Here is a 119,419-nt window from a genome sequence, read left to right on the forward strand (position 1 = left end):
ACTCCTAAATAGAGGAACTAACCAGACAACGACAATATGTATAAGATATTTATAACTGAGGTTTTTTTATCCTTAAAGAAAAGAAGAACAAGTTGATTTAATTTGCCATTTTTAAGCTGGTAAAATTTAAGACATTAAAGCTGCTACAAAGACCTTTTTTTGTTTGTTCTGTCGCCCCCTGTGGCGAAAAGATGTAACCTTTGGTGCGCTCCAAATCGTATACTTTTTCTTTTTAGTTTCAGTGCGAGTTATAAATGTTTTCTGATGCCATCAAAGATTTGTTTACATCCAAGCAATATTGTAAATATGTCTGGCAACTTTTTTAGTTTATGCTCTAGTCTGTTGTTTCTGTGTCTGGTAAAGGCCTACAAAACTGAACACTTAAAAATAAAATGAAGGAATATAAAAAAAATATTTGTTTATATCAGTAGTTTTTAGAATAGAACAAAACAATTTCAGAACAATTGCAAACAATTGTCAGATATGCAACTATCAGACAATTATGGTTCTTACACGAAAAGTGAATTTAGCCAGTTTACAGTTCTTAAAAATACATCTACTCCTTCCAGAATCTTTGAACATGCAAATATACTTTTGCACAAAACATTTCTCTTGCTTCATTTACAAGTCCATTCTCAGTGTCTCAGTGCAGTGGAGGTTTGACGTTTTCACATCACACGTAAAGTTGCATCCTGGACATCTGAAGATGTAACAGCAATTTTATTGATATTGCACGTTTTATGACTTCACGTACAGTAAAGTCAATGTGCTTTTCACTGAAAGACAAAATTTAAAACACAAGCCTAAACATGAGAAAAAAGGTAACACAGGAAAGAAAATAGTATGAGTAGAATAAAGAACCAGCATCAGTGGCAGACAACATACAGGAAGTAAACTGACTATTTTGAGATGTTTTAGTGCTCAAGTTCACCACTGATTCATTTCTCACTCTGATTAAGTGACCCTGAAAGGAGAGTGACTACGTGACTCAAGAACAGCCTCACACAGTTGGCACATACTGTACACATTACCTATATGTGATGATTGTTACATAGAAATCTTAATTAATTCAGAAGCATATAACTAATTTAAATTTACCCTCCACTAAAAACTGTATTTAGCTGGTCGCTGATCCACTTTGAGATTGAAGACATTTTTCAGATTTTTTTCAGTGAGCGAGAAGATCTGGATGTCATTTTAAGAATTGATTTTAACAAAGGACATCGAACCAAAATCAGACACAGATTATTATTAAAAGCCAAATATTTTTTACATGCATCAATACCTGAAAGGGATCTTTAACTCTAAACAATAACATAAAATGTATGAGCTACTTGACACATGATCTGTTTTAAATAGAGCATACAATCCATCAGAACAAAGCAAAACAAAAAGCCTCTCTAATATTTGCACTTTACTCCTTCTTTTTTGACATAATATGATGAAAAATGAGTCAAATATTAGGTACAAAACACTCAAATCAAATTCAAACCCAGTTAACAGTGCTTTACAATAAAAACAGAACAAAATAAAACACAAAGCTTAAAACTAAAACAGATAAAGGGTTAGGGAGCATGTGCTCTCACTATATTTACATTCTACTACCGTTTCCTAAAACTATTCAGTCACAGAAACTGGTGGCAGCAGGTATGTTCTCTTAAAACACTCAAATCAGTCCTCCTCTGACTCAAAATGAGCCATTTGCAAAACGTGTGTGACAGTTTAGCGCAATTTTGTGACTTTCGCATGAAAATTACATCCAGTTCTTTGAAAGCAAGAGTTTACTGAAATCAGGGAACCAAAAGTCATTTGTCTGCATGCTTTGAGTCACAGTGAGCCCTGAGAGTTTGTTTTCAGTAAAGTGCCCAGAGAAAAAGAGAAATTCAAACATGCACAGTTGCTTCACAGTCATGTCTGGTTGGTTTGTGACGCACCTCCTACACATCGCAGTGTTTTTTTCTCATTTGATGTTGAGCAGATCTATTTGAGGAAAGAAGAAGTTACAAAGAAGGTGACAGTTTTTCTGCAAACTCCAGGGGACCTACAGTATATCATCACGTTACTGTCAGTCTATGAATCCTCTGAGCTGTGACACAAACATGTCCCCGCCCCTCCTCACTGAGCTATAACTCCCCAAAAATATTTCCTCCTCATCATTCAGTTCAAAGAGCTCTCAGTTGGCAGGCACCCGAGGTGAATGGCAGCAGAATGTGGGTGTGAGATCGCCTCAAACCCACTTAATCTCTTTTCTTGGTTTCAGTCTTTTCAGTCGACATGGTCGGCTGTGGATTTCCATTTGATTTCTCAGACTCAAAATGTTCCTCACATGTTTTCCTCCTTGGTAAGTGATCTTTGATATTTGCTTTTGTTGTCTTGTTTTTTTGTTACTGTTCAAGAATAATTTTGAGATATTTGGAGGAGAAAAGTGAATCATGGCCATGTTTTTTCTTCTTTGTAATGAACTAAATCCACTTAGAGGTTAGGGTTTGTATTGCTCTATTATAAATCAGTCAAACAACTTGTGTTTCATGGCTGATTTCAACCAAAGTTGCCTTCTGCTATTGTTCATATCGTAGGTCTGATCCTCGTTTACCACACCATGTTCTCCTCTCATGTCCGAGCATCTTCAGGTGGGCTGACTCTCACTTTTTGTCACAACACCTCATCATATTAATCATCATATTGCTGCTCACATATTAGTGATATCCACTGATGCGCTGTAAACACAATTACTCAAGTACTGTACTTACAGGAAAAGGTCAACCAAAAGTCATTATCTGAAACAGTCATTTTCTACACGACCAAACAGGGGTGAAGGCGGGTGAAGTTTTGTAGTTCGCAAAACATTTCTGGAGCTTTGGAGGGAATCGCGTTGCTGCATTCTCAGAAACAACAGATGGGGACTAACAAAGGAAAAAACAAAAAGAGAAAGTCACCCACTTCAGTCGTTCAGGAGAATGCCTCAACCCTGTTTTGCTGTGAAGCTCCAGAAATGTTTTGCATCAGCACGAGGGTGAGTGGATAATGACTGAATTTTCATTTTTGGGTGAGCTTTTCCTTTTAGTGCAGTTTTGAGGTACTTACACTACTTACAATATTTTCATTTTCTGCAACTACTGTACTTTGGTATCACTGTATAATAACCATCATTGATGAAAGGTTGATTTATAGTTAATTGAACTTTAGTTAATAGTTATTTTACTGACGTGAACTGTTGCAAAGCAATTATAAAGAGAGACATCAGTTGTAACTTTACCATAACAATTGCCTAATAAATGATTTATATAGCATTTCTTTGTTTGTTAACAATGAAATAACTATTAGTACCGAAAAGTTTATACTTGAGTAAAAGTAAACATATCGTGTTAAGATATTAGTGTGTGATATTAAACGTACTTATGTATCAAAATTAATTTTCTGGCAATAAATTTACCTAAGATTCAAAAGCACAAGTACAAATAAATAATACATATATTTACATGTATGTATTTATCCTATGGGTCAACATGTTATTGGATCCGATATTCAGCATTATTCTGATTATTAGAGGGTTTAGGGTTTGTTTTTAAAATCAGATTGTCATAAAATAAATTAATTTAAATTACATTTTAAATGTTCTACTTTGGCTCTGACACAGGAATGTAATCTGCAAATTAACAAGTAACTAAAGTTATCAAATATAGTAGAGTAAAAGTACAATATTTGCCTCCAAATCAGCCGACCCATAGTATTTTGTATATACATACATGTAAATATGAGTTTAACTAATTTACTTTTACTGTACTTTAGATGCTTAAATACATGTATTGCCAGAAAATTACTTATTAACATTTAAGTTAATTTAATATCAGATACTTTAAGACTTCTCTAAAGTAATGTTTTAACACAATATTTGTTAGTATGACTGTTGGGTACTTTTTTGCATTCTTGCTGATTTCTTTATATTGTGTCTAATAAATAGTTTTCCTCGATTAACAACATTTGAGATATTGCTCAATCAGTCACAAATATCATTAAAGTCATTTCCTTTCATAAGATAAAATTATAGTTGTGTTTTTCCACAAGATGATCGTAATCTAGTTTCACACCACTTATTCATATTTTTGTTCCAGTGAAATGCAATTCAACGAGCGTTTCACTCAAATATCAGCACTGTGGAGTTCAACCAGGTAATGAGAAAAGCATTTGAGTCATCTGAAGTGAATCATCAGCTGTAAAATCACTAAACAGACAAATGTATTTTTATTTTTCTCACTCAAAGTGTGACTCTGGACTGCCTCTGTTTCAGATGGAGTCCATGATTTAGATTGTTTTGGTAAATATAAAACACAAGGTGTGAAAACCTGTGAGTGGAAACCTGGAAACCGCGCAACACAAAAGTCATACACGCTCATCATTCAACAACCGTAAGTAGAACTGAGTTTTACATTCATACTGTACATGTTGTTTAAGGGTGAAAAGGGTAAATGTTATGACTGATATTAAGGCAATTATTTTTGTATTACAGGTGTTTAAATATGCAAATTAAGCATCACCTAGCTGTCTGAACGTTGGATAAAGCCAGGATCTAAACTCTTGTTTCATTTTGTTGATATATTACAGTCAAAGGTTTTCACAGAGGGAATTTTGGATATCTCTTTTAATCACTCCATAAATCAGAAAATCTGTCATAGAACAATTTCTGCCATGTTTTTAGGGATAAAAGAGCCTTTAAAGATGACATATTATGCTCATATTCAGGTTCATGATTTTATTTTGGGTCACTACTAGAATAGGTTTAATGCTTTAAAGCTCATAAAACACATCAGTTTTCACAAACTGTCCAGTACAGCAATCAGTCTGCTCTGATTGGTCAGCTCACACACGCCTGACCTAGCACCACTAACAACAACAGAGCAGCTGTGCTGGATCAATTCTTACATGCCAAACTAACTGCTAGGCATAAATTATGCAAATGTGTGACATGGTGACGTAGTGTGATGTCAAGAAGTCACGGAGATAAAGGCGGGGCTACTGACGAGGCGTTTCAGGAGCAGTGTTTTCTGTGGGAGAGCGGAGCTTCTGTTGGTGCAGACTTTCACCTTTTCAACATTCAAGATATTTAAAAGAAAATCTTTTCTAAAAAGAAAAAAAAATAATGAAATAGTATAAAAAACATTTTTGAACTTCTGTAGTCTCCCCTGAACATCCTAAAAAAAAGGACATTTGTAATGATTTCTTGATGATAAATGTGTAATTTTTAAAATCATTTCTCCTTCCAGTGGCAAAAAACTTTGCAAAGCTCACATCAACATCACCGACGTCTCGAAGGAGATCATCTTATTTGCAAGATACAACATGACTGCGGAGGTTTATGAAGGCAGCGAGTCAGCGAATTGCACAAAAGCAATTTTCCGAGGTTCACCAAAGATGTTGTGTAAGTCCACAAATATATATATATATATATATTTTATCAGCAAGTTTCTTCATTGATGAATCTCTGACAGATCTGAATAATTGCTGTTATATTTCAGGGCGATGTGGTCCTCCATACACTGTGTCCTTCAGCCGCCACTCTGGAAGACTAGCTGTGAATGTGAGCTGGCCAAAGGAGGACATGAAGTCCATTGACTATTACGATATTAGATATAAAGCACTGGACGGCCTACTGTGGAGCGAGGTCAGTATTAACTGATTTTAATATTACATGAGCATGATTACTGAAATTGAAGGCTTAAAAATTAGGGAATTTGGATCGATAGCAGTCTCCCTTTTCATTCACTTCATGGGAAATAATTTTAGTGATAGAAGAAATACTCACAGTAAAAGTCCTGATTTGGAAATTCTGCTCGAGTTAATGTACCCAAGTATTGCAGTAAAATGTACCTATATAATAATATAAAAACAGAGTTTACAAAGTGCTTTGACAAACAAGCAAAAGCAGGATGCTCAGGATGACAATATTTCAGACTAGAAAATGGAAAAACATGAAAAGTCAATGAGTCATGACAGATAAAAGGAATAAAAGAGATAAAACAAGCAAAAATGAAGGAAAAAAGCAATGCAAATAAAGAGATAAAAGAATAAAATCAAAAAAGGACGATAAGAAGTCAACATCATAAAAAAGGATAATAAATAGATCAAAAATAAACAAAGAGAAGTAATAAAGGATAGTAAGAAAAAGACATCACATGAGAGGAAAAAAAACAGATACATAGACTAAGAGCAGTAAAAGGAATAAAAATATATTTGAAAAGATAAGAAAGATAGAGATGGTGATAACTCTGGTTGTGCTTTATCGATTTTGACCATTTGTTTTTAAACTGTCTATTAGTCCAACAGTGTTACGGGAGTTTTCCAAAACCTGAAGCCTACATTACCCACAATGCAACTTAGCCACTGAGTGACATCACTGGAGGCAATTTATCAGATTACATGCAGCTTCCTCTGGAGCCACAAAAGGCTTCAAACTACTTTTTACACACATGCAGTAGCTCTCCCCGAGACCCGTAAACACACTTCAATGTGTAAAATTGGTGGAGTTGCCCTTTAATTATCTATCGCATGCAAAAGAAATATGAATGAATGTTTTAGATAACTCCTGAGATTGACTCACTTCTATGTTGTTCACAGTCACGATCCCAAAACAGAGAGAAATGTACAGTGGAGAGTCTGAACGCCTCGCTGGTCTACACTGTACAGATAAAGTGCGTCACTACGAGTAGATGCTCACAGTGTTTATGGAGTGACGCCTACACCGTCCCACCAGGTCAGCTTACTTTCCTCTCTTGTGGTTTAAAATAACTTCAGCGTTTATCTTCTATTCATTGTGTTGATTGTGATGAGATAAATAATCACAGTAGTTGTGTAATTAAAAACAAAGTGTTTTAAAGGTGGAGCTGAAATGCTGTTTCTTATTTCCCTATAAATAAATGTCTCCTTTCAGAACTGACGACGCAGCCTGTCGTTGTCAACCTTGAAGATACTGACGACGCAGGGAGAGAAGGCCGCCGGCAAATCACTTTAACCTGGAGGGTAAATGTTTAAAATGTACTTCCTCAAATATTATGTGTCGTATATCTTCCCTGACGTTGTTATGATGCTAAAATGTGTCTGTTTGTTAGTTTTCTACCAAAGAGCTGCATGATGGGTACTGCGTGACCGCTGGGAAAGCATCAGGAGAGGCCCTGCATGAGCGGATCAACACCACACAGCCTGAGATCAAACTGATTCTCTCCTATTCAGCTTATCATGTCAACATCAGCGCCTTCAACAACGCCAGCACCTCTCCAGGCGTGAACCACATCATACCACAGAGAGAAGATGAGCCCGGTGAGTTCTCACTAGAAAACTGCTCACGGGAGACAACACAGGGGAAAAATACTGTAGATCACCACCACCATGACTATCTACATTAAGACAATTATTTTTTGTATTACAAGTTTTCTGATATTTTGCTTTATGACTTTTATGTCTTTTATTTGTAATGACTCATACAGATTTTTTGTGTTTTTACATTTTCTGTTCCGCCTTCTTGTTTTAACTCACTTTCAACTCGGCTTGGCTCGACTGTTGATTGTTTGTTCCGTTATATAGTTTTCCTGAGTTTCCTGTTTTTGCTTGATTGTCAAAGTACTTGTTTGTGAAACTCTGTTTTTAAAGGTGCTATATAAACAAAGTTTATTATCATGATTTATAATACATATCTTCTAATTTGCACTTGATAAAGCTATAGGCTGAATCTATAGGTTCAAAAATCTTGAGTCAAAGGTTTTTACAGAGGGAATTTTGGATATTTCTTTTATATCACTTATATCATTGACAAAATGTCAACAGACATAAAACATTTATTAATAAAATCAATTTTCAGCATGTCTTTAGGAATAAAATACTCTATTAACCAGTCTATGAATTATATATGAACAAACCCGCTATGTAAAAACCTTCAGAATATAGAGTCTTTAAAGATATTTTTTGTAAAATTACATAGTTTTCTCATATTTTATGTTTAAATATACAAATGAGTAGTTATCTAACAAAATAACTAAAACAGTGTTAAACTAGATAAAGACCTGAACAGAAATCTAAAATAAAACCTAAATGTGTATTTTGGACATTTTCGTTCCACAAGTCTAAAATAAGCAATTTTATGAAAGACACATGAGCGCAAAATCAAAAAAATGACCAATGCCTGAAAAAACAATGTTTTCACCTGTTGTTTCCCCGTCAATGACATCAAACATCCCTTGTCATTTAACTTTTTTTTTGTTTTTAAAAACTGGCCACATTTGATTAGAAATGTGTCTATATGAAGGGTTTATTTGCAAAAACAGATATCTCCTATACAATCTCTCCTATTAATTACCTAGACTGTAGCAGGCCACCGAAGTCTAATTTGTGGGTTGTCATGTCATCGCTATTCATCTATAAAACAAATGTGTTTATGATTCAATTGTTCACTATAGCACAACGTTCTTTGTATCTACACCTTCTTGCTTTTGCTCCCAGAATCACTTTAAAAATGTTTTTTTTTTTTTTTAAATATTTCTGGGTGATTATGTCCCCGGATGCCCACAGCGGGTCTGAGGTCCACCCACCACAGTCTCACTAAACTAGGCAATATCAATCAATCTGGTGTTGTTTTATCTTTTTTTGGTGTTGAACTCTTTATATTGATCCCAGAGAATGACAAGATTAGATTTTCAAAACGTATTCTGAATTTGTCGTCACAGGTGTGAGAGCTGGGAAGCTGAACGTGACAGTCCACAGCAACACATCTTTTACAATCTACTGGGAAGACGATCTCATCAAAAAGTATGACTGCTACTCCGCAGAGTGGATGAAGATGGGACATAAAGCAGTGTCAATGTCCTTTTTTCAGAATGAAAAAAACTATAGGACCTTATCTCGTCTGCGAGGTGCGTAAATATTCACAAATGTTGGTTGTCCTCTAGAAATTCTGTTCACAGATTAGGCGTTACACGTTTTTTACGAAACATATTTTCTGACACAAATTAGCAGTATGTAAACATAATACGGGTTGATTTAGTGACGAATTACATTTAGTTTCCTGCTTCAATGATAATCCACTTGGTTATTTTTTTAAATACCCAGAGCCTCTGGAGCCTTATGCAAGATACAGCATCACTCTGCACACTAGACCAAACAAGGACACCTGCAACATGAAGCATATCAACAACAGCGAAAGCACCTATGGCAGCACACAGTTCTATTTCATTGAAGGATGTAAGTAACAGGCCTATAACCTTTCCTATAGGTCTTTGTTTAGCGGTATAATGCTATCTGTTACAATGCTAGCTGCTCTGGAAGGTGGCAATGCTCATTGTGAAGAAAACAGAAAGAAACTTTGACCTGCTAGTGTCTCAAATAAAGAAAAGTCAGGAGATCACCAAAGTAATTGGGGTTTATCCTCTTGGGACCATGAATGTCTGTACTAAAATATTGTGGTAATTGATCTTGTAGATTTTGAGATATTTCAGTGTGTAAATGATCATTTTGACCTGCTGGTGGTTCTAGAGGAAGTCAAGACTTCAACAAATTCATTAGGGTTTTCCTTCTGAGGACTATGAATGTCTGTACAAAATTTCATGGCAATTAATCTATAAGTTCTTCAGGAAAATATCTAAAGGATCAACATTGCTGGTTTCTTCTTATCATCTCCATAACAGAACAGTCTGACTTCATGATATTGTGTTTCCACAGCTCCTGTCAATGCCCCAAACATCAGCTACCACAATGTGACGCTGAACTCTGTGCTGCTGCAGTGGTCGTCCATCCCAGAGGAAGACATCCAAGGTTTTCTATTGGGATACATAATCTACTACACTGAGTTTCAAAATTGGGAAGCAAGAACAGAGAGAAGTAAGTACAAATAAATGAATACAAATAATTCATTATGCATATACAATACAATCATTTACAGTCAAAAGTTGTTGAGATATTTTAGTCTGGACCATCCGACTGGCCATAGTTGCCATCACTCGAGCCACGCTGCTGCCATGGTTAACAACTGTTTTGCCAAGTGTAAATGATCCTTTAGAAACCTGTCACTCTCTGATTGCAGATATTACAATGGATCCAGCGTTAAACAGCTACGAATTGTCGGATCTCAAAAGCGGCACAGCGTACGAAGTCCAGATAGCAGGCTTCACCCAGGCAGGAGCAGGAGTACGAAGCAAAGAAAGCCTCTTCAAAACAACCCCTCAAGGTTGAACCCAACAACTTTTTAACCATTAATCATTCAGAAAATTGAACTCCGATACTTATTTTTGAATTAATTCCGAAGAAACATCCATACTTTTTGTGTATTTTTCTTTTGATTGCAGATTCTCATCTCGGTTTCATCACAGTCTTTGCAGTCTTGGCCATTGTGCTGATATGCGGACCACCGATAATAAAAAGGTACAGCAGTGTCTTACATGTATGTTGAAAAAGCTGTCACTAATTTTATCATGGATGAATATCGATCTACTTTATGTGTACTCTACTCTATTGCACTACGCGATTTCACCGGACTTTCCATTGGTGAGAGGGTAGTAGATAATAAGTTGGATTTTAATTTTTGGGTAAACTTTCCTTTATCTACTCTACTTTATCCAGAGCAAAAGTCATTTTGTGGCCAAGCATACCCAACCCTGGAAACAGCAATGCAATGCAGAAAATAGAAGGAGCCTGTGAACTGGTGAGTGTCTGTTTTTACCTTCAAAAAACCCACCAGCATTAAACAAACAAAACCTCCAACACAATAGACTGCAAACTTTTACTGTCTTTACTTCTCAGGAACTACTAGAGTCCCTCAACACCCTGAAGGTGGAAGAATGGGATACAAACAGTCTTCAGATCGTTGAGAAAGAAGATGTTATCCCTGCTAGCACGTTAACATCAATACTACCGCTTCTCCATCCCTCAGAGGATGAGGAAGACTCTGAAGACATGACTTGTGAGTGGTTCCAAAGAGACAGCGAGGATCCGTCTGACGACATCCTCCCTGACGATGCTACAGAATCATTCGCAGACATCCAACGGACAAACCTCCAGACCTCAACTCAGGCCTTTCCAACGGGATACACAACGATGGAAATGTTTCAGCAGGGGGCGCCTCAGCCAGTGAGTACGCCAGATACTCAAGAAAGCAATCCAGAGGAGGCGGACTTGACTGCAGTGAAATCAAGTTTGGACTATGTGAGGCAATTTAGCACCAGTCCGATCTTGGACAGCGAGGAGATGTCCATGATTTTATGAAAACAGTTTGGAACAGGCCCGCAGAGCATGAAGAGCCAGGAACACGCTCATCAGAACAACTATCTTCCATGAATGTTTGACTCAAATACGTTCTCGATGGCAGTCCTCAGGGGCCAGAGGTTCAACAGCGTGTCTTAAATAATCAAGAGCATTACTAGCACAGTATTTAGCTCTATGTTTATGTCAGCTGCCAAAATTACCATTGCGTAAACAAGGTAAAAAATACAGTATATCTCTAAAGACAGAAGTCCAGTTCAACGGTGCAAAGTCAGAATTTAAACTGGAAAGCCCAGAAAGTTGGACGCACCTTGGACGTCTGAGGAACTTGCGTACGGTTTGTCTCTCTTCCTACCTCTCTACTCTATGTTTATGTCAGCTGCCAAAATTACCGTTGCGTAAACAAGGTAAAAAATACAGTATATCTCTAAAGACAGAAGTCCAGTTCAACAGTGCAAAGTCAGAATTTAAACTGGAAAGCCCAGAAAGTTGGACGCACCTTGGACCTTGGTTTGTCTCTCTTCCTACCTCTCTACTATACCTCTGTATATACGCACTACTTGAACAATCTCCCATCACCATGAACATCATCTCTGCTCACTTGATAGACAGTCCTGAACTCACAGTATTTAATTTCTACCTGTACATCTGAATACCTCATGGAAACACAACTGAAAGTGCCCTCATTTACAGATCACAACTGACCACTGGATCAACAGATCTCAGTCACTTTGTCTTATTGATCATACTCACAATTATTATTATATTAACAAGAGTCTACATTCATTCATTCATTCATGCTTGAGCACAGTAATGCTTTTGCTAGATGCTAACGCCAGCATGCTAACATGCTCGCAATAAAAATTAAAGCACAGCTGAGACATTTTACAGATATTCCTTTATAAACCAAAGTATATATTGACCTCAGGGTGGCGCTAGATGCAAACTCAGGGGATCATGAGGGACACGAATGTCTGTAGCATTGACTGTAGGAAATATGGATGCAGGTGCCTTCTTTCTAATGGCCAGCAGGGGGCAACTCCACTGGTTTCAAATAGAAACTTATGAGAAAATGTCCCTACTTCTCACCTGTTTTATTACCTCAGTAAACAGTTTCTTAACGTTTTTAAGGTCTCAATCACTAGTTTTAAGTTGTCTTCAACACAGTCCCAGTTCGGTAAAATAGACGATAATTGTGATTGCCGTGCAGCTACCACGACGTGTCCTCATGAAAAACTGAAAATAAAATCATAAAATGGCTTCATACAGGCCGTTCGGTGTAATCAAAGTCTCCAAATAACCCAAAAGACGTTATTTTCACCCACAACACGCATTCAAGCTCTTGCACCCACTTCAGACGTGGTTCGTGCTAATGCTTTTAGCTTAGCAGCTACAGTGAAGATTTTGGCTTTAGAAAAGAGTGTAAAAAACATCTTGTCAAATCAAATTTGGATATTAAACTGTATGGAGTCATTATTTTTTACTTTTTAAAACAGGTCCCTAGCTACTTTAGCTATTTAGTAGAGTAGATAATGACTGAATTGTCACGTTTTGGTGAACTTATCCTTTAACTCCCAAAGTAAGAAAACAGAGGCTGACTGACAATCACTAGTACTCATACTTGGTGGTATAACGAGGGCAATAAAACAAAAATACCTGAATGAAATGTCTCTTTATTGAGTGTTCCTGGCAATAGATCAGATGTATCGTTAGATTCAAACTGAGGACGTACACCCAAGCTCTTCAAAAACAGTGTCACCAAACCTTTACATCAAGTGCCCAATCCCCCCCGGATCAAACCGTGAATCTTTACTACAGTATATTCCAGACATAGTGGGTATAAAAAATAAAATTCTTCATACTGTCAGTTGTGTTGGAAATACTTTTTACTAAACTGTATCACAAGTCCACTTCATACTGAAGACTTGTGTATGTAAAAAAGCAGCAAAACAAAAAAAAACAAAAAAACAAAATACAATCAAATTAGGTTTGTTAAAGCCATTTCAGTGGAATTTGGCAAAGACAGTCATAAAGTCTCTTTTCGAAAGTAAACCTTTTGAAATGTTACAAGCTTTTTATAAAAACTCAACCTGGGGCCAGTTTGCACAAAAATGAACATACATTTTTGACACGATCACAATACTGCAAACTGCAACATCAAAAAAAGACAGGAAAACAAAATATTAAAAATAAACAAATCCACAGAAGTCCCATCAATGTTCATTCTACTCTGCTATTAATCACTAAAGACAACTGACAATACTTTAATATAATATCTCATTAGTTTAAGCTATTAAACATCATTAATTAACAATAAATTCAGGTTGCATCTGTCAATAAGTCTCCATATTTTATTAGAATATTCTGTACAATCTTAGTCTAGGCACTTTTTGACCCTTCTGTGCTTGCAAGCAGTTTGTTGACCTGTGAGCTGTGTTTGCTTCGCTTCTCTTGAGCAATATGAGCCGACAGACATTTTGCACACGACCGTCATTATGTTTTTTTTTTTCCTTTACAGTATAGGCCTGTATCGTATCTATAAAACGGTTTATAGTTTTATCTCACAGCATTACAACAATAACAGGAAAAGGAACGTGATCCTCTGAGATCTTGTTGCGACTAAGAAATATAAAAAGGAAAGTAAACTTACACCCATGAAACAAAAACAGGAAGTAAAAACAACATATTCATGTCGACCAAATGAGAAATGTATCTTTCTTTTTTACTGAAATATATTAGCAACAGGTTCACAGAAACAGTAGAACATGATTCTGCATTCTCGTAATTACAGCACAAGTCATAAAATCAACATTTTGCAGAACACTCTTGGAGAAATGGTGCAAATCAGGAAACAGAAAGGACACTTCACAGACCCGCTAGATCAAATTGTCCTTAAACACCACACACAAAAGGGCAAATGAGCATTTTAGCATCAGCAGAAAACCTGTTTTTTAATTGTTTTTCTTTCATTCATACAGTGAGAAGGGTCTTCTTATACCTCTTTGAGGAGTACGTTTTAAAACTGTAATGTACCAAACAGAATATGGGAAGTTGCTGCCACACCAAGGCCAGAGCAGCAGAATAAAAACAGTTACACCCCACAAGACCTCAGTCACAGAGGCCAGTTTATTTTTACCTCAAGACGTGTTGATATGTCCAACAAGAACATTTCAGCTGGCTAACAACAGCTGGTAGAAATCTTGTTTTGATGGATACTCCCTTAGTTTCTGTACGCCAAAAGCTTACATGATAACGCCCTCCCTGGATTATACTATAACTATAGTATTTGTGTATTGACGAAATGCAACTGATGAAAAATACAGTTTTAACCAGCACATTGTTCTAGAAACACAAGTGGCTCTGTGATAAATTAAAAGCCATAAGAGAAAAACTGAAGATTCAACTGGGGCCTCTCAGAAAAGTGTAATATTCAGAATGTAAAACATCCCTAAAAACAAACGGTCTCTTCAACAGTGTCGTTTGTAACTTCCTTTCATCAGACATTCTCAGTTATAAGTGGCTATATTAGCAAGAGTGGTGTCAATAAACACTGTTTATCATAACAGTTTGTGTTTCCGCAGTCCTTGAGTGTTCCAGTTTCCCTTTTTGAATGATGACTACAAACTACTGCCGCCTGGTGGTTTGGAGAGCGATTTCCTCTCACACAGGCGCAAAACATACAAGCTAGTCGGCTGATGGCTGATGGCTGTTGTATTTTGTCTTTGCGGAGTGCTCAAGCGCAGCATTTTGGCTCAGATACAGGCGACCTAACCTTCAACTGCACTAGTTCTTTGAGGTCGATTTGGTGTCCGGGCCTAAATCTCAGGAATACATCATGCATTTTTTTTTTTTTTACAGTTAATGCAGATTGTTTCTGCTCTCTCACTCTCTCACACTGTCTGCAATATTTAGACAAGGAAATGTCAGACATACTACAGAATGACATAAATAGTGGTAATCTTAGAGGCATAAAAGTTTTTTTTAGGCTTTTGAAGTGTTTGGTCAAGATGACACTGAAGGAATGGAGAAAAATATGTTTTTTCATCAATTAAAAACTCAAAAGCTATGCAGCTGCTTCAGGCCTGCACACTTTTCATAGTCTGCTAGGTAAGGTGACGACAGTTTGAGTATCTCTACGGAAAGAATAACAGGAACTGAGTTCTTAAAGCGTCACTGGAGGTGGACACAATATCACCTGTATAATATAATGAAAAAAATGTATGACTTGCAACAGTGTGTTTTGCAGCTTCTATTTTCCAGTTATTGTTGAACTTCTGACTCAATTGTGTACTAGTTTGTGAGCCTATAGTATTTAGTGTGGAACTGTTGTATCATGTGCACCCTCTGCAACAATTTTGTCGATAAACAAGTATTAGTTTCAGCAATTTTTTTAAGCAAAAATTTACATCATTTGCAGGTTCCAGCTTATAAAATGTCATGATTTTCTGCTTTTCTTTGCCATTTATGATAGTAAATGAAGAGTCTTTGGGTTTTGGAAATTGTGATGAGCATTTCTCACAATTTTTTGACATTTTTACAAGCAATTAATTGTGAAAATATCGGGCAGCGTAATCCATATTGAAAATAATTGTAAGTTACAGCCCTAACATGCAGCTTAACAGGAAAGGTTCTGCTGTAATGTAGTGCTCACTTGGCCTTTCGGTCGACTGTAACTGAATTACAGGATCCATGCATTTGCCAAGAATGTACAGTAAAATCAGATTGTACAACAGGAAACGATGATGGAGAAAAGACGCTGTTTTAAGTGGTTATCTGATGTTCGTGGATGTATACGCACACGATAGGCGTTGAGATCACTCAATGGAGCGAGATTAGTTTTTTCTGCAGTGTTGTCATAGTCACTTGGTGCCATCTGCACCCATAGATGTGTCCTCCTCGTTGTGAGTCTTGTAGCTGCCGTTGTGCTGGGCACAGGGTGATGACGTCATGTCGTCGCTGTGTGTGACCGAGTCTTCTCTGTCGCTTTCAAAGTCGTCCTTCTCCTCTCGGTCATAGTCCCTTTCCACCTGAAAATTCAAATGAGTAACAAGTCAGTTCAGCTGAAATAAAATATACACACACACACACACACACACACACACACACACACACACACACACACACACACACACACACACACACACACACACACACACACACACACACACACACACACACACACACACACACACACACACATCAGAGCTCAGGTACTGATGATGAGGTGGTAAACAAGTACTCAGGAATACGATAGATGGCGAGCAGATCTTTGCATTGACACAAGATATAACTGTCTAATATCTGTTGGACTAAAACATAAAAAATTGTCAAATTTAATACCAAATTCAAACACTTCTCAAGCACATCTAAATTGTTACTATAAATTAACTTTGGTTGTGTGTTTTTTCTCATTAAATAAACATTTTCCTAACTTTCAAGACTTTGTACGATCCCTGTACAGAGATGGATACTGAATCAGCCCTGAAGTCTGCAGGGAGTGTCTGCTTTGGTTGTAGTTTTGGGTGTTGAGTATCACTTCAGAGAGCTGTGAACTAAAGTACATGAGAAGATTGTGCAGTGCAGCACTTTGTAAGACTGCAGTGGTTTCTGAGAACATTCGTTCAGCTTCTGATGTAAAAACGTTGATTGTTATCGACAGCGTAGATGGAGTGCGATAAAATGTGTCACCTTTTATCTCTCGGCTATCGGCTTTGTGCGATCTTTGAAAAGTAGGTTATCACGTGATACGATACTCGAGTCGGAGGCTCGAGTCAAAACAAGTTCATCAAAGAAAAGAAGGTAACTGGGAGGGTTGTTTCGGGACCGCAAATCAGAGACTTGCATACAATTTAACCCCCTACACTTAAAACATATATTATAGATGGAACAGTGACAGATCTCCAAATGTTTTGTTTTTACAGGACCACATTGACAACAGCATAATCATTAATATGCATCATCATAAATAAATATCAGATTAAAATAACATCTGAGAGTTTGTTTAAAGTATGCTTAATGTTACATCTGCCACACTTGTTAATATCATTATTAATAATAATGATAATAATAATGTGAAAGAATAATTTGAAGCATTTTCATTTATATTCAAATTGAATTATTCCTTTGTTTATGTTTACATTTATTTTTAAAATAAAATCCTTTTCTTTAATCCTAGGTTTTCCTTTTTTTATTTCGCTTTCGGACAAAACAAATCAATAAACAAAAACAAAACAAAAAAAATAAAGAAAATAAAACTGTATATTTTATGATTTTTAAAGTGTAAAGTGTCTTTGAGCATCTGTACAAGCGCTTATAAATAAAATGTATTATTATTATTTTCCATCATTTCTTTGGGGGACTTGGAAAGCTTTGTTCAGTCACGACTCTGAATCTGAAAAGCACCACAGCATCAGACTATTGGCACTATGGGAAGTCCAGGTCCATGAAGGGATTGAGGAAGCGAGGGGTGAATTGTCGGAAAAAATGTAATACGGAAATGGCTTACAAAATGCCTCCCTGTAGGTTGGCAGGTGTTCATTGGGCACTTCTGCCAGCCATAAAGAGCTAAGGGGAAAACAAGGTCACTAATAATGTCTTCCTCCTATCAACGTGGGGAGGAAAAAACTGCTGGAGTGAGCTCCTTATACTCTTTTTCATCACTGACAGAAAACTCATTTCCCCCTCCGTCTGACGGGTCTTTTAGGGCGACAAAGCTCAGCTCATTAAATTATCAGCAGTGCGACAGCTTTATTTGCCTGCTCAACCAGGAGAAATTGATCAGCAGATTCTGGTACCGGCATGTATCTGCGCAGGGGAGCCTTATTTCAGTCAGGAATTGACGCTTTATTACCTTCATTGGCTTGGCCTTGCTCTTTATCCTGTCCTCGTCCTTGCGGCTCCTCTTTCTGGACGTGGAGCGGTCCCGTCTGTCCCTGCTGCGTTCCCTCTTCTTGTCTTTCTTACCTCTGACAGCAGAAGAAGCAGACAATCACAACCTTGCAGATTCAAAATAACCGATATAAAGTGTGCATAAATAATTAGAAAACCACCCAGAAAACATAAGAAAAGACATTGGAGACTCAGAAACACCTCTCTGGGAGGATGAGATGGGATGAATTTACCTTTTCGGTGAGGGTGATCTGGCTTTCCTCCGAGGGCTCCTGGACCGATCCTTGCTCCTCCTCTTGTGACCCCTGATTACAACACATTATCTGGATTAAGCATATTTTTAGAGACAACAAGAGCTAAAAAAAAAAAAGATGAATTAAAAGCAATTTAATTTAATTTCCCCCTGCGGTGCTAGATTAATGCAACAGGAGCCAAATTCGGGCAGCTCACAGACTCCTAAGTACCTGGTGAGCCCTCCTGGGACAGCAGGGTGGCACTACAGTAGATCAGATTGAGTTTTGATGATAAGAATGACAATGACATTTTATGGATTATTCCAAGTCTGTAATATCTTAAATGTGTTGTTTGTTCGCAACACACCTTGAACGGCTTCGACTGTGCCTTCTGTCTCTGGAGCGAGAGCGCCTCTTGTGGCCGCCTCGGGAACTGTGGGAGTCACCTCTCGGCCATAACCTCTGTGGCGGCCTGCTCCAATAAAAGGGGAAACAAATGTCACAGATTGGACATTTGATACGATCGCAGCATCAAGCAAGTGAAATGCAATAGCCATGTATATTAATTGGGCACCTGTGTTTCGAACGGGATCTTTTCCTGCGTGGCTTTGAGTGCGAGCGGGAGCGTGACCTCGAGCGAGACCGCCGTCCCCTTCTGGACCGACTGGAGGAACGCTTCTTTATGTCCGCTAGAGTTAAGAGAATCAGTCTCAGCATCAGAACACAGCGTCATTATTTCATGACTGAAACCTTGATGTATGCGTCAAATCAAAAATGTACCTGGCTCTATGGCAGCTGCAATGGTAGACTGGGCTTCCCTCACTCTCTTCATCACACTTTCTAGCTCCTTCGCAGCAGCCTGCGGTGTCAGCTCTGGAGGTTTTACAATGGCGTTGTTGGAATGATTAACCCTGAAAGACAATAAATAAAAAAGGTATTATGTGCTCAAAATGACAAGAATCATGAAAAGGAGCACGTTTAAGCCTAAATAAATTGTCGAATTAACAAAGAATACATACTTCAAGGGTCTGTCTCCGAACATGACTCCATTGAAGGTCAGTGCTCTGGCGACAGAATCCTGCTCGACAAACTCTACGAAGGCGAAACGCGTCGGCTGAGTCTCGTCTCCAGCCATTCGCACAAACTTCACATCTCCCACCTGCTTAAAGAACTCCAGCAGCTGCTCTGCGGTGGTGGTCTGAGGAAAGAAAGATAAAAAATAATTTAATTACAACACGTTTGCAGCTCTGATAGAGATTGGGACGGCTCCATCGGTTACGACTGGGTCCAGTTATAATTTCTATTTATTCTCTGGAGCTTGAATCAAACTGTGCCACTGTGTCTTGGCACTTGAAGGCTTCATTGATCTTTTCTAGTATACACAAAGAGCTTATGAATGAACAATTAGCTCTGAGCATTATTAGATGAGACTGTAATTTGTCCCCGTCTGTCACGAACAATGATAGGCGGAAATGAGGCATCGCACTGCAATATGAATGAGGGAACTGATAGCTGGCAAATAATGGAGATGTTTGTCACTTAAAGGATAAGTCTGGTTATATTTTATATTTGTCTTAACATCAACAAATCCAGTGACCAGACCCAAACTAACAATGGGTTGATCCTAATAACAAGCATTGTGTTTGTACCCACAGCCAGATGTAGCTTGTTCCTCTGTGCTATGGAGCTGCACTGAAGTTTGAAAACAATTAAAACGAGCCACACTGTTGCCCTGGTAACATGTACAGTGCTGAACATGGGAAGTGTTTATTTTAAGTCCCACATACACCACCCTGCTGCTGTGAAAAACAGGGATTGGAAATGGATGAGATTTTACTGATACCAATGCCATTACAGAGTCTGCTTTTTTATCGATTCTCTTATTGATTCCTGATCAATTTTCTGTGCGGGGAAAAAAAGCAGGCCACAGGTTTTCAGTGGTGACGCAGCTCGTTTAGTATCTCTAAGCCTCAACACAGTGTAGAGACGAGTAGGATAACAGCCATGGATGTGACACAGGTGTACAACAGCCCAACTGTTTCACTTAGGCGGCGTTAGATTAATCTGCATTCGGCCGACAGGTAAGATTCAGTGGTAGGTTTAAAGAGGATTAGATGACTTGAGTTTGAAAACATTTTTTTGCGATGCACAACTGTCAGAAAAACATGCCAGCAGTGATTCTTAGTGCTGTATCGTAGGCAACTGGATGCGTTTCAGTTTCATGAAGACATTTCACCTCTCATCCAAGAGGCTTCTGCAGTTGTAATCAAACTATTTGGAACCAGTTCTTGATTCCCAGCCCTATGTAAAAAACTCACAAGGTTAGGTGTGAACGCAGCTCTAAGAATGTATCTGCTACAGATTTAGGTGGAACATTGTGTGAGAGGATGCTGCATCAGAGCCAAAAGTAGTGCATTTTCAAATTAGTTTATTTTTTCGGCTATCTGACCGCAAAAATATATACAGATAATTGGATAATGCTGAATATCGGCCCTGATAATTGGCCAGGGACGATAACCGGCCTACCCTACCTGTGAGTTCAAGTTGCCAACATAGACGGTCCTCCTGATCTCATCGATCTTTGAGGGATCCACATTTCCCATGAGGGGGGGCTGGGAGAGAGCTGAAGCTGTGGGGTCCAGATTAGCTGACATCCGATTCACTACGGGGAGGTTCAGCTGCAGGAGCAAACAACACACACACACACACACACACACACACACACAGGTTTTACTTACATGACAGGCAAACAGACAAGATAATGAGTAGGCTACCAGATGCTGACTCACATTCTGAAGTGGGGCTGGAGTAGGAATAGGCAGCAGCCCCCCACCAGGAATCAGACTGGGTACTGGGGTGGTAGGTGCCAAAAGTGACAAAGCCTTGGCCTCCTCTGGGATTTTCCCTGCAGGACAGAAGCGGATATTAGTGAAGGCAATAGAGGGACTCGTCTCTCTGCCTCCTCTATGTCTGCACAATTAGCCCACTGTATTCTAGAAAGAAAGAGAGCATACACTTCCCCATACAGCCTACAAGTCTTCTACTGTCTACTCATGGTAAACTGGAGACCGAGCATCCTTACTTTGCTTTGATCAAATTATTCTTCTCAGTCAGTCTTATTTTCAGCATTATTTTCAATGGAAAAAAAATCTTAATTTTTTTTTCACAATCAAAAGATTTTGTCCTTGGTCTCTTTTCATAGATCAAAAAAAGAAAAAGAAAAACACAATGCAGTGAATGAGTCAACACTTTGATGCATGGGTCACCTGTACTGGAAACATATTGGTCATGAACCATACGATATCAAGCATGGGCGCTTTTCCGTGGGGGGGGGGGCGATCGTTTCGCAGTGTTGGAAAGGTGTGCAACACAAGACAACCCCAATGGCTGCATCACTAATAGCACACAGGACATCAGATACAGAAAAGAACAACAATTTTAAGAACTGTAGGAAATGTTAGCCAAGACTTAGCTATAAAAACAACCAATTAGGAATTTTTGCTCATTCCACTCTGGATTAAAATCTGCTGCTTCTAATGCTGGAGAAGAAGGCTACGGTAAGACTAGCAAGAGACAAAATAACTACAAATTCAGGTCATTGTAGCTGGGAGTGTGAACTGCTAGGAAATATATTTCAAAATAAACAACGACGCAAAGAATGAATGCATGTGTCACGAGTTGCCAAGTTAAAAAGAGAAAGTGACGTTGAATGCAAGGTATCTGTTAAATAAATGAAATAAATAAATTCTACACATCCATATCAGAGCTGCAATGCAGTAATGTGAGGGAAAACTCCTAAATGTTGCCTTTTACAACAGATTTCAGCACAGATGAAAAGCGCAAACAGAATTTAAAAGATGCTACGTTGACAATGAGATAAAGTTTTCATTACTGGGTCTCACTTTTACAATGTCTAGCCCCTAACTACGTCAACAGGCGTAGGTGACAAGAGAGTCAAGTGTTAGTGATCCTCCCCCATCATCCCATGTGTGACACACATCCCACCGGTATGCCGTAGCAACCTGGACAGAATTCAATCACACACAAGCTGCAGCTGTAGCAGAAAGAGAGAGGGGGGTGGGGGTTGGACAATAATCAAAACAACAAACCAAAATAACAAATATAAACACAACGCTAGAGATAAGCAATACTGTAGTTTCTAGATAGAGACAGTAGAAAGTGGACAACATGGGAAAGTATGAAAGGAAACAAACCAAAAAGAAAAGAAAAATAAATAAAAAGAGACAAGGTGTCCATCTTGGAAGGTTCAGCGGGCTATTCTCCTGGTCACATTCCCCCTTGAAGGCTGCGTTGGCCCGATCGGGGATAGTGGCTTGGAAAACAATGCCTGACTCAGGCTAGTGTAGTGTAACAGCTGGGCCAGGCTAGTCATCTGATATGCACACATAATCACACAGAAAAAACATACAAAACCAAATTAATAAACTCAGTAGCCATCCAGCACCAAGTCACGTGGACAAAAAGCATCAAGTTAGAGGTGACATTTTTTTTTTCTTTTGTTTTGACTGTACACAAAAGGGAACAACAGTGGCACCAAAGGGGAGGGAGACTTAAAGAAAGGGAGCACCAAAAATGAAAGAGAGAGAAAAGGGGATTAAGTTAGCTGTGATGCCATGGGCTTATTTTGTAATTTCCATGAAACAAGTAACATTAATGACAGTTTTGGTAATGGCATATCCAGAGAAAGTCACCTAAATAATGTCTTGCAGCTTCAAAAACATTCAGTGGGGTCTAATGATGATCTGTCAAAAACCACCATGTGACACCAAACAGAAACCTTGGCAAGGCATTACAGAAAAAAAATGGAAAATAAAATACAATAGTTAGCTGAGTGGGTTTTTTTTTTTTTAGTGAGGTGATACAACCAGTCACCTGTGTGGCAAAAGTGGCTCAAATCTGAACTAGCCAATGGCACAACATGCCAATTTTCCATGTGAATGAAAAAACCCAGTAATCAACCAAAACGACAAACGGTTGGATTCAAGGGGGGAAAGACGGCCATGAAGTCCACTGAGACAAGTCAGACATTTCATTGTGATTTCTTTAAACGAGGCAGGCTGCACTCACCTTCCGCACAGGGCACTACTATCAAAGCTCTGTCAACAAATACAGTATTGGTGAGATGTTGCGCCACACCAACACTGGAGGGGTCTCGGTACTTTATATAACACACTTTGGACGAGAAAGACAGAGGGGCATTGCTGCGAAAGGAACACAAACAGAGAAAAAGCGGGTTAGTTATTTAGCACACTTCTTCATTTTCACGTTTATGTGGACCGCAGACAAGGCCGCACATCCGCGGTGTTGCCTGGCTAGCCATGCCGGGGTAGGTCGCGCTTACTCGGGCGGGTAGAGCCGCAACTCCTCGATGTCTCCCAGGAAACCGAACAGAGTGCGCATCTGCTCGCTGCTCACGGCCGAGGACAGGTTGGTGACCTGGACGACAGCGGTCCCCGGGATCCCGCTCATTGTACGGACAGATGAATGCGCGTATAATCTTTAAAGTGTGGTATTTATACAGTATTTTTATTTTTCTGTTACCCCGCTCGGCGCAGTAGAGTAACGCGTTACATCCAGGCGGGCGGAGCGAGTCGTTACACCGACTTCCTCTTTTTTTTTTTTTAACATGGGTTTGACCATAAGCGTTGAGGCGCACTATCGCCCCCTACAGTGTAGGACGGTACATTACAACCCAGGGCCACAAGTCGAGAAATCTGGTCTACAAAAATAAGAGGGTTGTGTCTTCCCAACTGTAAACAACAAAGTTTGAATAAAAGATATTTTTGAAAAGTACTAGCAAAGATTGATATGTTAGACCACTCAATATTAACAAACCCAGTTTCCGGTCAGATGAAACATGCATGATTAACTTACTTCATATCTTAGCAATAATGATATCCACAAAATGACATGGCTTAAAAAGATTCCCCTCTTTTTATATTTGCAACGATGCAAAAATCACAAATTGGCTACAAGTATTAGATTATTTAGACATTTCATATTTACTGCAGTTGTTTAGCAGACCCCAAAAGTTTTTGTTGTTGTAATTCTTTGTTTATCTTTCCATTTCCATTACATGTTTTGTTGTACAATTTAATTTGCTATATTTTTCTATAATTATTTGTTTTTCTATACTGTGAAGTACTGCAGGTATTATAGCAAAAATATGCAACAATTTAGGAGATCTGAATGTACTTTATGTATAAAACCATATCTTACTTTACACATCAACATATATGTCGATTTTATAAAATCACAAGCATTGTATGGTGACTTATATACCATTTTAATATGCAAATATAACATATTTATTTTTAATTTAACATATGTATTCAATTCTGCCAGTTCTGCAGGTGATGAATGTGTCACATGTAGCTCGCCTGATGGCTCAATGGGACTAACAATCAATAACCAAAAATCCAGCCCAGTGGCAGACCGAAAAGCAAAGTGAAAGCGAGGTTTATAGAGCACCAGTCTATATGTGGATTCATGTTTTCTACAGCCATTAAACTGAGCAGTCAGTATCTGCTCTCATGTTCCCTCCCTTCTGTGAGGGAACATGAGCTGTGGGGGTTTGAGTCCTTTGTACGTACACTTTGTAATCAAATATGAAAAAATATAATTAAATAAATAAATAAATACATATGCAAATATCTGCTTGTTCAAAGTATTGAAGTGACTGGAGGAGTACCACTTACGGACAGTGAGGGCTAGGTGGCGCAATGACTCATGGGAGTGTAATGTCAGACACTCATGAGACTGTTATTGGTCAGAAATGTTTGGTTTTATTACTTTCTGTATGTTCTGAGTGTTGTGGTTGTGTCCTGTTATGTTCTCAGGATGTGTGTTAAATTAGCTTAAACACAAGTTTTACATTGTGCCACCATGGCCGAATATGGTACAGCGGATAATGACTTTCATCAAATGTTCAGATGGTAGACAGTGGAAGACAGAACATTGCCAGATATGTAAAGTCAGCACTCAGTTGTTTCAATTAATTATCTGTTAAAAGCAGAGTTGAGCTTGTTCTTGGAGAACATGCATTGTTCAGCCTTCCTACCTGGTGCTCACCACATTTTCCTGTCTAAAGACTAAAAACATGGAAAGAGGCTGGAGGTGATTGTTTTGATATGGGGGCTGTCATGACTGTGGCTCGTAATGTCAAAGACCAGGTATTCTTGAAACAACATGACATCTGACTATGTACAGCATCATCCTGAAGAGTTATTCCATGCAGCGTGGACTGGGTTGCTATTGTTTATTGGATGTGTGTGTGCAATATAGATCTTTACTCTGCCCTTTAAGTCATCAATAACATTTTATTTATATCACACCAAGTCATAGTTTTGAGTGAGTGAGTGAGTGAGTAGAATTAGCTAATTGGCAACCAAGGAGAATTGCAAGGTAAAGTATTATTTGGATGGAGTAAGTCTTTAAAATCATAAGTACTTGGAAGAAAGTAGTATTTGGGTGAAATCAACCTTCAAAACCAATAATAATGAGTCACAAAGTATTTGGGTGGAATCAAGCTTCAAAACAAAAAGTATTAAACTATGGTTGTGAAACTGCAGTCCAGAAAGTGCAGCCTCCTCGACTGCAGGAACGGAGTATTGGCAAGCCTGGACCAAAACACATTTTTAGTGATGATTAAAAAAAGAGTGATGGAAAGGAACAAAGTATATTTCCTCAAGTGAAGATGATTACATCCTCATCACACTCCAAAGATCCTGGAAGGGTGAAAAATGGATAAAAAACAACTGCTACACTGCTAACAACTAAAAAAAAGCAACATTTGGCCTAAGGGTGGCGCCAAAGTAGAGCTATACTCAAAAAAGGTGGATATAAATAAACATTTTAACAGACAGTAGCTGCTGTGGGAGAAAACACCATATTTCAGAAGAAATTAGAGGAAGGTTGTCTTAAGTATCGAGTGTGTAAAAGGCCTTCAGCAGTCAAACTGACAAAATACACACCAGGTTTAAGACACACACACTTCATGTGTAATCTCTTGTTCCAAAAACTTAAGGAGCTTAAACTTTAATTAATTCCACACAATAGCACACATGTAATCCTTCAAGTTCAATTACATGTTTACATACAGTACCATGATTTACCAGCGAGCAGGAATTAAAACTCATATGTTGTGACATTATTGTGGCTTTTCCTCATTTAATCACTGTGTACACGTCATACTGCAACAAAGTATGTGCTGCGTTATTCATTTACTGCGCTGGATGGATGAAATGAAGACCCCCAGAATCCATGTTAAAGAGCATTAGTTTTATTTTCCACAGGTTACTTCAGAAACAGGTAATTATGTACAAAAATCTGGAATGTTGGATAAATGCATATCAATCATCATCTCACTGTGGCTGTTTCCAGAGAAACCTTAGAAATACTAGCTATACATTAAAACGGGTGCCTCTGCATTGCAATTTATTGCTGGTTTTACAATCGCAAGTCACTAATGCCATATTAATTCTTTTTTCTCACTTGTTTTTAGAGTATTTACAATTTGATTAGTAATGTCTAAAAACCACAGAAGACTGCTAAATAAATAAGAACGATACGGGAGCGTAAGAAAACGGACCGACGTGGATGAAAAATGTGACGACATGTTTTATCTCCCAAGATTGTCTACAATGTCAGACTGTATGCTTTTGCCATGAATATAAAGTGACCAGTACCCCAGAAATGTTTCCCCCTACTCCTAAAAAGTCTACAGGAAATCACCAACAAAATTCATAAAATATAAACAATAATTCATCTGTGTAAAATACTATACGTTCTGTGAGAAATGTGGGAAATGCACATTAAACTGCCATTTGCCTGTGGATAAAACTTTAGATTGAGTTTAAAAATCAAGCGTACAGCTTCACTTAGAACAGCTAAAACAGTGTGACTATTATTATTATTATCATCATCGGGACAATTAATTGTTAATTACCACCACAGTGTTTTCATTTTGGTTCAACAGTGCCACAAGCACAAAATATGGGTCAAACATACAGGAAGAGTACAGCAGATGAACACAACCTACTGTAAACAAGTTGAGGGAACGCCATTTTATATATTGTACAAACAATTCAGTGGTCACAAATGTGCTATTAGAATTTAAATTTATGGAGTCGTTACCTAGTAAGTGAATTTCATCATTTCCACGTCTTCTGGAAACACGTCTCACTGAAGAGTTATTTACAAGTGAATGAATATTAACAGAGAGGAACATGAGGTGGATTTAAAAACATCTTTTCCTTCTGACAGTTCTTTTGACAAACATGAGGAATGTTTTGAGATGCAGCTTTGAGTGACTTGAACAGTGTGAGTTGATTATTTTGCACAGATGAACATCAGGTGTTATGGTAATCTAAGCAAACAGTAAAAAGCCTTGGGCAAAGTGACACAAACATTCACTTTTACACAATGCAGAGAAATCTTTTTTTTTTTTTCCTTAAGCACTACTGTATATATGTCCTGTGCTATTTCATTACAAAAAAGGTTCTTTTCACAATATAAAAAATCATGTAAAATCATCAGGGATTACTAAAAGGTTGTGTTTTTTTAAAAATGCTATCTGATGTTGTTTTTTCTGAATGAAAATAAAGGCTTTAAGTATTGCTTTCAAGCCATTATGCTGCAAATGTACTCAGAAGGTTGTGAATATGTGAATATTGCTTGGGCTCTGGGGTCAAAGGTCCTCCCCTATTCAAACAGTTCAAGGTCTATGGCACTTGACAACTTGCTTCTCCCAACTCGACTCTGTACAGCGAAGAAAACAAAAAGAAAACGGATGGAGAAACGGCTCCAAGGTGATGAGTAAAAGCATGATAAAACATCTGTATGGACACAACAAAAAGGCAAACTGTGGTCTTCTCCCATGTAAAAAAAAAAAATTTAACTGACAGATGTTGAAACCCCGACAATACAAACACACTCATGTCACCGCTGGCCACCTGAAAGATGAAGCCCTTAAAAAATAAAACATACAAATGAAATGTTGACATGTTCTTATTCAAATCTCTTTCTGAAGTTGTCTCCTGCGTTTGCCTTCTGTCCACAATTTCCAAACTTGCTTTGGTTAACTAGCATAACCGCCATATGTTTTGCTACTTAAAAATAATAGTTTGACATTTTGGGAAATAGGCATATTGGAAAACATCGATAGCTACCGCTCTCATAACTGTCTTATAGACCTGGGTACCATGGCGCAGCTCAGCCTTGCTTCCAGTTTTGCCCAGCGGCCACTCACGGTATTAGCAGCCAAAAATTCGCACCATTATAAAAGAGACATCTGTGAAACTGTTCACATGACGCCTCCAACTGCAAACAAGGTCAATTATGACCCGATAATGAATTTGTAGATCCATGGAGGTTTTATATTTGTAAGTAAACTCTACTGTGCATGTTCCGTGGGCAGCACAACCAGGAAGTAAACCCTGGAAGCTGGAGTGCACCAGACGAACAATTCTCATTAGACTGCGATCAAAATCTGCCTTTCAGCACCTCAAATTTTACAAAACATGTTACATCTCGGTTTTTTTTAGTTAGGAACAAAAAGTGATTTTTAAAACCATGACTCACCTAACTGCCTCTGATTAACTTACCCTCATATCAGCTCATATGTGAACTTTAGTGGTGCTGGTGACAGAGCCACGCTAGCAGTTTCCCTCTGTTACCACTCTACATACTAGCTTAAGCTAATGCATGTTTCCCAAAATGTCAAACTTTTGCCTTGGACAAAAAAAACGTCTGACTAGCTAAACAGATTTAAGGCTGAACAAACACATACTACACCTCCCCTCTCCCATTTCCCCAATATTTCAGTTTCCTTTCCATTTCCCAGTCTCTTTAAATGATCACATGCAGACTGCATTTCTTCATCTCAGAAGCTGTGATTCATTTATATTGCGATGGATGCTTCCCACATAGCTCAGGTAGTAGTGGTCTGGAGAGGTGATATGCTGAGCAGTTGCTGTGAGGAGATATGCTGGAGGAAGTGAGGACAGAATCATGTCTGTACGCTGGAGGGTGTTCACAGGTTCAATGGAAGTAGGGGTGGATGATGTCCTCCTCTATCAACTCTTGGATTTTGCAAGAAGAGAAACAACAACAAAAAAAATCTCTCTGCGAAAAACAAAATCAAACACCTCCTTGATCTACATTCGTCTCCACATGAAAAGCACATAACATTGTCCTCCATTAAGATCACACTGCAGACCAGAAAATGGTTTCAACATCTTAAATTTAAAAAGAAAAAGGCAAACTGGATGACAGAAGAGAGGGAGCCCGGCCCCCCGAGTGGTCAATTCATGCCAATCCGCAGAAATAAAACCTAATGTATGATAAAGGATTTATGAGATTTGGACTAAAAAAAGAAAAAGATGATCTGTACAGAGACCACAGTAATTATTTGCTTCAGAGCAGGTCGTATCTTCAGCTTCTTTTGTATAAAAATATATATACCACAGTGATGGCCTTTTGAGGACTCGTACTTGCAGAGGTTTCGCCGCCGTCTCACTTCGATCCACTACATTCAGTGGTTTCCCCCGTTTAGTCAAGGCTATGAAGATCTCTACTATAAATAGTCCCAACAGGTATCAACAGATCAGTCTCCTCTGTGTATAAAAATATGAGAGTCAACATAAATTTCTCTGTCCGTCTCTCTTCTCGTGTCCTCCACGTTAGAGGTCAGTTGAGTCTATGCTTGTACGTCTCTTATGATCATCATATCCACAGTGTTTGGAAATGTCTTCAGGAGGGACACTGCATTCCCATGATCGATATTCACAAAGCTGTATCCATTCGCCTGCAAGAAAAGACAGATATTTTTTTTGTCATCAATGAGAAAAATCCCAATAAGCCTTCAATGGATTGATAAGGGGTGTGTGATATTTTGAACAAACAGATTACCTGGATAATTTTATCTCCAGGCTGAAGAACCTTGGACGCTGGCCCCTCCGGTTGAACCCTTGTCACAAATATACCCTAAAAGTTAAACGGAGAATATTGGAATCTGTACAATCTAGATTAAAAATAAACTGTAATGACTGATAAATGATTGAAACTGTGGCATCACTGTGTGTTGTCAACACATTTTCTATCACATGTAACCTAATGACAACATCACAAGCATACAACATAGTGACACAAAAAACAGAAGCCTTTGCTTCCCACTGCAAAAAGAATGAACGCTCTAGCTATTATGGTTTTCATTTTACATCAGTTTAAATAAGACTGTTAACAGCGGTCCATTTTCCTATGGTTAAAATCTGTACTAAATGTTCTCCTAAATGTATGTACAACACAATTCAGGAAAGACGATTCAATTTCTGTGAAAATACAAATACTAATGGAAGAAAAGGGTATCGTTTTAGTATGGTACTATTAATAAAAATATTAATTTACATTGTCATCTGGACGAAAGGGATTTCCTCGGCCTCCCACTCCTCCTGATATACTGAAACCCAGCTCTGGATTCTTCTCCACTTTCACACGGATCTGAAACACACCCACACACTTTCATTAGCCATTTATGCACAGTCATTCACTGTTAATTACACAATTATCCCGCATCTGTCTTGAAACCACAGCAGGAGTTTATTTTTTTAACTGGCTTACGAGCTACATTCAGTCACACAAATGACTAACGTTCTAGTGAATGAACAAGAAAATCATATTCAGCAGTTCAACCTTTTAGGAAATATGCTTATACTCCAAGAGTAAGATGAGAAGATTGATACCATTTTTCAATTTCTGTCTTTTAAATATGAGGTCTTTTTTACGTTTTTTTAATCTGTTCAAAAGCCTAAATGACAGGATATGGTTTTAAAGGATCAGAGGAAATTATATCATATATCAAAATACAAAAGAGAAATCAGAGCCAGCTGTAAATTACCAAAGGGGTTGCTGAAAAGCCAGTTCACACGGACATTAACCGGCCAGTCATCTCAGGAGCTGAGCCGCTAGCTACTGAGATGACTGGCTGGTTTCACCCAGCCGGTAGTTCCTGATATCTCCAGAAAGTCTGCGCCTGTGAATAACTACTCCAAGTGCCTTTAATTACCCCCCGGGGACAAATGAAGTATTTTGTATTGAACTGAATTAAGTAATCTCCTAAAATATCCACAATAGAAAAGGAGCGGAGTATAAAACACTTTCGGTGTTTCAACTGTGCTCAAGTAGCTTTAAATTTTGCACTGAACCTGTAGTTGACTTATTGTGGACACAGCCCATGCACAAACGAGAACATATAATAAATACCTTGTTGCTTGGCCACGCAACCAGCTATGACTCTGAGAAGAAAACTGCATCTTGTTGTTGAGGTTTTTTCACTCATTTCCACTCTACATAGCTGCATATTTCATGGACAGATATGAGAGAGTACCAATCTTCTCATCAAACTCTCAGCAAGAAGGTAAATAAGCATTTTTCCCCAAAATGTAAGACTATTCTTTTAATCAAACTTAAGCTCAGACAACAAAGAATATCATCAAAAATCTAGCCAATTTCTTAACACATTCTGTTCTTCTTAAATTAATTTCACACAAACACCATCCTTCACCTCCTGCTGCAGTGCGTCTTGTGGGATACGTTGGGGCCCCGGCTGCTGATGAGAGACTTTGAGCATCAGGTAATCAATGAGCTGCTCTCTGGAGGGGTGGCGGGCCATCGGCGCCTGGCTCATCTGAGGACGACTAGAGGGGCCCATCTGACCGTTCATCAAAGGCACCTAGGAAACAAAAACACACAGTGATGAACAGAAGGGACGTTATGTTGCTGTTGTGGACTCTGGTATTGTATCATATATAGATAATAGCCTCTTCAAAGCTCTGTATGGACTGAACTTACTTTTCTGTGGGGGTCCAAGGTGTAGCTTTGCTGCCCTTGAGGACTAAACACATCATCCTGAAAGGAAGAAAGAGATGATTGTTAACACCAAACCTCACTCCACTGAAATTACAACAAAAGATGATGGGTAAGACGCCCAGTTAGACACTGACATGAACATTTTTCATGTCTGGTAATGGCATTAGGCAGGAATGTGTTGCTTCAGACGAGAGGAAAGGGGCACATCTGATTAAAAATGAGATTAAACTGTGCTTAGTTTCCATTCAGACCCTAAGCAGCGTGTAATTCTGAACATTAGCTTGCTGGAAATCAAGTGAATCTTAAATGTTAAGTAGAGAAGGGGTTACACAACACTCTCAGACAGCTTTTTTACTCTTCTACAGACTCTAATAACCACTTTCTAAACCACTTAAAAACACACACTGCTCCCACTTACCTTTTTCAAACACACTTTTCATCCCCACACACAAAGTGAGAGGTTATGAAGTGATTCTGGAGTGATTAAGAGTGAAGATGGTGAATGAGCAAAATAATTTTTAAAGTGCAGTTAAAGAAAAGAATTAATTAATTAGCGCTGAGATGCATTACAGTCACAAGATGTGAGTGGTGCAGGGTGGAGAGGTAACACACATGATGTTAAAGAGCCTGGCAGGTTTAAAAGGGGGTATTTTTTGTACCATACATGATACTAACATTAAATATCTGATTATTAACTTGGACACTCTTTAAGTAGGCTTTCTGTACGAAGAGATTGCCTGAAAAACAACCCTGTTACAGGACAGCTTAGGGTGACATGTTGGATTCAGAGAAAATACAGACCTGCTGTAAATGTGTCACTAGAAATACTAACCTCCCACACAAACATTTATCTTGTTTGTTGCTTGAATCAGACGTAGTAGACACAATTATTTAATTATGCCACACACTGCTTTAAACATTTCACAAGGAAGTAGTTTAAGGGGAGGTCACTGGTCAATTTTATCTTATTCAGACCAGTAAAAAACATGCAAAATACACATTAGGTGTATATTATGGTTCAGATTTCTGTTCTCTGCCTTTATGCAAATCCACACATATTTACGTAGATAGTGCTTCATTTGCATACTGAAACATGAAACGGAAGTCATACAAATAAAATAATTGTCATAATCATCAACTGGTTTCATGGAGATATCCATCTGTTGAAGTACTAGTCTTACTGTATTCACCATTTTTGGTATAAAAATGTATGCATTTACAATAAATATAGGCCGCTTTCTAATGAGTTTTTTCTCATACTGTAAGCCAGAAAACAGTACTTACATACACCCACCGTTCCAGTTTTATTCCCATCTATATCCTGGAGGTTTTAAAATTCCCTTTGTAAAGAACTTCAACTAATAATTCAACTGAAGGAAACATGAATTTTAAACCTGGCCTTATCCAATATTTAGATTTATGGAAATGTATGAAAATTAGCACACATTTAATTGGATAAGGCCTCCTTTGAATATTCTGAAAATCTCTGAAAAATAATTAAGTAATTAAGTAATCAACTGGGAAAGATTCATGATTATACCTTGTTAGTTAAATTTACACTCTTACTCACACTACTACTCAACTGTAGTATCTTGTCTTGAGCAGATTTTAAAATATTGTCTAAATCAGCTAAAACAAACGCTGTTTGTATAAAATCAGTCGGATTTCAGTTTTGTCCTTCTCTGATTCAATAATTGAGGTACTAAAGCCACTAAACCAACTACATGATGGTACAAAAAAATAAGTAAGCCCCTTTCAAACACTAAGAGGAGCTACACAACAACAAAGATAACGGCTAGAATTCATCCATTGTTTGCTAGAAGAGGACATCACACGTACTAGACAGGGTTTGTGGTTGTGAGAAATCAGACGTTAGGAGAGTCATACTTTCACTTGCCTATAAAAGGACAAGTGAAAGATGGCTGCGGATCAGTGATCACTTCTCAACATCGAGGAGAGAAGGAAACAGACATTTCTTATCTTCTACAGGATGTGAAACTAGCAGGAAGCCCTGGCTTAGCACGAGCTGCAGGAGCTAACGTCAAGTTCACAGTACTCACACAGAAGCCCAGAGCTCCGTAGGGCTGTCCGTCCCTGGCACTAAAGACCAGGGACCCTTGGCTGGCATGCATATCCCTACAGCTGCCGTAGTGAGACCGGCTCAGCAGAGAGTTATTGGAATTATAGGAGCGAGACAGCGCATTCTGAACACAGGGACGACATGAACAACCGGCACCAACAGACATGTCAGCGGTGGCCATGCAATCCACCAAATGAGTGACATAAAAAGACACAACAAAAAGGTTTACAGCATATACAGACAAACATGCAGTGAATCTGGCATATTCTGCATACAGCTGGGTTAGTAGGCTTTGGTACACTTTATCTTAAAGGGTCCATTCACCCATATATCCGTAATGGTAAATAGACATACAGAGTTTTGGTTTTATTTGCTCAGGTTTAGAAACGCCACCATACATTGCAGGGTTCGGATAGCTTTGACTTTAGCGTCCGGTTCCAACTTGACAAAATATTCGTGTGTTTAGGTCTGCAGCCAACAAATCCCTAATCGAATCCCTTTTTCACAAAGTCTCTTAGATAGATTGATTTGCTTCTTTCTGACGCTACAAGCATGTGTAAAGAAACTAGAATTGGCAGCAAAAAATCTCAGAGGCAGACAACTCAAAGCTGAGGCAAACAAAACCAAAGCCATCTGCGAGGCTGTGGCCAACTTGTGTCTTTTTGAGTTAAGGTGAAACAACCCTTTAAAATAAGGTTAAAGACAGACTTTACAGATATTTTCTTCTTATTCACATCATGTTGTGACGGTCTTATAGCTATGGTCTTGCTGTGCTGCCCTGTACAGTTGAGTGTACTCATAGTGTTGGACTAATAAATGTGATCTACATGTCTAAGGTTAACCACGACAAAAACACTAGTTAAACACCAATTCCACCTTCAAACTGTGAATCATTATAATTTTTACCTTTTCCATTTTCTTGGCCTCGATGTGCCGCATCACCTGGTCTCTCCAGTCAGACGGCACCCTTCCTGCTCCTCCTGACACCTGTCCAGGCCCGTCCAGCAGCGAGTGCTCAGACTTCACCCTGGTGTTGGGCCTCTTGCTGGGGCTGCCGTGCTGGTAGTTGAAATCGCTGACAGACATGGTCCTCTCTGGAAGCTCGTGGGGCTGCAGCCTACCGCTCAGCGGCCTGGAAGCCCCGGGTACGTCGATGCTGTAAGTGCGAGCGGAGAGGGGCCTCTGCATGGCGGAGCTCATGGCCAATGGCCCCCTGGCGAGGGTGTGAATGTCTCTGTAAGTCATGTATTCCCCATCGGGCACCTGCATGCGCCTTGGGTCACCCATGGAGGCTGTTGAGGCAGTGCTGCTTTGCCTCTGCAGAGTGCTGCTTCTACCCTGGCCTCCAGTAGAATGAAGTCTCTCCATAGCCCACATGTCCCCAGAGGGTTTGGGACCCATGGGAGGCCCTCTCTGCTGGGGCTGTAGAGGGTAGGGAGGCGCCTGATTACGGTTGGAGTAGTTGGTGTTGGCTAATGAGTGTGGAGGAGGAGGGAGGTAGCCTTGGTGCTCTGGGGGCATGGGCGTCCTCTGGGTCCAGAGGCCATCTTTAGGCACGGCACTGCTTGTGTACTGTATATTGTACTGAGGAGGAGAGATGCCCATGGCCATGCTGGAGGAGACTTGATATCTGCTGGCGCTAGCAGGAGGCTTGGAGGAGGAAAGCAGGTCTGAGGAAGATGCAGAGGAGCCGGGGTAGACCTGCATAGTCTGGTCGTTGAGTAACTGACTGGCTGACTTGCTCCTGACTATGCTCTGGCCCTGCGCCCCTGGCCCTGCGCCGACTCCTGCCATCCTTGTCATTCCTGCTGTTTCATAGGAGTCAGCATCCCCATCAAAAGCGTACAGCTTCATACCCCCTGTTTCTATGTTGCTGATACTGTGAGACTTTGTCACCTGCGGGGGATGGCACCTTTTCTCTGGAGACAGTTCCTCTGTGCTGCGAGACAGAGACATGTCACTGCTGGCTGTCACGCCTGTCGAGGCCACATGCACAGCAGATGTCTCTACTCTCATCGCTTGGCTTTTGTGGCCCAGACTATTGATGCAGTCACTGACCTGCTGGTTTCCATTCAGAAAATGCTCCATGTTGTCATTGCCAAAACCCTGCTGCTTGCTGTCCAAGTCCTCCCGGGTTACTGAGCCATTCTTGGTTTTGTCCACCTCGTCCAACTGAACCATGTTGTCTGTTGGCAACTTGGAGACGTTCATATTGATCTGGTCCCACTTGGTGTAGGTTTCTCCCATGCCGTTGTTAATTCCCTTCTCAATGAAGGCGAGTCGGGCCTCCATGGACAGGTCGTAGTCACCCATTTTCTCCGGAGGGGTCTGCTGGGTTTTCAAAAGGGCCTGAAGGGACGTTTCAGAGCCATTGCCATTATGGAGGAGAGGGGTGGTGTCTTTAGGCTGGTTCATATTCTCGTCTTCTTGCCTAAAACATAGACCAAGTTGTACATCAGATTCTGTAATAACTTCAGGAGGAAGACACTCCAGGTTGAAGAATGATACTAACCGGCTTTTTGGTAGGAAGGACATCTTTGCCTCTCTCTCAGGAGTGCACAGAGAGTTGTCTTGACTGCTGTCTGTGGTCAGAGACACTGAGTCAGACATGCGTGATGGAGATGAACAGTTGCTGTTGTTCTGGTTGCTGTTTGCCACGGTCTCATCCAGCAAAGAGTCTGCGTCATCTGCTAATCAGAAATATCACAGTTAGCGTAATGTATCTCAGCAAAGGCACGTGTCAAGTTTTTCTCTTAAAATACTATTTATCAAAAGGACTCGAGCAAAAAACTTTTACCTTTTTTGTCTTTACTTAAAGTCACTACTTTAGGCTGGTTGATGGAGATCTCAATAAGAGGGGGTCGCATCTCTGCAATTTTCATCTCTTCTTCGTCATCGGACAGCTCCTCTGAATCCTGAGGACAAACACAATAATTCTCTTAAAAGGGACAGCTCACCCTAAAATAAAAAAAAACATATTTTTCCTTTAACCTGTAGCACTATTAATCCATCTAGATTGTTTGGGTGCTGGAAAAGCGTCTGCCTTCTCTTGAATATAATGGAACTAGATGGCACTTGACTTGTGGTGCTCAAAGCTTTAAAGACATTTGATGCAACCCAACTTTGCAATGTCTCTTACCAGAAATCATGACTCGGTTACTCAAAATAATCCACAGACCTTTGTTGTGAGCAGTTTCATACAGGAACCATTTCCTTTTTTTTAAGTTGACCCACAAGCCGTGTCACGATGCATCTACTCATAGATAAGAGGCTAGCTAACTAAGCCTCTGTTACAGCTCAGCTAAGGAGAACAGCATTAATGTTTACATTCCTCACTATCACAATCACGAGCCTCTTGTCCATTACTGGAGGCATGTTTCCTTCTGCGCAGTGATATGGCTGCTGTATGTAGTTTGGCACAAAGAAAATAGAGTTCCATCTAGTTCCAATTATATTCGAGATAAAGTGGACACATCTATGGCCTTTAAAACTCCCTCTAAAGCTGCATTTCAAACTCCATAATGCCTTTGCTATACTTCTTGTTTGCAAATGTACCTCCAGTGTGTCCTCATGGTTCATCATGGAGCCCCCTGAAGATTTGAGTGGGACTTTCTGAGAGCTGTAAGACTCTGAAGTGTCTTTTGATTCTGGTGCAGGATGGTTTTGGGCATTCGTAGGTACTTGGGGATCCACATCTGATGCCATGCCGTTAGGACAGGGGGCCTCTATCACCTGCACAAAAAGAGCACAGATGGTCTGTTATTTACTAAACATGTTCCTCCACCTCCTCCGCAGGTAGAATGTGCAGTGTGGTAAAGGGGAACTAAAACAAGGCAAAATAGACAAGAAATGAAAGTGAAAGGTTTTTTTCCAGTTTAAAAGCTTTATTCAGCTGACCTTTACTCCTACGTCTTGCACGCCGATGTGGTTCCTCTCAATTGGTTTTGCATCTTTGCCCGACTCGTCACTTGACTCATCGTCCTTCAGCCTGTGAGCCACAGACTGGGCTGTCTTCACCATGTTCTTCAGCTCATCGGGGTATGGTGTTGGGTAGCGCTTCAGGTTTCCCTCCTGGCAGAGAAGACGTACCCACAAAATTATCGTTAAAATCATGCCGTTTGCAGAAGTGGGACTTGGAGAGGTAAGATGTGTGTGTTTAATGGGAATTACATGGAAAATGTGGTCCATTCAATATCATACAGACACATTTCCCATAGATACAAAGGCAATAAGTTTGCCTCAGTATTGTACAAAATAGAACATATATAAAAACAGCTACATCAAAGTAAGAGAAAGCTGCCAAAATAATGCTTCATGATTAAAACAACGTCCTTGCAGTTCGGTTAAATGACCACAGTCATTTTTCTGTTCCATTATTATGTAAAGACTGTTTGACACTCACCCTCGGGGGTGTTTCTCTCTCATCTTTGTCCTCGTCACACTCGAAGGCCACCTGAGCTCGGTGCTTGCGTTGTTCCTCCCAGAGAGCCGGATTGAAGCTCTCAGAGTCAGAGTTGGGGATGTCTAAAATAAAAGCAGAGAACAGGAGGAGGATAATTTGTTAGTTTTTGGCTAAGGCTTTAGACTGTGTTAGTAATTCATACGAGTCTGTCTTTGACCACAAGATGGCGCAAACATAACATGAGGCCAGTAAACTGATGGAGCAGTGGAGGGACTTGAAATTCAGGAGCTAACTCCTTAATTTCAATAATGAATTACTGACACTTGAAATTGTTGTTTGAATAAACTGCGTTCAAAGGAAGCAGTATTTTGAGGCTTGAGCTTTAATCTCACACCATATTCTATTTAAATGTTTGACCAAAAAGGCAACAAACATTAAGCACAATCAATTGAAATCCATGCAGGGTTTGCTGCTACTAAATATTCAAATCAATCTGAATACTTTGCTCCTGTCTGAGTCCTACATGTTAGAAAAGGTGAGGCAAAGCCATGATTACTATTAAATGATGTCATGGCTGTGGTTGTGATGCTGCTTTCCTGAAACTCTGCATTACCATCTTGCATAAGTGGTCTGCTCTCTGTTGTGTCTGCTGGTTTTGCAGTGTTGCAGTGTTGGAGCCTAATTTTCAACTGGTGCATTAAATTTGAACCTTGACCCGAATGTTGAAGAAGTTGACATCATATTCTATAGTCTCATGCTGTCATTTACGCCTTAAGGTGTCTGTCTGCATGGTTTCCTGTGTTGAAAGGCTCTTGGTCTACCATTTACCGACACATGCTTAGCAAATATAGCTTGCTAACTAAAAAACAAGTACATATTCCTGAGGAAACAACTATTGCTGTTCATTCTGAGCAAACAACTCAAAAAATGCTACAAAAAAACAAGTCTGTATATCTCAATGAAATGTTACTTTATAGGTGTTACTTTATAGGCGAGGTACTTGATATGATTTTGAGTACACTGTATCAATCTACACCATCATAACAGAGGGTGTATGCACACAGTGGATAATATGAGTCACCTGCTGTGTGGCTGTGTGGCCTCATATCAAACTTGTAAAACATAATCACTGCAGTCAGGTCCTGACTTATTCCAGCTTCTCAGGAAAATACGAGAAAACAGATAAGGCTCTTTTGGAAAAAGTCCCAGCTAATGACCGTGGAAAATGTCATAAAGCAGATGGGGCGTGGAGATAAATGGAGGACAGAACCTACATAGAGTAACTTCGGTTCATTTATTGTTCGTGTGACGCTTTGCTGAAACTGACGTAAGAAATCATTGGTTGACACACTACCATTTCAGCAGTTTAAGCATGTAGATCGTGAACCACTAATTACTTTAAAGCTAAGATGCAACAGGGCCAGTGCAAGCTGTCTGGTGTAATAAGACACCAAACTAACAGATGCTTGACAAGAAGAAGAAGACTAGTGTTTCTTCTTCAGCTTTGTTCTCAGGTAACGAGCTCCCTCATAAAATATGAATACAGGAATCCTTGCAGGTCACCTATAAGACTGCTACGATGCAGATGGTAGTCTCATATTTGTCATACAAGTAAAGTTAAATGAATGATATGATTGCCCTGTAGTACCGATTGATAAACAAGCTTAAATCTTCAATATCCAGCCCTGTTGCTAAGATCTGATTGGTGAAAACGGGTCTGAAACATTTGCAGTTTGATAATCTGCCAGATTAGGCATAAAAGAATATAAAAGAGAAAAGCAGTCTTGTTGAGTTCACAGTACTCACAGTCCTCAATCCTGGTTTGCTGGGGGAACATGTAGTTAGTCAGCACGGTTTTGTGCGTCTCTGGATCCTCCTCTTTCTGGAGCGGGATCAGGGGCTTTGACTGTGGGAGACACAAAGAAGGTTTGAGTGTGCTATCGGCAATCAACGGTGCTTTGTTGAAATTCACGTGGTCCCCCTCAATTTCCCACAGTCCCTTCCAGCTGAGGCTTTCCCTCTAGTCTTCTCCCAACCACCCACTAGCTTCACTTTGACTGAGACTCTACTTAATCACATCTGGGTGCCTCTTCCTGTCAATCACTCCTTCATGGAGAAAGCTTAAGCTCCAATAATGTCCCCGAGGCCCCATTGGCATTGTCACACCTGCCAAACAGTAGCTCTGTGTCTCAGCACTGCTGCTACTGTTGTACCGACTCTCCAGGATTTCACTTCTGTTCTGCTTACACAACAGGTGCTGCACTCCTTATAATAAGCACCTTAAGCTGCAACAATTGGTCGTTTAATTAATTGTCAATTCAAGCAAAAATGTCAACCGAATGCTGGTTCCAGCTTCCTTAATAAAAAGAGTCGCTACTTTTCTTTGTAATTTCTAATGGTAAATAAAGAGTCTTTCGAATTTTAAGGTTGCTTTGGGAAACTGTGGTGTGTTTTTTTTTAAATATTGATAGACAAAGATAATTGTAAACATTTTCGGCAGAATAATCGATAATGAAAATTATCATTAGTTGCAGCCCTCGAACTAGAACCTTTAGTGTCTCAATGTGCTATGTAAGTCAATAAAAGCAAATAAAAATAAAATTTTGATGCACTACGACACCACAAAAACATCAATAAAAAGGCCAGTTTGTACAAACAGGATTCCAGAGACAATTAAAAATAACAGTCTATAGGAAGGCTGTTTGAGGAGCCTTGAGGCAAAAGTTTAGTGACCCTCGGTCTTGAACTACGGGACAGTCAAAGAGCCCTGATTATATGACTGTGGAGTCGGTCTGTACAGTTTCCTGTTAAGAAAAGAGCGTGACTGATAAACCATACGGGCTGATATATATCGGATGACATTATCTTATTGCACACATATCAGTAGCGCAGCTGATAAATGACCAAAAAATGTAAGCACAGAAATGTTTGAAAACAGGGTCACTATTCTATAGTTTGTCCACCAGAAAGAGTGACAAGTTTATTTTTTACACTGTAAAACGTCCTGTCCACAAAATTGTTACAAGAAAACCTAAACCTTACCAGCATCGCTTAAAAAATCCACTATCGGTAAGGTTAGGAATTAACAAAGGGAAGAGAAGTGTAAATGATAATAAAACCTTAAGTCAGCTGCCTTAAATACCAAATAAGATTTGACGTCAGGACAGGGATGTGGGCTCTACAGCTGATTCTTCTGCAGCATTCTGAGAATAGCTGCAGTTTTCCAGTGGCAATTTCTCGCGACATCTGAACAGAGACTTACAATAGTCCAGCCAGGATAGAGCAAAAGGCATGAATAATTGATTTTATAATGCGGCGAGAGTCAACAGACTGTAATGTGGAAATATTTATAAGCTGCAAAAACAAAAACACTGAGTCAGTATACTCCTGCGGGGTCTTCTACAGCCTCACTTTGCACACATTAAAACCTCTCTGCTTTGCTAAGTTCAAGAACTCTTTTCCTCACACGAAGCTACACCGCTTTGACAAAGCCACTTCCTGACACATGAGCTGAACCAACTCGACCTCTGATAGGCTTATCTATGTTCTGTCGAGGGCCACATTAGCCGAGGCAGAAGTCCAAATTTCAAGCACCACACCGGTAACCTTGATCTCACTACATGTGATTTACATCCGGCTAGTTGCTGCTGCCGCCCTTTCTCACACAGGTTAAATGGCTTCTCACAGGCTAGATTGACATACTGTCATCCTAAAACAAGAATCAGGGGAAGGAGAACACTTTCTGACATTCATTCTTTAAAAATGTAGAGTTTTGGGCATCACTGAGTCTGACCTCCATTGCCATTTGGCACGTTTAGATCAAATGTCCTGGAAGTGGTATACTGAATTTTGAATGCGTTTTCCTGTGAGCTACTTGGATTAGCTGGATTAATTTACAGCTGAATGTTGTCACGCACCCTGCTGCCATTACAGCCTCTATAGGACGCATCACCGTCTGACAGCTCTGAACTCTGCAGCACCTTTTGTGAAACCCTTATTCTTGCAATTTATACGTAATACATAATACATGTGATCTTACCTGATTTTCTGACAGCCACATTGCAGTCATCTGGTTCAGTTTAGTGAAACTGTAGGGAAGATTTTTTAACCTGTAGTGGAACAAAAACAACACAGGTACTCAGTTATCTTCCAACAACAACAACCCCAAAAACTGATGCATCTACGAAGGTAAAGAAGCGCCTCTTAAACTCAATGTTTAAGGTGAATTTAATACAAAAGGGCCCGCTATAAAGTAAGGTTGAAGCCATATTTCTCTTTCTCAGTGCTGTGGGGCCGTAGCCAAAGTTATCTAGTGTATTTGGCACAGAGCAGACACCAGGAATGTAAAACCCCTGATTAAAACCTCCATCAGGCCTTAGCTTCCAAACCAAACCCATTTGCACTCTAGCCAGAATTAAGACTCTTCGATCACGATGTTGTAATTATCAGGTTATGTTTCAGACTGCGTGTGTGCTCATGTCGAGTGAGACCAAGACTTTTTTCATTTGTTTTCATTGAGTCATGCAATTTATAGTGAAGAATAACATTGCTACAAGGCTGCAGGAACGCCTCTCAAAAAGCAACTTTTAATATGTATGTCACTGCAACAAACGATTGTCTTCATTCATCGATTAATGTGCTTATTATTTTCACGATGAATTGCAGAATTGAGTGAGTACTTGGCTGAAAACGTGGGTAGCTGACTGAAGTTTTTTCATTCAAGTTTATAAAAACTTGATCTGTAAATAGTTCTCTTACTCTTGTGATCAAAAACATTGAACTGAAGCTCTATTTTGAGGTGGTACTGAATAAATACTAATCAAAACAGCTTCTGATCAACCCATATCAGTGTCAGACTTAAACTAAGTTCTGGTTAGTTTGGTTGAAGCACCAAAAAAATCCAATATCAACAGAAAAACCTAACCAATTTTGACCTTAAACTTGACCCTCAATATGCTTGAACACTCATCAGTCCAGACTCACTTGTTGTTGCTGAGGTTGATGACCTTGAGCTTCTGCATGTCACCCATCTCCTCAGGCAAAGACTCCAGCTTGTTGGAATGTAGGAACAGCACAGTTGCATTTTTCCAGTTGCCCATCTGTGAGGAGGATGAAACCAAGGACACAGAGCCGTAAGCCACCAGACTGACATGTCAGACCATTTAACATATCTCCTCAAACAGACGTATACACTCTAATGCATGCTCACCTCAGGGGGAAGCTGCATAAGGAAGTTGTGATCTGCAGCGAAGGTACGGATGCTGGCACACTGGCCGACGGTGGAGGGCAAAGCTTCGATCTCATTGAAACTGCAGTCCAGCTCGTCCAGATTTGTCAGCCTGATGAAGCAGAAGGCGGACTTAGAGCATGTGGTGTAATTATGACAAATACAGTACATACCATGTGAAGTCTCCAAGGAATCCTACTCTTTCCATAATGCTGCTCAATAGCATCTTTTTTTTAATTTTTTTTTTTATTTTTTTAAAATCGGACCCTTCTTGCCTGGTAAACACGCACATCTTTCAAACTCCACATTCCCAGTTTTTCACACAGGCTTTCTGTTATAAATTCTTAATCTCTGAGATCATATTTCATCAAACTTTAGAGAGCTCCCTCCAGAGCCACAAAATACATTATACAACTGTTTTCACAGGCTGAGGAGCACTTGTTATTTATTCAACCCTTTTTTTAACTCAGGAAAACACCAAGGAAGAGACCTCATTTACAATATAGGCGACTAAAAAAAAAAAAAATAGAAAAGAGATCCGAGGCACCAAAAATAACACAAATAAGAAACAGAAATATCTCATCATATTTTGTGAAAGTACCAATAGTTATTCCTACAATAGTGTCTCCAGCTATTCCGTTCTTATAACAGCAGGTGAGACGCGTGTGGAGGAAGGTTCTTGTTGATTATGTAGAAACCAGGTGCACCTACAAATGTGTACAAAGCAACAAAAGTAGGCCTCCATCAAATAGGAGATGTTGCATCACAATCTGCGCTTTTACAGGAGGGATACAACACCAGAGAGCATCTCTTTTTGTCGGCAAAGCGACTGTGACTGACAGTAATGGGAGGGGAAGAGCAATGGCCAATCGTCCACCACTTAATTGATCGCGGAAGTATAAAGTAAAAAATGCTAAAATGGGTTGCTATATATACGTTGTTATACCTGGGTGCCCTGATCAAGTAAAGTCTATGTGTGGGAAACACTTTACGGCCTGAAAATACAATGATATCATTTTAATCATTTGGGACTATGTGGCTGTAAAGTGTTCCTAATTGCTCTGTAATACAGCTGGGAAATAACTCAATATAACTGCCCCCCTTTAAAATATAAGACAAGAAAGGACTGAATGATGCTGAAAACTCTCAGATGTCATCAAACAAGAACTCAGATCAACTCTCAGCTATTGTTACAATATCTTACAGTAACAGTGAAACACTCTGAGACACAACAATGCTGATGCATCTTAAAAGCTTCATGGGACATCATTTAAAGTAGTGGCATTTCAAACTAAACACATATCGACACAGTAATGCTGCGCAGCTTGGGCTCTCAGTGGAATGAAAAATGCAAATGCACTCTGGGGATTCAAATGAAAATCATCAGAGCTGCATGTTACAGTACCATTAAAATCCAAAACACTGGATTTGACCCCTCTCTGCTGAATATAAAACCAGGATAAACAACACAGTGGACTGGATAAAATCAGCCACATATGAATGAAAAAAAAATTTAAAGAAATCAGCCTGCTTAAGCTAAAATCCTTGCATGGGATTAAGCTTAACCATAGGCTTTGTCACATAATCTGTGTCAAATTACACAAGGAGACACATTGTAACATGTAGGATAATTGACAGTGTTTGTTGTTTGAAAACAAAACCGTGCAGATACAGTAGCAGGCTAATTGTCAGTAAATGTAGATAAGTCTCACTCATGGATGTCGGAGCGGACACATATGTGGATTAAGTTGGAGCCTAATCTGTGTGCTGGAGATGAAAGGTCAGGACGTGCTTCACTCACTGCAGCCTCATCAGCTGCTGACTGCCGGGTATTACCCGTCTCCTGCAGACAACATCAGTCTGAAAACAGCTTCAACTGATTTAAGCTATCAGTGCTGCATTGGAGGGTCATCTGACCCAAGATTACCATCGACCCATAGACAATAAAGCAAACCTCCAACTGTTTCCATAAATCAATATGGTTACTAAATATCATCAGCATTAGACCAAAACAAAATGCAGAACCGGAAAACATTGGGAATATCTGATTTATCCAGACAGACGTTTTTATGCGATCAGTGGGCAGCACAATAATCCACTGATCTCAGGGTTTATTTTGCTGATATTAAAACTGTCTCTGTAACACTCACCCTCCGATGGAATCTGGCAAGTACATCAGCTGGTTCTCGTCCACTTTAAGTGCGGTCAGTTTCTTCAGTGAGCCTAAAAAAAAGACAGAGAGAGAATTAGAGAGATACAGCTCAGGGCAGTTACTGATTACCACTTAGTGTTGCACTACAAAGAGGAAAATCCATTACAGCAGTTAATTGGATTAATTCATACTGTCATCAATACAGTTATCAGTTTAGTGGTAATCAACACAGACTCTATGGCACTGTGCATCTGGGATCATCTGATTTAATTAGCCTGGTAGCCTTAACTCATCAACATGACTTTTCCCTATGGCTGTCCTGAATACCATTTTGGGGCTTCGAACACAAGCCATCCAACCTGCAGTCATTATTTACCTTTATACAATGTCTTCGCCTCCCAAGTGTCAAAAGTTAACATGACGAGCTAGTAAATGTTGAGCTGTTGCAAACATGGAGGGTCGAGCATGCACTTATCACAGCCTGCTGATCTGACTGCAATCATGCATGTGGCACGAAAATGCTCCCTGTTTTTTATGGTTTTGAGTCGACTTGAGTTTAGTTGTGTACATAAACTATTGAAATGTTTTTGTCAACGTTCAAATTTAAATGTCATTGTCCATTTCTTGCTCTCTTTATCTGTGCAGCCAATGCAACATCCCCTTCCTTAGCAGTTATGGAGATCCATCTGTGTTTCTCTGTGTTACATCCACAGTTGTGACATAATTTTGAGAGTTCTTTGGTTTAAACTCAACATCTTGTGGCACTGCTGCCCTGTGGAGAACTGTGACATTAATGTAACTAGAGAAACAGTAATTGCATCCTCTTCTTGCCGTATGAAAGTTGATGCTGTTTTTGTGTGATAAAAATGTATTTTAGCTAAGCAAGAAAAACACTGTTAACACCATTTTTTCAAATTAGATACTGACAAAAACAACACAGGAATGGACCCAGGAGTGAAACATACATTGGCAATAGTTAAAAGGGAGTGAAGGTGTTTTTTCAAACAAGATGCGTGTGTGTGTGTATGTGTGTGTGTGTGTGTGTGCTGTAATAATTTAGGGCATTTAGTAATCTTTACCGATGGAGCCTGGCAGCTGTGTGAGGGCATTGTTTGAGAGCAGGAGGTCCTGCAGACTCTCACAGCCACAGATCTGCTCATCTACCATCTCCAGGTTGTTCTTGGAAACATCCAGGTACACCAGCTGTTTCAGCATCCCCAGCATCTGGATACATGAAAGGAGACACAAAAAATAGAGTGAACTTTCACTGATATCTCATTATCCTCTCTAGATTCATGCTAAGGATTAGGCAGTAGAGTTGAACACAGGAGCAGTGGATTAAAACAATCCCCAAAACATCCTGAGCAGCGAGGTAAAGTAACTTAGGAAGCAGCAACGAATACATGATTAATAAACGGATATTCTAGATAAAAAGGAAAACAGTTGCTGTATTCAGTTTTCATTTATATTCAGACGTCATGAGTTATAAAAGGCCAGACTGTTATTGCAGCTGATGCTGTTGAAATGCTGGCAGCAGATCTAATGCTTTAATTATGACCCAGTTACAAACAAGCTGGTCATTTGGATGAAAAATGAATCCCGTGTAACACATTCTGACTATCACAACATCATTATAAATTAATTATGCTCAAGGAAAATAATTACTTCACAGCTGCAGATTTTTTCTGTAATTATTATTGGGACATTTTGAAACCCAAACGTCTGCATTTTTGTTCTGTAAAACTGTGCAATTCATCCAGCAAGAGAATGTTTTCCAAACTGCGGCTCCTTCTCTGCTGGTGTTCACAGGGCTGAAAGTCTGATGCAAACTGACTGCGGCTCATTTTGATGAAAATCTAAGCAGACACGTAGATTGAAGATCAAGGGAAATAATCTCAAGATGATGTTTCGGGGCACAGCAGCCACTGGGAGTGTGTACAGGAATGACTGTAAATTATACCCCAGGTAAAAACGTCAGTCTGTTCCCGTCCATCCACAGCTCCTTGATTCCAGTCAGCTGCTCCAACACCTCAGGCTGTGGATGTAAGGAGGAGAAAGGAGGTTAAGTGAGAGGGATGTGTGTTTGTGTGTGCGCCTGCTGGGCAGGGACAGGAAGAAGAGCTTAACTCATAAACAAGCTAAAAATGAATCAGACGGCCATTTATTTAATCCACACTGATTATCGTGTATTAATGAACGCCATCTTCCAGTGAAAACTAATTAGCTCTTATTGGATGCGCCCTTAAAAAAAACAGAGCTTCCATTTTGTAAATGAATGAGAAGGAAAGAGATAAGTGAAGGAGGAGGTGAGGTCACCACCAGAGAGGTAAGACGGCTCTGGGCATCGACAGACCGACTGACAGATACTCACCACTTCAGTGAACTCATTACTCCCCAGGTCCAACCTTTCCAGCTGTGTGAGCTTCAGCATGCTCCTGTAGACACACAGGACAGACAGGGAGTGAGGTCTTAAATCACTCACATTACATGTTTTCACATGTGGCGATAGTAGAATACATAGAAAGCACTAAAACTGACCCCTTTTGCTTTGACAAAAGGATTATCAGCAATGTGGCCCAACTTGCTTCAAAGAGCTAAGCCCAAAAAAAAAAAGATTATCTGTCAATTTTCAAGTTATACTTTGGATAGCACGCATGCTCTGCCTTTACTCCTTTCACTGAATAATTTTATGTGCAAATAAATACCTCGCAGAGCTCAGGCATGACAGAAATATGCTTTAAATAATGGAAAATGTGACGTATGCTAGCCCTAAGCCGTGCTCCAGAATTTCCTCTCCACATTCAGGTCACAGTCTCACATTCACTGCTACACTGTAAACAAGCAGATAAAAACCAGGACTATTCAGCTGCTTACAGTCTGAAACATATTTAACGGATCACCAGCGAAACATTCTTATGAAGGCCTATTTCACATTCGAAACAGCAATAGTGAATCACTCCTGAAAATCTAATGAAAAGATGACTTAGAGGGCATTTAACTCAGTGGCAGCAGCATACAAAACTCTTCCTTTAAACTGACGTCACACACAAAAGTTAAGTCTTAAAAACATCTGCAAGAGTAAAATAAAACACACTAGGGATGAAACTGATCATTATTTCTGTTATCGATTAAGCAGCAGACTATTTTCACGATCATTTCGTTTATAAAATGTCAAAAATAATCGTTAAAAATGTTCATCGGAATATCCCAAAGCCCAAAGCGACGCCTTCAAGTTACTTATTTTACTAAGAACTGCAATACACAAATAAACATGACATTTCAAACAGACATTTCTTGAAAATGAATAACAAGTTCAACAAAATAACTCTACATAACAAGCCAAAACACAGGAGACCATGAGTTGAGGTGAAATGGAGATGTACAGAGGTCTGTTTGGAAACAGATACGATTATCCTTTCACAGCAGGGTTGAGCTGTTTCCTTAAAACATGAGTGAGATTCAGCAGAGGCCCACCAGCACTACCGTGGAGTCTGTTTTGTTTTTAGGTGCTCCTCATAAAATGAGAATGTAAAAACACACGGCACAAATTCTAAATGATTTAGGCCTTCTGGAGGTTTCTTTTTAGTACTTGGTGCAATATAAAAACACTCTTGTCGATGTACTTGAGCATTAGCCAGCTTTGTCACATTCTTACCTCAAAATTGGCAAGAACAACAGAAAGCCCCCCATGTGAGCAGAAAGGGGTAAGAATGAGCTTTGCTGGCTCATCTAGAAGGCGAGTTCACACACTACAAACACACTATGACGCATGACCTTGAGTTGTGAGGAACACAACATTCGTCTCTAAAATACAGAGAAACTTTTAGTGTATGCATGTGCTCGGTATGTGTCTGTGCACTGAGAGGAAAGAGGCTGCACTTTCTATGTGGAAGCCCTGAAAAGACTGCCACTGCGCCCCCTTTGTGCACGCACACATATGTTTACATCTCTGAAATGCTTGTGTGTTGCTCTGGCAACGTTCCCGATCATTAGTCCCTTTCTTTGTCAGGGCTCCAGCCTTTAACAGGTCTGGCCTCTGTCACATAAACAACAGCGAGAAGAAGAGAGGATTCGCTTTGAGCTGCTGCTGCAGTTCTGCACTTTTTTACACTGGCTGGCCCGTCACTCAGTCAGGGAAAAATAAGAAAAAGTTAGTAAGATAACAAAGGAAACTCAGCCAGAGGGAGGAAGGACAAAAAAGGGAAATAGGGAAATGCAGTTTTTTGCAGAGAAAATGGGAAAGACGTACAATGGAGTGATACGGCAAGTGAAGCATGAGAGAAGACAGAAAGAGAAAGTAGCTTTCTCCCCCACAATCACCTGGAGCTTTCTCAAATACTCAGGGGACGTTCAGTCTCCCAGCAGCACTGTAACCTTCTCAAATGGTGAAATAACCCTCGCCACTGTCTCAGAAGAGGATTATAAAACCTGCCACAGCAAGCAGCCAAGGAAAGGGGGCTCTTATGCAACACCGTGGAATTTAATACTACAGTTTGAGGTGTGGGGAGCAAATCTACGGTAAAAAAAAAAAGAGACAGGATGGAGGAGAGACATTGCAGGGGTTGTGAGAGGAAGGAAACGGTGAGGAAGGAAGGGTAAAAAACTGTTGACACGCTTCATGACACAAGCATGACTCTCAAAGTGATGCTGCTCCTTTATTTTGTAAATAAAGTCACCATTCTGTATGTTTTTGAAGAAGTAAAAGCCACTTACTTTGGCAACATCTTTAACTGGTTCTCTCTTAGCTCCAAGATCTGTAGTTTAGTCAACCTGTAACAAAGTAAAAAAAAACAAACATTTTATTATCGGTAAGTATTACAACAACACGTAATATTTAAATGACACTGTCAAACATCTGATCTTCATACTGCAGAAACCTTTGTTTACATTTCTTGAGCTGGCAAATGTTTACATAATATAAGTAAGTCAGTTTGCACCCTTTATTGTCATATTTTGTTTGAATAAATATTCTCCAATACTTGCCAATAAGGAGTATTATGTGAAAATAGGCTTACTTCGGCCACGACAGCAGCCACAATTTCCTCTGCTGGCTTATCTGTTACTCACCAGCCATAATGTGCAGCTACATGACAGGGACTTTTGTGGTAATTTAATTTGCCAAAACACAGAATTTTAACGGTTAGGAATCATTACAGATAAAGTAGTGTTTCAAGTGGGCACCTAATGTCACATGTTTTGTGTAATCAGCAGGCTCAACACCAACTACTGTGTAAACTATAAACAATTACAAATCCTGCTTGTTTTTTGAAACAACCCGTTTAATCTTTGAGATAGGAACCACATCTCAAAATGACCAATGTGAGTTTGTCAAATCATTATGGAAGAAAATCTTGAAGCATACAACAGAGCAAGTGGTCACTTTTTTAATCACAGGTGTTATTTAATATCTAAAAAGCCCTTAAAATCCTGTTATAACTGTTTTTTTGGCTACTTTTATGACACTGACGCCATCACTTCTTTGAGGTGATGACAAACCTGTTAGCAAGCATTTGCTAATTTTTACATCCAGCAGTTACAGAGCAACATTATCATTCAATTGGAGGACTGTTTCTGACCAACTGATGAATATTAGTCCAATATTCTCTCTCTTTCAGCTCTGTTTTGGTCTCCACCAACTCCTGAGGGAAATATCTGGCTCTCTAGCTGGTAAATGCAGATTAGCAAGTCTCCAACTGTGACTGTCCACTGTTTGGGGTTCAGCAGGTAGCGTACAGCGGATTTTTTAAGCTTTATCACTGAAAACAGCCTCCTGCTGAGGCTGAAAATGACACAGAACTAAAACTTGTGATTAAGCTCTTTAAAGCTGAGGGAAGCTGCACATTCAAATAATAATTAATCACTACGAGCATCCCCTTTCACATTGTCATTTGATACATTGTTGTTATGAAAATATTGATTATAGCTGCTCTAAAAGGCTTGCGTTATAAAATTAAAAACAGCCTATACAGCTTTTCTGAACAGCCAATAAAACATTATTAACACTTAAGCAGTGAGGTTATCCTACAATATACATTATACGCCTTAATAAACTATAAATGTGACATATTTCTTGTAAGCAAAGTGACAGAGCTGAGTGACAATGACAAATTGAGACTATATTTATTGTGTTCAAATACTTAGACAATATCATCAGCATAACATGGAGATGACATAAGCTTGTCTTGGGTCATAATCAATACTTTGTCAATACACCACCTGGCACTACTGTAGCACATACAGTGAAAGGAAATCTCTTTTGCAGAAAGTTATGGGCATGTTTTTATATTGGAGCCAAGATTTTATTGGTTGGTTAAAAAATAGATTTTTTATGGAATGTGGTACATTGCACAAGTTCTTCTTGTCTTAAAATTGGATTCAAAAATCAGATAAACCTCACCCCTAACGCCACATCTATAATATCCGTGTTGTGACCCAATTAACTACTGCATGTGACTTCACATAAATCATACACTTAAGGGACAGCTCACTCAAAAAACTCAATCTCCTCTTAGCTGTAGTGCTATTTATGTATCTAGATTGTTTTGGCATGAGTTTGAGTTTTGGAAGGAAGCGTGCATCTACTCATCAACAAGAGGTTCGTGCTTGTGACAGTGTGGGGCGTAAACATTATTTGTATCCTGTTCTGCTGAGCTGTAACCTTAGATGGCTTAGTTTGCTAGCCTCCTCTCAATGAGTAGATGTAAACTTCCTTCAGTGTGATAATACAGTTGGTGGGTGTAGTTTGGTAGATATAAAATAGTTCCTTCATGAAATTATTCTCACAACAAGGTCTGTGGATCATCTTGAGTAACCAGGTCAACATTTCTGGTAAGAGACATTGCTGGTGAGTTTTTCTATTGTATTTTTCCTTTGCTTTTTAAGCACCACAAGCCCAGTGCCATCTAGTTACCTTTGACGTTTCTCTACGGGTGATATCTCTAAAACTCTGCAACTCAAACCACGACAAATTTAGTTGATATAATACCAGCACAGGTAGGAGGAAAAATATGTATTTTTGGGACGAATTGTTCCATCATATCCACAGTGTACAGCCTGAGTGTACAGTGTGTACATGAGTTGTTCTGTTAGAAACAGTTTCATCCTGATCCAAAACCGGAGAACAAACTGACCTGCCAAAGCTGGCCGGTAAGAACTCGAGGAAGGCATCATTCAGGTAGAGCTGCGTCAGACTCAGAAGCTGGGTGAAGCCTTCAGGGAGCCTGACAACACATACAGGAACAGGAATAGCATCACTCATACAAAGCCTAACAAAACTGCTGCAATGCCAGAATATTTTAACTCAAAATTCATGCGCAACATTAAGCCAAAATAAAGTTAATTATGGGTGAAAACTATTATATAAAAGTGGACAGTACTTACTTGGATATAGGATTCACACTGGCTTCTACAATAGCTAGGACTTTGCAGTTTTTGATGTTCTCTGGAAACTCCTGGATACCTAGAGAGAAATGGCAAAAAATGCGAGGAGGTAAGTCAACTACACAACATCAATTCAACATCTGCATGTTGAATCGCAAACGTTTTATTACCTCCGACACAAAACAAATGACTCCAGTCAAAACCAACAAAGATGAGGGATAATGAAAGCCATCTTGTCCGTGTTTAGCAGGAGAAGCTTTGTGAATGTTAAACACAGGTGCATTGCGAGGGTCTCTGCCTAAACTGTGTGTGCTCAAGATACATTTGGAGTGGCTCTGCACCTTTCATCTTTAAACAACCACAGAGAAGAGTGCAGAGGTGACATAATAACAGATCAGAATAGGAAGAAGAAAAAAAATAGAAAGACCACTGAGTGATTGTTCACACATTGTGGATGGTTCCTGACAACTTGCAGACTGAGAGAGCAAGGAGACATGACCAAGTCTCAAGGTTTATTTCCACCCACTTTGTTTTGTATCCACAACACTTAGCCCAAAGTGCTTTGAGAAGAAGGATAAGCTACTTTTAAATGTCAACGAGGCCCATGCAGCTCTGGTTCATGAAATAACCACCACATCCCTCAACATTTGTTTGATCTCGCCTGTCTCCGCGCTCATTCATTTTTATTAGAACTACCTTTTTAACCTTTCTTTATGCATGGAAGGGTTTTGCTGAGCATGCATATTCCTCTATCCTGCATTGCATCAAGGTTGTATAGTGATGATCAACCATCTTAAACAGTAACCTGTAGTTTAACCACTTTATTTTAGCTCACAGAGCTCAACAGATAATGTCAGATTGTGGTGTTAATGATAGAAAACTGACAACTTGTTTGAAGTAAAGCCCGTTGTAGGGAATATGCAACAGGATGTTATGAAAATACTGATCGTTTAAAAACAACACCTGATTGCTTCTACACACAGCCGGGCACCTGAACAGAGAACTGTCAAGCCTCCAGAGACTTTATTCTGCAGCTGCTTTTTGTTCTAAATGTCAGACTAGAACAACACTGATGGTGGAAAGTTTTCATCAAACAGGCAAATATGAAAGGACTTCTAGTACAAAACTCTACATCACATTCAACAGCGTGGATGTTTATCTTCAAAGAGCTGAATGTCACACTTTGACAAATGTTGTCACTTCCCACTCTGAAAGCACTGTCAAGACACTGAGTTAAACACCTTGTACAGATATTCTCACAGTTTGTGTGAGAATCAGCTCTGCTGAGCTTCATTTAACTTGAACGGTTTTGTCCTTTCTGCTCCTTTGCGTTATGAAGGCAGTGCGGAGCACATTGCAGGTCTGAGCCTGTCCACTTCCTTTATCCATCACATCAGGGGTTTAGAGTCATGCCGTGATGTGACGTAACATGTGGTAAATAAAACGTGCCATGGCATTTTACCTGAAAAGATCTTTGAAGTAATATATTTGTGGCATCAATTATGCAACCCTTTCCTGGCAATTTCATTTTTTCTAGAAGTCGTTAACTGACTAAAGGTCAAAAGCAGTCATGACAACACAGAAACAACTACAACATTTGGACTTCTCACGCAACAATTTTACATGACTCATCTAACCTGCCAGTCAAAGAGTTTGTCACCTGAGTGATTTTTCTGAAGAAAAGATGCAGACATACAGTAAAACTAGAAGGGACAGCTCAGATCTCTCCCAAGGCATATAGTCCACTCTTCTTTGATATGCAAATTTGTAAGTGCAACCACTATGGATATATTTCCAAAACCTTTAGAATAAGTTAAAAGTAATTTGCTGTATGTGTATTTTTGTGTGCACAATTGCACTCTCCCATGAAACCAGTGTCCCCGAGTGCTCCCTAATGACTGCTTTCTGTAGGGAATTTGAGTAACTACATATGTAGCTACCCCAGAGGATAAATGGTACATGTAAATGTGGCTTTACATATAGTCATTGCAATTTTCATGAAAATTAGGCCAGTGTTTTTTCTGCAATCCTGCTGACAGACAAACCAACCAACAAACCGAACCGTTAACGTAGATATAAGGAATACAAGTTGTAATTTTGCTTACTGTTTTTGCTGACGTCAAGCTCCCTGAGATTGATGAGGTTTGCGATCGCTGCTGGCAAGACTGTGAGGTCATTATCTGGCATGCTCAGTCGATGGAGTAACTGGCAGTTAAACAGTTGCTGGTGGAGAGAGAGAAGAGATATTACAATCAAATTAAAAAGTATATGGTTTAGCAAGATAAAACATCATAATATTAGATGTTTAAATGTCCTGATTGTCTTCAACTGCATCAACTGTCTTCATGCATTTTTTTTATTTTTACAAAATTAATATGAATGAAGTAAAGTAGTCTCCACAATGCAAGCTTTTCCTAATGGATTAATGAATGAATTAGGCCCTCAGCAAGTCAATATTTAGTGACCTGCATGTAGTTGTGTCAAGTTTCTATGCCTTACTTTAGGCAGCTCCTCGATCTGGTTGGCATCGAGGTAGAGTTCCTGCAGGGTCTTCTCAAAGCTAAAGATCTCCTTAGGAACAGTCTCCAGGCTGCAGTGGGAGTAGTCCAGCGATGTTACCGCCTCCTCCTCACCCCGCAAGCAGCGGCACGGCACCAGACGAACAAACAAGCTCCGCTTGGACATCCTCAGGCACTGGAGAGGAAACAGAAAACAGAGAGATATGTAAAGGAAGTCAGGAGGAGTTGAGGAGGTAGGTGTATGACTAGTGCTACTTTCATGCTTTAAGAAGAAGATTGATTATTTTTATCCTTCCTATGTCACATATGTGAAATGTTTTTAGTGTAGTGTAAAAATAAACACTTAAAACACACACGCACATTGATATTGATATCTGATCTGTGCATCTGATCCATGACCACGTGACTTCATTCAGAACAGAGCCCATATGTTGTTTTGTGATCTCCTCCCACAGGACAGATCGTTATCACATGGAGAACAGTGACTCAAGCTTTGAGATCACAAATGCCAGTTAATCAACACTACATGGGGATGTATTTGCCACTAATAACTACTGCAAGAGCAGGCCATAACATAATATGGCAGCAGTGTCAACAACAACAAAACAAAATCCAAAAGGAGACAAAAAACTGATGGAGAGCTATAGTTGTACCAGGCACAAAAAGGGATCTGATCAAACAGCCATTACTTTCCCAAAATCTATCTACACAAAATCACAGTTCCTTCTTTAAAAAGGGATATTTTGGTGTTAGTCAACCTGGGTCATTTTCTGTTAAGACCATAAGTCACAATCACATTTTACATGAGCTCCATTGCAGAGATTGTTGTTAAGGACTTGTGACAGACTCTGAAATTCAGAGAAGTAGGAGTTGAGGCTCATTGCTCAGTGACACTACCATGTTTGTCTCTACAGTTACTGTCTGTTTACTTTTGGTGTTTTAGTGGTTGATTTCTAATAAAGTTTGTTTCCTGGAAGGCTGTAGGAGGCGTGCGCTTCTCGCCCTGATCGACTTTGTTGTTGCAGTAGTCTGCCTTTACCAAATCTCAACAATGCAGGTGGTGGGTAAACCATCATAACACATTAGAAGAACACCCAGGTTGACAAACACCTGCTACTTACAAAGTTCAAATTTTGGCCAACTGCACTTAAAAATAAATACCCAGTTCACGCTGTGGTGAGTTGTGTGAGCCGCTGACAGTAAAAGCTCTTCAACAGTATCAGCAGATGAACAACAGCACTTCAGTACAGAGCCACTTCTGTACAAGGACCTTTCAAAACAGCTGTGGGTTGCTTCATGCACACTCAATCCTATTATTTCCTCTCCAGTATTGTGCTGCCCCTGTGTTCTCACATTTGCATATAGATTACAGCTGATCACTAACAATGAGTCACCATTCAGGGAATGAGTGCTTAACACATTTGATTAGAAAAATTAAAATACCAGACATATGAATTGCACTTCCTTTTAAAAGGTTTCACTAAAAGGAAATGACAACCCCAAGCAGGCCGACATGAAATGTTCATTTTTAGTTTCACATTTATTTTTTACTGTGGGAAAATTTCAGAAATTTCCACAGGCGGGCAAAATGAGCAGCTGTGCAATATCGTGGGTAAAACTGCAATGATTAACCAGTTAGTTGCCAACTATTTTGATAATCGTCAAATAGTATTTTTTTTTAAGGAACATAAGTCACATTTCTGTTTCCAGCTTCTTGAATATAAATATAATCTGGTTTCTTCACTTCTCTATGACATTTAACTGAATATCTTGGGGTTGTGGACAAAGCAAGACATTTGAGGATGTCATCTTCAGTTTTGGAAAACACTGGTCGACATTTCTTACCATTTTCTGTTATTTTATACACCGAACAACAATTAATTGAGAAAATTATTGACAATGAAAATAATTGTTAGTTGCAGCCCCTAGTTGTGGGTTTTCTAATGAAGTGGGTCGTGAATACGTCATGATTCTGACTTGTTTCTTTCAAAACTCCCGCAACTGCAAAATAAAGAGATATAAAAGCCAGAAAATCTTTTCGGCTTCAATCTGGTTGGTAGCTTTAGAGACGGAGGGGAGTCATAAACTTGTCCTTTAGCTCGCTACAGGGATGTATGTATAATCTTTATAGCTCCAGTCAACACAGACACCAAGTACAGTATGCAATATGGAATGTGTTCTGGTCAAAAGAGGCTTTGTTCCTTGGAGCATGTAGAGAATGTGACTTTTCCTCCCCCTCGTCTTAATCTGAGTGCAGCCACAGCACATAATCTCTGAGTCCTTCTCTCACTGTCGAACTGAGCTGTAAAATTGTGATAGCCTTGACCTACACTGCCAGTGCAGACTGTGTGTGGGTGTGAGCACATATTTGTGTTAGAGGTTGCTACAAGCACATTTGGTTAGCTATATTCGACCCATTGTCTTTGTTGTCGTGACATGAAGACATTTTTGCATGTGCGCAACAAGATGCTTTTTTTGGACAGTAGGCGTGATTATTTTTGCAGTGACTCAAAATATGAAGTGACAGACTGTGATGGTATTTATCATGACACATGATCACACTAAGCTCAAAGAAGATATACACTCAGTACATCTTGATTTCATAATAACGAAGCAAAGAAGGAGCTTTGGAGTCCGTCCAAAGTCGAGTCAAAGGAGGCCTGGTCAGCCAACGTTCCATCTCCAACTCATTAAAAATGGGTGCATGTATGTGCACGCCCACACTCATATTGAGGTATGCACACTGTCAGCCTCCCACACACTCTGCTATAGCAGCAGGCAGCTCATGTATAAATACTCTTACTGAGTAATCTGGTCTATCACCAGAGGGGATGACAGAGGGCTTGGCTCCATTCACCCCGAGTAACGAGCTCCGAGCGTATAGATGACGCATGCTATCCCGAGTGGGAGGACTGGAAGGAGAGGGAGTGTGATATGGGTTAACAGAGAAAGGGGTGGTGGCTGTGGATTGTTATGAGGTTATGCAAGAAAAAGCAATCAAGAAGGCAGATAAAGTATCATGAGAGAAGCTGTGGGGAGAGATGTATGTGGTTTAAAGTAGAGAAAGGTAGCATGAGCAAATCCACGCCAACAAGACTGGATGTGCTGAACATGTTAAAGCTGGTAGAAGAATTTAATCTCACACTTTACGGAGGGGTTTTACATGACTCCAACTGATAATGTTTAATAACCAGAAAATCTCAATGTTGGTCTACAGCCACACTGAGGCCTGTCAGGCTGTACCAACGTCAGCTGTCAACATGCTTACAATGACTACGCAAAAACACTTATGTTTAGCAGAAGTTTATCGTGTTTACCATCTTTGTTTAACATATGAGCATGCACACATTTGCAATTAAAACCACACAGTACAAATGAGACGGATGGAAATGTTATTAGTTTGGTATGTATTTGGTCATAAACCAGTATTGGTAGTATGAAACAAGGGCTGCATAATTAATCGAAATATTAGTATCTGTGCATCCAAAATCTATAATAGTACAGTTTAATCTGCCATAGACCTCCACTGTTGACCAAAAACTATTAAAAATACATCAATGAGCTTCACTATTGCTTTGACACCCATTAACTCCCTACCATGATCATGGAGTATTTATTTTGAGTTGCACCCATGTACAACATCTTGATGCTGTAAAAAAAAAAAAAAAAAAAAAACTCACTGGAGCACAAAATGTGTATCAATTCAGCACTAAAAGTAGTCCCCAAAAATGCACAAGTTCCTCTTGTTTTTGAGTAACATTCACTAAAAGGGACAGTGCCAGGCTTTTCAAAAGTATATATAAAAAGCACATATCCATGGACACTTTTTAAAGATTTATGACTTCCATAGAAACAAATGGGCTTGGGGTTCAGGTCAGAAAATATTGAGAGATGAGCTAAAAAATTTTAGTAAAGTCTTTTCAGGGCAATACAAAAGTAGAACATCACCGGGCTTATCCCATAAAAAATAAAACTATGTTGCACAATGTCGTCAGCATGCCAAGTAAGATAACTGGTAAACAACGACGGACACTGAATGAAAGCCTTGTGAGTCAAGTACTTGAGATGATAGTCCTTCAAAATAAACAACCTTTAGAGGAGGAAGTTCAGCTGTTCTCACTGGGTCGAAGGTTGCTGTAACAAGCAAACAAATCAATAAATATAAAAGTATAAAGCTAATTTTCTAGGCCATGCATAATCCTTGTTACATTTCCAGTGCTGGTAAGGTGAGGCAGTGCACCAGTTTTGTTGTACATCCATCCCCTACCTCGTTTCGGCTGGTTATTGTTTTGTGCGGTTAATTTACTGTTTTTACTTTCTTCACCAAAAAAGTTTCCCTTGAAGGAAAATAAAGACGACGTGAAATGGGCTGGATAACTGTGGCCCTGCTAGGCTGGCTGTCTATCTGGCTGAAGCCCCCCAAGAGTAATCTGGAAGGCAGCACACTAATGAGAACCTCAGTGCCCACAACATAGATAGGCTTATCCACTGACCTACATGTTACTGGAATGATCATCCATCCATCAAGAGCTTCTGACTTTTGAACCAAGAAACTTCAAAACATGCAATAGAGATTTCCAGACATGTTAAGCTCTTGGCTGAGATTTTCTTTCTTAGCCTACTTATTTAAGCAGCACATTTACTTAAAGCAGTGTGTTAGTGGGAGCGTGGACTAATAGCTGTGAAATTGTTAAAAGCCTCAAAAAACACTAGCTGTACTTATTCAGAAATTTCAAAATGTGTGGGAGCAATGTGTGAATGGTGGACATGTGACTCTGCAGCCTGGCAAAGATCCCTGTGGCTTCCTCTGTGCAGCAGAGAAAGAAATAGTCCAGAGGGCAGGCCAGTCACAGATTCCCACTTTATTCTCCCAGTCAGAGCCAGGAAACCACTTCCCTGTCACAACCCCTCTCCCTGTAACTTAAGTGCCTCCTGGGTCAGTGCTGTTGCTATAGAAACTACGGTCAGGAGTAAGATCATCTCTCCGACCCCCAAAGTCATACACAAAAACATGCAGCTGAGCTGCTTAAACAGGAACTTTGCTGACATTCAACTAGCTTTGTATCACTACAATGTTGGTAGTATATGCAACTGAACAATGGTAAACATGAAAGCTTCTCAGTGGCAGATGAAGCCATAAAAGCTCAACTTCCTGGGTATAAAATTACTGTGATCTTACGAGTTGTGGGGTCCATAGAGCGTGCGCACTGCCGGTTGAGCGGGCTAACTTCTGGGTTAGCGCCCAGCTAACTTGAATGGGCATAATTAATGGTGCAGCTCCTCTAGACTTTCAAAATGTATCGAAACTGAATGGCTAAAAATTATCATAGTGAAAGTAGTCACTTCGCTGGGGTTGTGATGCTCAAAAAACTTTATCCACCGTTTTACAGACGCTTCTTTCACTTATTGGAAAAAGTATTTTTGGACCCTAGTGCATCACGTGATGATTCAATTACACGGTTTTGTCATTACAAGACTTGGCTTCCTGGGTTTTCTACCTTATGAGCAAAAGGGAACACTACAGCCCTTTGTCTGTCTTCTCTGATTGTATAGCACCAATGTAAAAAATATTTGGGTCTTTCTAGTGCATAGACAACCCTGTTTTATGCAAAGGCCATATTTTCAGAGGTGAAATACTTTATTTAAGTGCTTATGCAGAAAGGTATTTACGGATGAAATACAGAAAAGCTGTGAGGAGGGCTGTTCAAAAGAAAATGAATGAAAGTGAACTCTAAAAAGAGACGGGGATTGAAATTTCTGTGTGTGCTTCCCAAAGGTCACCGAGTCCATCCACAGTCGCCAACTAGCACTCAATGGCCTACTTCTTCTTTAGCCAGTAAAATGGTTTGGGAACTAATCAGTAGTTTCTAAAGTGCCTCTGCTTCAAAAACAACAATCCTGTCAATGCAGGAGCAATTTAAGACATGGAATAATAGATAAGAGGTAAAAAGGAGCAAAAGGATGAATTCAACATAAGCATACAAACATTCAAAACAGCTCCAATAGGTAATGCTGGTGTCTGTGACGAGGTCTGTGTGCACATGTACATTTGTGTGTAACGGGTTAAGCGGAAATGAAAGTGCAGCATTTGACAGTAGCGGGCAGCTTGTGTTATTTATAGTAAATAGTACTCGTCTGGTTGATATGGCAGAATGTGATTAGTACGGGCCGGCTCTTGCCTTATGAAAGAAGCTTTTGATCCAGATTGCAGTGGACTGTTACAGGATTGCTGGGTCACAGCTGAAACCTTATATTGGAGGTTATGGCACAAACAATGCAGGGGGAAAAAAAACACATAACAGCTTGCAGAGTCTGTGGGATACACTTGAATTGCCCCCGTCTGGAGGAAGAGGAAAGAAAAAGTCACTTCCTCAATGCAGGGCGGAGTGCCAGAGGGTTTTAGGCTTGTTCTCTCGCCCTTCCCACTGTATAATGCAGATTTAACTATTCATAAATGGGATCATATCCTTACCATGGAGTTCCCCTTTATCATTTACTGACAAATCAAAATCAAGCACAGAAAGAAGTTCAACATACATGTTGATTTATATTTGCAGCCCTATATCCAATTGAGAGATGACAGTTTCTAGTTGACAACTTATGTAACAAAAGGAATATATTACAACCTCTAAAACACTTTTGAATTTTAGTTATACTATCCCCACTGTTGAGACTGAAGTAATTTTTACTTACAATGAAAAGTCTTTAAACGCATCTTTTTAAAAAAGTCCAGTGTGTAGGATTTAGTGGAATCTACTATGAGGTTGCAGATTGCATTCAACTTTACACCCCTCGCCTCACCCTTATCTACAAAAGGCGGTTTGTCCCCTCTGTGCTAGTTTAGCAAATTTGCGGTGCAACAATGCGGTTCCACACCCTCTGTACATATAAAAGGCTCATTCTAAGGTGATGAAAACACAATGATTCTTTGTTTTAGGTGGATTATACACTAATGAAATCAGAATTATGAAATATATATGACATTTTGGCATACCCCAAATACTATGCACTGAACCTTTAAAGGGTAACTCCACCAATGTTACACATGAAAGTGTGTTAATAGGTCTTGAGTAGTACTGCAATTGGGAAAAAAGTAGCGTAAAGTCTTTTGCTGCTCTAGAGAAGGCTGAATTTATTCTGGCAAATTGCCTCCAGTGATGTCACTAACTGTCTTCGGTGCATTGTGGGTAATGTAGGCACCAGGTTTTGAAAAGGAAGAAGAATGCATGGAATAAAAAACATTATCTGCTTCTTCAGTATTGGACAGTTGATCGTATTTTTATCAACTGTCCATCATATAATGAGTACGACAGTGTTACAGGAGTGCAATGCTAGACCAGTGGACTGCCAACATTACCCACAATGCATTATCAAATTACATCACAGCCACTAAAGGCTTTATGCTACTTTTCCATATATGCAGTAGTACTTCCCAAGACCTGTAGACACACTTTAGTGTGGAAAATTGGTGGCGTTACCCTTTAAGTACTGCTACAAAAATATGTTTGTGTAGTCAAGTGGAAGGGTGGGAACATCTCTATACTGGAGTTCAGTGTACAATATTGTCCCTAGTGAGGTCTTTCCTCTGGGCACCTAATTAACAGCATCACATTCAACTCCAGCTGGCACAACAGGAGAACTGCTGCTTCTCAATAATGCAGTGGGATATTGAGTTAAGAGGACCACAGTTAAGCAACTCACTAACACACACAGAGCCATGTCTCCATGCTCCATACCCTCAAATCAAGCAGTCCCAAGCACAGCTTAGACACATACCCATGACTTCATTCTTATTTTACCACAGCTGGCAATCAATATGCTGGCATTTTCCCCACAGTAGGGCTTGATAACTAAACACAGGGAGCAATCCATGTGTACAAAAACTAATCAACGGGAAGCGATGGATGGAATTACAGCTGAAACAGGTAGAAAGACAACACTGTTGTCAGTATCTGCAGCGGGGGTATGCGGCTCACTGGAACCTGAAGTTCCAGTTTTGCTCTCCCTGTGGTTTTGGTTCTCACAAGCGTTCTTAGGTCTCAGTGGTCTTGCGTGACTCTAGAAAACAAAACCATGATTGTTTTCTTTGAATTCGTGCTGAAATGAGGGTAAGTAATCTGATCCGTGACAAAGACAAAGTGCCTTTTACCGCATCATCCCAATTTTCTACTCCGAGCAGTGTGGCTCCGATAGACTGAGCACATTACAACAAGACGTGCATCCATTTCAACATTTACAAGTAGCCTACGCACACATTGCTCTTTATCTGAATATGTTTAAGAAACACTTTGCAATTCATCTCTTCGTAGGAAAAAAAACTGTATTATTGTTGCAGCATTTCTGCACCTCATGTATACGTATTAAGAAAAAAAATGAAAGTTTCTTTATCTTGGAGACAATAGAGAGTTGTTTTCGCGCAGCATAATAAAAGTTACAACTACGAGCAGATTATCAAGTACACAATAGTGCTGTACTTTATCAAATGAAACAAAGAATTCAATTATACTAAGCATTTGCAGAGGGAAGAAGATCTGCTCACAGGGCACTATCTGTTTCACAATCTCTTACAATACCCAGTATTGACCATAAACACCCTGTGTTTAAAGATGCAGTCCTCCCACCTACAATGACGCCCTCACTGCAGCCAAGTCTGCTAGGCTTTTTGTTTAGAATGTTAACATTTGTGTTGGAGCAAGTGTGGTTTTGTGTTTGTCTCACAAACAACACTTTAAGCGAGTTTAAACAAAGTTTGTCTTGATCAGATTTTACTGTACTGATTCATTATGATTTATTGGTTCATTACAACTATTGATTAAGATCTGAAAGGAGCTTGGAAAGTTGTTTTAATCTAATGAAAATGCCCCTAGTACAAAATATGTTACCAGTAAGCAACAATATGTAAGAAATATACAAATAAATTCTACTTAGACATAGCGCTGACTGATAAATCCCATTTCCCAATATTATGAAGGCCTACTTGGATGAATGCGTATGTTGATAAATGATCAGAACTGCTGAATGGTGTATAAAAAGGACCTGCTGATCTTTAAAGAGCTTAAAAAAGTTGCAGCTGAGAAACAGACTGATAATGTTCTCATCAAGTGAAATAGAGCTTGACCATATTCCAACGAACCTTTCATTTAGCCATCATATTTAATCAAAACCAACTCAAGTCTTAATGGGATGCATTTTATTCTCCCCTTTACTCTCTGCACACTCAGCTTGGCTCACAGTGCAGAGGACTTCTAATATTCTGAATCCAGAGCGTCTACATTTTGATTTCCTTTGAGATGACTATCATAATTACTCTAATGAATTATTCCCACGTTATTTCTTTAGACACGGTTTGGCTTGGGGCAAATGAATGCGGCCTTATTTTCACCTCATTTGTTCAGGCTTTTACAACTCTGAGGTTATAGAGAAGTCATCGATCCCCCAGAGACAGAGAAAGACTGGGAATGGGGCAGTCCACCTCCAAAGGTTACGTCCTCCCCACCATGCATTTAGGGGATTAATAATCATGTTTATCTTCTGACCTTTACTGCAAGCTGGTAACAGTCTGTCTTGCAATTCACTTGGTATTGAACTGTCAAGTATGCAGAAAATATGTAGGGCAACCCTCGCATCTCGACACTAACCAAGGTAATAGTGACACTATGAATTGATTAATAAATTGGGATTTACAAAAATAATGTCATCTATTAGTTTTGGAATTAAATAAATCATTTCATTATGTGAATTCATTTGAACCAAAAGATCATCATCATATACAACATTAACTATAATAAAAACTCGAAAGCACCTTTCCATCAACTAGTTTGAGGCGAATAAACTAGGCAATGCAAAGCGTAGTTACATCAGAATATGGTGGTACAGGCTATGTTATGCATAGAAGAGCAAGAAACAGGGTGGAAGACAAAACTAGTTGTTTCCCAACAGACAAAGGTGTTTTCAACTCCAAAGAAATGCATCAACTCTTTTTTGAAAAAGGCAAAAACCACCAAAAGCGAGTGCAAAATTAAGGAATTTGTTAAATGATGCCGTTTCTATCAAGCTTTTCTAATGCTGTAATTTAAAATGCACATAAAAATAAGTTTATGGAAACATGGCCTTTGTAAGTGAGCCATGAGGTGTACAAAGTCATCTGATCTTTGCGTGACCAACAGGAGTGCTTACCAAGTGCTGTCATGCAGTCTCTTATGATATGACTAACTGTGCTGTGAGATCTACTGAATGGACTCGTGAGTAATCAGATGTAGAACAGCTTAGTTATGAATGAAAGAAAGATGTTACTTTACTGGGGACAGAAGTCTATTTTACAAGTGGAGTGCTAAAAAGTGTTTTGAATGCCTGTATTTGTAATATTCTCCGTCCCTGTACTTCATCCAACAATATCTGTTTTGGCCACTTTCATACCAATCTCATGTAATGCACATCGGGCAGTGATCTAGCAGATTACTGAACAAAAACAAAAACAAACACATGGAGTAAACAGAAGTAAAAGGAAATGAAACAACACGTTCTGCATCATCTCTATATGGTGTGCTCTCTTGAAGATTATAATCCCACACATGACTGTAGAGCAAGAGAGACTAATTATCTCTCACCAAGAACCGCAGAAAAGGTCATTTTAGTAATCAACCTTTTTTTAGTGATATACTAGGTGTGAATCAGGATTCAAGTTGCCATATTTTTCTCAAAATTATCTGCCAACAACACAAACGTATCACAATGAAAATAATTCTAAGTTGCACAAAATACGTCCAGTCAACAGCTACAATACAAGTACTTTCATCAATGATCTAAATGTCAATCTGGCTATTGAACAAAGCATGGCTTAGAAAGGTAATGTTCCATTTACAGGTCAAAAAGTGTTTGTACTAAGTTCCATGATAAGAACTACAACCACAACCTTTTATGCACTACCTTGTTGTGTTTCTACAAAGCCACTTCCTGGCGACATAAACGCTGACGACAATTCTGCTGAGATGTGCAACAGGGTATCCTGTGAGACGAGCTCGCCACAGCCGTCAATTGACGTCAGCCATCAATTTCATAGTTTATGCAAAGACAAAATCGTGCACTTTTATCTGAGAAAGCATGATCGCTTGGACGTGGTGATTTTTTGCAAATGTGTGTCCTTTTGAGGTCGCGTAGGCTAATAAAGTGAGAAAACCAATGAGTTTTCTTTTAAAACTCAGTTTTACTAGAATTTATTGATCACAGTTCAAATGCTTTGTGAGAAAAGTTGATTTCCACTAAATGTGTGCAGCATGGGGAAATGTATGTTCTGTAAGGGCTAACTGAATACTTCCACCTGCTTAGTATTCCATAAGAAACAGAGGGAACACTTGCTTATTGACAAGGCGGAGCAGATATTTGACTTTGGTGCATGAAAGAGTGCTGAGCTGCCTTATCCAATGAACTAGCTGCTTTATCAACTGTGAGCTGGCTGTCTTCTGTAGCAAAGCACCCTGCTCATCATTCTTGCTCCTTTCCCTCCTTGTTCTACACGAATGCCTTTTTCTTCCTCCCTTCTCTTATTATCGCTTGATGTCCCATTTCTACAGTAGTCCCAATATTTGAGAGGTCTTTATGAACAAAAAAAGTGCTACAAACCCACAACAGAGTCATCTATTTAGAAAACAAAATGTGATAGGCAAAAGGCTGCAACTGGAGGACCAGGTCTACTGCTGACCTGCTAGAATGGTTTGCATAACTGTTTGCATAAATGTTGCATCATGTGAACTGGCCAACTTTCATTTGAAATCATTTGGATGGTGATTCCTGAACTTCCCCACCTTTCCCGTTAAAGCGTAGAAAATTGATTAAAGGACTCGTTAAAATAACTATCTTTGAGAAGCTAAAAAGGCTTGGAGCTTTAACTACATGTCTGCAATATGTCAGAAAACCTATACATTTAGGTCTGATGCTGTTCATGCAGTTTTTCAGAGAGCAGTTTCTTCCTCATTAAGACTTAACCAGGGTGAGGAAGGAGAGAGCCCTGTTAGTTATAAATAGCACTCTGCTCAAAAATCCCCTCTGCTGCTAACTTCTTAATTAAATATGAGTTCCAGTTAAATATGAACCCCTGAGATTCATTTCTGCAGAGAGGAGACCTGAACAAAGACATTAACTCTTATTAACAATGTCACACTAACTTTAGGGATGCTGAAGTAGAGACTATATCATAGTGCTCAGGGTCTTTGCTACAGTAGATTTGCACATAATGTTTAAATATAAAATACTCTAGAAAGGCAGTAAGATGAGGGCTTTCTGTCACATTAACATACATTTGGCTATTTATCTGTATTGCCGATACTCTAACTAAAGGTCAGGAACTTCTTTTTCAAATACAAAAATGTGAAATTATCGGTTATCTTATCACTAAAGGCCGGTAATTATTGGTTATCGGTATCAGCTGAAAAAAATCCATATGGTGCATCAATAATACTTTCAAATCACTCATTCAATCAACAGTAGAGCAGTATTGGTTGGTTAAACTGATTCAATTAAAGGTTAAAGGTTGGCACAGAACCTGCCAATAACACCTCCTTGCAACCTGCGAAAACAATGGATTGCCTTCCTGTCGTGATGCACAGTATTATGACTGAGTACACTATGATACAGCACAAATAAACAGCCTGCTGTTAATATGGTGACATTTTGCACATCCACCATTGCCTTTGAAATGTTTCTATTGATTAAAAATTACATATAATCTTTTATATTTTGCTCTTTTTGTCCAAATCCTGAATATAACCTTCCGGCCATAACATTTACAGACTGACACCTCTCTCTCTATGGATATCACATAAAATATAGAGTGCCATTACTGCAAAGATGAGAGTGTATTATCTCAGCACAATGTTTCTCAGATTTCATCTAAAATGGATTATTTCCAAACCATTTTGCTATGGTGCAGCATGTGACAGCCACATAAATAGCAGTATACGAAAGGCTTTAGGGTTCATTGTGCTTGGCATTGACTCTGCATTCAGAACCTCATCCATTCCCCACTAAAATCACACTCCCATGTGACACTTTGTATATACAAAGTAACCTTATTTACCAAAACAATTTATTTTGAACCACGACATGTGAGAGAAGCATGCCGATTAGTTTTTACAGTGAAATAAGTGCGCTGATGAAAATTTACAGTGAGTTCAAGTGCTGCAGACCAATGTTGCTTGTCTCGTTTCCAACTCACAGAGCTCGAGAGGAGCTGGAGGGTATCTGCTCTTGATCTAGGCTACTCACACAGATGGTCAAGAATGGAAAAAGCAGAGGAATGGATAGACAATAAGCAAGCCAGACATAAAAATATAAAATGCACACAGCTCACAGTGAAGGTAAATATCTTACTTTTGCTTTCTGACGTAATTCGTCTTCTCAAATATATTTACTATATTTTAAATTATAAATGGACATTGCCTGAGAAGAAGTTCTTAAAAACCTTGCTCAGTTATATCAATGTTTGAATGATAAGGCTTCCAACAGTTAACAGAAATTAAGGGCTACAAATCAGAAACAGTTGCTTGTCTGTTTCTCCATGTGAGCGAGAAAGACAGAGGGAGCGAGATGCAGTGTGCCAAGTCTCAATAACCAGGTCAGACACATTCAGGTCAGAGGCATGTATCCATGCAGACAACTGCCGCATTTTCCTTGTTAGCTTACTGGAGAATATGGAAATGGAGAACAACCCCATAATGCCTTGTTAAAGTCACAAACTCTGCTCATTAAATACCGTTTTAAAAAAGTTAACAATGAAAAGTCAAATGGAAAAATGGGTCAAAAAATGGCATCCAGTCTCTCCCATTCTCAAACATAACGTCACAGAGAACAGCCCAAAAAGTCATGTAGTTAGGTGATGAATTACAATTTTAAACAGAAGCTTTGCAAAGAACAAAGAGGTTAAATGTACATTCTTAACAATAATGAATATTAATTGCCACCTGAAAGATGCATAGATACGAAATGACGTGAATTGTGGAATATCAATATATCCATGAAACAAAAGCTAGTTTTCTTTGAGGTGGCTATGATCAATGGATCAAGTTACAATCAAACAATATGAAAAGGGGTCACGCTTAGTGACTCACCAACAGATTTACATGAATCTGCTGTCTGCTAGTCTCTATAGTGCTTTATAGTGAGTTTCAGTCTACTGTTTAGCTGCCCAGCCAAAACAGTACCTGCTCATCTCAGCAGATAGACACACAGCAAATAGTTAGTGAACAAAGTAGAGCATTTAGTATCTAAAAAGCCAGATATTTCCCTCAGGACTTGGTGAGACCAAAAACAGAGCTAAAATTGAGTGAATTATATCCAGCAGGTCATCAGAAACGCGTCTCAACTGCTGGCTGCACAAATAAGCATTTATTTCTCAACAAGTTTGACATTTAAACTTAAAAGCTGGTAATCTGTACACTCATTTCTACTTCTCCCAAGTGACCAGAAAAAAAAAAAAAAAACACTCATTGCAGTTTAAAGTCACTTAACAATAGTTAGCTACAACTGTATGACATCATCAAGAAACTTCTGTTGGTCTAATAATGGCAAAATTGCTTCAGAGCCAAAAGCACCGTCAGCTGAAAGTGTGGGCATGGCATAATCAATTAGATGTTCTAGTTAGATATAAGATCACATGCATAGGACAGTTAATTCAATCCGTAGATACTGTCTATCACTAGATACAGCTGTTCTACCGATTAATTCTCTTTGAGAGCTACTACTCAGTTTATGGAAACGGAGTATGAAAAATCCGTCTGTAGCATGAATGCTGGCAACACTAAGTTTGCGCAAAAAATTTCAAAATCTCTCGCATATCTTAAAATACATGGAATCTCAACTTAATTAGAAAAACCTTGATTGCAACATCAGTGCTAATGCTCAACAGTCCTGCACAATTTCAGACTGGCCTCGAAAGATAAAGCTGTGGTTCAGTGAAAACAGATAAGCAGGAATTTTACGGTTTAACAAACTACCGATTGTCATCTTCTATGAATCAAGGCTTAAAGGATTTGAGCCCGGCGTAGGTGAAAAGAGGACTTCCAAAGCAATATGAGCTCCAACCTTATGCAAATTGCTGTCAAATTCTAGTGCAGTATTCAATGCAGCAAAAAGCCATTGCTAATGTGCGAATGAATTGTGAACATATATCAGTCCTTTAACTAGTTTATGGAAAAGAGAAAAAGTAATCCATATCATAGACATGTTAGAGACTAGTGTGCTGGCCTTGGTTTAGATCCAGGTATCAAATGTAGATTGATGCTAGGCCTGCAGCCGTGTGAAAGTTATGCAAACAGAGCAGCTATGACTTACGGGAAAGTGGTCCAACAAGTAAATGTGGAAATGTTGCACTTTTAATCTTCCAGCATTGAAAGACAAACCTGTTCCTGTCAGTAAGGCTAAGAAACAAAGTCTTCTGTCATCTGCTCTTGTAGTCTTTACTTTTGGGTCACAAGACATGTGCATCCAAAGTGTCTTCGAGACAAACTGTCTTAATGGCTTTTGGGGGGACTGTCTAGATGTCTAAAAATGCGTTCTCGGTTTGACCACACAGTCCAGATTGGAAAAATTAAGTAATCAAGTTATCCAAACACAGTGACATACTGTACTAACCCAGGCAGCGTAGATTTGACTGAGTGTGTGACTGTGGAAATGAACAAATTCACACAGGTCTTCACTTCATCTTTGATCTGAACATATAATGATAAGCATCTTATTTACATCTAAGCAGTTTCTGGAGCGTCAAAGATGAAGCTGATGTCAACAACATGAAAGAACAATCAGCACCCTGAAGGGACTTTTTAACAAGTCTGTCCTTTTTATCCAAAAAGCACGCCTTCAGGCAGCCTACTGACCTTTGTTTTGACAAGTATTTACAGTCGCCATAATGAATAAATGTAAGAAGAGCGTGTTCTGCTGCAAATTGATCATGCGATTTTTTAAAAGTGGGTCATATAAAATCTAAAGATGGAGCTTTTTCTTAAAATCTTTTTCTTCATTTGTTACTGACAACATTCAGAATGAAAACATACATCAAGATTCTCATATAATCTTTTTCTTTTGGATGCAATGAAATATATCTTTTGGCAATGTAAATTTCATATATGCCATTTTCATTTTGAAGGGTCTTAATGCACCATGCATGGGCTTTCCCTGCTTTTTCCTCCTTGATAATAAAATGACAACTTAAAATGTATTCAAGGTTCCTCAGGCTTTATTTGAGAATGTTAATTCATGCTGTAGCTAGGGGACTCTTTGATAACTAGCTTTCTTTCAAGTTTTATAATTTCGTCTTCATTTGTGGTCATTTTATTTCCAAACTCTTTAGTTTTCAAACTTGTGAAACTTATTATTTCTCCCCTAAAGCATTCCTTAAATCTAATGAGTGGTGATGTCTATGCAGTATTTAGTTGAAAATATGAATCTTTGTGTTTATCTTGCAGCTATTCTGTATCAAGTCACCATCTAACGGGAGTTTTTAAACTACATTATTCTATTGTCAATGAGGTCTGAAATAACTATGCTGCCATAATAGCTTTTTTTTTTTTTTCACCTTTATAAAAAGGTGAAATAGGATGCTGACTGCACACAAAGCTAGTTTGGCAGGTGTATCATGTACCGTGGCCTACAGGGGAACAGGGTGGGGCACACTTGTTGTTTCTTGTCAGCGTTGGACTAATATTTGACAAAAATACACCACTGCTGTGAGAGCAAAACTGTTCATACTGACGCATTTGCTTCAAAAGATAGAAATGTAAATCAAAATCCAAAACACAAAGCGCACACTACATTCACAATTGTTGCTGATGTAAGTGAGGCATCACCAACAGCCTAATACAAAACAGGCTGTTTGATAACACTAAATAGCATGTAACCTGCAGGGCCGAGCTACTTGGGTAATAAAAAAAAGAAATAAATATCAATAGGAAATAGCCTGACGTGAATTGGCTGCCTTACCTTGTCATTTAGGACTCAAGCGCCTGGATGCCAGTGGATGGCAGATGATAGATTCAACAGCAACAATTTGCTTATCTAAAGAAAAAAGTACAAAAGACAACGTAAGCACCAAATATAAAGCAAACCCTACAAACACCAACGGTTCTTCATCTGCTTCGTATAGATTTATAACTCTTACCATACATTTCTCATTGCCCTTGCACTGTTCCCTCCATCAGTAAGAAACAGAGCTGTGTATTGCCCATGTAAATGATAAACAGACAGATATTCATCTGTTTAACATAAACATCTTTTTATCATTCTTTTTTTAACGGAACTGGTATTCAAACTATTTTACTGCATCATGAGATGTTTCTGCTTAACAGGCTTTTTTGAGATATACATACGAGAAGAACAAACACAAAATACACACAAAAAACCCTCATACATTTCCAATTATTGAAATGTAAAACAGGATCCTTCTCCTCACTGCATTCAGGCAGTCTCTCAGTGCAGAATCAGACCAAAGCAATAACTAGGAGTGTTTATCCCTGTGGATACGCGACCATACTGGGCCGTCGAGAATACAGAATTTAAGCTTATGGACGGAGTGCTTGAGCCCTGCTATAATGTGCCTTTACATGAATATTTGAGTTTGTTGTGCTGCCTCTATAAACAAACATAAGCTGCTGTTGTTCAGGAGTTATAAACAGGATAAACATGGAGCATTGCTGACATTTTAATGGCAATATGACAGTAGCTGAGTGCATGGACTGTTATATATCACATACAATAAATATACTGTTAAATATTTATGGCCTATGAGCTGCTGTTCAATATTTAAATTTTTAAAATAAATGACAAAAATGCTTTTTTCTACATACAGAACTATGACACTGAAACCATGGTAGATACTGAACCATGCAGTATGCACTGCAGTACGCACTGTTACACGCCTAGCCTCTTAAAATACATATTGTTGTTGTATTGGCCATTCCTCTAATCCTTTGGGAGTGATGATGGAAAACTGCCAAAATCCAAACCGCGTAATGGGATTAGATTAAGCTCCTGTAAGATCTTTTTTTATATGTTCCATGGCGCATGATAATTAGCAGTCAAATTTAGGTCAAAGAAACCTCTTCCTCTCTCATCATGTAAAGTTATGCTCGTTAGGGGTTGGCTTCGCAACTGTGGAAGCTAATGTTCAGTATGTTCGACAAAAAAATGATTTGTCAGCAAATACTTCCGTAACAACCTATACGCAGTTGACTGGTGGTGGAATTTATTAAGTTTATGATATACTAAAATAGCCAGGCTCTTCCTATGTGCCTCCTCCTGCCTGAGGACACACAAGAAACACAGAGAGAAACACAAGCAGTTTTCGTTTTGCTACCGAGGACTGCACAGCTAAATGATCTGTGCAACACACACACACAGAAAATGTAAAGAACTTGAACAAGACTCAGCCTTGAATTGTGACATAATCTTGCTCCTCAGGTCAGACCACAACACAAAAGGTATCGTCTCTGCATGTCTGGAAAAGCATTAGCCTTGCCAGCTAATCTGAGACACACTAACAGATAGGATCATCCCACCGCTATCCTTATTGAGCACAATAGAGCTTTAGAAAGAGAGCAGGAAAGAGGGAGGGAAAGAAAAGAGGGGAGGAGAGAGAGAGAGAGAAATTTTGACTTATTCATAGGCTCTCCCAATCAGCTGCTAACACATTGGACTGCACTGACACTCATTAGTTTCTGCTCCACTTCCTCTTGGGCGCCTTTATCCTCATCTCATCTATTTGGGATACTGAATCTTGCCAAACAAAAGTTCCCTCTGACACACACTGCAATAAAGCAATAGAAGTGTCAATTTTTAAACAGGGGGTGGGGGAGGGAGAGAGGTGCACATTGCAGCAACACCATCAGCCTCTTCTTGCAGCCATTTGCCTTTGATTCACACAGCCCCCATCACCACTGCAGCCATATACTGTGAAACCAAAAGCAGAAAGGAAATCACCTGTGACTTGTTTACATGAGCTCTGTCAATGAGGAAGTACTTCGTCTTGTGCACGACAAGATTTATGCGCTTCTGCATCAGGAAAAAATACAAAAATTGTTGCTGATAAATAAACCATTTCATGTTTTCATTCTGCAATCTGACTGTGTGCATCCCATCTCTCTGTGAACTTTAATTCACTGGGGTGAAGATGTCAAGGGAAGATTTGGAAAAACTGTCCTGACTAATCTTAATTTAGTTTGACTGTAGGAGCTACAAATAATAACCAACCAAGTAATAGAGATGTTTGCTTTGTTTGCTATGGTAATAATGTCGTTAATTTTCATTACTGGCCTAATTGTGTATTAGTAATACCAGTTTCTCTGTTCCTTGGCCTGGCCAGTTTGTTCCTTTGCTCTGCTAATAGACTGTGAAGAACACTGTAAACTGAAATCCAATTTGGCTTGTTCTCAGACTGGTGTCAAACACAATGCTGTGTACAAACACTAAGTCTTGTCCACTCACTGCAGTTACAAGGTGTGTTCGTTGAATGACATCAACACTGAAAGGTGATACTTGCTGATCAAGGTGGGAAGAGACTTAAGAGACTTGTAAGTTCTTTAGCAGCAGTAGTAAACAGTTGTAAACACAGAGCTTTACTAAAACTGCAATCTGTCACATGACATCGCAGGCAGGCAGTGGTGTATTAGGGTCAGTGAACAAGGTGCTGCTGACCAGCCTGTGCCTGTTCAGCCTGTGTAAATCACTGCACACTGCCGCGATTAAACGCCAGTCATGGAGCTTCTTTATGGGCGAAAACCTACCACTTTGCCTGTGCACACAGAACAGATTTTATATCATTTGAATTAAACCGCCAGCCTAAGCGAACAATGGGCTGTTAACGTTTTGCACTAAAGTGATCCTTGTACAAATTAACAGCTCTGAAACAAGTGTGATTCCACCCAAAACACGCTGTGGATGCAGTGAGTCAGCAAACAACTGGAGGTAGTCAGAGCCTGTGTCCACATCTGTGGTAAAATACATCATAGACCGCAGTGGAAAGCCATTTAGTTATACTGTAGTGTCTGTGTGTAAGCAGATGTAAATGTAATTCTTGTGCCCGTGTCATCGCTGATGGCATAACACACATGGCAACAACAAACCACAATCTCCTGAAGCGACAACAGTAATATTATGGTGCCCTGTACAAGATCATAAAACAAGACAGTCTACTTTCGAATTCTAATGTCAGTCTGGGAGCCAAAAATGGAGGACAGTCTTTTGTTTTGATGATGAGAGGTGGAAATAGAGGTGATGTATATGATAATTTGACTATCGAGCATGAAAAAAAATGTATACTGCAATGCATGGAGGGGGAAACATATGGACGGTCTAACCATTTATCCATTACATCCCCTCTGCTTGCTTGCTAACTAGTTTTCAAGCACTCTTCACTGCAATAACACCTAAATTGTTTGTTCTAGCTGACTCAATAGAAAACACATTTGAGCTGCAACCAGCCTAAACTGGCTGTAAATTTAGGATAATATGATAAAGGGTAGAAGGACTGAAACTTCATCCCTCCAGACTACTAGAACATCAATTGTGGGCAACCTGCCTCATGAAACTGGTTAACTGTTTTTGGCTTTTCCAATCCAGCTATAAATGCAACATGCAACATACAGATCCAGATTAAAAAGTGAAAATGACATTGATGTATAGATCTAGAATAAGGTATTTACAGCAATCACAGTAATATCATGTTTGGAAAAAAAGCATCCAGCGCACAAGAATCAGTACACAATAGTTTTAAACAGATTTTTTGGTTGCCTGTTCTTCTGCAGTGAATATAAATGAACATGAATATGGATGAACCAGGCTGCACTGAGCCCGATCACTGTCCCAAACCTCATAACAAATTTCTGTGTATGGTATTTGAAACACCATATATATTTAATATGATAATGAATCATATAACTGAACTAGCACACTGCAATTTATTGGTAACCCAATTTAACGGCCAGATTTTGCCTAAAAATGAGCTACAATATATATGTAATAATATATATTAAGTTTATTATAAATACTGCCTCTGTGAGTTGTGTGTTTCTTACCCTCTTTTTCCTTACGTTGGGAATACTACACCGACTAGGATATTATACTTTTCTTTAGCATGAATTATGCATGTCTTGTTTCTACGTTATATAAAATACATGCCTTAGTGATGAGGTATTGTTTGACTCAATCCCTAGCCAAATGCAGAGTTGAGTTCAGACTTATCGCTTATCATTTGTAGACACCCTGAAGACAACGCACCGCCCAACCTACAGCACATAAAACCAGTGAGGCTTTACAGTATGTGGGCAGCTTATAGCAGAGATATGATGCGGTAGCTGATATTACAACAGACCGTTTCTTACAGCGTTTACGTCTACATAGGCGACATTTCTTTCCTCTTCTTTTCCTCTTCCACTGCAAACATTCCTTTACATAAATGTCAAATTGCACAAATGTTATGTAGGGGAGATTGGAGCAGTTCAGAACATGCCCCTATGTGGTGTCTTAATCAGCCAAACTAAAGAAGGATTTGGCTTTATGAACATATCTGCTGATAGACGGCAAGACTGTCAGAGGGAGAGACAGATTTTTCTCCAAACTGGGTCACAGAAGCAGCGAAGTCATAGGGGACAAACTGAACGCACAGATGTATATTAGAACAGATAGAACAGCAGGTCAAATTTATGCAAATTCACATTTCACAGAGTCAAAATACAGACTCACAAAGCTTGTTACGGACTATCCATCTACAGCATGAAAGGCCTTCATTGCACTTAATGGGCTATTCATTCAATATTGACATCTACAGTTACTAATGTGCATTACCAGCCATTTGTTCAGCCAGTGGGCAACAGACCAAGAAAAAAAAATCCATAAACGTTGGCTTATATGTTTGACTGATTTATCATAATGAATAACAAAGTGGCAGTTAAGTATTGCTGTGGTGCCACAGACAAGCCGCAGATTGTAAATAAAATCCACCTACTACAAGTGTTTTGAAAAATACACATAAATCAATCACACTCAAAGAGTAGACATTTTTCACCTACAGAACAGTTAATATTTTAAAAAGCAGACATTTGGGAGAGAGAGATGTGTCGGTGCTTTTTATATAGCCTAAATAAGGTCAGTGGGACTGAAACGTTGCTATAAATTATAAATATCAGCTGGGACATCCCTAGTCTGAATATAGCCTGCTCCAGATCAAGTGATCTACCCTTATGAAGACAGTATTGTGACACTAAAAAGTCCCCTAACCCCATGCCATCATCCAGAGGCGCACGCACATGATCCATAAAATCTCTGTGGGTGCTTTGCAAGAATTATCTTCATAAAAACATAAATAAATACCTGCAAACTGCCATCTTGTCCCCAGTTCTTCCTTTATTCAACATCGGCATGACATGGTCTAACCACAAATGGTCTTCCTCAGGTGGCTGACTAATCCCATGACCTTGCTTGGTCATATGACCACACTTGCAACTTCAAAACTGCAGTCACAGCCTATAATCAAATCATCCCTTGTTTTGAACTCTACTGCCCGCTTTCACCTGCTTTAAGGAATAGGACAAGCACTACACAGAGAAACCATTACTGAAACCAGTCAGAGTACATGCATAGACACTGCATAGCTTAAACAAAGATGTCGCACCAATTCAAACACTGAAGCTGTATGTAGAGTAGCTGAAATGTCAACACCCTATTTACCCTCTGTCTAATGTGGCCAAACTGGAATAGATGTGACACACACTGAAAATTGAAGGGGCTTGCTCTGTCTTCCTCTCAGTAACTTGTAATGCAAAAATGTGTGACTACATAGATGACGGCAGTAGGCACAGGACACTATCTTTAGCCTCCTCACTAAGGTGATAACGTCTCTAAGGACCATTACAACACCAAAGATGTTTTAATCGACAACAAGAAAGCTGCTGATGCTAAGAACTATAAATAATTGAAATTGATTGTGTGTGTGTGTGGTCCACCAGCTAACATCATCTGATAGTCATGTTTAAATGGAGCTCACTTAAAAAGTTATGAGGATAATATTACCATGGTCCAGTTGGACTAGTTTGTAACAGTTTCCAGCACAGAGCACATGTCCCCAATTTCTTTCCTCATGACGCACTGCTTCCCACATGTTGAGAATGAATTTGTTTTCGTGGGGCCTTGTGTAAATTTGAAGCCCATTAATAAATATCTGTATTCTAGAGATGTATTTTCACTATTGATTAATCTTTAACAGTACAAAACCAGAAAATAAACAATTATTTATCACAGAGGACAAAAAAAGGAAGCCAATCTTCACAACTGAGAGACTGGAAATGAGTGCTTACTAAGCTGATGGAATCAACTCTAGAAGGATCATTAGCATAGAAAACACTGAGGTTAGCCCATTGATTGAAAGTAAAATAAACACATGCAACAGCTTGCTCTGTATGCACCTGCTACAAGAGCGAAGGGGGGCAGGGCTGCAACCACAACAAAAAGTCTCACAACAAAAAACACATCAAATCTCTGAAAATGAGAAATCTATTCAAGAGCATCATCTAAATACGTTGTGATCTTTCCATGTAGATAGATGTAAGGACAATATTTGTGAACCTATTAAAGATACAGTTTAAACAAAATGGCATGAAGGAAATTTGGATCAAATAAATCACCTGCCAGCTGTACTGTATTACGAACAACTTGGCACATTCATACTGAGAACTACTGCCTCAGCACACACTGGCTCAATTCCTAACTCAACAGCTTTTTCCTCACAGGTTTGCTCAACACCATCACCTCCAACTCGTCAGCGATGTCACATGAGCGTTTAGTCATTAAACACGTGTTGTTCGGTCCACGTCAACAACCTCATTGTTTACACATTGCTCTGGCATATTTCTCTTTCCTTTTTTCACGAGTGTAGAGAAAGAATTTTGAATTGCTTCGAGGCTCGACTTGCTGAAGATGGGAGAGGAAATGTGAGCTCATATGGTCACATGAGCAGGAATATCTAAGAAGATGGAGAAAAAAAATAGCTTTCCAAGCATTTATAACGTGTCATCAGACAAACACACCTACAGTCAGTGTTCAGCATTCATTCAACACCAACTCTACTCATGACCAAAAAGCCATCTCATTCTTCTGACCCTCTTTCTCCTCAATCGATATCCCATTGGTTCACAATCCAGGATGATCAATCACTGTGTTCCCTTTCAGCGGGAATTACGTCACCTTAAGGAAGTAAAGATAACATTTCATTGGGCTTTTAAAGGTATTGCAATAAAGGAAAACATGTCTGAGTTTTATAACTGCTGAACAAAACAATTTGGGCCTGTTTGAAATTAAAAAAAAGGTTTTAACCTCAGTGACCTCGGCTTAATCCTTCAAGAGTTTTATTTGTCCAACTCGAAGTATGATAAAGAGATATGGGGAAAAAAAGGGCACAATAGAAGCATTATAGACTTGGATTAACCATTATGCAGCCACAGTACTTTTTTTTTTTTTTAGGCAGAATGAAGATAAGGAAACATGCCACTTTTGTTGAAAAAGCTACTGTCAAGTCTTTGCTTTCTTTCGGTATCCAAGTGGCACAACAAAGTGTTTTGCAAGTGTATCTATAAAAACACTACTTTGGCATTTGAGCGAGAAAAGAACAGGGCAGCGAACCTTATCTTTTGCAGATAAGGTCTGTTGTAAATGATCATACGAGGAATGAGGAAAATTAAATGTTCAGCTAACACACACAGGGCGTCAACACTTCCATGGAAACATACCACTGCAGTGAATCTGATTTATGCAGTGTATGTATTGAAGATCACTCTTGCATGACAATATTTACTTTTCATTTAACAAATAACCAAAAACTGCAACGTGGAAAGGAAGGGCTGAGGAATAGGACAACTGTTTGTTCTACAGTTTGAGGAAATGACCCCAAAACTCATGCATATCATCGGTGTATATTATTGTGAATACCTGGATAATAATCTACAAACAGCTGATTACCAGTTCTTGGACAGTGGGCCAACAACAATGACAAGTGGCAGCTGATATGTCCTAGTCTCTGTTTACATTTTATTACAGCAAGGACTGCCTTTGAAGGCTAATCAGTTACTGTTTAACAACATGACAATGCCAGTCAGTTGAGTGTGAAGGCAGCTGAGGTCTTCTCTGTATTTCAACAGGCAGGATGGAGGACATTTATATAGCCATTTATAGATGCCTACGCCATTTACAGTCTATGTTTAAGGATAGGTTAACCGAGACATGAAAATTCAGTCATTATCTTCTCAGCCTCATGTTGATGGAAAGTCGGGTTAAGTTTTCGTAGTCCCCAAAAAACATTTCTGGATATACACAGCAAATCTCCTGACAGAAATAAAAACATGAAATGGCTGCATAAAGCTCGTCTGGCGTAATCTAAGTCTCCAGAAGCCCCGAGATCCTAAACTGATTTTAAAAAGACAATATTTACACCCTTAACACGCGGTCAAACTTGTGCAGCCACTTGAGAAGCTTTTAGCTTAGCAGCTTTAATGAACAGGAGAGATTTCGGCTTTGAAAAGGGTGTAAATAACGTCTTCTCGAATCAATTTGGGAACACTGGGCCAGATGAGCTGTGTGGAGCCATTAACTGTTTGTCACTTGTCTTTTTTTGACGTTTTAAAACAAGTCCCCATCCATTCAAGCGCCTGAAATGTTTTGTGGAGCAAGAAACTTCAACCCGACTTTCCATCGACATGGAGGTGAGCAGATGATGACTGAATTTTAATGTGTGGGTGACCTTTTCCTTTAACATGTCCTGTGTCCTCTTCTTTGGCAACATAAAGCACTCCCATCCTGTCAGTTTCAAGGGTCACTTCGGCTGTTTGTACAGTGACGAGCCTGTCTTGGTTTATAGCTTCATAGCTGTTCACAAGAGATGGGCAAGATTACAGCTGCAAGCACAGTGTCATGCTGTCATTGGTGTGTTAAAAAAAAAAAAGCCACGAAGCATTAACGGATGTAATTCAGGTAGAAAAAAAACAAAACAACACCTGAATGTTATCCGCTTCATGGCTTCCTCATATTTCTCTGAGCTGCTTCTCTTGACAGCATTTCCCAGAAAAAAAGAGATGATTTATGAAAAATAAAACAGAAAGTCGACGGGCATGGATGGACCTGCTGAAAAAAAAAAAATCCCTAAAAAACAAACCTGAGAGATTAGCTCCGCCATCTCAAAATCTCAAATCTTAACGGGATTAAATTACACTGGAGTTAAGTGGGGATGGTAATCTGATTAGTGAAGTGGTGAGAAAATGAAAACGCCGATATGTTGAGTGTATAGCAGCTCACTAATCCCTCCTGGTCCGTCGAAGGGCTGAAGGTGCCCCGCAACAAAAGATGTGACTGCTGCTGTTGCACTGCAGCTGTTGGGTTAATGACTTATACTGAGGATATCAGTTAAAAAAAAAACACATACAGGTTTGTTGACTGGCATTTTTAGATGTACCCCTTCTGCGTCACATTGGATATACTGGTGACCCTGAATAGATAAGAGGCAGCCGAGCAACACTGCAAATAGGCAGCCATGTAACGTACAGCTGTTGATGTGAACCCAACCGAAAATACAGACAAGACAGCTGCTTAAATCTCTCGTTACCGTCCAAAACCAACCACCATTTTACCACGGGAATACAGTCACAGCCATTGCTAAACAACGAGAGTACAAATGAGGCTGTTACATGATAATTTTTCGATAAAACTGACTGAATTAATCAAGACTCAAGTCGGACAGCATCAGAATGGGACCCGGGCGACGCTACGCTGCGCTGAAACGTTGAGCTAGCTCTCATGTTAGCATGTTGTACGGGGGCCCCACAGACGAGAAGCGTAAACTTGCGCAAACAAAAGACACTCACCTAAATCCCCCGACGAGTCTGCGTGTCGTGTAATGGTGTCCAGGTTATAAGCAGAGAGACGATATCCAGAAGATATTTCAAGAAGTGGGCATTAGCTAGCTTCACAGCTTCGTTTTAGGGTTTTTTTTTGTGTGTGCTAGTGCTAGCAGCTAGCAACCGTTGCCCACTTAAAGAGCGACTCGGAGCTGGCCCAGTACGCACATTCTGCTCAAGTTGTCTAACGTTGTCGTCCCCAGTTGTTTTTCAGACTTTAAAGTAACGTACCTTCCCAACCGTTACTCAAACAAAACACACGCGAATAAAAAAAAAGAAGTCCTTAATTGGTAAGACTTGATGACACAGGGCATTAAAACAAAACAAAAAAAATCCAAAATGTCCACGACATTCAGCAAGGAAATACAAAAGGCAAAAATGCGTAGAGCGAAACCTTTTCCTCCAAAGTGTGCCGCACCCAGGTGTTTTCTGTCATAATCTCCTTTCGTTCAATCATGCGGCTTTGTGACAGAGTCGAGTGAAGCTACATGGAGGCTGTTTGAGAACAACATGAAGCGGTGCGTCTCTTGCCTGCGACCTCTGTGCCTACATGCAGGAGTGGGCTGTCCACCAGAAGTCGCCTCTCCAGCAGCTCCGAGCCTCCAGCGATGATGCCTTCACTGTCTCACCCAGACACCTACAGCTCGGCTCACTCAGTACATTTGCTCGACAACATTTATTTTTCATTTATATGTTCAAGTACAAGAAAGGTTTTCACACACACAGACTACAAATAATTACTTTATGGCGTTTTATTAAATCAACACACAGATGTAGGTGTGTTTTCACCACATGCAGCAGTTTCACCATTCATGCCAAAGTCCTGCATGAATGGTTTTTTATTCCAATAAGGAAATAGGAAGAGAACATTCATTTTTCTTTACTGTTTAACTCGTGCACAGCATTTGCTATCTTATAGCGCCCCCTGGTGTATATATATATACCTTTTTTAGTCCCCCAAAATATGCAAAACCTCTTCCTTCACAATATGGAAATGAACCATTTCTCCTAATCCTGTTCTGAAAGAAGAGAGATCTGGAGATGTTTCATCACAATAGCCTAATTCCTTTAAAGGAAGACATATATAGATATATTACAGGGAGTTACATAAAGCTGTAGTGAGCCATCTTGCTTGAACATGTGCAGTTTTATCATCCTTGACTAAGTTTCTGTAGCTTTGACACAGTGTCCAATCACTACCCGTCTGTATCTGGAAATGTATATTTAAGTATTTTAATGTAATGGAAATTTGATGTTATGTCTGTATTATAAAGATAAGAAAAATACTTTGTGTCTCATCAGCCTTTGGTGATCTTTAAAAAAACTACATCTATTAAAGTAGTAAAGGAAAACTTGCAGCTGTGCGCACACACACACACACACACACACACGCACAACATGATCTCTGCCATGTAAGATATTTATGTCAATAATGAAATCAATCAAGGCTGAATTTCATTTAGCAGCTTCATTTTCAGGGTTGTGGTTCAAGGGTCAAGCTAATTTATTTGTCCTTGCACAGCAAAATTAAATAATAATTTAATAATCAAATATTATGATACAAATACACTAATAATTTACAGTGACACTTTCATAGAACAAAGCAAACAGAGTATTTCTACACTTTGGTATTACTTTTAACTATTTTTACTTGTTCTTCAACTTCTGTTAAAAATAATATAGGCTAACACACAGATGAACAGCTAGATGTTGAAGGTTCTCAGTCATCCAGGTCATGGTATTTCTAACTGCTGTATCGTAGGCAACTGGATGCGTTTCGGTTTCTTGAAGACGTTTCACTTCTCATCCAAGAGGCTTCTTCAGTTCTAACTAACAGGAGGGGAGTTGCAGGATTTAACACTTAACATACGTACAAAATAACAAGCTATTTAGAGACAAAAGCTGGTATTCGCAGCCACTCACGTGTGAGTTTTTGACATTTAATCTGGCTCCATCTCTCTGACTATATTATATTATACACTCTAATCCTTCATAGGCTCATTAACTATTAATATAAAAATAAATTCAGATTATTTATTTTATAAGGGATAAGTCAGGTCATTAACAACACTAAGCGGATTGCAAATATTTATTTCAGTGTTGGCTTATTATGAAGACCTAACATTACTAGGGAATGTTAACTTTAATTCACAAAATTACCATCACAGAGTAACCGAATCAGTTAGTTACAGGATTACATGTCATGTAGGTGTAAGAACAGCACCAAAACAGTTATTAATCTTGAATTGCCACAAACAAATAAAGAAGCAAATAGATACAAAAAGAAGAAACAGTATTAAAAGTACATTGCGTCTTTCTTTCATTTGCTTTCAAAACAAATGCACATGCTAATCAAGATCGTTAAGACGGAAGGAGGTCGTTCTCATACTGCGTTTGTTCCAGAGGGGCTGCCAGAATCAACAATAAGTGAAAGTTCCTTGTCGCTGCTTTAAAAGGTCGTATCAAATTGTATTGTTTGTGTTTCCTGAGACTTAATCAGTCCTTTGCATTGAAAGAAGGCATCCTGGCACGGGCCACGTCCGAGGAAGGTTTTCAGCATGTCCACTCCATCCACAGAGCCGCCTGCTTCCAGAATCGCCCTTCTGTACTCTTTTCCAACCTGTGTTAAAGCACGCAGGAACTAATAAAGTCACTTTGCAATAAAAGATGTATGTGTACAAGTAAATAGATATATATGATATACAGTAGAGTAATAATCAGACCCACCTTTGGATTCATAATGCCATCCTTTTTAAAACGATTGAAATAAATGTCCATGGAGTAGACTTCACTCCATAGATAGCTGTAGTACTGACCATCATATCCTCCAGCCAGGTGGCTGAAACTGGCTGTCATATTGGTTCCTGCAGAGGACAGATTGTCATCAAAATGATCTTTGTTACAAATCATTCGCATATGTTCCAAGAGAAAAGGTTGAAGGAAATGAACACAGAACAGGAAGGTATTTATTGTATTTTAAATGTAATAATTTAGGTATTCGTCCTCATAGGAGGCATAAATACATATCATCACTGATGAAAATCATTTTCAGTATTCGCCTTACAATTAAACTGTTGCTATAACTGACCTGGTGTAGCAGGAACACCCAGGATGTCCTGGCAGTGCTGTGCAAACACCTCGGTCGTATCTGCATGAGGGCTGGTGTGTAGCGACTGGTCCACTTTACTGAGGACTACCTGACGCAGGTTCATCAGCCCTGAAGGAGATAAACAAGGCAGCACATCAATAAAGACTGCTGATTCCTGTATAAAAGTTAGAGTTTTATATTTTAGGAAAAAATCCAGTGTCTGACCAGTGTTGGCTACTCTGGATGCTATCAGCTTATCGAGCAGGTTGTCTGGGATTGGTGTACCATCCTTGTAGTGGCGGGACATTCTCCTCAGAGGCTCCTTCTCCCAAACCCAGTTCTCAAGCATTTGTGAAGGAACCTCCACGAAGTCCGTCTCGACCAGGGTTCCACTGAATTCTGAAAAAATGGTCTGATACAAAACAGATAGTTTAAGTTCAAGCGCAATTGTTCTAATTAGTATTAAACAGTAGTATGAAAACATAATGAAGCAGCTGATGCCTACCTTTGAACAAATCTCATGCATAACATGACCAAACTCATGGAAATATGTCTCTACTTCATGGTGTTGGAGGAGAGAGGGCCATCCTTTTCTGGGTTTTGTAAAGTTAGCCACCATAGCTGCCACTGGGATCCTGCGTTTTGCATCAGGTCCTCTGCAGCCGGGTTGGAGTCCAAAGCAGGCTGCGTGGCCGTACTTTCCTTCCCTTGTGGAAGATGACATTACAAATGTCAAACAGTAAGACTGAATCTGAACATTAACACAAATAAAAAGCGCTAATCACTTCTAGCTTCAATCTGAGATGAAACAATTAGTTGATAGAAAATTGTTTTGCAACTATTTTGATAATCAAATAAATTATTCAAGCAATTTTTCAAGCAAGTTTTAACATGTTCAAAATAAAAACTTATCTAAAAAGTGACACATTCTCTACCTTGGATGTAAGTCCAGGTAGAACTGGCCGACCTCCTCTCCGGTTTCAGTGTCATGTGCTGAGTAAAGCTTGACATCCTCATGCCACACATGTGCATGTTCCACCTCTGTGAACGTGAGACCCAGCAGCTCCTGGTAGATACCGAGCAGTCCTTCTGTCACCACGTCCAGCGGGAAATACTCGATCAGTTTGTCCTTGTTCACAGCAAACTTGCACTGCTCCACTTGATTCATGTAGTAGGGTAAATCCCAGGCATTGATCTGTCCATCAAACAGGAGGCCCTTCATCAAGCACTCCCTCTTCTTCAGTGCAAGAATGTATTTCCTCTCCTTGATTCCAATGGGCTTCAGAGTTTCATAGAAAGTATCTGGAAAGTGGGAAACATACAGTACAGATCAAAGTGGAATCTTTTTTAATCTAAAACAATTACAGCAAGTTTTTTTTTGGGCACCAAAAGTTTTTAACATCTGAACGCTTCTGTGGACACTGAGGGTTTTTATAATGCCTCATTTTCAGGGGTGCTACAGTCCCCTCAGCACCCAGGGGTTACAGGAAGTAGATAGTACAACCATACTCGGGTATTACACTGCACACTGTAGGAGTAACTCATTTAATATAACTAACTACAACTTGTAATGTATACAGCTAGGATTACATACATTTCGACAGTTATTAACCTAGATTCAATGGGTATTTATTTCTATTAGGACAGGGACTCTTACATTGTCTGAGAGCACATATCTAATTTTAAACATAGGTTTACGTAAATTTTACAATGTCAAGCCATCTTAATAGGTTAAATCTCAAAATTTCTTAATTACTCATCTATTTCAAGTGTTTGAAACATGCAAACAATTAAACAATAAGATACAGTTATATACAATGTAATAACAAATAAAACTGAATTTAGATTTTCCCCATGAAGAAGACACTAAGACTCTAGTTGCACTTTGCACTACCAATATATCTATAAAGGTAATACAAAGTCAGAGTGCAACATCTGCATTTTTCGGGTCATAGGTCAAATAATCGGTCATGATTTTTAAGCCATGGAAGTTACTTAAAGAATATATTCAATATGCACATAACTGCTGTTGAAGCCATTTCTTTCAGTTTCATTGTGTGCGTAGTTTCTGCAGTTCGCCTTTAAAGGGCAGTATAGTAGCAAGATAGTGACACACACATGTTCAGCCCCTTTTCACTGTGATATATGACTCATGTGCCGCATGCCATAAATTACTATATGTTCCACTACATACAAGAGGGCATGTGGTGCAACATACACTTCATTAAATGCAACAGGCATGAGGTGTAGCATTTCTCTCATCTAGTCGAGTCTGTCTACTTCCTCGTCTATCTAAACAGTGAGGTTTATTTTTCTTATGCCAAGCCGTTATGAGATAGTGTGAATCATGTTAAATGACAGAGTGTTTGGAAGTGTGCGTGTGAGGTTGTGAGGTGAAAGGTCAGAGAGGTCATACCTAAAAAGTCAGACACAGTGCTTGCATTCTTGGCCATGTTAATCTCCAGCACATAATTTGCATGGTTGCTATAACCAAGTAGGTCGGCCACCTTTGCCCTCAGTTGTACCAACTCTTCAAGGATCGCCGTGTTTGCCTAGAAAAAAGAAAGGCTGTAGAATAAGATATTTATCAGCAGTGGTGCAAGAAGTATTCAGATCCTTCAGTGAAAGTAGTAATACCATACTGTGAAAATACTCCACTACAAATGAAAGTCTTGCATTTAAAACTTTAAGTATCTAAGTACATCATTACCTCACGCACATTTCAGACCAGGTATACACATTGTTTTTACAGATCTTTGTAAAGTCTGTTTCAATATGAGCTCTATAGATCAATCATTGATCATCCTGACATGCAATAATCATGTCTGAGATATCATTGCCATTATGATTTGGACAGCCCCAGGACACATTCAAAGAAGCTGTAGGTGTGCAGCCTGCCGCCTGCAATGCAAGAGCTCACTGAGGCTGCTCCTTCCTGTTCCACTTGGTGTTTCACCAGCTGAATGCCTTTAATGTGAGGCAGCAGCAGGAGAAATGTTTGGTTTGCATTAGCAGTAACTTAATACAGCTCTGATACAGCTATTAGGGGAGTAAACAGTGAGGTTGATATCAATAACATCATCATTACTTCTCATATCCATGTGCGTAGGCATGCAATTTGAATCCAGTGTAGGAATGTTGGTCTCCATATAGAGAAAAATGCCAATTTTCATTTCATGAAAATCTTAAGAATTACGACTGTGGAGCACAATATTTGCAAGTGACAGCGTTATTTCTCCAGAGAGGGCTGCAGGTGTTTATGCACAAGTTAAAAAAGGACCAGGCTGGCTATGGTCTGGAAAGTGTTGAGCATACAGATTTATCATCCGATTCCAGTTACCTCTTTACACCTGCTGTGAAAAGCTGTTTCCATCTTCCTCCTGGTCTCAGGATTGTGACACCTCTTCATCAGTGGAAAGTAATGGGGATATTCAAGCGTAACTTTATACTGCCCATCTGCTGTCTTGTCCAGTCCATTGAGATAACTGTCGGCCAGGCCGGCTTAACACAAGAGGACCACAACATGAGTGAGAGAGAGGCCAATGCTTATTTATAATAAGCTTTGGCTGAGTTTTATTAATATAAGCTTACCCAGTTCACGCTCAGAGAAAACAAGAAACGTATTTTCCTCATTTATATTCTTGTTAAACTCTATGGAGAGTTCACTAATGAGCTTGGAGGTTCTTTTGATTTCCTTGGGAGAGAAAAGGGAAGTAAAAAAAAACAGAAAATTTAATCAATTTCAAGGATTTGACATGAAGTTTACAAGCAGAATTTGTGATCAAAATGTAGACAACAGGGCAACACAACAACAAAACTTTAAAATAAAAGACTCGCTATCACTTCACAACTGATTAAGTTGTCTTTTTATACAGTTTACTCAGACACCGAGAAAAACATGCTTAATTTTGTTATGTTATATCTACAACCAAATGTTTAATTTTGAATTAGTCACCTATTGCATTACCTCTTGTATATCTTTCGACAGGTGCAATCCTTTCCTCTTGCCCGATGTCACAAGTCGCTCTAAGAATCTCTTTTCTTCATGTGAAAGTTTGTTTTGAAACTTTTGCTGTCAAAAAAAATCATCACAAAAAACAAACACACTTCTTCATATGGGCAGAATTAAGGCAAAATGTATTCAACTATGCCAGACAGCTCTACGTGGATTAAGATATGGTATTGGTTACCACTAGGTTAGATCAGATTAAATTTCTTTTCCAAGCTAAATAGGATGCTGGAGTCAAATGAGGGTAAGGACACTGTACCGTCATTTGACCCCAGCATCTGGTCTTAATATAAAACACTTCAGGCCTATCATTTGTTGCCCTTTGGCTGACATAAGATGTGACAATGATCTATCGCTGGCATAGCTGCTGTGATAAATGCATCAAATCCTCACACGTTAGATTTTAATTAGCTTCAACTCAAATTTGTTTTATGGGAAAGATTAACACCTTATTATTATCTTAGTGGGCTAGAGGTCTAATTAAAGGACAGTTTTAGATGAACCTTCTCCTCTCATGAAGCATACCTGCAAGGCAGTGATTCGCTTGAAGACATCCTCCCTCATACTTATCTCCACATCAAACTCAGACAGTTTCTTGTCTGCGTCCGTGCTCGCTGTCCGGACCTCTTTAGCAGGACAAACATACTGAGGGAAATCAAGAACGTGGCGCGATGCTAAGGGAACAGATAAACACAAAACAGACCATGAATGTTAGTACCAACAGCAGAATAATAAGGCTGGTGTTGAAACATACTTTTCTTCTACAAATCCCATAAAAAGTTTTAGTCAGTCTCAGTAATTTCCAACTTTCTTACTGAAGATCAAATCTTCAAAAGCGAGCCTGAAATAAAAACTTACTTTTTAAAAACAGCTGGGTAAATACAAGAGTAAATCACGTTTTTGTTGGGGACTATTTTCAGCTGCGGATGAATACACATTTGCTGCTATACTTCATATTTAAATGTATATGGGACTGCTAAAAATAACTACAGTGCCCAGTGCTCACTTTGCATCAATGCTATTGGATCGTCGATCATTGAATCAATATATCAATACGGATCGATGCATCATTGAACCCCTACTTTCGGGTACTTAATACAACACTGATTTTTGGACGACAGAGATGCTTGGCTACACAGAAAATACTTGTTAACAGGTCCTTTCATATGATTATTGACAAAACAAAATGTAGATTACCACTTGAATTATCCTTAAATACTTACATGCATAGTCCAGTTTGACATAAGCCAAAGCTTTCAGCGTGTTTTCCACAGAAACATCCTCTATCTTTATCGCTACAATGTCATCGTACACCTTCTTTACTCTGCTAATCAAACCATCTGTCACGGTCCTGATCTCAGCTGGTGACAGGTCCCATCTCAGTTTATTCCTCTTATTTCCAGCCTGAGAGCTGCAGTCTCTGGCAGGCATCAGAGCCCCATTCTGGATGGTCATTCTCAGGACAGGTGTGTAGTAGACCCTGCAGAGGACCTACACCAGAGTTTAGTAACTTTAAAAACACATTTCACACTAGAGCCCACACTAGAGCGAGTGAACCCAACAGGTGGCACTAACACGAGCAATAAATTCTTCAAAGTCACACTTGAAACGTGCCCTGCATTTCTCCCATGCTAAGCTGAGTGACCTTTTCCCTTCCCACAGCGTCCAGTCAGGGTTAGGTTTCATTGCATGGCAGCGAAAAGCCTTTCAAAATATGCTGCGTGAGATACCTTCCAAACACCTCAGTGATTTATTTTACATTTTTATTTAATGCTTGTTTTTTTAATGATTAACAGGTGTTAATATAACTCACAGCAAATTAGTTGAACGTACAGTACGAGAGGGAGCCGGTACGCCCTCTATAAATCTGTCACACATGCGTTAGATAAACAAACAAAATGGCTGCTTTTTAACTGTAAATGTAACCGGAAGCGTACCTGCAAACGCGTGCGGTGGACTACAGCTCTTAACGCACACATGCCGGCGGTTTCATGCGTTTATCCGTGCGGGGAAAACACCAACTTTCGCCTCCTCTTTGCTGTGTCTCAGTCCCAACAGCACCACCACCGGCTCCACCACCACCACCAGCAGCAGCAGCGTCCTCCCTCTCCCTCCTCGCGCGTGCAGAGAGCGCCTTTATTTCCGCTGTCAACGCGCATGCGCCGAGGAGGATGCGATCAAGCTGACACACAAGTCCTCATGACGCGGTAGCAGGCAGCAGACAGCTGGATAAGAGCTCAGCTCAGGTAGGTGGGCGGCCGGGAGGAGGAGGAGGAGTGGGGGGGGGACACTGTAGCATCCTTTGACATATGTTAAAAATAAATCCGCTTCGTGGTGTTTGCACGGGTGTGACCTTTTTCTCTCCAGATCCGCAGATTGTGATTGTTTTAGCCCAGCATCACACACTGGGGCTTGCACGCACTGCGCGAGCCATGTCGTCCGGATCGATACAGATTTTTTTAAATTTTTTTTAGGAATATAAACACCAAACATCTGTCAGTGCTTGTGTTTCATTGAATGCATTCTGTTTTTCTTTTCCTTAAAACAAACATATGACGCATGTATAGTGAATAAAAACACATCTCGCCTCCCATTATTCTATTACATCACAGCTTCTGCATCACTGCATTTACGTGTGTCAACACACGCTGAGGGAGGAGTGGCTGAGACCCTAAAATGAACATAACAACGAGTGGTTATAGCACGTGATGGAGATATTAGGCAGTGTTTGTATTTGTAAGTCAGTTTTACCAAATTACAGAGGATTTAGTGGCCTCTGTTTTTTTTTTTTTCACCTGCTGCAAAATTATGTTTGGACCTGACAGAGAAAAAACACAGAGCAAGGGACCGATGGGTTTTTTTGTTATCATCATAATAATCGTTTTGCTTTTATCCTCCAAAGACTCCCAAAGCATCCTTGCTAAGTGGATAATGATGGAGGTAATAGAGAACAACATGGCTGTGTAAGCAAATTGCTGTGTGGCCAGTATTGTTGCAATTTGATTTAAAGGGTAACTCCATCAATTTTACACATTTAAAGTGTGTTAACAGGTCTTGGGGAGTATGACTGCATGTGTGAAAAAAAAGTGTTATAAAGCCTTTTGTGGCTCCAGTTGCACTAAGCTGTATTGTGGGTAATGTAGGCGCTAAGTTGTCTATCAGTGCACTACTATAACATTGCTGGACTCATTATGGAGAGTTTAAAAACAAATGGTCAATATCGATACAGCAGAACCAGAAATATCAACTTTTTTTATTCCACGCATTCTTCTTCCTTTTCAAAAACCTGTTACCTATATTACCCACAATGCCGCTAAGCCACTGAGTGACATCACTGGAGGCAATTAATCAGATTACATACAGTTTCCTCTGGAGCCACGAAAGCTTTAAATTACTTTTCTCACATATGCAGCAGCACTCCCCAAGACCTGTTAACACACTTTTATGTGAACAATTGGTGGAGATGCCCTTTAAAAAATGCAATTAATTAAAATACCAAAGATTTATTATCTCACGGGGAGTCTTGAGCCTTTGGGGCTCTTGGACAGTTGCCCACTTCTCTCAGTTGATAATCCAGTCCAGGATAAGAACTAATTACCCAGGACAATGTTATATGCCTACAGTATGGATGGTTATGTTGTCACATACATTTAACAAACCATCAAAAAACCCATCAAACCACTTAACGCATAAATGATAATACTGTCTCTGAACACACAAAGGATCATAAAAACATGCTTAACTAATGCTCAAATAAGTCTGTATGGTGCACAACAAGATCTTTGGCTGGGGAAAAAAATGAAAGTAAAGAGAAAGTATCCTTCTACCAGAATTGACAAACATGCAATAGATGTTGCATGTACAGAACAGATAAATAGATAGAAGTAGATTATAGAAAATATAATCAAACGGTAATAAAATGCATGAATTAAAGGCAAACATATTTTATCAATCACCTTCTTGCTATTAGTAAAGAAAGTCCTACATGAAAACAGTTTTTCTGCCAAAGTCACAAGAGTTAGAACACCCACACAGTCCTGATGGAGATGATTATTATCAGTTTCGACTCTCTTCATAAACAAAACCAAAACATGTTGTTTTTCTTTTTAATCATGAATATTTAATGTTATAGAGACATTTTTAGAGGCATAAATACAAGAAGTGTCAGTATGAATTCCTGTTGTTCACCATAAATAAATGATCTGGTCATTATGTGTTTATATGATGTGTTAACACATAGACAATCATGAATGATTGTTAATTCAGTTACATTATACAGTGAATTCATTTACAGCCTGTGCCACCACTTCAGCTGGAGGCCAGTTACTGTAAATAGAGCAGACCCATGCGTTTCAACAGCCTCTCATATCATGTTCAAGTATGAACCGTTTTTTTCAAACGGTAGTCAAATGTGAACATCTACATGTTGCCACATGACCCAACGTTGTTTATTTACTGTGCTGTGGGATGGAACATAAGTTTTGATTTATTACATAAAGATATTTTTGTTGCTGTTGAAAGAACGGGAGAGTTGCACAGAGGAGTTCTGCAGTAAAACCAAAAACATCAGGTAGAGCTGCAATGATTAGTCGCTCCAAAGAAAATGAATCGCCAACATTTTAATCAGTTAATTGTTTCTTGTTGTTTCTTTGCCATTTATGAGAGCAGATAAAGAGTCTTTGGGTTTTGGACTATTGATTGGACAACAGAGGCAATCTGAATTTGTCTCTTTGGGCTCTGGGAAATCGTGATGGGCATTTCTTTGTACAACCTTTTTTTCATTGTAGAGACTAAGCAATTTTGGAATAATCGTGACAATAATCAGTAGATTAATTAACAATGAAAATAATCAGTCGTTGAAGCCCTTTGAGCAGTTGACAATATGTTTGAGCATACGGCAAAAGTTAAGAAAAACCTGTCGGGTCATGCAGCAACATGTAGATGTTTGCATCTGACCACAGCTTCATATTTCTCTGAGAATATCTACTGTTCTGCAAATGCATAAATCTGAAATGCCCTTCTCTTTGTCACTAAAATCCAGCTAATATTCTGGCAATGTATGAACCATTAGTTAATAATCCATTAAGTGTTAACTAATCACAAAAACTCAGTGTCTTGATCATTTGAGGATTCATGAAAACCCAGCATTAATTCATCACGAGTCATGTATTACTTATAGCATGTGTTTTTTACATAAAGTGTCACCCTATGAATAATACAGCCATCGACGTGTGGGCCCCTTTCTGTTTCTCTCCAAACATCTTCCTGTTCCCAGCAGATTCTAGGTAAAAATGGCAGTGGAGAAGCGTCTGGCATTCTCTATTGTGCAGTTCCTACGAGATCAAACACATTGTGGCGCTTTGAATTCTGATGAGCAGGAGAGCCTTGAAGGTAGGTCAACCACACTGTTCACTTACACTTTGGAAAGCTTCTTTACAAATGTAGGACACTCCGCTCCTCTCCCGTCTGTTTCAGAATGAAACTAACATACATATGTTCTCAGTTGACTATCGTGGTGCGGAGAGAATAAACAGGAGTAGGTTTCATCAGCTCAGAGTGTGATGTGCAGTATGTGCGGTGGCGTGTTTCATCCCAGATGAACAGGACAGTTTAAATCTCTGTGTGTGCAGCCAAGCTCTGACTCACCAGAATCACACTGCCAACTCTCAGACTGATTGTTCAGCTGTTGTCTAAAAATCTCACAATTTCTCTCATCAACATTGATCCTGTCACTACAGTTGCGATACAGTGTTTGGAGACAACCTTTAAGATCAGTTCCAGTGACTGCCACCTCGCCGTGCCACAGCCTCTGAGAGAGATATTCCTCAATTCACTGCTCAAGGTGGGTGCTGCACAAAACGCTTTAAAGGTCCCGTATTATGCTCATTATCATGTTCTTAATTTACTAAGAAAATGTTCAAGAAGCACATTATTGTTCTCATTCTGTCCATTGCTGCAGCACCTCTATTCACTCTCTGTCTGAAGTCTCCGTTTTAGTGCCTGTCTCTTTAAGACCCCCCTTCCAAAAAGCTCAGTCTGCTGATTGGTCAGCTCTCACAGACCTGAGCAGGCACCGCCCATGTTGTTTTGGTGATTTTGCAACCATGGCCGTGCCGGGGGGCGTGACAGAGGGCGGTGACTCTTTAGTTGTGACATCACAACCTAGCAGTAATCCTGACAGCTTGTTTAAAGGTGCAGTTTGTTAATACGGCGGTGTGCATTTCCACATAAATTAAGCATTTTAATTATTTTACAGTATGTATCAGTGATGTAAAAATTACCCCAAAAGTCATACTTAAATATAAGTAAAGGTATCATGTTAAAATATGACTTTGGTAAAAGTGAAAGTCACCCATATGAATAGTGCTTGAGTAAAAGTATCTGGTATTAAATGTACTGAAGTATTAAAAGTAGTTTTCTGGCCATACCCACTTAAATATAAAAGTAAATTATACATATATTTACATGTATGCACTTACTATGGGTTGACTGATTATCAGCCTGGCTGATTAGTGGAACTGATATTCAGTATTTTTCTGATACTCCAAAATAACAAGTAACTAAAGTTATCAGCATCCAAAATGTAGTGGAGTGGAATTAAAAAAGTAGCAGAAAATGGAACAGTACAAGTACCTCAAAATTGTAATTAAGTACAGTACTTCAGCTACATTCAGTCACCGCCAAAAACTATTGAAACACGTAAATGAGCCACACCAGATGTGACATTTGTTGGATGTTTTCTTCCATCTGGAACAGATTTATGAGCCTACAGTACTTCATTGTGATGCTGTCTTGTCACCTTTATCAAACCATTTCATCTTCTACAGTTCGGCTTTTGCATTTTGCCATATTGCATAATATTTCGGTTTAATTGTGCAGCCTTAACGTGAATTTAGCTTATACAGCATCAGGATGTGTTTAAATCAAGAATGAATGTATGTTGCATTATTCACTGTCAACCCGATAAACCTTCGTCACAGCAGACATTTTGACTAATATCACTGTGGCTGCCTGCCAATGCACGCTGCTTCACTGGCACTGACTACTGACTTGCTTTCATAGAACAGAGTCACCATTAATGATATTGGTTGTACCTGTGCTTTCCCTTCATTCTTTTCTTTAGTAAATCACTTCAATGATGTTTTTTTTCCTATTTTGCATGTACTCAGAATGACAACCTGACCGTACCAGAGACGTCCCCCTCTCCAGAAGACATCGAAAGAGCAGAGCAACTTAAGAATGAAGGTGAAGTTAAAACTCTTCATACTGACTCTGATTTCATTATGTGTGATTGCTGTGCCTCTGCCTGCAGCATCACTGGCAGCAGACCAATATTTTTTAGTGCCTCAATTTAAGCAACATCATAAATATAATGAGCTTTTTCACAAATTGTTTTGAAGAGAGAACAGAGGACAGCAGAGGAACTGATACATGCGGCGTTAAATGTGCCTCAGACGTGTTTCAGCTCATAGGAATATTCAAAAACATGTTGCTGAACCCAATCTGACTAGACATTTCTTAGGATGATAAAAAGCAAAACTACTTCTATGATAACTGTTGTAACCACAGCCTGTCTTTGTGTAACACTGAACAATCCAATATTTCATTTTCAGGGAACAATCACATGAAGGAGGAGAACTACAGATGTGCAGTGGAGTGCTACACAAAGGCCATCGATCTTGACTTGAGAAACGCTGTGTACTACTGCAACAGGTATTTACAACAGCAGCGCGATTTCACACGCTGCCACTGTTTTTTCTGCATCTATTATGGTTTTTATACAACAGCAGACAGGAGACAAGCAGTGATAAATAGCCTGTGATGTCACATTGACACGATGTAATTTTTTAACTGGACTAAACAGCTTGCTGGTGAATCGACTCTCTTTCTTGTGCATCGAGGTACTACAAACCCTTTGGAGGGACCAGGGTCTAAATTAAGTTAATTGACATTATTTTGCCCCCAAAAAAGGTCCCTGCTTGGATGGTAGAATTTGCTATAAGTGCAGGGACTTTTTTCAGTAACTGAAAATTACCTGCAGAGTACCGGCATCTTTTATTACAGTCACCATTTTTAAAAATCTGTAAAGGTGAGCACGGTGTCTGAATGTTACACTTTGCAGGGCTGCAGCTCACAGTAAACTGGGAAATTATACAGAGGCAACAGGTGACTGCGAGAGAGCCATTGGGATTGATCCTACGTACAGCAAAGCGTATGGAAGAATGGGGTGAGTCAGGCTACAGAAATGTTTCATCTTACGACAAGTTACTTTGGGGTTTTTTTTCCTACGTAATCTGCTGCCTAATATATCGATATTTCTCTTTGATTTGTTTCTCTAGTTTGGCTTTGACGTCCATGAGCAAGTATCCAGAGGCAATAACCTACTTCAAGAAAGCGCTGGTATTAGACCCCGAGAATGATACGTACAAGTCCAACCTGAAGATCGCAGAGCAGAAGCAGAAAGAAGCAACCAGCCCAGTAAGTAAATAAACGCATATTAGCCCTTATTTTCTTATGTATATCTCATTGAAGGAAAAGTTCACAAAAAAATGAAAATTCAGTCGCTACCTACTCACCTCCATGTCGATTGGAAAGTTGGGTGATGTGTGGTTCACGAAACATTTCTGGAGCTTCACAGCAAAACAGCTTTGCAGCAAGTAGATGGGGTAAATGGCTCCATACAGCTTGTACAGCATAATCCAAGTCTCCAGAAGCCCTGAGATCCCAGACTGATTCAAAAAGACATTATTTACACCCTTGAAGCACAGTCGAGCTCTTCTGGTAGGGTGTCCCCATCTACTTCAGTTGTTTCTGAGAATGCTGCAACGCTGTTGTCCTGTGAGGCTCCAGAAATGTTTTGTGCGTTACGAAACTTCACCCGACTTTCCAGACTAGATGATGTCTGAATTTTCTTTTTTGGGTAGACTTTTCCTTCAACTAGCCCTGATTATTTTGACCTTTACCTATGCCTGTGTGCCACAGATAGCTGCTGGATTGGGGTTTGACATGGCTAGTTTAATCAACAACCCTGCCTTCATCAGCATGGTAAGAGTTTTAATATATACACTGTACATAAACAGCCCGGCACAGTAGAGGCTCTCTGCCGTTCAGTAAACCATTTGTCCTGGAGTCTTATGTTTTGTGTCTGGCAAGGTTGGACCAGATATTTTCCCTAATTAGTCCCCTGAGTGACAGTTAGCCCGTTAATCAACAGAGTTTATTGTCTAGTGGAAAGGGCCTTGTCTCGGGCTGGAGCGTCGTTAAACGATGACACACGGGAACGTCTGCCAGGTCGAGAACGCTTTTAAAAGCATGCCAGAGTTTTTATTGCAGCAACAGTGACAAGATACATCTAAATCAGACTGCTGTTCAGGGCCCGCAGCAGTAGATAATAACAAAACTGCCCTTTTAAATACATTTGTGTGAGACAAAGTGGATTTCAGCTCGAGTTCTGTTTACAGGCTGCAAGCGTGATGCAGAACCAACAAGTACAACAGCTGTGAGTGCCAAAAATAATTGATTGCATTTAGGGGTCGCTTTCAAGTTGGAGTTTAAACACATGCTTTGACTCACTGTCACTGTGTCACTGTGTGGTCAGTATGTCAGGAATGATGTCGAACGCAGTCGGCGGGCCTGCAGCCGGAGTGGGCGGACTGTCAGACATTTCCAGCCTGATTGAAGCGTGAGTACACTCAACTCAACATTTAAAGGATTAAAGGGAATCATTTTAAAGAGTTTTACATGAGGTATACATGTGTGAATACGTACTATTGATATTGAAATTCAATATTTTGGGAAACCGATAGCCCTCTCAGGATTGTGTGGTAAATATGAAGCTAAAAGACTATTTGTTGGCATGTAACAGTCACTTCCTAGTGTCTTTAGGGATGCTTGTAAGCGGATCTTGTTACCTTCTACTTGTTTCCATCATCATTTTACCTCTTATTTGTAGCTATTTATCCATCGAGTTACCATATAGAAGAAAGCGTGCATCTACTCATGGACGAGAGGCACGTGCTCGTGACGGCAACAGTTGTACTTGGCTGAGCTGCAACGTTGTCTAGCGTTGTTGACCAGCCTCTTGTCCATGAGTAGACATGCGCCGCCTGCTCTGTGGTTCTACAGTTGGTGGGTGAAGTTAGTAGAAAGAAAATAGTTCCCCTATGAAGCTGCTGTGGATTATCTTGAGTAACTGGGTCATGATTTTTGGAAAGACACATTAATGTTAAGATTTTTAAATGTATTTTCCTGGCGCTTAGAGGCAAGGCAATTAATTCATACAGCACCATTGGGACACAAGGCTATTAAAGTGCTTTACAGGGGCATAAAAAACACATAAAAATACGTCGAGAAGTGCTTAAAATTAAAATTTAAATGACAATAAAAACAAAAGCAATAGTTACAGATTGAAAAGAAGCTATGAATCTAATTCACAGGGAAGCCACAGTGAACAGTAATGTTTCAAGCCCTTGTTTAAATGAGCTGACAGCTTTAGCAGACATAAAACTGCTCAGGAAGCGTAAGTACACGCAAGCCGCAAGCCACAAGCCACAAGCCGAGTGACATCTAGTCACGTTATATCAAAGTGAAGATTGACTGACATCTTTGAAACCAAAACAATCTAGATCAGTAAATAGCACTACAGGTAAGAAGAAAAATATGTATTTTTGTTTTGGGGTGAACTGCCACTTTAATGCTAAGCTAAGCTAACCAGCTGCTGGCACTATCCCCATATTTACTGTGCAGACATGAGTGGTATAGACATGAGTGGTATCGATCATCTCATCTAATTTTCAGCAAGAAGGCAGATACTATCTCAACATTTCTGAAAACAATTTCATGCGGCAAAGTTTTACCAACATGGTGCGTGATATTTTATCTCTGCTGCTCACTGCAGCACGTCTGTGATTCACCTCAACAGGCACTTTTCTGAATAATGAAAACAGGACGAAACAGTGTGTAATTACCCTCTAAAGTGATGCGACATTTTCCCTTTACATAATATTTTATCCCAGCATAAGAATCTTTTGTTGTTTCTGGTTTAGTATGAACTTCCTGTGCTGTTTCTGTCCACAAAGTGAGGAGATGAGGCCGTTCTCTCCCAGGGGAGGATTCCTGTTATTTTACTGTATATTAAAAACAGCAATTTCTCACCCTGCTTTGTGTGAGCTGCTGTTCTGGTAGATTGTAAACAGAGTTATGTCGTCTCTCTGTCAGAGGACAACAGTTTGCGCAGCAGATCCAGCAGCAGAACCCAGAGCTGATCGAGCAGTTAAGGAACCACATCCGGAGCCGCTCCTTCAGCGGCAGCGCCGAGGAGCACTCATGATCTCCTCAGGTATATTTCAAACCAAACCACCGGCTCACTTTATGTAAGATTGAAATATATCCGCATCATTAACATGCATCATTTTTTTTTTTTATTACAGTCCCACGTTTTTTTTTTCCAAGGAAGGGCAACCATATGGCGCGATTTACAATCTCTACACCCATTTCTCAAGTCAAATCCCCGGCATAGCTGGATTGAAGAGACAAGGATGGGGTTGAAGGCACTTTACTGTGACTAAAGGCTCTGGAGCGGAGAGATGAGGGCCTAGAGACTGGACCATGAAATGAAGCATCCCACACATCTAGGGCAAAAACATATTGTAAACACCTAATCTTAAAAAAAGAGCCAAGAAGTCATTCAGCCTGCCGAGAGAACATGAGTAAATCCTGTCTTCAGAGCTTTCACGTGTTTTGTATGTGCTGAAAACACTGCCCTCTTCATGTTATGAGTTGAGGATCCTTCTGTCTAGTCACGATGAACGGAGGGTTTGGGAGGAATGTACTTTTACAGCCTTGCAGGGAACATTCAAGCTTTTTCTCATACAGTAACATCAGGTTTGTTTATACTGCATACTGTTTCATATTATTTTTGTAGACAGAAAACGCTCTTACCGGAGGATAAACACCATCCAGTCCTCGAACACGTAGGACTCACACATCACTGCTTTGAAATGACTTCATTTTGAATTGAGACAACTGTCTAATGGTATAGCAGTGTTTGCAGCCTGCATTATGTTGTTATTGCACTTTAGCAAAAATTAATAAATGTCCCCCCTTTAAGCATATTTAATTGTTCATTAACTGGTAATAAAGTATTCAGACAGTTCATTTTGCATGCTCTTAAATCTGGTATTTGAGATCAGATGCTTTATGGAAACAAATAGGTATGCTAGGGCAGCACAATGTTTTGTCTAAAACATGTGAATAAATGTCTTGAAAATTGAGCAACTACTGCTTGTATGTTTGTCTTTGTGTCATTATTATTGAGATGTATTTAGTGTGAAGTCTTTTGTGTTATAATGTCTTCAAATTTGAATCAGTTTGAAGCCATAGATCTACCCGACACCTTTATCAGACACTTTAAAAGGGGTAAATGCAGCAATTTAGAACTGAGAAAATCCCCAGAAAGAGTGATGAACTAGGGGTGTGAAGTTGTCAGGAAACGTTTAACAGAGAGCTGAAGTGAAACCACAAATTCCTGTAATATTCTCCCTGAGAGAACAATAAAATGAGCTCATATTGTCTCAGGGGGCAAGCAATTGGTTTTGAAAACCGACAGGAAATCAAAGATTCCAGAGATTTTATTAACATTTATGCACATTTACATCATTATTTTCAAACAAAGTGATTTATATTATTCACAATTCATTTTAAAATACAGTTTTCTCCCCTCAGGTTGCAAAAAGAGTGAAACGTCAGCGTTATGTGCAGACTTTCCACCGTTGGTCCATTCATATCTAAAACGCAAAAAAAAAGGTCAATAAAATTCCTAACTCTCGTTGCTCGTGAACGGGCAGACCACACAAACTTGTGCTACGTCGTCATATTCGTACGTCCGCTTCAGAAACGTGTCTGTGAGTCTCAATCCGGAAATACTCTGAAACAAAGAGGGGAGGAACAAGAACATTAGTACGCAAGAACAGCACGAGGACATCAACCGAGAGTTTTCCTGCAAGTGCGGATCTTACCTGCAGACCCTGGACTGATGAGAGGAGTGTGAGGGGCAGAGAGAGGAAGGCAGCAGGACTCAGTTTCCCAAGCTGCCGCCCCGATACACCACACCAGTGGATCGACCGGGTGTTACACATCTCCAGCACCAGGTCCATGGTTCTTTCGCTACAACACGAAGGACACAAAAAAGCTGATTGTAATTCAGTAATTTAATCACATGTTAATGATTAAACGCAAGGTTTATACGGTGCTTTTTCAAGAACGTTCAAGGTACCTAAACCAAAAACTTCCAAACTGTCATAGCCTTTATCGTCATATCTAAATTGCTATAAATGCCACTGCGAAAAATACTTTCACAGAATTCCTTTATACTCACAGAATGTACATCATTACCTTATTTTACCAGCTGTTCATAATTGATTGTACCTTTTGATCATGATTATTTAATGCTTGAAGGGATTGTTTCATTTCAAATATTAAAAGATTTTTGGTTGACATTGACATGTATGTTTAAAAATTCAAGCATCAAGTTAAAAGTATTATATTTATATTATATTTCCCAAACTTTCAAGACTTCATACAAACCCTGTAAAAAGCATTGAAGGTTGTCTTGTATGGGCTGCAAGACAACTATTAGGTGGATTTTTACCTGCAGTTGGTGATTTTACAGATAATGTCGAAAGGTTCTTCGAGGTTGACAGTGTCAGGAATCATCTCCAAAGACAGTCTGATATCTCCGTACCCTGGAGCCTGGAGGACATGAGGACGGAACAAAAATAAACACAAAGGGAGAAATTACATGACTTTCTTCGATTTTTGTTATAGCGTACACTAGGAATGTTTTAACTGCTAATATCACTGACGTTTAAAAGCATCCTCATACCATTCTTTGCAGCTGACTGGTCTGTAGCCTCCCTCTCTCCCCGAGATTGGTCTTCCACACGATGTCGAGCTTGCCGATCACCGTCACACCCTTGATGACGCCGGCCTTCTCCGCGTACTCCGGCTTTGGCTTCAGGCAGTACAGGTACTGCCGTGTGTCCATGGGCTGCAGGTAGGACATTTTCCCAAACGTGGACTCTCTGGGAGTGAAAGGTGGAGAATGAAGCCTAATACTGACAGTAAATACCATCGTTCAGCTTTTTTTTTGCGATTACATCAGACTAAATAAAGTGCTTTTACCCTCCGTCATCTGTGGCTGTGACCGTGTTGAGCTCTGTGACGTTGTACATCATGGAGGGCTCTAATGAGACCTTCTCCATGAACATGGGCGAGGTGGTGATGTTCTGGATCTGAGCCTCCAGGAACACTTCATCTGTCTGGAGCCGAGAAGCCAGGAGTCAGACTAATATTTGTCGCTCAAAATGAAACATCGTCTCCAAGGCGAACTGAGCAACACATCCACTTCGTTATTAGATATTAGGAAGGGTTAGGCTTGTGCAAAATCCTACTTCCTTAAAGGATAGGTTTGCATTTTTCCAAGTCTGTCTTATTCACATGCTCACGTGTGTGTGTGTACATTTATTTAGTGGTTGCTGTAATTTTCCTCCTGTCCGTACTGGGCATGAAGAGACATCTTTCCTTACATGATTTCAATGTAAAACACGGGGGACAAAAGCCACATCCCCGAGCAGTCACAACCCCGTGCTCCGGGGACCCATAGACTGTAGAAACATGGATGTTGTCTCCATGACATCACCCAGAGGTTTCTGAAGAGCCACTGTGGCTCCAGCTGTCGGCATCTTGGCGGTGCCTGACTCTGCCTTACTCCTGGCTAATTCAAAAATGAGCAAAGGGGTGGATTGTCGGTGGAGTGGAGCCGAGCTCAATGAAGCCTGGTTGCTGACAGCTGACTAGACAGCGAGCCACCAGCTGTTATTCAATTAACCCAGGTCTTTAATGTAATTTAAGCCTCAGTATAAGTTAAATGAGCTCGTTATTTAAGAATTCACAGAGGAAATTAGCTTTCGAGACCAAAAGAGTTTTTTGTACCAGGTTGTAAACGTGTTTCTTTCTGCTGTAAAGTTGTGCATTTTATTTGGGGGCTTTTATGGGAACTGACTCGCTTGTGTAGTCAGCCGCAAGTGGCAGTTTAAGTAACTTTTGTGTTTGGCACATCTGTTGGCTTCATTTTCCTCTGGGTGGGACCACATTTGTTCACACGGAGCAGAAATACTACGTGCAAAGGTTTTGAGACTACTTAAACACCATAAAGAAGCTCCATTTCCCGCTTTTTAAATCCCTTTTTTGTTTTCATTTTGTTAGTTTGTTTTTTATTTAATCAATGCCCACTTCCTTTGAATACTGACATCTATCGGCATGGCAATAGATGGCTTTGAAGCGCTTTAGTTGGCCCTAAAAAAGACAATTATTTTGAAAAACACCCACTTGATTTGACTAACTCAGAATTAGTCTCATTAAGGATGAGATCTTTCAAAGCACAGTGTGAACAGGATGAAAGATTACAAACAGCCGTGACTCTTGGACATATTAGTAATGTTTTAAGATAGACTTGAAAAAATGTGAAGCTATCCTTTAAGCTACTCTGTAGGTGATGTGAGAGTCATGTAATGAGTTACATGTGTCGATCTGACTCAGAGGACAAACACTTTACATATAAACATAAATTAAATTCTACTCAGTTTGCTCAGTGTACCTTCGAGGTCATTGTTAGTACAAGTGCTGAACAGCAGAGTGTACAGCAGAGGTTGCACGACGACAATCGACAAGTCATTCAAACTGTTCGCTCAAACATCAACTAGCTGTGTGATTTTAACCAATCAGACTATTTAAAACAGTCATCAAAACCTTTTAGAGGGACTGGCTGACTTTTCTGCTCTCCGGTATCAGTTTGTTGTGGAAGCAGCAGATTTACAAACATGTGAAAAAGGCTCACTCCTCAGTGAGGTGGTTTTACTTTAAAATACATTCAATATATTGAGATAAATGAAAAAGCTGGTATTATAGTACAGTCTTCCCACATGGACAAGCATATTAATATCATTAATAGCTTCCGTATACAGAAAATTCTGTTATTATAAAGAGTTACTTATCATAATATGACTTGATTTGCTCAGAAAATATCAAACCTTTGCTGAAAGATAAGTTCCCGTAAAATTTTGTAAAGTTGTCTCACAACTCAAATCAAGCTGCCTCAACACTGTTAGTAAAGGATTTTCATTCTTGTTTTTATGGAAACAGCTAGTTGATGCTTTTTGGAAAGTAACCGTCAAACCTTCAGTGCAACCTCGACTGCACGATAAGACACAATGAGAGAGAAGCAGAGATTAGTTCATGCCTGCAATTCATAATACAAGATCAGACCATGAACCATTCTGGATGAGGTTAATGTTAAATCACAGAGCTTAGCATCTCGGATCCATGCAAAGCCATTCCAACCAACACCTGAAACCTCGCGTTTTATTAAACAGAATCAAATCTGTTTCATTAACTTTAAAATGATCAAGACCCATCGGTAACTTATTAAAGTGATTTTGGTTTATAATCACCAAGACATTAATTGGCCTGTTGCATCACAATTAAACCCTAAAACCCACTATACAAAAGTTAAAAATGAGATTAGAGCACCATCATTCACGTCTTCAATGTTACATAATCATTTTATATCTTGACAAATAGAAAAAGAACACAGTCCATACTCAAATTTTCCCCAATTATGATAAATCGTATAATCAATAATAACCCCACCCACCACAATTTGACACCACAATTTAAAAGTCCAAGCCCTGTGTAGGATGAGTTTGCAAGAAAGCATGAGCGTCCAAAGAAAGGGCAAAGACGAACAACGGAAAGTTCATGTCGAGGACTAAAGTGTTAACACTAACGAAGACGAGTCACTTGTTTATCTCTGACAATCTTTTAGGTATTTCAAGACTTTCCATTCTTCTACTTTGCACCTTTCTATTGGCCCCAGAAAGACAAAGTCTGCTGCACCAAAACAAGGATTAAGAGAAGCTAATGTTCAGCGATGAGAACAGAAGAAACAATTACCACAGAACTGAGGTCACTCTAATGGAGAAAATAAAATACAAGACACAATAAACAAATGAAGTTACATGCCAAAGACGATGACAATGAATATTTGCATACGGCTAATATAAAAAGCTACTGGTATGAAAATGAGGAAAAGGAAAAAAGCTTGTTGCCTCTGTGAGGAAAACACTTGATCTCCAGCTCCAAACGACACGTTTTTCTGTTGCATAAATGTTTGTGGAGGTACAAGTGTTTTCCATGAGACCTGACTGATACTAACTGTCTAATTAGCATCTGGAAAAATGTTCCTAAGTATGAAATGAAACATGATATGAAGCATGGTGTATATGCTAAAGTAAGAACTTGCATGTGAGGCGATACAGTTCTTCTATTTGCAGAATGACATGGTGAGAAATACGAGTGCACACAGTCCGTATGTTGACACTTTTATTTAAGCTGGTGCTCGTGTATGAGAGCAGCTGACTTACCTCTGCATTGTAGAACTTTGTCTTCACATCCAGCGGCTTCAAGACCTGATTGAAAATAGATTGCAAACTGAACGCTGAACTTTTCTCGCACTGTACTTCCATTTGACTGATAAATATCTGTACAATCAGACTGACAATCTTCAGAAAAAAGGTAGAAATCTGAAGGATGATACTCAAAGTGTTGCCAGAGGGGAGGGAAAAGAGTGAGAACAAGTTCACAAACTGAAAGCTGAAGACCACAAGAGACCGAATCTATAGCATGGGTGGTAATTACATTCGCTCTGTTGGAGACCTGTGACATTTCTCAGGTCTCCTCCAAGCTCACATATGAGGTTGCCACTGTTGATTAAAGAGAGCGCTCAAATATAACTCACCTGGAATTTGAAGAACTTCCGAAAATAGAGCTTCTCCCCGTAGTGAGTGGTGTAACTGACCGCACAAACTAAGCTGGAAATTAGAAGAGAGGAAATAAACATAAGATTTTTTTTTCAAATATTTAACCTTTTTATCTGTGTGAGGACAGCTTCCCTGACTTGGTCAGCTGAGAGGACGTTTTGGGTTTTAGCGGCATAATCGGGTGCTTAACAAATATGCAGTGGTGAAAGAAGTATTCAGTTCCTTTCTTATGGAAAAGTTCACCCCAGAATGATATCAGCTCATTATCTACTCTCCCTCATGCCGATGGAAAGTCGTGTGAAGTCTTGTAGTCCAAAAAAGATTTCTGGAGCCTCTCAACAAAATTGTGTCGCAGCATTCTCCTAAATAACTGAAGTAGATTGACCAAAACACAACTGTAAAGTGGCTCCATACAGATTGTCTGGCATAATCCAAGTCTCCGAAAGCCCCAAGATCCCAAACTGATTTGAAAAGACGTTATTTACACCCTTGAGCTAAAGCACTCGCTTCAGACGGGTGCATGCTAGCGCCTTTTAGCTTCACAGCTACAGTGAAGATTTCAGCTTTAGAAAGGGTGTAAATAGTGTTTCCTCAAATCAATTTGGGATCTCGGGTTTCTGGAGTCTTGGATCGTTTGTTTCTTTCACTTGTTTTTTAGTGTTTTAAAGCTCCAGAAATGTTTCATGAAATATGAAACTCCACCCGACTTTTCATCGGCACGGGTGTGATTAGATAATGACCGTTTTTAAAGAGTTTATTTATCTTAAGAAGGAGGAGATTTGGAGATACGTGGTTTTCCTTGGAAAGAGAAGGGACAAATAATTGCAATCTGAAAAGTAACGATTAATGAAAGCTGTCAGACAAATATAGTGAAGTGAAAAGTACAATTGCCTCTGAGACTTGGTGGATTAGAAGTATAAAGTTGCATTAAATAAATATATTCAAGTTAAGTACCTTAAATTTATACTTTAATACAATACTTCTTACATTCCACTACTAAAATGAGGGCGTACATATACTGTGGGGAAAAACACTCACATATGTGTTCCAATTTCTTTGACTTCATGGTGGATAACATCGTCAATGCAGCACTCAGGTTTGAGTTCTGCTACTGCAGAGTTCGACGCCGACAGGTTGAGCCTCTGTGAGCTGGTCTGTAGGTCGGCCTATAAAAGGTCACATCACATCACACAGCATAACAGTTGCGGATAAAACTGTTCAGTGTCGAGTGGGTAATAAGTGTTGGACAAGTACTTCTTTTCATACAGCACCTTGACGAGAATGTCCTTCACAACCTGGTTGCTGTCGTTGTGCACGCTTATGTAACTGGAGAAGGTCTCGCCGAGGAAAATATTTCTGTGCAATGCAGAGATGCAGAAAGGTAAAATCTTTGAGCTTTAAAAGAGTTTCAATAAAATATACTCTCGTTCATTCATAAATTCTCCGACAGAAAATGAGCATTTCTTACCCAAAGTTCTGTGGTAATGTGAGCATCTCTCCCAGCATTAATATCTCTGCTCCTTTGATGGTGGATGGGTCCTCTCGCATAAGCTGATCAAACAAGTCCCCTACGGAGGCAGAAACATAAAAATTATGTGCACTAAAGTACATATTATGGCTGCAACTACATGACAAAACACTTGACAAAATGTGTCTTGTAATGTCGCAATGCTGAGCTAATTATCTCTGGACCAAGAAGAAACAAACACCTGTATCAAACACACACACAGAAGCATTATTGTTCTGTATAGGTTATTTTGGCATTTTGTTGAAAATAACTGAGAAGTAATGTAGCAAGTATTTTTAATCCTCTACGTAGTAATATTGTAACCTAATATATTACTTTAAAATGACGGTAACTAGTAATATGTAATATATTGCATATTAAAAGTAACTTGCCCAACACTGGTTGTTGCAAATATGTCCGTAAAATGAAACTTTGTTGAATTTGTTTCCATTAATTTGCTAAAAGTCAGCACTAACCCTTCTAGAGCTTTTGCTAAGCCGGTGGACTGTGAGGATATACATGATGTAGACACTGTTTTGGCAGTAAGGTTTTAAAAATGTCTTTGAGTATTCTGTGAAGTGCAGCAGGATCAGAGAGACAAAGCGCCTTTGAAGATCAGGTTTCAAAGCAGTCTGAACCAGAGGAGGATTTCACTGGCTTCAAATTTCTGTCCTCCTGTCCAACAACACGGCAACATACATCTTCTATTATGATCAGCTCAGTGGCTAATATTAGAAATGCTACTTATACTTTGATGTCTCCTACTAAGACGTATGTTATTATTAACAACAAAATGCTCGATAAATTGAGATTCTTCAGTTGGAGTTAAATATGGAACATGATGGGGAAAAAAGTGGAACGGTTCTAAGTTTCTAATGTCAAAGTCGCCCAATTCATCTTTGCGCACTTAAAACAAGCTGTCAGTTTTCTGCTGCTCTCGTATAAATAGATCCTACTCAGAAGTGTCAGTGTGATTTATGGTTTGTAAGTAGTTCAGTTGCCAGTGCAGCAAACACATTTATCTGTGCCGCTCTCCAACAGAGAGGAAAACAAACACTCAGACACTCAGCGGGGTTTCCATCTATATCTGGGAGCAGCTTCTGAGATGCAAATCTCTAATACAGATGTGCACTGGGTCCAAAGCAAATGCAGCTCAAAATCTGAATGAAATAATCCAGTTTCACTCCATTTTGTCTGTTGGTTTTTCTGCTTCTACATCATACAGTTCATGGAGCTTTAATATCAAATGTATGAAGCCAATTACAAATTATTATAGATTAATGTTACAGACTAAAAGCATGAATACTCTTTTCCAATACTCAGTTTCCAGCTTTCCCTGTTTAATGAGGTTTATGACATTAACATATTTAGTGTTATTTGTGTAAATAAATATTTTTGAATATGAATATGGAAGTCTTGACTGTCTCAAGTGGGATGTTTGTTAAATCCTGATGCAACCACAGAGACCGTTAGCCATTTGTTTTTACCGTGGGAAGCACTCGGAAAAGCAGAAGCTCTCAGCGACGCAAAAAGCGGAAGCAAGTCAAGTGCTTGAGCCCGGTCTATGTCCTTGTGTTGCTTCATATGGCAAGCCCACTGGTGACGTTAATGTCTCAAGGATCGAAGTATTCATATTCTGAAGCAACTATCCAAACCTGGCTAAAAGTTTATCCATCAGTCATGAGATGAATTCAATGAAACAGCAGTGTGTGGAGTGTGTGTGATGCACATGCATACAAACCTAACATTTTGATAATAAAGGAACAGAAAAGGTTGGTTGTTTGAAGCATCCAAAATAGATTTCTTTTGTAGCTGTCCTGCTACAAATGTTTCACTGAGTCTCTAAACTCTACAGACCATAAACAACATCAGCAATGTAAAAGCTAAACAGAAAGAAATGACACTACAGACATAGGATTTTTATGCTGATGTTTTCTCCACTGTAATCTTTAAAATGACGAGGCAGTAAGGACTAACAAAGGCTGCACAGTGTCTCAGCTGTTAGCACTGTTGCCTCACAGCAAACAGATCCAGGATTTGAACCTAACCCGGCCGACTGGATCCTTTCTGTGTGGAGTCTGCATGCTCTCCCCATGTCTGCTTGGGTTTCCAACAGGTGCTCTGGTTTCCTCCCACAGTCCCAACACATGCAGATTAGTTGATTGAACAATACACCTCAAATGAATATTCAAAAGTTATTACATGACGGTATACAACCGACGTCTGTGCACATTTTGGTTCAATTTTTAATAGTTTAATGGGTATTTTCAAATCCTCCCATCCCCTGTGCCAGCAGAATGACTGACCAAATCTGATTTCCTGACAATATCAAGACGCTCTGGCGTGGCATGGATAAGACTGACTTCTGTGTCAACATCACAGCTGAGAATTACTGATACAACAACAATGACAAGTCAGAAAATCCACAGCAATACAAAGAGACAACTGACAGAGACAGTCTGTCTTTGTCTTACCTGGCAGATCTCGATCTTCACATGTCACTGGCATGTTTGTGAAGAGTGTTGGTTTCGTTAGCCGCATCACTGTAAAGTAAAGTGCCGTTAGTTAGTGGTTGGACACACGAGTAGGGTAGTTATCGTGGTGATTTTACTGTGATATTAATGTGACCCCTACCACTAAATTGAGAATACCCTAGTGCCAATGTCTTCGGTATTCCTTAGCAATTGCTGTGTCATAAGCCAAGGTTTCCTTCCAACAGACTACAAAACGTCATTAAAATGAAAAAATCTTTCTCAATCTCAAATTTTTGCACTTCTTGGTTGTATCCACATGACAAATGTACTTTTTGTTAGTCGTCTTGTACAAAAGCATCAGCTAAATAAATGTAATCCTTCTATCTATCTGTTGTAGTATTTGGTTGTAATGCATAAATAATATTTGATGCATTGCAAGACATTTTATTTCCAGAAATGACCAACATCTTAAAGGGTGACTCATTATTACATTTAAACTCAACTATGATTTGCTGGCCAAACAGTTTAATTTTAGCAGCTGTCAGCTTATGACAACATATGACAACAAGCTTGTGCTCTGCATCCATCTCTCAAGAGCAAGATCTGGAGTCACTGTTATGTTGTGCATTATCAATAAACCACATAAATGATGTTTAATGGGTGCAAAGTCATCGGAAACAGCAGGTTATTGACTAATTAGCTGCCTGTCACATAATTTGACTATCAGTAGCTCTCCAAAGTGACAAAAACGTATTACCAGACAGGCCACATACACAGACATAACATATCAGTAAAGATATTGTAGCAATTGGGGGTTTTGGGCGCATATTTCACTCAGGAAACAGGAAACCAACATACAAACAACACAACAGCCACATATATGCTAGCTGACATAACTCTTTCTGAAATATGACGCTAATTCAATTTTAACTTTGAGGTCCATTAACGACAAGACTAGAGTATTTAAAAATTGGACCTGTCACACAAGTCTTGATTGCAAAGTACCAAATGAAGAGGTCTGATGTTGTTTTAGCTAGCGTTAGCGCTAGCAGCTAGCAGCTCCACAACAACAAATGACAACAGCCGGGCCACTGGAATATTTAAAGCCTCTGTTTGAAAACAACGTCACGAGACACTACCTGTTAAATGTTGGTAATGATGATAAAATACCTTTTAGTGCGAGTAGGTGTTCCTGTTTGGCCTGATTTACTTCCATTTTGACAGAGAAAAGTGTCTTTTCGGGTGATGTTAGCTAGAATGCTAGCTGGTTGTAATGACAGGCTAGCTGGTGAACTTTGACCTCACAGGAAGCAAATTTCTTCTTCGTCTAATTGGGGACGTTCTGAAGATGTAACACTGCCGCTCACAGTCCGGGATGAGTGCTACAACAATAGACTCTTATTTCCTTTACTGTGCCCACATTTCTCTTTTTAAGAGATTCAGGAAAAGGACAATTTTAGCCGTCAAGCGTGTTGAACTCCAGTAAATGTCCATGCATGTTATTAAAATGTTCTTATCATCAGTGCACTATGTCAGTGCATTGATTTTTGCTCCTCTGATTCAACATGGTGTATGATCCTGAATAGTTACTGCTGCACCACACTGACCTCCAGTGGTCTATAACAGCAGTGCAGCTGTAGTTCATCATTTTAAGAACAAAACTGACTTATATCGTCTTTAATGACAATCAAGATTATACTACTGACCAAATGACCAATCCAAAGGCCACAATGAGGAGGCCGAGGGAATTCACAAACTTTGCTTCCACAGGCAGTGATCTGTAAGGAACAGTGCTGTTTCTATTGCTACAGAAAATAAACAGAGAAAGTTTATAAGTGAGCTTAAGTTTTTGGAGTACTGATTCATAATGGAACAACTTTCCACTGGCATGTTGGTGAGTAGATAATGACTGAATTTTCATCCTTGGGCAAACTCAAAAAATAAAGAAGTCATTGTGTTGTAATGTGTTATTTGTGATATTTGAGCACTCACAGGGTAAAGAGCAGTTTCTCATTGATACCACTGATGCAGGCGGTCACACTGAGGATCAAGATCGCTTTTCCCATCCAGATGTGGACGGGTTTCAGGTTGCTACGGATCCACAGCGGAGAACAGGGAAGCAAAAAGCCAGCCAGGCCAAGGACCCACTATCCAACAGCATTGTGACATGAGAGGAAGGGAATGATTACAATGTATTTAACCACTAAACACCTTGTATGTGTTACATTTTGTTTATTTCATACACTAACAGTCCAAATTTGACTCCCTTTGAGGTCTCACTGATGAATACAGGTGAACATGTTCTGCACAGAGAAACTATCTGTGCTATTATTTCAACATTTATGAAAATATCACGCAGAAGAAATGTTTCCCTTTACTATGATCTAACATTTAAATGTTCTCTTTGCCCTATCTACTGTCACTCAGTGTTTAATTCATCTTTTGTAAAATGTTCTTTGCACTATCCACTGTCAGCGTTCAAAAATCTATTTACCTGCCGTGTTTACAATGAATGAGTTATAACATAATCACATTAATTTAAAGATATAAATCATTTGTTTCAGTTCTCAGCACCTGAAATGGCAAATTAGATACTTAGAGACCCAACAGTAAAGTGAGAAAACAAGATTTATTGTCCATGTAAAATTTATTGAGATGTCATTTATGGCATAGAAGAGCTTGTGCAGATGGATTTATCTTAGTTTCTGTGTGTAATATCGGATAAAAAAAATTGTTGTAGGCCTGCAGCCACAATTATGAGAAGTATTTAAAAACAACGGCTAAATTGTACTTTACTGTATATTACAAACAGCACGATACGACTCAAAATTGCCCTGTTTTCCTGCTCTTTTGTGTGTCTGGTAGTTTCATGGAATATCATGTGTTTTAGAGGTATTTTTATTTTTCAACATATCTGAAAGAACATTTTTGCTCATTAAAAAAAGACATCAGTGGATTCAGCCCTTCCAGATGTGATCAGCTGTAGCCACACAGAGCCAATCACAACAGAACCACCATAGTGTTCATAAAGTGCAGGGAGGAAACAATGTAAACTGAAACCTGATTTAACTTAACATCATCTTTAAATTATAAATAAGATTATCTAAAACCAGAAGACAAAACTCCCATAAGTCCAGAGGTTTCCACGGCGGCACCCTGACGCTGCTACATGCTGCTCTGATGATACAATCCTGTGCAGTGTAGACAGCTGTGAGAACAGAGAGGAGTCGAGCCCAGTTTCTCTGCTCTGTCCCTCCCTCATCTCGGGCAGACGTTGTGGTCACTGACCAGTTTCTCCATCCTCTTTATCTTGCGTTTGTTCTTGGGCATTGGTTTGTCGTACATGCCGTTCTTCAGCAGATGCTCCTTGCTGTGATGGATCTGAGCGCCGTGCTGCAGCTGGAAGGAGCACAGGGCTTTCAGGGGCCTCAGCAGAACCTGGACAAACAGAGGGTGAAGGAAGAGGGATGAATAGGTAACTCAAAGTAATGAACCCACAGGGATTTGTCACCCAAGTTTACAGTTCCTTTCAGCTCTACAGAGCGATGTAGGGTCTTCCTGAAATCTGTCCTGAGTAAACCCTCTTCCCAAACAAATCAATAGAGAATCTCTGAAAAAGAAACCCAAAATCTCTGATGCTGTTAGATTAACTTCCATTTCTCATCAGGTGATTGTTTTCTTGCACACAGGATCTTAAGTGTCTTAGTGCAACTGCACATTACCGGTAAGTAAGGACAAGAAATACTGGGAGCATCGCTGATCCTGCTTTTTATTTCAGTGACTGAAATTGAAAGCTGATTTAAATCGACTTTCAATTTAGAAATCAAACTCGTGACACCCTTTACTTAAACGTGAGATACTTTTTACCCCAAAAAGAAGAGCTGAAAGGAGAGTGAATATTGGACACACATTTATTAGCTGACAAAAACACGACTTCAAATGGATGCTAACGTCACTTTGTCTGCTGTTTGCTAACAACTTCCCCACATCAGCTTAAACGTTATAAGTTTCTGCTGCCCCCAAGTGGACACAAAGATCAGTTAAATCAGAAGCGGAAATTCCTTTATTAGTCCCGCAAACGGGGAATCTGTGCGTCACAGCAGCCAGGGGACAGTTCAATATAACAATAAAATAAAAAGGTAAGAAGAAAAGCTAGAGCAGAAATAGAATCGCATATACATAATATCTACAAAGCAGGTTAAATATTCACTTCCGTCCGACAAAAAGCACAGATACTCTGAAATACCAATCATAATTATTTCACCATGTTACCTCTTGGATGTCATCGTTCCGCTCCAGGATGGACAGGGCGACAGCAGCACATTCCAGCGTGGACAGACAGATGTTGGAGGGTTGAGTGCGGATCACATACTGACTGGACAGAGTCCTATTCAGCTGCACCTGTTAACCAAAGCACCGGTGGTCAGTCATGTCAGTGTGGCAGTGGTGTTTATATCGTTCAAAAGGAGGCATGCATGTAATCCAGCTTTACTGTTTTGACTATTAATCTGATACAGACAGGTAAGCACGTTTTTTTGAAGTGGAGGCTACTGATCATAAAATGTACATACATATCAAATAACTAGTTAATTCAAACAATTTCACTGGAATCAAGAATCGCTATAATAAATCAGCCAGCTGGAGTTAAATGAGTAGTTGTCCACAGTGTTCACTTGCCCACATTTGAGAGATATTTTCTTTTATTTTGCTTTTAATTAGTCATTTCATGTGGGGGAGGCGGCTTTGCCACCAGTGGGTGTAATGGAAGAATTGATAGTGTCTCAGGTGGACGGGGCACTCTTCTCGGTTCCAGCATGATTTTGGGATTTAGGGTGACACACATATACAATTTCTACATATAAATCTTGGCTAGGATATCTGTAAATGGCCTCAGTGAAAATAAATCTCTTTTCAACTCCTGTTCTCTTCACATCTAACCTCAACCTCTCGACATGTAACAACACAGTTAAACAAACCTGTTTCGGCAGGTGGAACAGGCTGTTTTTGAGGAACATGTTTTTGGCCTGGCTCCAGGTGCCGTCTATGATGATCACATTATGTTTCACAGTCCCTACTTCCTGGTATTGCACCAACTCCTCCAAGTTCTGGGATTTGGGGCCCGGATACAGGATCAGCGTTCTGCTGTCCCGACACACCGCAGCCAGCTCTGGGTGCCTGAGGGGAGGAAAGATGGAGACAAAAACTAAATGTATTGGAGAATTCAGTCACAATGGTGTTGAAACATTGTGAAATCGTTGTGCTAACAAGATATCGAGCTTACTTTTCCTCATTGAATCTCCTTCCAACGATGACGTTGCATTTTCCTTGCGGCAAACAGGCAGCGAGTAGAGGAACTGTGCGAAGTACCCGGCTCTCCTGAAAGAGCACCAGAGGTTAGAACAGCTGATTTAACCATGAGTCCCTCATAACGGCGGGCTCATCATTGTAATTAGCTGGCATGTTTGTAAATAGTATGTTTTTAGAAAGCCATACTGACGTCACCAACCACAAAACTATTCACAAAAAATAAATATTACAAGCAAAGACTTCTAAGACTGAATTCATCTGTTAATTTTTGGGCTGAGGAACACTGTCCTCTGCTGTATTCATATATTACACACGTCATCTTTAATTTAAAAAAGACGGCCCTGAAGAACCGTATCGGTCAACCCCTAATTGAAGACATCATTTTTGGTTTCTAGGAAAATTTCCGGAGCATTTATGTGCATTTTTTTTGTGTAGGAATTAATACAGATAAATTGATCAAACACATAATCGTTAGTTGGAGCCTTAGTGGGCAGGTGACAGAGATGGTGAGAGCTCCAGTGGAGAGATAAAAACAAAAAGAGGCCATTTTGTACTAAAAACACTGTACCACCTGGAAAATATCAACTTGATTTGTCTAGTTCAGCCTGCTGAAGCTTCATATTGTCTACATGTAAACGTAGGTGTGTATTTTCCATAAATCAAGGACTGTATTTTGTCCCCCACATCATTTACACTGGCAGTCCATTAGGAAGTTGTCTCTCAATGAACATGAGGACATATTAGAACAACCAGAACTGTTTTAAATGGACATTTTGGGAATCTGTCTTTTGTTACATAAATTATATGATTGAAAATGAACTTATCTGAGGTTTATTGATAATACACTCACCTCTGCGGGGTGCTGCACGACGTACAGACATGTGGACACCTCCAGGGGTTGTGATGGAAGAAAAGGACAGAGACACACCTTCTGAGGGCGACTACATGGGAGGAAAGTTGAAGACGTGAAGCTGTGATTGCCCACTTACTCCCCCAGCCTAGCCCCATCTTGGTCTTGAGCCTTTCTGTAACGACATAAATCTGTTCCCTCATTAAAACATGCCAGTTATTTGAGGAGGAGGAGGAGGAGAAGGGGGAGGACAGGGGGGAGAGTCGAGGGGGGTTTTCTTTCCTGCCTGGTCCAGACAGTCTAACTTGGCTAGCTAGCATTAGCTTCACTTTAATTCAGCTCACCGGCACCGCAAACACGTCGGTCTTCTCTCGCCAACCTCCACCGGGAGGGCCGCCAGGTCGCCGAAAGCGTCCACTAATCCATCTTCCGTCGAGGAGCTGTCGGAGGTTTCTGTCCCGTTTTCTTCGGGAGCGACTGACGAGTAAAGACTGGGGACATTGTCCATTGCGGGGTTAGCAAAAAGCTAACTTATCGAAGAAGTCAAACACAGCGCCGGCTCGGGGAGCTTCGGCATAGAGATAGACTAGCTAGAATGACCGATAACCGGTATATTTAACCGAGGGTGGTTAGCCAATTATTTAGAAGAAAGTTATTTTCCTTACGATGCCTGAATTATTTATTTATTTCTCTTTATATCGTATAACTCTAATCACATTTAGCTAACCGTTGCTTGCTAAAGCAACGCAGCTGCATTGAGATATGTTAGCAATTTAAGCTAACTGTCACTCAGAGTAGTGTAATTTTGCTATCTTCTGTTGAGTTGCGTACAGATTTTGCTTGTATCTTAATTGTAATGATTGGTCACCTCATAATGCTTAATTTAGTTTAGGGACACTGGCGAAAATATATATTTATTAGCTATGTGAATTGGCATAACTGCTCTATCTGCTGCATTTCTATGACATGGAGACTTCTTCTTGTAATGGTTATTGTTGAGCTCAACTCACTGCTGCCACCTGTCGACGTGGAGGACAAAACGCGATTTAAAAAGTTAGAAATAAAGAAAAATGCCCATTTTTAACACTATGTGTCGCCATAGCCCATTTAACAAGATGAAGAAAAGCTTTTATTTATCTGCAAAACAAAAATACTACACCTTTACCTCCCTTTATATCTCTTTATACCACATTTGTGCTTGTATGTATGACTATCTGGAAGTGTGTTTTCAGTTTCCTCTCCTTGAGCGCTACATGAAACAATTGGAAGAAGCATGTTTAAATTAAGCTCAACATAAACCTGCTTTTAATGGCCTCATGTGTAAAGTAGAACCCGACCAATACTAATTTTTTTTGTGGCTGACATCATTTAGATGTTAAACTAA

The 119,419-nt window shown here is 39.5% G+C and overlaps 8 protein-coding genes across 19 annotated transcripts; 2 read left to right on the forward strand and 6 right to left on the reverse strand.

The window, feature by feature from the left end:
- Window positions 1–5,337: 5,337 nt before the first annotated feature.
- LOC311274838 (leukemia inhibitory factor receptor) lies at window positions 5,338–11,241 on the forward strand (the record flags this gene model as incomplete). Its single annotated transcript, XM_084382835.1, has 12 exons — window positions 5,338–5,416; window positions 5,514–5,659; window positions 6,613–6,748; window positions 6,926–7,014; window positions 7,104–7,311; window positions 8,712–8,897; window positions 9,094–9,225; window positions 9,703–9,861; window positions 10,064–10,207; window positions 10,326–10,401; window positions 10,600–10,681; window positions 10,780–11,241. The coding sequence occupies 12 exons, from the start codon at window positions 5,338–5,340 to the stop codon at window positions 11,239–11,241; spliced, it is 1,899 nt and encodes a 632-aa protein (XP_084238961.1).
- Window positions 11,242–12,895: 1,654 nt separating this feature from the next.
- srek1 (splicing regulatory glutamine/lysine-rich protein 1) lies at window positions 12,896–23,975 on the reverse strand. 6 transcript variants are annotated; one of them, XM_084382295.1, is made up of 12 exons: window positions 23,722–23,975; window positions 23,448–23,581; window positions 21,149–21,264; window positions 20,891–21,037; window positions 19,379–19,557; window positions 19,140–19,270; window positions 18,934–19,048; window positions 18,727–18,831; window positions 18,591–18,622; window positions 18,360–18,431; window positions 18,089–18,203; window positions 16,128–16,265 (listed from the first exon to the last, which is right to left on the reverse strand). In XM_084382295.1, the coding sequence occupies exons 1-11, from the start codon at window positions 23,847–23,849 to the stop codon at window positions 18,112–18,114; spliced, it is 1,251 nt and encodes a 416-aa protein (XP_084238421.1). In that variant the 5' UTR covers window positions 23,850–23,975; the 3' UTR covers window positions 16,128–16,265; window positions 18,089–18,111. The 6 variants fall into 6 exon arrangements, with proteins under 6 accessions (XP_084238420.1, XP_084238425.1, XP_084238424.1 ...); XM_084382294.1 differs by lacking the exon at window positions 18,591–18,622 and having other exon boundaries at window positions 12,896–16,265; XM_084382299.1 differs by lacking the exons at window positions 18,591–18,622; window positions 23,448–23,581; window positions 23,722–23,975 and adding exons at window positions 21,626–21,754; window positions 22,574–23,434 and having other exon boundaries at window positions 12,896–16,265.
- A 2,670-nt stretch (window positions 23,976–26,645) lies between these two features.
- On the reverse strand, window positions 26,646–83,520 carry erbin (erbb2 interacting protein). Of its 4 annotated transcripts, none has more exons than XM_084382281.1 (27): window positions 82,892–83,520; window positions 72,975–73,049; window positions 55,987–56,181; window positions 55,593–55,710; window positions 53,488–53,566; window positions 53,238–53,327; window positions 50,821–50,877; window positions 48,479–48,542; window positions 48,068–48,142; window positions 47,187–47,331; window positions 46,106–46,178; window positions 43,938–44,067; window positions 43,712–43,827; window positions 42,768–42,837; window positions 40,535–40,634; window positions 38,729–38,850; window positions 38,224–38,397; window positions 37,882–38,058; window positions 37,124–37,241; window positions 36,839–37,013; window positions 35,233–36,757; window positions 34,307–34,450; window positions 32,229–32,285; window positions 31,942–32,109; window positions 30,786–30,878; window positions 30,291–30,365; window positions 26,646–30,186 (listed from the first exon to the last, which is right to left on the reverse strand). In XM_084382281.1, the coding sequence occupies exons 3-27, from the start codon at window positions 56,170–56,172 to the stop codon at window positions 30,079–30,081; spliced, it is 4,239 nt and encodes a 1,412-aa protein (XP_084238407.1). In that variant the 5' UTR covers window positions 56,173–56,181; window positions 72,975–73,049; window positions 82,892–83,520; the 3' UTR covers window positions 26,646–30,078. The 4 variants fall into 4 exon arrangements, with proteins under 4 accessions (XP_084238407.1, XP_084238406.1, XP_084238408.1 ...); XM_084382280.1 differs by having other exon boundaries at window positions 36,839–37,016; XM_084382282.1 differs by lacking the exon at window positions 34,307–34,450 and having other exon boundaries at window positions 36,839–37,016.
- Window positions 83,521–85,001: 1,481 nt separating this feature from the next.
- Window positions 85,002–92,143, reverse strand: nln (neurolysin (metallopeptidase M3 family)). 2 transcript variants are annotated; one of them, XM_084382287.1, is made up of 13 exons: window positions 92,044–92,143; window positions 91,245–91,512; window positions 90,547–90,695; window positions 89,980–90,084; window positions 89,604–89,706; window positions 89,353–89,513; window positions 88,429–88,564; window positions 86,948–87,314; window positions 86,518–86,719; window positions 86,238–86,424; window positions 86,013–86,141; window positions 85,652–85,788; window positions 85,002–85,544 (listed from the first exon to the last, which is right to left on the reverse strand). In XM_084382287.1, exons 2-13 carry the CDS (start codon window positions 91,474–91,476, stop codon window positions 85,374–85,376), a joined length of 2,079 nt encoding a protein of 692 aa, XP_084238413.1. In that variant the 5' UTR covers window positions 91,477–91,512; window positions 92,044–92,143; the 3' UTR covers window positions 85,002–85,373. The 2 variants fall into 2 exon arrangements, with proteins under 2 accessions (XP_084238413.1, XP_084238412.1); XM_084382286.1 differs by having other exon boundaries at window positions 91,959–92,133.
- A 38-nt stretch (window positions 92,144–92,181) lies between these two features.
- Window positions 92,182–102,307, forward strand: sgtb (small glutamine rich tetratricopeptide repeat co-chaperone beta). 2 transcript variants are annotated; one of them, XM_084382303.1, is made up of 12 exons: window positions 92,182–92,267; window positions 95,297–95,412; window positions 95,760–95,863; window positions 97,191–97,266; window positions 97,635–97,734; window positions 98,144–98,248; window positions 98,361–98,499; window positions 99,004–99,066; window positions 99,483–99,520; window positions 99,620–99,703; window positions 101,239–101,359; window positions 101,451–102,307. In XM_084382303.1, the coding sequence occupies exons 2-11, from the start codon at window positions 95,313–95,315 to the stop codon at window positions 101,348–101,350; spliced, it is 921 nt and encodes a 306-aa protein (XP_084238429.1). In that variant the 5' UTR covers window positions 92,182–92,267; window positions 95,297–95,312; the 3' UTR covers window positions 101,351–101,359; window positions 101,451–102,307. The 2 variants fall into 2 exon arrangements, with proteins under 2 accessions (XP_084238429.1, XP_084238428.1); XM_084382302.1 differs by having other exon boundaries at window positions 92,186–92,267; window positions 95,300–95,412.
- Window positions 102,308–102,634: 327 nt separating this feature from the next.
- On the reverse strand, window positions 102,635–113,185 carry trappc13 (trafficking protein particle complex subunit 13). Of its 2 annotated transcripts, XM_084382300.1 has the most exons (13): window positions 113,049–113,185; window positions 111,879–111,947; window positions 109,366–109,465; window positions 109,169–109,253; window positions 108,936–109,063; window positions 107,876–107,948; window positions 107,502–107,546; window positions 107,032–107,049; window positions 104,203–104,339; window positions 103,904–104,102; window positions 103,670–103,770; window positions 103,038–103,185; window positions 102,635–102,946 (listed from the first exon to the last, which is right to left on the reverse strand). In XM_084382300.1, exons 1-13 carry the CDS (start codon window positions 113,092–113,094, stop codon window positions 102,839–102,841), a joined length of 1,257 nt encoding a protein of 418 aa, XP_084238426.1. In that variant the 5' UTR covers window positions 113,095–113,185; the 3' UTR covers window positions 102,635–102,838. The 2 variants fall into 2 exon arrangements, with proteins under 2 accessions (XP_084238426.1, XP_084238427.1); XM_084382301.1 differs by lacking the exon at window positions 107,032–107,049.
- Window positions 113,186–113,571: 386 nt separating this feature from the next.
- On the reverse strand, window positions 113,572–114,896 carry LOC311274839 (lysosomal membrane ascorbate-dependent ferrireductase CYB561A3-like; the record flags this gene model as incomplete). Its single annotated transcript, XM_084382836.1, has 3 exons — window positions 113,572–113,683; window positions 113,871–114,025; window positions 114,891–114,896. 3 exons carry the CDS (start codon window positions 114,894–114,896, stop codon window positions 113,572–113,574), a joined length of 273 nt encoding a protein of 90 aa, XP_084238962.1.
- dtwd2 (DTW domain containing 2) lies at window positions 114,489–118,783 on the reverse strand. The gene is made up of 6 exons (XM_084382305.1): window positions 118,380–118,783; window positions 118,036–118,126; window positions 117,160–117,254; window positions 116,855–117,053; window positions 116,151–116,279; window positions 114,489–115,316 (listed from the first exon to the last, which is right to left on the reverse strand). Exons 1-6 carry the CDS (start codon window positions 118,541–118,543, stop codon window positions 115,137–115,139), a joined length of 858 nt encoding a protein of 285 aa, XP_084238431.1. The 5' UTR covers window positions 118,544–118,783; the 3' UTR covers window positions 114,489–115,136.
- Window positions 118,784–119,419: the final 636 nt, after the last annotated feature.

Source organism: Pagrus pagrus, assembly GCF_965226575.1.
Source record: "Pagrus pagrus genome assembly, chromosome: 19".
NCBI lineage: Eukaryota > Metazoa > Chordata > Actinopteri > Spariformes > Sparidae > Pagrus > Pagrus pagrus.

What these genes read in the sequence shown, in the direction of transcription:
- nln (XM_084382286.1), bottom strand. Translation starts at nt 92,000, where the DNA reads ATGTGTGCGTTAAGAGCTGTAGTCCACCGCACGCGTTTGCAG. An exon ending in TCCACCGCACGCGTTTGCAG is followed by an intron (nt 91,513 to 91,958) that starts GTACGCTTCCGG and finishes ACTCTGGTGTAG; the next exon opens with GTCCTCTGCAGGGTCTACTA. An exon ending in ATGGCATTATGAATCCAAAG is followed by an intron (nt 85,545 to 85,651) that starts GTGGGTCTGATT and finishes GCTTTAACACAG; the next exon opens with GTTGGAAAAGAGTACAGAAG.
- erbin (XM_084382280.1), bottom strand. Translation starts at nt 56,172, where the DNA reads ATGTCCAAGCGGAGCTTGTTTGTTCGTCTGGTGCCGTGCCGCTGCTTG. An exon ending in AAGACGCACTGCAGCAGGAG is followed by an intron (nt 30,879 to 31,941) that starts GTGAAGGATGGT and finishes GGTGTGTTTCAG; the next exon opens with ATCCGTGTGAAAGTGGAGAA. An exon ending in CCTTTCGTCCAGATGACAAT is followed by an intron (nt 30,366 to 30,785) that starts GTAAATTAATAT and finishes TTTAACTTTTAG; the next exon opens with GGTATATTTGTGACAAGGGT.
- trappc13 (XM_084382300.1), bottom strand. Translation starts at nt 113,094, where the DNA reads ATGGAAGTAAATCAGGCCAAACAGGAACACCTACTCGCACTAAAAG. An exon ending in TGAAGATCGAGATCTGCCAG is followed by an intron (nt 109,466 to 111,878) that starts GTAAGACAAAGA and finishes CTGCCTCCGTAG; the next exon opens with GGGACTTGTTTGATCAGCTT. An exon ending in ACAGCCACAGATGACGGAGG is followed by an intron (nt 104,103 to 104,202) that starts GTAAAAGCACTT and finishes TTTCACTCCCAG; the next exon opens with AGAGTCCACGTTTGGGAAAA.
- srek1 (XM_084382294.1), bottom strand. Translation starts at nt 23,849, where the DNA reads ATGAGCGGGATCCCGGGGACCGCTGTCGTCCAGGTCACCAACCTGTCC. An exon ending in CTCCAGCCCCACTTCAGAAT is followed by an intron (nt 21,038 to 21,148) that starts GTGAGTCAGCAT and finishes TTGCTCCTGCAG; the next exon opens with CTGAACCTCCCCGTAGTGAA. An exon ending in TTGGCAACTTGAACTCACAG is followed by an intron (nt 19,558 to 20,890) that starts GTAGGGTAGGCC and finishes TTCTTTCCTCAG; the next exon opens with ACCACCACCGCAGAGCAGCT.
- dtwd2 (XM_084382305.1), bottom strand. Translation starts at nt 118,543, where the DNA reads ATGGACAATGTCCCCAGTCTTTACTCGTCAGTCGCTCCCGAAGAAAAC. An exon ending in TCGTGCAGCACCCCGCAGAG is followed by an intron (nt 117,255 to 118,035) that starts GTGAGTGTATTA and finishes GTGCTCTTTCAG; the next exon opens with GAGAGCCGGGTACTTCGCAC. An exon ending in TGTTCCACCTGCCGAAACAG is followed by an intron (nt 116,280 to 116,854) that starts GTTTGTTTAACT and finishes TTTGGTTAACAG; the next exon opens with GTGCAGCTGAATAGGACTCT.
- sgtb (XM_084382303.1), top strand. Translation starts at nt 95,313, where the DNA reads ATGGCAGTGGAGAAGCGTCTGGCATTCTCTATTGTGCAGTTCCTACGA. An exon ending in AACCAACAAGTACAACAGCT is followed by an intron (nt 99,521 to 99,619) that starts GTGAGTGCCAAA and finishes CTGTGTGGTCAG; the next exon opens with TATGTCAGGAATGATGTCGA. An exon ending in ATTTCCAGCCTGATTGAAGC is followed by an intron (nt 99,704 to 101,238) that starts GTGAGTACACTC and finishes TCTCTCTGTCAG; the next exon opens with AGGACAACAGTTTGCGCAGC.